The sequence below is a fragment of the Lygodium microphyllum genome, chromosome 22, assembly GCF_053477565.2.
Source record: "Lygodium microphyllum isolate KBCC chromosome 22, Lygodium_microphyllum_v1.1.10, whole genome shotgun sequence".
In the NCBI taxonomy this organism is placed as follows: domain Eukaryota; kingdom Viridiplantae; phylum Streptophyta; class Polypodiopsida; order Schizaeales; family Lygodiaceae; genus Lygodium; species Lygodium microphyllum.
Genome location: NC_141156.1, coordinates 8,627,198 through 8,771,376, shown reverse-complemented (window position 1 = coordinate 8,771,376; position 144,179 = coordinate 8,627,198). Strand labels below are relative to the sequence as shown.

Below are 144,179 nucleotides of genomic sequence, written 5' to 3'. Positions count from 1 at the left end.
AAGACAGCCAAAGACTTTCATGTGACTTATATCTGGCTTATAGCCATACAGCTTCTCAAACGGTGTCATCTCATGAATACCTATAGTGGGAGTCCGATTCAAGATATACATGGCTGTCATAACCGCCTCAGCCCAATAATAGAGCAGCACCTTCTTCTCATTCATCATGGCATGAGCAGCTTCCATCAAGACCATGTTCTTTCTTTCAGCTACTCCATTCTGCTGAGGAGTATAGCTGCAGGTAAGCTGCCTGCATATGCCATTTTGAGCCAAAAATTTGTCAAACTCATTTGATACATACTCCCAACTGCTATCCAATCTCAAGCAAGAGATATAATAGTTAAATTCCTTTTCAACCTACTTTTTAAACTGCTGAAAAATAGCAAAAACCTCATCCTTTGTCTTCAGAATGTAAACCCAAGTGTAGCGACTGTAATCATCAATGAATGTAATATAATACTTTGAGCCTCCCATGGATGCATTATGGGCTAGCCCCCAAACATCAGAGTGCACTAACTGCAACGGACGTGTACTCTGCCTTACATGCCTGACAAATGGCAATCTTGACTGCTTACCAAACTAGCAAGCATCACATACATGACCAATATCTGAATATTGGAACTTGGGTAAACTTGTAACAAGCTGTTTTTTCTACATAATTTGCAGCCTTTGCAAATTTACATGCCCCACTCTCTTGTGCCAAATTTCCAAGTCCCTGATAGTGCCAGAACCATGGGCAAACATGGCTGAATTCAGCTCTAGCAAGGTAGCATCAAGAGTAAACATTCTGCCATTCCTGTGACCGCGAGTTATCAACTTGCATCCATTACCAAACTCTTCAATAAAGCAACCATGCTTGTTGAATCTAACCTACAATTTCTGCTCCATCATCTGACCAACATACAGTAGGTTCTTCGTAATCGAAGGAACATGCAATACATCATGCAAATTTTTCTTTTTGCCATCATGAACCACAAGAGGCACAATGCTATGCTGCGTGTCATCACCTGTACAAACATAGCCATTTTTTTCAACCACCATATCAGTGAACCAATCACCATGAGGAGTCATATGGTTCGATGCCCTTGAATCAATATACCAAACTGCATCATCAGTGAATTTTTCAGTAGCTCTGTCTTTTACATACTGCATGGCAAACAATCTATCTCCTAAAGTTTCATCTGCTCGACTAGATGTAGCAAAATGCCCATGTTATTTTCCTTTCTAATTGCCTTGCTTCTTCCAGCAGTCCTTGGCAATATGCCCATACTTCTCGCAGTAATGACAATCCTTATCCTTGTTCAGATTGTCAGATGGACGCTGTTGTCGCCAGGAGCCTCTACCTCTAGGGATAGATCTCCCCCTACCTCTAAAGTTTCCACCACTTCTTGCATTTGATACCTGCTGGTTGTTATTGCCATAGGATGCATTTTGCTGGCCTCCTCTACCAAATCCATAGCCTCTACCAGGTTTCCATGGCCTCATTGATTGGAATAGAAAACTACATCCTTATTTTTAGAACTACTAGATCCTGCAGCCAAACCAAGCTTAACCTCTTCATGGATAAGCAATGCAACTAGCTCATTGAAATCAGGCATTTCAGCTTGCAGAGAGACAGAAGTGTCAAAAGACTTATACTCGAGCCCCAAGCCATTCAAAGTCACAGCAACCATGTCTTCATCTTCAACCTGTGAACCAACAGATGCCAATTGATCTGCAATGGTTTTAACCTCCGTGGCATAATCCTGTATAGATCTGCTCTTCCTCTCCATGTTGTTGAACTTCTGCTTCAGCTGTATCTTCCTGGCACTTGTGGTTGTGCCATAATACTTGACCAAAATATCCCATGCACTGCAGACACTCTATCTGTAAGAGGCAATGTCATACAATGCATTCACTGTTTATGACCAGCCAATACCCTATGAATATATTTGTCTCCAGATTCAAACTTCAATTTTTAAGAGCTTCCAATGCTCATATCAATGCATATAGCATTCAACATTCATATCTCATACCATACTACTCCTTGTAGGTACCAGAAGGCATGTACTTCTTCAAGGCCAATGAGTATATATTATTGACAGTTTTATGATAGTTTTCAACCTGTCATTAGCTTCCCAAAATTGAGCATTTCAGTCAATATCTTCAATCCACAACCATGTCAGACAATGCATATGGTTCCCAAAGCATATATATGCTTCAACAAGTTCTCCTGAGCATGCCAAGGAGCTCAAGGCTCTTGAGTAGAATCAAGTGTATGCTGTATACTCACATATTACAGTAGGTCTTCACTATTTTCAGATCTGTGATCAACTGTCACAGCTCATAAATGAGCTCTACATCATGGGTTAGCATTCCAGGACAATAAACCATCTTCCAGTGATGATTCAGCAAGCATTTAAGTGCTCCATTCCATTCCAATGTGCTTACTCAACCAGCATATGTAGATCAGCAAACTGGCGCAGTTTGCGTGGACTATTTTGAGCTTCTCCTACTTCACACTGATGACCACTTCACTGTAGATCCACTCAATGATGACCAGCCAAGCCTTTACAAGGCTCCAGACAAGTCCTGACACACTTTCCTTCAAGTATACTGAAGATGCATTCAATGCATACCTCTCTATAGAAACAATGACAGTCAGTCCTTCTACACAACAAGTCTTTTTCCTTCAATCTCCAGGTCTTCTTCCATAATGCTATTCTCCACAGAGCCCTGTCATGGGTGCTCTGATACCATGTTGAGATTCAGAGAGACAGAGACATAGAGTAAGGAGCAAGCATGCTCTCATCTTCTTCATCCATTCATTCTATCATAACCACACACAAAGAGTAAGTGTATACAATAGTACTAAGGTCCGTAGGACCATTCACACTGGGTCTAAGACCACCGACTTATTTAATGTCCCACACTTGCTAATACAATTGGACAAGACTAATGTCGGTCACACATACTATGAGCTTGATATTCTAACACATGTGAGGTAGGCAGGGAGGTCACTTCCAGAGGTAGCAGGAACTATTACTGAAGGAATGACTGGTGGAACTTTCTCTGCTACATGCTTCAAGCGCTTTTGTTGAATGACCAATGGAGGAGGGGAATCAATATCCTCTTTGTCAATGGGTTATGAATCTTCTGAAGCTGGAGGGGGAGGAACTTTTTCAGATGGAGGAGGGGGAAGCACACCCGTCTTAAGGCCTGAATATGTCAAGAAAACATATAAATATGAACCATAAGTGACATTTGTAACATTCCCTCTAGTCACTTTGACAAAATGTTGGTTCATCTTCGTAAGCAAGTAAGTACTCCAGTCAATGGCAACCCCTTTTAACACCATCCTGGAAGCTGAAGAGCTCCTTGGACAAATAATGAGATGGTGTCTTGGCAAACATGAACCTATCTTGGAGAAATTGACAGACTAGCTTCCAAAGAGGATCATTAATCATGGAAAAGGACACTCCTGAAGTGTTAATCACCTTCTTGACATCGAGGACCTCTTTAGTTTGCTTCTGTAATAGTTTGAGAATCTCGTCATTTGAGAATAACTATCTGGTTATAACAAAGGGTCCTCCTTTGTAAGGAAGAGACAAAGCCTTCCCTAACCCTCTAGGTGCCAAAACCATGGAAGTACCACGAACCAAGCCTGTTTTTTTACTGTATGACGCAAGAAACTCATCACATAGGGCTGGATCATCTGGAATCAAAGGGAGTGAAGCAACCACAAAAGATGCAAGGCCAGTTTTCACGATAGGCTCAAAAGTCAATAGAGAATAATAATCCCTATTGATCAATGGGACATACTGAACAGGAGGAGGAGCTTGAGGCGCCATTCAGATGGAATATACACACACCACAAACACAGACAATCACAGAGAATGCTTGCAAAACAACAAAATAACTATCAAAAAGAAATCGATCAAAAGAAGCACACACACAAACGTAACTAACCAATTGACCACCCCAAACAACCCACATCCTAGAAAAAATTTGGCATGACCCCTACACATATGGGATCGAAAGCTTCATGCGATGCAACAAGCAGTCACCCTCCCAAGACCCCGTATCAGGCAAAAAAGAAAAAAAACTACAAACCGCACGTGTAATTGTATCACACAATCAAACCTTAATACCTCAAAAACCTAATCAGGATATAACCAGAACTTTGATAAACAATATCAACTCAAAGGACTATACATGCCCATCCCACGAAGCGTATTTATTAAAAAGGGAAAAAAAGTACAGTGAGGGAAATGATTTTATTGAAGGGTTCATTTTAAGAAATTATTAACAATGGTTGAAATTTTATTAGGTTGTAAACCTTAATAAGAAAATGGCGGTTCATTTTTAAATTGTTAGTTACAATTTATTAATGTGAAACAGTGTTTTTAACGAAACCCAGACTGCAATTCCCAGACTTAGATCTCTAAATTCATATTCATTAATTAAAAATTTAATGTATCTGAAGCACTCTTCTTTGTCAACACGTGCATTTTTGTGACGGCTGGTTCATTTTTATTAAAAGTTAAAGTGTCTCTGAAGCGCACATAGTGCGTACAAAGTGAATGGCGGTTTGATTTTAAGTTATTAGAAAATTATGTGTTTAGCGCGAGCATGCTTGAAAAAGTGGGTGAATAAAGTTCATTTTAACAATTAACTATAGTTAAGGGATGACCAAAAATAAATAAAGCACGAAAAATAGATACCTGGTAGGGGTGTGTATGCAAAAGACTGAGAGCGCACTGAATAGTCACAAACGCAAGGAATCCAATCAAAAAAGTAAAAATCACTGAGGACTGGAAAAAATAAAGCACCTTAGTTTTTTTTAATTCTTTTTGTTTTATTAAATAAATATCAAATCAATATTAGGGGGATCACATGTGGTATAATTAATGTTGATTAGTGTTTAGGTGAGATTGTTATTTGATTTTTTTTAATTGTAATTTAGGTGTATTTGTATTTTGTATTTTATTTTATTTATTTATTTATTCTCTTTTTTAATTATTTTTTGGTATAATTTTATTTTAAAATATTTAAAAAACAATAAAATGCATTGGTGGAAATTTTTGTGATTTTTTTGAATTTAATTCTGATTTTTAGGGATTTTTAATGAATTTTTCTCAATTTTTAGTAAATTTTAAAAGGATTTTAAATATTATTTTTTTTTTACAATTTTTTCTATATATTATAATTATCAAGATCAACCAAAAAAATTACCAAATTCAATAAGGAATTTTTTTGTAATTTTTTTGTTTTTTAATTGAATTTTTTAATATTTTTAAGGGTTTTTAGGTATTTTTAAGTATTTTTCTCGGGTTTGTGGAAAATCAAAAGAGATACCCGACTGCGTGTGAACAGCTGTGGGTGCTCGGGGATGGCACGCACCACCACATGGAGAGGACCAAACGCACATCCTCGCATGTGAATACCCGTTGGAAAATGCCCACAAACTCATGCACGCGCTGCGTGTGAACAGGGGAGGTAGAGGGGAAAAGGGTAGGAACGGGGGCTAACACAGGGGAAAACGGGGGTTAGTTGAGGTTAGTTGATGAAGTGATCTAAGTTAGGTTAGGTTAAGTAACTGAGGTTAGTTAAGTTAATTAAGGTGATTAAGTAAATTAGTGAATTCGATTGATTAAGTTGATTAAGTAAATTAGGTTGATTAGGTAACCTAAGTAAATGAGGTAAATTAAGTAACCTAAGGTAATTAGGTTGATTAAGGTACCTAAGTTAAGTAGGTTGCTTAAGTTACCTAAGTTAAGTTAGTTCGGAAACTAAGTGTTAAGAAGCTAACCAAGAGGAGGAGGAGTGGAAACGGCGGTGGGGCCGCTGAAAAAGGGAGGAGAGGAGGGGAGGTAGGCGTCCGGCGGGGCCGGGCGGCGAAAGGAAGAGGGGAGGTGGGCGGCGGCCCGCGAAGGCGAGAAGGAGGGAAAGGGGGGCGACGGCCCACGAAGGGGAGGAGGTGGCGTGTGGTGGAGAAGGGAGGGGAGGCACTGCACTGGTGGGGTGTCGCAGAGAAAACGGCGGCGCGTGGAGAGGAAGGGAGGGGGGAGAGGAGCGTGGCGGGGGCGAAGTTGGAGGAGAGGAGATCGTGGGGGAGGCAGACGAGACGACGAGGGGAGGAGATCGTGGGTGAAGGAGGAGGGGAAGGATGTCCGCGAGCAACGACAGGTAAGTTGATGTTTTTTTTTCTTTTGGTTATCAATTGGTTAATTAGATGGGTGTATATTAATATGGTTGGGAAGGCAAGTTGTTTATGTGATGTGTGTGTTTTTGTGTGTGTGGTGGGTTTTGTATTTCGGTTTTTTTTTATATATTCTTCTTTGTTGTTTTTGGTTGATTTTGATTTTTGATGTGTATAGTTTTTTGTTGGTTGTGTTTTTTTTTTTGTTTCTTTTTTGTTTGTTATTTAGTGTATTTGTAGTGTGTTTTGAAATTGATTAGGAGGGAAAAAGGGTGGGAAAAACAGCCCGCCCCCCTCCCGCGCGTGTGTGCGGGGTGGGGGTAAAATAATTTGCAATGGTGGAACCTGACGGGGCGGTGACGGCAACACACGAGTAGTCGCAGACGCCACGGGGCGACGCGAGGCACCTAAACCCAAAAACGCGCGCGGTTATGCGCAAGACGTGGGACGCGCACACATGAATGGAAAGAAAAATTAATAAGATACAAACTGGACATCAAATCAAAAAACTGTGAAAATGAAAAATGTGCCAAGAGACAAGGAGAAGATGGGAGAAAAATGCGACATGAGTTCCGGGGCAAAATCAGGGTGTTCACATGGACAAAACACAAAAAACGACTCCAAAAATACATACGAGGATTAATATGGAAAAATTCGCCCTCCAGAAGGCAGGGCGAAAAGAAGGAAAAATGTGCCAAATAATGTGCCCGACAAATCTATCACATCAACACACGGTTTCGACTGAGAGAGGACATGTTCACATGGGAAAAACCCAAAAATCATACCCGAAAAGAGATTCAGAAATTAATATGGAATGATTTGTGCACCGGAATAGAGGACAATAAAAAGGAAAAATGTTCGAAGGAAGGGAATGCACAGGACTGTCACGTTAAAATGCACTACTAATGGAGTGAGGAGGGGTTCACATGTAAAAAACACAAAAAAGACACTTGAAAACACATGGAAAAATTAATAACTAAAAATCTGGCAATCGAAAGAGGGGGAAGGAAAAAGAAAAAATTGGAGGAAAGATTCGCGGGACACGGCTATCAAATTAAATGGGACGTCCGGTGCAAACAGGGCATGTGCACATGGGAAAAATATGGAAATTACGCACGAAAAGGTCCCAAAAACACGCAAAAATTAATAGCAGACCAACCGCGCATCGAAAGGACGTGGCGCAAAAACAAAAATTATCAAGGGGAAGGGGGCTGTCAGGGCAGGCATGTTGAATTACAATTTCGAAGCAATAAAGGTGCGTTCACATGGAAAACCGTCCAATTTATGGAAAACACTTCAAAAATGAATAACACAAGATCCATTGGTCAAAACAAGGGTTGGTAAAAAGGAAAAATGGATAGTTCAAAGGGACGAACAAGGCTGTAAGGTTGGATGTCAGTCTCAGTGAACGTAGGGTGTGTTCACATGAAAAAATCACAAAACAAAGGATAAAGGCAAACGGACAAGGAATAGCCCCGGGGATAGGGTGAAATAAAATGGAGGAGTGGTGAAAGGACCCCTCAGAGCATAAAAAATGAATTTTTCACATTTCGAGGTGGACATATATATTTCCATGCTGATATGCAAAACTGATGAGCAAGGACGTGTCCCCACACTTAAGACCTTACCAAGCAGGGTTAGATTGATCATCACAACCACAGACTTGTCAACCAACTGGATGCTAGCATCCCCACACTTAAGACATCACATACACTTGAAAACAAAAAAGTAGGGTTAGGAAGACTTGGCCCGTTTCGCGGATGGTCGGAGGAACCGTCACTGCTACAGAAGGGTTGCAGTTGGCTGTAGGAGAGGTACCATGGCTGGCTCTAGCGTTTAGCCAGCATGGCAGGGACCATGCAGTAGCACCCAGGGAGGTAAGTGGTTGATGAAGTCCATCGAGGGAGGTGTCATTGACGAAGGATAGTCACTCAACTCACTAGCACTCATATGGAATGAGAGAACAATCACTCGCCCCATAACTAACATCACTCGAGTGAATAATGATGAAACCCAGAGTTCACACCCGGTTTAGGAATCGACAAGGAAGTGGTGCAGAGGGAGTATGCCAGGGTGCACAATTGATGGTGCATCAGTGCATCCAACCCGTCTAACATAGGTGCAAGTAGGAAGGCCAGGGAGCCTTGCAGTCCAATGTACAGAACAGAGTGATGTATCCTGTGCTGATGGCAGAGACCCATCCTGTGGGTGCATAGGGAAATAGAAATGTACCTGACTCCAATTGTTGTAACGTCCCTCAATCCTCACCTCTCGAGAATTGAGTAAAGAAACACCAGTCACACTCAACCCCCCCTCTGTCTCATGCTCTGTTGATAGATACAAGAGGGCAGCCCATTCCTTAAACCCATTAATGTAATCCTCACTGTCACTTGTGCAGAGGTTGTATGCCTTGTACGCAATTGATGGTGCAACTGTGCATCCCGCCCTGTGCCAACATACAGTGCAAGAAGGAAGGCCATGGAGCCTTATGGTGCAATGCACAGGAACAGATCGTGCATTGTGCATTGAGAGGCCCAACCCGTGTGTGCAACACTTCGTTCACACATCTCACCTCTCATTTGATTTGAAGGGAAAAACTGGTCACTCACCCCACCCTCTGTCTCACTCTCTAATAGATACAAAGGGCAGCCCATACTCACGTCCCCATCCTGTTAGGATGAAAGCAAACATCACTCAAGGAGTTGGTGATGAAGATCATGTTGACTATTGTCATCAAGATCTTGAAGACAAGGCGTACCAGGGAGGCAACCAACAAGTCTGATACTTCAATGATTTGTAAGAAAGGTCGTCTGTTAAGAAGGACAGATGGACTGATATTGCAGAGACAGTGCACCAAGGGAGGTGGCTTCAAATTACTTACTGAAAAGGTTCGCTCTACTGATGAGTTAGCTATCCTGAACTGTGGAGTGTTACCACCTTTTCCACAGTCATCTTTCCACCCAAGGGTGTTTCCACTTTTTCTTGGAATGAGGCATGTTATGATAGGGAATTTCTTCCTTTTTTTCCATAATAGTTTTGTTTGTTTTGTTTTTCTTTTTCTTTTTCTTTTTCCTTTTTTTTTTTTGCTAAGAAAGAGAATGATAGAAATACCATGTGTCAAGACCAACCTCGCCACCGTTGTTGGATTAGACGAGAAGAGAAAAAGGTCAAGTTGAGAGGCATGTGTGAGGGGCTAACAGAACGAGACCGCCTCATGAGGAGAATCATAAGGGCTATCAAAAGCACGAAGAAAAGGACGGTGCAATGCCCAAAAGGGGAAGGGTAGGCTGACTATGATTGTCAAGATCCCCAAGGAGGGAAGTACTTCTTCAGATGATAGCCATTGATCAGGAAAGGATCATCAGAGGCATCAACGGTCTGCACCTGAACAGAGCCATTAGGATTGATAGCAAGTACCTTGTATGGGCCCATCCACCATTGTTGAAGCTTGTCAAGAAACTTGCCAAATCTCGAATCATAGGCTAGGACAAGATCACCTTCTTTGAACTCCTTATGCTTGATGAAACTGTCATGATAGACCTTGCATTGCGCTTGAGTGGTTTCCATACATTGTAGGGCCATCGGCCGTATCTCATCCAAGCATTCCAAGTGCAGGAGGCAGTGTTGCAATGACTCATCATCTCCCAAGCGTTCTTTAACTGCCACTCGCAAAGAGGGCAATTCTAGTTCAACAGGAAAGATGGCTTCTGTACCATACACTAACTGGAAAGGGGTATGTCCTATAGCTGCCTTATGGGAGGTTCTGTATGCCCAGAGGGCCTCTGTAAGTCGATCGTCCCAGTCGCGATGATGTGCGTCAATCGTTCTTGTGAGGATCGAGCAAAGGATGCGATTGGTGACTTCAACTTAGCCATTGGCTCTAGGGTAATAGGGAGTGGACTTGCGATGGTGGATCTTATACAACTCTGTCAGCTCCTCCATGATTTTGTTAAGGAAATGAGTACCTCTGTCACTTACCAACTCGAGGGGACTGCCAAAATGGGTGATAATATTCTCGTACATGAACAGAGCTACGTTATTACCATCATCCTGCTTTGCACCACTTTGTCACATAATCTGTACATACTAAGATGTATATGTTCAACTTCTGTCTGGTAGGTGGATCAATGGAACCCACAAAATCAATCCCCCACTTCTCGAATGGCTTTAGGGGAAGAATAGGTTGCAGTGGCATGGCACTTATTTTAGTGGGTTTCCCCATTCGCTGACAAGCATCACATCTTTTATAGTAGTCATGTGCATCCTTGTGGAGGGTCAGCCACCAGTATCCTGATAACAGATCCTTTCTAGCTATCGCTTCTCTTGTGAAGTGTCCACCACATGGTTCATCATGGCATGCTTTCAATAGTATGCCGATTTTATCCCCTGCAACACATCTTTGCAACACTTCATCTTTGTCTCTCTTGTAAAGTGCACTGCATAGCAAAGTGTAGGGGGCTTATTCTAATACAAGCTTCTTTTTCTCATAGCCTGAGATGCCAGGAGGATACTGTTGAGTGGCCAGGAGGTTGGCTATGTCTGCATACCAGGAAGTACCTGTTTCAACTAGAAACAAGGAAGCATCAAGAAGGTCTAGGTCATCCTGTTCCTCTTCTATAGTTTGAGGGATCCGTGATAGATGATTGGCTAGGACATGGAAACGGCCAGGCTTAGTGACGACTTCAAAATCAAACTCCTAGAATAGGAGCAATCATCTCATCAGTCGTCCTTTAATATCTGCTTTGTTCATCAGGAAGGACAGGGCTTCATGATCCACATAGAACTTGAAATGCGTTGACAGTAGATAGTGTCGAAACTTCTCTAGTGCAAACACCATTGCCAATCTCTCAAGATCTGTCACTGTATAGTTCTGTTCCCTATCAGTGACCTTTCGGCTTTCATAATATATTGGTTGATCTAATTTAGAGGGGGCCTTTTGACATAGGACAGCACCTAGCCCTTCAATTGATGCATCTGTGTGCACATGAAACTCCTTCGTTGTCCAGTCAGGAGGCTGCAAGATAGGTGCTTTGATAAGGCACTACTTTAGGATATTAAAGGCTTCTTCACAGTCTCATCAGTCCAAAGGAAATCCTCATCTTTCCTTAGGAGCTTGTGTAGAGGGGTTGCCTTGGTTGCAAAATGTGCAATAAATCTTTTGTAGTAGCCCACATGGCCAAGAAATCCTCTCAATTGCTTGAGGTTTGTTGGTGCTGTTAAGGCGGCAATCTTCTCAATCTTCACCGGGTCTATTGCAATCCCTTGTGCATAGACAATATGGCCCATAAGAACTCCCGATGAGACGCCAAAGACACATTTGTCAGGGTTGAGAGAAATCCCATACTCCCGGCATCTGTCAAAACATTGCTCTAGGTATCCCCAGTGCTCATGGATTAAGCTACAGACACAAAAGTCATCAAGATACACCTCAATGAAATCATGCAAATGATTCTAGAAAGCAGCCATCATTTCTCGTTGGAAGGTGGCAGGAGCATTATAAAGCCCAAATGGCATCACCCTATAGGCATAGGTCCCCCATTCTATGGTGAAGATTGTTTTGGATTGGTCCTCTTTTGCGATTTGAACTTGGTTATATCCGCTGAATCCATCCAAGAGGGAATAGAGCTCATGGCCTGCCACTGTGTCTAACAGTTGGTCTATAAAAGGGATAGGAAAATGATCCTTCTTCGTCTTCAAATTGAGCTTTCAAAAGTCTACACATATTCAAAGTTTCCCGTTCTTCTTGGGTACTACCACAATGGGCAAAACCCATTCACTATTAGCCACGGGATAAATGAACTTGGCTTCAAGAAGCTTCAATCATTCAGCCTTCACCAGAGCAGAATAATTAGGATTCATATGCCTTTGTCTTTGCCTTACAGGTTTGGTATCGGGCTCTAGGTCAATGTGATGTTGACATACTATGGGATCAATCCCCTTTAGATCTTTATCTGACCAAGCAAACACATCTAAGTTCTCCTTTAGTAGATCTCGTAGGACCGCTAGTTCTTCTTCTAGAAGATTGAGGTCCACTTTCAGGTGATGTTCAGTACCGTCAGTATCCAAGAATGTTACTTGCCTTTCACCTTCCACTTCGCGAATAAAAGTGCCACGGATTGCTTCTAGATAGAGGTCTGACTCTTTCAAGGAAGTAGTGTCCTTGTCTGATGTTCCCCTAGAACCAGTGTCCTCCTTCTAAACAAATGACTCATTTTTCTATTGAGGTTGTTGGAAGGGTATCAGAGCTTTGTTTGCTTTTGTATGAGTGGTGATTTCTTCTGGACTTAGGGATTCATCTTCAGAGAATGCGTCCAGGAATGTCACATAGCATGGACCTTCTAAAAGCCGAGGCTTTGATGGCTTTGGCTTCTGTTGGCAGGGGGCATCATCATCAATTTTTCTCCAGATTGAACGGTGAGGGAGCCACTGGTGAACTTAATTTTTGTGCCTTTGATCCATTTCTTATGCAGATTCTGCATACTTTGTGGTCCATTGGCCAACCCAAATGGAACCATGGTCATTCCATCCAACACCCTGAGATCTTCGGCCTCTGAGGTCTCTGTAGGGATATCAACAAGATCATCCACTATCAGAGGATCTTCTTCATTTACACTTTCATATCCTGGTTCATTTTCTTCCTCATCGGTTCCATCCTCTTCCCCTGAAGGCTCTGTCTCTGCTTCTGTAGAGGCTCTGTAGGAGAAGAACAGATCTTCTGCCTCTGCGTCTGCTTCTGCTTCTACTTCTGCTTCTGTCTCTGGCTCTGTCTCTGTTACTGTCTCTGCGACTGCCATGTAACGGGGAGAACAGTACATCCATGCTTCTATTTCACTATCAGAGGTGATTTCAGAAGTCAATTCTAGTTGAGGCACGAGGTATTCTCCCATGGACAAGGACTTTGCTTTCCTTGGTAGTTGCCTTATAGTGCCCACTATTAGGGACTGTGCCTCTGTTTTCTTGGGAAATATCTGTTTAACAACCTCTTCATCTCCTGATGTACCATATGTTACCTCATTGGAGGAGTCAGTTATGACTTTGATGGATGTGAATCCATTGCCTTTTTGCGATCCATACAATTTCAACACCACTTTGTTTGGTCCTCTGCCTAGGGTTAGGGTTCCTTTGAACGAGTCCGTCCTGGCCCTTGCTTCAAAAATATCTCCCCAACAGCAGAGGGTATGAGGTTCCATAAGAATTTGGTTTGACCACCAAATATGTCAGTCAATAGTCTCTTCATGCAAGGGTTGTTTTTACGTATGGGAGGATGCCCAACGGTTTAATTCTGCTTTAGTTTGCCAATCTGATAAGCCACTATGTAGGTTGAATTCCTTGCAAACCTAGATCCTTCATTGTCACATCCGTCATTATGTTTACTGATGAGCCTCCATTAATCAATGCATCTGAAATAAATCATCCTTCTATCCATACACTAATCTCTGGGGTTCCAGGATCTAGGAAGGCATTAGCGACATCTACTTCCTTTATAGGCTCTGAGGCCTTATTGGACTTGGTTGCTGTTGAAGGAGCGATCCTTAGTCCACGTCTTCTTGTCAAGATGCTTTTGAATTTCTTTCGATAGCTAGGAGACAGCATCAACAACTGTCGGAATGTTAAGTTAGGTTTAAAAGTGTCTAGGTCTTTGACCAAGTCATATTCTTTGATAGGATCCACAGGCTTCTCCAGCCTGCTAGGGAATGGGGCTACACCCATTTTCATCTTTTCTTTTTCTTCTAGTAATGGCAGCATTGGCACTTCCTCTGTTTTTGAAGGTGCTTCTGTATCATCTATCTCTTGGACCTCTAGTCCTATCTATGTGACTCTGTGTAGCACTACAGTGCTCTGTATTGCACTGTTCTGTCCTGTACCGCTCTGTCTCTCTATTGACAGGTTGAACTTCACAGTCTTGGCAGGGGAGTTGTTCTCTTCTTGGACAATTAGTTCGTTCTTCTCTTGGCACGTGTGACAGCGGCAACTTCCAACCCTACCAAATTGGAGGCGGGCTCTTGTGCCTTCTGTTGGCTATCAATGGCATTGGCCTTTACAGGGGCTGGACTTGGATAGTCCTTTGCAGTGTGGCCTTCTCCTTTGCATCGGTTGCATAAGGGCTTGTAATCCACAGATCATCTAGGGTTTGGACAATTCAGGGAGATATGACCATTTACTCCACACCTATAACATTTCACCTCTGATCTCTGACCATCGCCACAGACTATCGTCCTCTGTAACTTTGGGAGGGAGATATGACCCTTTTCTCCACATTTATAACATTTCACCTCTGATCTCTGACCATCGCCAGACTATCGTCCTCTGTAACTTTGGGAGGGAAACTTCATTGGACCGAAATTACGACCAAATTTCCTAGGCTTTGATCCAATTTCCTATGTTGTCATTTTGGATTCTAGCAAGTTGAATCTTGCATTTTCATCCTTCTGTCTTCATTCGTGCATCTCTTTCAGAGAGAGCAAATATCCTCTGTATGGTTCTTCCACAAACAGTAGGAACAGAAAGCTCTAGGAATGGTTGGTTTTCGGGTACATTCAGTGACTAAATGTCCTGCTTGATGACACTTTCCGCACCATGTATTAGAGCTCATCACATCTCTTCTAGCTCCCATAGGGGTGGATACCTTCATCCAAATGATGGTTACTTCATCTCTTCAGGATGGATTCCATTCATGAGACATAAGCCTCTACTCTTTCTCCAGAGGACTGACTTAGGTTCATGAACTTCTCTCGCATCCGCTCTTTAAAACCTTCATGCCTGAATTTAGTGAGGAAGGCTAACTTTAGGTCGTCCCATGTGCCAAAAGTTCCTACTGCTTGTCTCTCATACCACTGAAATGCTGCACCTTTGAAAGTGGCGGGGAATATTTCTAACCAATGCTTAGGGATTCTGGCATTGTTAGCCACACATGCTACCATAAATTCTGCTAAATGAAGATCAGGGTCTTCATTGTACTCTCCCTTAAAAATTGGCAATGGGACTACATTTGCTGGCCTATCATCAATATTTTCAGGACGAATTTGACTAGGAAGGGGACCTTGAGTTGCCATGGGGACTTCTGTAAAGAGTGCTTGTAGGGCGTCAAAGGAGCTTTTTGCTGCAAGCTTGTTCTCAGCTTTAATTTTTGCCTTCTCTCTTCTCACGTACCTCTGGACTCATTCTAACGCTTGCCTCTTGATTATGTCATTCATCAGGGGGTTGGCTCCAACCAATTGGTCTATACTCAATAGGATAGTATCAGAGAGGGCTTCAATCTCTGGGGGATTCTCTGTCCAATATCTCTTCTACTTCCTTCGTTTCAACATCTCTGAATTCGGCTTTCAAACCACTACAAAGGGGGAGATATTCCATTCTGAAAGTATCAAAACTCATTCTTCTTAGGATCGTTGTTGTGCCATTATAATAATGCCAGCCTTCTGATGGTTTCAAAAGTGTATGTTGTGAAAAAAACTCTGTCTACCAACTTCCAATGGGTTGCTAATTGGGCAAACAAAAGATTGTCAGAACACCAGGCATCCCACGTATCTTGATGTTGAGCATCCACGAACAAATCCCAACTCTTTTCCTTCTTGTTTTCGTGAACCTCCACAGACCAAGACTCCTGAAGCTTCTTCATGATCTCCCACTTGATGATGTCTAGAAAATTTTCAATGAATACCAAATCTTCCATAGATAGTCGTTCTCTTTGCTTCTGCTCTTCAGTTTGTTCCCAAACAATTTGCCACCAAGATGCAAGTTTCTGTTGCCTCAATAGAGAAAGAGGAAATAGTCCACCACATAGAAATTGCATCATGATGGTAATATGTTTCCGTCATTGTGGGATAAACTTCTTGTGGAAAGTGGATTTGGCAATAAGAATCTCCAACTCTTCAATGGAAGAAGGAACTTTGCAAACATCCATTGAATTCTCCTCTTCTTGGCAATGCCACTTCCTTCATTTTCAGCCTCTTTTGATGCTTGTTGATGGCAAGTTTCCCCGACTCTGCGCACCAAAAACATGGAGCCCCAAGAGAGACACCAAGGAAAAGGGGATTCTACTGCAAGAAAATCTATCTTGTAACATCAACAAGCTTTTATTTCATTCTTTTGGTGACCAAAACAAAGGAAACAGCAATTCTTCACCACAGATTTGATAAAATCAACCATAATCTTCAACATCTTCATAGAATCCTTCAATAGAACAATGAACATAACAGAATACACCATTTTTGAATGGAAATCAATCACATAGTATTCATCTTCAATGTCTTCATAGTTTTTCTCTCTCAATCTCTCATATACAGATACATTGTTTTGATAGATTTGACTATGTCTGGCTCTCTCTCAATAGTTTATCATCTCCTCACTACAATACTCAAATAATGACTCGCAATAATACTTTTTAGGTCGTGGATGCACCTCCCAAGAGGTATGTCTGATGCGAAGAGGCACCAAAGCCACTACAGTGTCTCTTCATAGCTCACTACTATCACTGTTACTCCAGTCTTCTCTTCAATCTTCAGCAGCTGCTTCTTCCATTTGTTTTATCTCTTTTGAACTTAGATTCATCATTTCCAAAAGTTAGAAAAAATTTCCAAAGTCACACATACATTCTACAGAACACTTATAGAAGATCTACAGAACAACACAGAACAGGAACAGAGCAGATATAGAGTAGAGACAGAGGCTCTACAGAAGATTTACAGAAGGTTACAGAAGATCATCAGAGAATAGTAGATCCTTATAACTCATACTAAAACCATTCCAAAATATCAAAAACTATTCAATAAACTTCCAAAATATTTCAATGTTCATCAATCCATGCTTCATACAGAAGAAAATCATAACAAAACAGAAGCTATACAGAAGGTATCAGAACCAATCAAAACCTCAACATAACCTATCAGAACATCACAAAGCTTCATATTTCTACTAAAAATCATCATGAACTTCCAAAACATAATCAATCATCCAAAGACTCTCAAAAACTTTCATTATCAACCATACATCACTCTAAATCCATCAAAAATTAATCATTTAGACCTCAAAAACAACAAAAATCAGTCAAAAATTCAGTCTTTTTCCACTCTCAACACATCCAAAAGGGAAGAGATTTCTCTAAGATGAGCTATCCTTGTACCACAATCCATAGATTGGGTACTAGATACTCCAAAAATGTGATGGCTTTTGGACCAAATGCGAATTTATAAGGTATCATTCTGGTAGTGGCCTTGAAAAAAGTGTGATAGACCCATAATACAACCAAAAGCTTGGTATCCGAGTCTTTTTGAGTTTGATCTATCAATTTAGCTAAAATTTTACAAAGCACTTTATTGGTGGATTTTGCTAAGCTATTAGGTTGTGTATAATAGGGTGATGACTTCTTGTACACATTGATGGAAAAGGAAGTTAGTTCCTTGATGACCTTATTAACAAAATGCATACCTTGAGGAAGTTAGTTCCTTGATGACCTTATTAACAAATTGCATACCTTGATCCTAACCAATTCAATGGATATACCATATTGAGTGAAGATGTTTTTGAATAAACATTTGATAATCAATTTGGCAATGTTGTCCAGGAGACCCCATGGTTCCACCCATTTGGTATAGTAATCTGTTGATGTTAGGATGTACTATCTTTTAGTGTATGCAGTATCAAGGGAGACGGGACCACAACCAAGACCCCACTTTTGAAAGGGCTCCAAGGGGAGGATTGGCTAAAGCAGTAGGCAATCTCAAGCATTGGGTTGACCCAATCTTTGGTAAGAATTGCATTTCTAGACCCACTTATGTGCATCATGGTGCATTTCTAGCCACCACAAGCGGCCTACTAGATTTTTTGGATGGTCACATCAGCAGCAAAATGGGAGCTAAAAAACCCTTGATGAGCTTTCTTCAAAATGGCGAACTGCTCCATTAGTAAGAGTACTCTCTGTAACACCCCAAATAGAGTGCAGTGATACATTTGGCCCATGATGGCCTCAAAACACTGGCTTTAGAGAGCCTATCGTTTTTGTTGATCCTTCTAGAGATGAGCTAGCAGGTCAACATTTCCTCATACCATATCCACTGAGGATTAGGTGGTTCATGCTCTTTGGTTCATCCATTACTATTGCAAATAAGTGGGAATTTGAGAATTCATCATCGATACCAATTGGTGTTTCTCTAAAATGTAGTTGGGATAGAAACCAACAATCACATGTTGTTGAGTGATGTATCACTTTGTGTTCAAACTATTATAACATGAGAATCCATTTCGCTAATCTTCCCATCACATTTTGTTGCTTAACTAGATAAACCAAGGCTAAGTAATCCAGATTGAAAATAAAAGCATTCCCTAGCAAATAATGCCATATTTTCTTAATGGAATAGATCATGCCCAAGTATTCTCTTTCAGTGGCAAAGTAATTCTTCTCCACATTTGATAATATTTGGCTGGCATAGAAGACTGGGCAAAACCACCCATTTAAATCTTCTTGCATAAGAATACTTCCAATGTCCACATCAAAAACATCAATAAGGACATGAAATGGCTTTTTTCTAATTTGGGGAAATCACTATGGGGACTCGATATAATAATAGTCTCAGGTGTCAAAATGCTAGGTCTACCTCCTCATTCCACTAAAAAACTTATTTTTCCACATGTGTCAACTAATTCAAGGGAACAACTAAATGTGCCAAGAGCTAAATGTGCCAAGAGCTAAATGTGGTGCCCATGCCACTAGATTTGTCCCAAGAATTGAAGAATTTCAAATGGTAAATATGGTATAGCATCTTGCATGATGGCTTCTAACTTTGTGGGATATCAACAATGATGCCATCTTTGGAAATAATGTGTCCAAGCAAAACACTTGCATGAATAGGAAATACACATTTTAAAGGATTCAAATTCAAACTTACCTCTCAGCATCTTGTCAGACACAGTCGAAGGTGTGTAAGGTGGAGCATGAGTGTGCGAAAGATGCTAAAGTTATCTAAAAATACTATCATGATATTAGTTAGATAAGGGCCAAATATCTCATGTATGTCTTTGAAAAGAAGCTAGAGTATTCTTTAGACCACCAAACCACATCACCATACATACATAATACCCCATGCTATAATGAAAGCTAGTTTGGATTGATCTTCTAGGGCAAGTTGGACCTAGTTGTAGGCCCTAAATCCATTCGGAAAAGAATACATCTCGTGATGACCAACCACCTTATCTAGAATTATGTCTAGGTAGGAAATAGGAAATTGATTTGGAACAATGGTGGCATTGAGCTTTCTATAGTCAACAAAAATCCACAACGTCTTGTTCTTTTTGGGTATAATGAAAATTTGTGAGATCCAATTGATGTGATCTACTAGGGCTATGAAGCCAACTCAGAATAGTCAGTCCAATTCATCCTTAACTTGTTTGTCTATGTGTGGATTCATTTGATATCTCTACATTCAAACTGGGCAACTTCAATGGAATCTAGTATTGCTAGAAACTTGAATCTAGTCCTTTCATTTCTGAGTAATCCCAAGTGAAACCTTTGAGCTCATTCAATAAACTGATGAGTTGCTCCTAGAATCCTGGCTCCAGTTGAGCACTGGTTTTTAGTCTCCTCTGCCAAACCCAGAAACATTGTAGCCAATTCATCCTTCTTCTCTCTTCTAATCTTCTATATCTAAGCTTCAAATTCTCTCTCTTGTCTCAATATGTCTATTATCTCAGCTTTGGCAATGTCTTCAATATTATTGTCATCTTTCATAGAGTCTAGGTTATGGGTTCCGAAACTCTTTGGATCACAACCTTCCTCCTCCTTCTCTAAGGATTTATCTGGCAAACTCTGCAACTACACATATTGTTCACTGATTTGTAAAACATTAATTAGGTACCATGGCTATAAATTTGCATTGGCCTTGAAAAACTCCTCTTCCTCATCATCACTCAAAGCCTTCCATGATGTTGACCTTTTCTGCCATGGCCGGTCTCTGCATTGTAGTGAGGGAGGGGTAATATTCTTTAAGAACATAGTAACTTTGTGTTGATTATGTCCAATAGTGAGTTTGTTTTTTTTCCAATTATGGGTTACTCTTGCTTGTTGGAGCCAAGGCCTTCCCAGAAATAGGTAATAATCTTTACCTACATGCTCCATATTCAAAATGACTAAAGAAACCAAAAATTTAAATATAGCAATTTCCAAAAGCATAGAGAGTATGATATCAAGCAATCTCACCCTTTGCTAATTTTCCATTCTTTACAGGAATTGAGCTAATTCCCAATCTATCAATCCCAATTCTTCACAAGTTGCCAAGCTGATGATGTTGACATTGAATCAAATGTCTAGTAGGACATTTTGAATTATTTTTTCCTTGCACTAAACAAGGATTACTAGAATTGTTAGATCAAACAATGGGCTTGGTGGTACATGCTTATGTTGGATTATCTAAACTCGGATCTTTAGAACATTTGTAGTCATAGGCACTACTTGAGGCTCTAGTAACACTGGTTGATTTGGTTGGATAATCTTCAATAGGCAACCTTGAAAGCTGGTACAAGATTCAAAAGATCTCCTAGTGGAATGGTGATATTAATTGGCCCCCATCTGCTTGGTTTTTTGGATGAGTATTAAATAGCTTAAAGTCCTAGCATGTTCTCTTTCACTTCTGTAGCATCAACTTTGGATTTTTGGCTCCTACTACCTCCAAGATTAGCTTTCAAGGTCTTACCATGTTTCTATCTAAGGTTATCTTCTGAATTATTTTCCTACTCCTTATTAAGATGAAGTTTTGATGTAGGACTTTTCTATTCTCCAAGATATACCTCTCAATGCTTACCTTTGTCAATTCCAAGATGATACTGGGTTGCGGATCCTCCTTTGTAACTTGCTTATTTTTCTCTTGCTTCAAGGTTGGTACTTCTCATCCATTCTCTTGCTATGGATTTGACTTTGTAATTTCTAGGCCTATGGCCATTCTCTAGGTTTGATGATTCCATCTTGAACTCGGGGACAGATTTAGCTTCACACCTAGTTGTATTCCTTGAATTGGTGGGGTTTCTGCATCGTGTTGTCAGCTATCTCATCGTAGTGTGGCTTCCTTTTATTCATCTCAGAGTTTTATCATCCCAACTATCATTATCCTGTGAAGGATTCTTCCTCGTGCCTAATCGTGTTTCAAGTTGAACATCCGAACCAAAACTTGGTGGCATATATTTCATCACAATCGGCTCGCCAGCTAACCATCCTACCTCTTGATGGTATACTCACTCTTGTTCTTCCCACGAAGGACCTATGGCTTTTAAGTTGCTTCCTTGTAAGTTTTTCCAAACCGGGTTACTACATTGACATTCGATTTTGTTAGCTCTTTGATTTCCACTGTGTTGGCTCAAAGCATGGCTAATGGGCCTTGTTCTTGCCATTTATGGGCATCATATGCTTGAGGTTTGGGACACTCCAATCTGTAGTATCCTCCTTGCATATAGAAGAGACAATGTTTAGAAGCAGGTCAACAACCTCTTCCTCCCCTACCACGTATGCCATGGCCACCATCAATTTGTTGATACTCCTAATTTGTGTAAGCTACTACAGGTGTCCACACCTAATTTGTGGACATGGGATTCCATTGGCTAGAATATGATGCTAGACAATGTTTAGAAAATGGTCAACAACCTCTTCCTCCCCTACCACGTATGCCATGGCCACCATAAATTTGCTGATACTTCTAGTTTGTGTAAGCTACTACTGGTGTCCACACCTAATTTGTGGACATGGGATTCCATTGGCTAGAATATGATGCTCTAGTATCTTGCCATCCTTTGGGATGAACTATCTAATGGCATCCATTGTAGTGGCGATAATCCATGTTGTGAGTGGCCATGTTATAGATGTCACACCACTACTGATTTATGCTACATTTAGCTTGGACATGGCCTAGATTATTGCATTGTGCACTGTAGATTCTTGGCCTTGTTTTTCAAGTTCCCTCTAAGGGTTTCTTACCTTTTCCTTCCTCTTGGACTTGTCAGACTTTTTCTCCTCCTCATCCTCATAGTCAACTTTCTCACTACTACTTTTTGCCTCCATATCCAAATCAGAGTGTGAATCGCTAGTGTCATCATCCTAGTTCTTTTATGCCAACTTTGTGGATTTATTTTCTTTTCTAGATTTTCATTTCAATAGAAATTGTATCAGTATAAGATCTTTCTTATAAAAGGAATCAATGCTATTAGCAAACAACTCATCAAAGGCAAAAGCTTTCTAAGAGTGGGATTTTAAGCAGGAAAAGAGCTAGAGATGTGCCAAAATATGTCAAGTGGAAATGGAAGCTCACTAAAAGCGCAAGATGTGAATCCGACAATTTTAAGTGGCCATGGAAGACGGCAATTCAAATTACTCCAAAAGACGGACCTTTGCAATGGTTGCACATTTTTCATAAATTTTTTGGGTGCAAGATTGAAGCAAGACAAGTCCTCAATAGCTCAAGACTTTAAGATGGACACGCAAAATTTTTTAAACATGGAATTGACCAATAGATGCAGGAGAAACTGGAGGCTAGACACTTGAGGGGTCAAATAAAGGTCAAGATTTGAAAGGGCATGGCCCTTGGGGGCCCCTTGGCCCAAAATTTTCAAAGGGGGTGGGTGGGTGTGAGGGGGGGGCGGGCGGGGGGGGGGGGGGAGGGGGTGTTTTTTTTAAATGGCATGTAGAGGACGAGCCACTTGCACCACACCACAAGCCACTATTTTGATCATGCGAACCTGCTCCACCAATTTTTCACTCTCCATTATTGCTTGTCTTTGTGTAAAGAATGGTGTCTTGAAGAGGAAATGTAGAAATTTTTCTTTCTCTCTTCTCCATCTCTCTCCTCCAAGAGACCATTCATGCAAAAAATAGAAAGAGAAGAAGAATGGGAGATGAAGAATGATTGCCTAACATGCACCAAATTGATGCAAGATCGCGAAGATGCTAAGAAGTAATGTCAAGTGCTATGTGAACATAGATAATAGGTCCAATGGTTGTCCATGCATTCAATTTTCGTGACCTGAAACACAAAATTTAGTGGTATGTCCATTTTATGAAGAAATTTTCTTGTTTTTTATATTTATGGTCCAAATGAAGTGCATATGGTATGAAAATTTGTATGAACCTTTTTTTATATGTCTTTGAGAATTGAAAGTGATAATATATAGAACCCATAATTAAATGTGGTCACTATTAATAATTTAAAGCCCAAAATGTGGTATTTAAGTGGAAAAATAAGGGTTTTTTCCATTGGATGGAAAAATCATGTTCTTGTGGGATGAAATGAAAGATAATGATGAATCTTAGTAATCCTAATTAGATTGAATCAAAAAATCAAAAATAACAATAATTATTAATTAATTAATTAGAGGAAAAATAAAAAATAGAAAAAAGTATATACACTAGAAAATTACAAAAAATATAAATGTGTTTGGAGATGTATGGCGCACCTAAGGCATGAGATTTAGCCTCAACTTGGCCCCATTTCCATATTATAGTGCGTGATTTATTGCTTTTTGGACAAGAAAATGACATAGAAACACTCTCTACACATACCACCACTAGCATAAAATTAAATGATAGGGAGAGAGGGATATTTATGAGTGCTAATCATGGTTTTAAATTTGATTTATTCATTGCATTTCGCATATAGGGTTTGCTTGGTTTAAGTGTTAAAGGGTTCAATAGCACAAGTATACTCGATGTTGTCCCTATGCAACGTCGCAAGTACGCTAGTACTATGAAAATCATGAAAAGAATTAGTTGTGTAGATCCATATTGTTGATTTGATTAAATAAATTGTTTGTATACTTATGGGCATTCACCTTTGCATTGCATTCCATATACATGGTATTAAACGAGTGTCATCTCCTGGATTGCATGGCACTTGGTTTCCTAAATGTTGATCCATGTTGAGAGTGTGAGAAGTCCAAATTATAGGGTTAGTATGTTTGTTTCTTTAGGGACTAATAAAGTGAGGATACAAACTATCTTCTGAAATGATTGATGATAAGAGAGGACTATGTGTCATATGTATTATATATTTGAAGGGTGCAACTTGGGGCCACTCCCTAAGGTGAAGAGAGTGATAGTGGGCCTACGGTAGTCAACTCAGGGATGCTCCCTGTGTATGTGCTACGAGATGCATGTCTAAGTTAGATCAGTGTGTGTAGCCTCTATATGATCCTCGTCGTTGCGAGGCCGTGGGGTGTATTGGTTGAGCATAGAGTCCCAGGTAGAGTCTTAGAGTAGCCTCTATACATGGTATTAAACGAGTCTTAGAGTAGCTAGAATCTTGGTCAATAGGGATCAATTGGTCAGTGTATGCCAAAAGGCAGTGAAATAGATCTAAAAGACTATTAACAAAAATTAAAAAGATGCAAAGCAAAGCAAAAAACAGGTAGCCTAACTGAAGAAATAGAAGGAAAAAAGGCCAAGCACAAGGGCAACCTTAAAAGTTCAGGGCTAGCACAAAAGACAAAAGGCGCATTTTAAATATAAAAGTGCACTCTAAATCATTGTAAAATAGCATCAAGCTCTCTCCTATGCAATTTGTAAATGTAGATGTGTATGGATGAAGGAATAATCTAAATAGAAAGGGAATAGGGAAAGAGGGCCTAGGCTAAAATGGTCAGTCATGTAAAAAAGGAATGGGTGTCCAAAAGAGATTAGGGCTTGTATAAAAGGTAAAAAGTGAATGAGGAAGTCTATTCTTGTGTGTGGCCAAAACTACCTCTACTCTTCTTCTTTTTCTTTAGTTCTTCCTTGCTTAAGAGAGGGAGTGTGAGGGAGTGAGGGAGTGAGTGTGTGAGGGTACGAGACCATGGTGGAGAAGCTCTCTATCTTTTCCTCTCTTCTTCTTCTCTCCTCTTCTCTTGTCTCATGCACGGAAATGGAGCTTGAGGATCGAGCTTGCACCTTAGATCATGGAGCTACCGGACTGCTTAAGGGAGGAGGCAACTTGATCAAGTATAGAGGTAAGATCACTACACTTATAGGTGTGAGAATGCGTATGGATATGTGAGAGTTAGCCATTGAACTTGCCTTGAAACTCTTGAAACAATAAGTGGTCTGTGGGTCTTGGCAGTCGGGCAAGAAGCTCCCACATTTTGGTTTCGTTCCTGGGACCAACGAATTCAAGCGTCGAGTATTTGCATGCTCCAAATCGAGCGTTAAAGTAGGATTTTCCCTGAAGGGTGCTTGAGATAGGTAGAAAGTGAGGGAGTTGAAGAGGTATTTGATCTCCTTTGCAAGTAAGTTTTTTTTTTGTTTTTTGGATTTAGGTAAGTAGATTGAATTAGTGTAAGTGGTTTCTTGTCATTTGGAGGGAATTTGGATGCATTTATGTGAGGCAAAAACAAGGAAAACAAAGAAACACACATTAGGATATCTGCTATAAATAGCAAGCAACCAAAACAGAGAAAAACGGGGAAAAGAGAGCTTCAGGGCACTAAGATAGCAAAGAGAGAGAAGGGGGAAGTAACAAGGCAAGATAGAAGGGGTTTGAAAGGCCATGAAGAGGGAAAAATAGCTCATTTGTGTGCATTTAGTCAAGAGAGAGCGAGAGAGAGAGAGAGAGAGAGAGAGAGAGAGAGAGAGAGAGAGAGAGACAGGGCTCAAAACTATTTCGTGCTAAGTGTACCCTCGTGTTGGATGATTCCTCCCATGATTCTAGATGGAAGATTGATCAAGACGTGTATGAGATTCGGCAAATTATTGATCATCATAGAACTCATGGCACCATGCTCAAATAATCATCCATGTCATGCCATAGCTCAAACAGTCCAAGTCCCTAGTCCGCTCGGACAAACCATATCAGTCTAAGTCCTAGACTCAGAATTAGGCAACATAACTCAACCTCAAACGGCCAAATTTGAACCACCCAAAATTGTCCACTCAAATGCTCACATATTTGAACTCAAATAGTCCGAGTCTGATGCTATGAGGTATATTGCACGGTGGATTCCATGAGGTTTTGTGGTGGATTCTATAAAATTATATTTTTTGCCGGGGCTCATACACAAGGTGGATTCCTTGTGCAAAAAGTCGATGGGGACGCCTGTCCTTTTCGAGCATCTTGTTCATTTAATGTGCAAGTGGGTGATTCCATAGCAGGTGATTCCGCAAAATACATATTTAAATTAATGGACGTTTATGAGTTTAGAGTGTGCACTCATAATAAATTAAGGTTAGGATTGAGTTCTAACCAAATTATTTATTTTGTAGCTGAAGACTGCTAGGTATTCACTTTTGTCGGTTTAATTTTACTATTTTCTAACAATTGTGAATGCTTCAGTTGATGTGTAGAGCAGGCAACGGTGGCGTTGGGAAGCACTGGGCGCGTGTATTCAAGTTATTTAGAAGAAATTATCATTTTTGATGGGCGCGCATCTTAGGCATGGCACCAATATTTATTTTGATGCACTTATTTATTGAAGCGTCTGACATTTATTTATTATTTTGTATGCGCATGGACACACGATTTGAATATTTGTTATTGGATATTGTATTTGGGCATAGTCCGACTCTTTGGGCACCCAATCGCTTTAATTCTTTAGTGGGACAAAAGCAAACAAAAAACTAAAGCATGCTAATTGTAAATTGGGCTATTTTTTTGAGCTTGGAGATGAATAATATATCAAATACATGCTTTGTGGAGCGCTCACACAAGGCATGGGGGGAGATTGTACCCAATTGGTCTTTTGCTTCATGTCATGCAAGTCTTCTCTCTTGTTTTTTGTGCAAAAGTAGAGTTTTTTTGTTCTTGGGGACCTTTCGGCGCTCGCTACGCACACATACAACATCTAATCTGTACACCAGTATTATCAGAGCGAAGCGGAGATCAAGGACTTCCAATCGCTTACCATCTCACGCGAAGGCGGAGCTCCCAGGAATGATCGAGCTCTACAGTCAGTCTCGTGGCAATCCGTCAATACTAATGTGTTCCTGGCAGCGATGAACCCCCTGCTATGCTATTGGATCGCGAAAGACCGACCTCTACAGGCGGAGGACCACTCAGGAAGTTCCTTTGTAAAATGTTTTTCTCAGAGAGAAGCAGATAAGTCACTTTATCAAGTTTGATTAGAAAGCTTAATAAGCTTTCTAAAAATCTTAAATTCCACAAATTCAAACATCCGCAGCGGCAAGACGTACTGACTGTCGTCGACGTCGTTCAGAAGCTGCCACCATCCTTTAAAAAAACAATTAGTTAAGCTTTAATTACCTAAAGCTTAAAGCTTTCAACTTTACAAAGTTTCAAATTTCAATTTCAAATCTCTCCATAGTGGCAGTTCCCACTCGATTAAACACGAGCTCATGTTCAACCTCTCTGCAAGCCCCTATTCACACCTGTGGACTAACATAGTTCAATTCCAGTAAACAGATTGCTATATGCAAACTGCACGCACGAATATCCTTTTGGAAGACGACCGTGATATCAAATTCAGCATCCGCAAAGAAGAAATATTGCAAAAAATCCATATTTTTTTTAAAGAAATAAGCCTTGTAAACCCGACTTTGAGCTACGCTCATCCCGATAACAAGATTTTGAGTGTCTGAGGTCTTTTGGAATTTTGCAGGATATCCGATCAAACCATGGAAGATTTTATGTCCGAAGGTGATCTACCAAAACCAACGATGGAGCAAAAACTGGATCTAATTATGATGCAGCTTCAAGAGGAACGAAGAGCATGTCAAACTTTGCAAGCTCAGTTGGCCAATCTGCAACGATCTACCACTGACCAAGATGGACCGCAATCTGAAGATCTTATACGATGTACGATCGATGCAACACTTGAAGTGCAATCTATTCGAAAATAAACAAAGATAAGTAAAAGAAATTTCAAATTTCGTACTTTCAATGGGTCACGGGATGGAAAGAGTGTACTTGCTTTTATCAGTCAATTTGATTATTATTTCCATGAAGAACAATATGCTAAGAAAGACAAAATTAAGTGTGTCATTAATCATCTAGTGGACAGAGCATCCTTATGGACTGTTGTCCACAAAAGCATTGATTGTCCTACTACTTGGGAGACTTTTCAAAAGAAATTTTTGCATAATTTCCTTCCACCCCAATTCCACGAAAAAGCAATCAAACAATGGGATCTTCTGTCAAAGGGATCGTGAGCCTATTTCACAATATACCGAGCGTTTTTGGAATGCTTTATTGCAACTTCAAATGCTCAAAGATGTACCTGAGGCAACCCATAAATGCAAGTTTATGTCTGGCTTACTTGGACATTTTTATGCGAAGGTGAACATGTTCAAACCAATGACTCTCGAAGATGCAATTTCCTTGGCTCATGACACTGAAGATAAAATTCGAGGATGAGAGAAGTGACCACAACAATTTCAAACTAATGGTAACTTTGGTTCAAAACTATTCAATTCAAATTTTCGAAGATTCAATCAAAACTATTTCCTTCCATCTTCATTCCATAAATCTTGGACACGACCCCCTGCTTTACCATCAAACACAAATCCAAACCCTAAGCCATCTTTACAACCAAATCCCAACATTCTTAAACTTCCCGCTATTACCAATAATGTGTCTAAAGCCAAACCTATAGTCTATTACAAATATCATCAACTTGGACATCTAGCAACGAATTGTCAATCCAAAAAGCAACTGTTCACATCAACTATTTGTGAGCGATTGAAGATGAAGACCATGAAGAAATGTCAGATGTCATAGAAGACAATGACGATATCGGTACTACTTCAGATACTTTACTAGATATGCCAAATCCCCATTCTTTATTAACGATAAAATGTCTTGTGCATGGTAAAGAAAATACTGTTTTACATAATGATAGTCGGTCAAAGAATTGAATTTACATACTATTTCTACTCATTATCACATCAAGGTTGCATTCTTAGGCAGTAGATACAATGGAACACAAGAAGTGCAAGACTTAGAAATTAAAATTGGTGATTATGTTGAACATAGAAATTTCTTAGTTGTGCATTTACAATCTAGTGACATTATCTTAGGAATGCCTTGGTGTCATCAATATAATCTCGATATAGATTATTCCATGCATTCAATGAAGATTCATTCTAATGGGAAGCAAATCACATTGCATGGTATGCACACTTTCGATAATTTTCCATTGCTTAGTCATACACAGGCTAAACATGCATTACGAAAAGGTACCAAATCCTACTTAATATGGGTGAATGAAATTGAAGCTAAAGCAAATTAGATGAATCCTAGGCATGCACAATTTCTTTCACAATTTCAAGATTGTTTTACTGCTGATTTATCACCTGGCTTACCACCTATACGTCCCGAAGATCACAAAATAGACTTAATTCCTGGATCACAACCACCATGTAAAGCACCATATAGACATAACCAAATTGAACAGAAAGAAATTCAAGTCCAAGTTAAAGAATTGCTAACCCGAGGACTCATTAGACCCAGTAGTTCTCCATTTGGTGCACCTATCCTATTAGTAAAGAAGAAAAACAATACCTATAGGATGTGCATTGATTATCGTGCCCTAAATAAAATCATTGTTAAGAATAGATATCCAATTCCTAGGGTAAATGATCTTATGGACAAACTACAAGGATCTGCAATATTTAGCAAGATAGATCTTAAATCTAGATACCATCAAGTACAATTGGACACATTTGATATTTTCAAAACTGCATTTAGAACACAATTTGGACACTATGAATTCCTTGTTATGCCTTTTGGTTTAACTAATACACCAGCCACATTCAGTCGTATGATAAATCGCATATTTTTGAAGCATCAACATTGTGTCATTGTTTTCTTTGATGACATATTGGTTTTCAGTAAGAATGCAAACGAACATTATGAATATTTATCTTTGGTTTTCAAATTATTGAAAGAGCATTAATTATATGCTAATCCTGAAAAGAGTGAATTTTTCAAAACACAAATTGAATACCTAGAACATATTGTTTCATCTGAAGGTATTAAAGTTGACCCTAAAAAGATAGAAGCAATTTTGAATTGGTCGATACCTAAAAATGTACACGAATTACGTTCTTTCTTAGGTCTTGCTAGCTTTTACAAAAAATTTGTGACAAATTTTTCATTGCTTGCATTACCTTTGACAAAATTATTAAAGAAAGGCATTGTGTATCATTGATCCGACAATCAACAAAAGTCCTTTGATTTACTAAAACAAGCTTTAACTCATGCTCCTATATTGCAACTACCTGATTTCAATAGACCATTTTTCCTAGTAGTCATTGATGCTAGTGGATCTGGAATAGGAGTAGTCCTTATGCAAGATTCCCATCCCATAGCCTACTCTAGCTGCAAACTTAAACCCTCTGAACTTAAGTATTCTACTTATGATAAGGAATTGCTAGCTATAGTACAAACTTTACGTCAATTGAAACACTATTTAATGGGATCTAAATTCATGATCAAAACATACCAACAAAGCATTAAACATCTCATTAGTCAACCACAAATATCCGACCGACACATTAAATGGGCTGCTTTTATTCAAAGTTTTCATCCACTCATACAATATCAACCCGAAAAAGAGAATGTTTTTGCCGATGATCTAAGTAGAAGACCGACTATTCATAATATTTCTGTGATATCTTTTGACTCTCTTCTCCCTATGAAAGATACCCACGACCAAGACCCTAGTTTTCAAACTGATTGGAATAAATTAGTTGCAAATAACAAGATTCCCATTGATTCATTGTCTTATGCTAATGGATTTATGTTCTATGAAAAAAGATTATGTGTAATTGTTCCATTTCGATCATTTGTTTTGCACAAAATTCATTGTCCCCCATATCAAGGCCATAGAGGAATTATTTCTATTTTGCATATACTGATTGAAGATTTTTTTTTGCCACACATGGAATCTAATGTACAGCCCCCCCTCATCCTGGGAACACATGATCAGGCCGTTATGCTGATAAGTGAGTGAGTGAGTGAGAGAAGAAGGAGGAAGAGAAGAAGAAGAAGAAGAATAGAGAGAGGAGAAGAAGAAGAAGAAGAAGAAGAAGAGGGAGAGAGAAAGAGAAGAAGAAGGAGAAGAAGAGGGAGAGAGAGTAGAAGAAGAAGAAGAAAAAGAGGGAGAGAGGAGGGGAAGAAGGGAAGAAGAAGAAGAGGAAGAGAGAGAGGAGAGAAGAAGAAGAAGAAGAAGAAGAAGAAGAAGAGGAGAGAAAGAGAAGGAGAAGAAGGGTAGAAGAAGAAGAAGAAGAGGAAGGGAGAGAGAGAAGGAGAAGAAGAAGGAGAAGAAGAGGGAGAGAGAGGAGAAGAAGAAGATGATGAGAAAGAAGAGAACGTGAAGAGAAATCATAAGGCCAAGCACGAGGACTCGTTCGTGGCCATCAAGAAATCAAGGACACTCACGATTACGCAGATGCATGAGACCGGAAGTTCGTGGGTGGCTCGTGACACCTAACAAGACGACATTGACCACCCCCTCAAAAATGGTGTCCTCTAACCCTCCCGCTATTCTTATTGCTTATTGTTCATGGTTTTCTTCCATACTTAGTGCATGATTATGAAAAGTCAAGTGTATGAGTTGCATGAAATATTGACTAGCCTAGTACATGAAATATTGTTGCACGAAATATTGCAAATACGGGATGATTGCATGGGAGTCAAGTGGACATATAGAATGGATTCTGCATGGATTGACGCACAGGAAATGATAAGGTTTTCATAAATTTTTACATAAAATGATAGACCTTCGCGTAGAGCAATGCTTAAATTAACCATTAAAAATCACAACCAGTCAATGCTTTGAGTTAGGACTAAGTTACCACAAGGAAATGCCCAAGGGAAAGAGAGCTTCAAAAGAAGTTAAGAGGTCAAGTATAATTGCCTATTAATTATTTTATCGATCTTGCTGTAAACTATCGCAAATGGATACGTTCCTAGCTTAATAGAAGCTGGTGACCTAACTCTAAATGGATTGTTGACCCAAGTTATGCTTGGTTGTTTGAAAAGGATATCTCCAAGTGAACATCAACTGGTTGTGTTGATAAGAGGAGAGAATCTTACTAAGGATAGGTGGATCATAAGCAAGGTGATTGCTTGATGTGGTTTTGGATGCTAATCCAAGTTGTTTGTGATTGATGATTTCATGGTCGAGTCTGTGATGACTGATTGCCATGGGAACAAAAGGGATGTTTCCCTAGAAAATGTTATTGGGCTAGTTGCTTCAGCTATGGATGATTTCATAAAGAGATAATTAAGGAAGGATGGCGCTAGCTACCCCCCGCGAACCGTCAAACCCTAACCAAGGGGGTTATGAGTCTGCGCCGGGATTAATGTGGACCGAACCCGCCGCAAGAGGTCTCTCTGTGGAAATTACTTAGCGTAGGAGGACGCTTGGGTGCCAAGGGGGGCTCTGGCCGTAAATCCCAATGCCTTCGGACCCTACACAAGTGTTCTACGTGACTCAGGATGGGATCGTGAGGCTTTGGATACTAGTTACAAGGCAAAATCTTGGTAGGATAAACCTTTGGGTTTTTATTTCCAATATACAGAAGGATTATTTCTGCGGAGATAGAAAGGGACACTTAATTCTCCTGTATGGGCGGGGGACAAACATTAATCTGAAGATAAGTTAAGGAAGTGTTTGATCTTGTTATCTTGTCTTCGTGTCTGTGCCCTAAATTATGTAAAGGAACCTGTGATTAACAGGTTAATTAAGGAAAATTCCTTTATGTGTTAAACATAATGTGGTAGGTAATTAGATAACTAAAACAACACCCGAGGGAAGCGTGGTGGATGTGATCGTCAGGTCCATCCTACGGCAGGGTGGACTTGGTTAGCCGAGAGCTTTTCTCAATGGAATTTATTTGATGTAAACGTTAGTTAGACAAGGACCTTAGAACTTGTAAGTTGAAACCCTGATTCATACCATTTTAGGGGACCGGAATAGGACTATGCCCTACGGCAGAGAGGTCGAGTGATGCCTCCCTCTCATTTCCCATTCTCTTTGAACCAAGTGTGGTATGAGTCTGCTTGGGTCTAGTTGTACCTACTCAAAGTGGAGCGGCTTTCGACCGACGCTAGAAGGCTGTTAGGAAGGCTCAATTGCTAGGAATGTGGACTTCAGGTCGATCCTAGTGGGAATGGCTGGATAAGTTCCGTTGCCAGGCAGACTCGAGAGACCCTAGTTTGCAAACCTCGTGTCATTCCTTGGGAGTGCTGGGCAGCGTCTTCTAGATTGATCTCTCGATGGGCTGCTAAGACATGTCTCGCAATTTGAGGGGCGGGCACATTACAATGTTTAATTTGTCAAAGAGTTAAACGACACCATGGTAAACAATATGGTTTATTAATGCCTTTACCAATTCTAGAACAACCATGGGAACAGATTTCAATGGATTTTATTACTAATTTGCCCAACACTAACGCTAATCATGGCATGATTTGGACTATTGTCGATAGGTTTAGCAAACAAGCATATTTCATTCCATGCAAGAAAACGTTAACTGCATCTCAAGCTGGTCAATTGTTTTTGAAAACTGTTTTTACTAATCATGGTTTGCCAAAAGTTATTATTTCCGATTGTGATTCTAGATTTTGCAATAATTTTTGGATTACTTTGTTTGCTAATTTAGGAACAAAGATTGATTTTTCATCTGCATTTTATCCTGAAACAAATGGGCAAACAGAAGCTAGTAACATTACATTTTAGATCTTTTGCGTACATACACAATTTCAAAACCACAAACATGGGATACACATTCACATTTACTTCAATTTGCATACAATAACACACCACATACAGCTACACAGAAAGCACCATTTGAAATTATTTATGGATATCGATTATCTACACTTGTTACATCATTGTCAAACAAAGTTCAAGCTACTGATGATATTGCTAACATGCATGCTACTATTTTTTATGAAGTTAAAGATATGATTACAAAAGCCCAACAATCATACACAAAACAAGCCAACAAGAAAAGAAAAGCTATGAATTTCAAAGTTGATGATTATGTTTGGTTATGTATTGAAAAGCAAAGATTACAAAGTGTTGACAAACACCCTATTGTAAAGTTAGCCCCTAGATTTTATGGATCTTTCAAGATCATTCACAAAATCAATGACAATGCATTTAAACTAGAATTAGCACAACACTGGAAAATCCACAACATTTTTCATATTAGTTTATTACGACCTTTTAGAGGCCAATTGCATGTACATCCTGTCTATGAAAACCCTCCTTTGCTAGCAGAAGAAACTGAAATCCTTGAACCTGAAACTATTCTAAATACTGACTTTATGACCACTAGAACTGGCCGTAGATATTCTAGATATTTGGTTAAGTTTAAAAAATAAACAATACTAGAGTTATAATAACCTATAGTTTGCAATCCACCTCTTCCTTTAGAGCTCCCCTACCTCTAGAATTACATGTTTACTTTGGATGCTGAAATACTTAGTATAAATATTTCTATGTATGCTAAAGGAAAAGGTGTGCTTGTAGACATTGAACTATGGCACAAACATATTGGACATGCAAATCTACAAAGGCTAAAATTAATGCAATCCAAAGGCTTGCTTATAGGTTTGTCTATAGAGTTGTAGAATTATATAAATTGTATGAAGCATGTTGGTTTGAAAAGTAGACAAGGCAATTGTTTTAGGGGGTTAGGGATGGAACCATCCAACAAAAGCCACTAGACCCACCTAACTTGAGGACCTCGAGGTGCAATGACTATGGCCTACATGTAGTGAGATTATTCATTTGCTTTCTCCTTTTGATTTTCTTCTTGTGATTTCTTATTCTTTTCTTTGTCTTTTCTCTTCTTTTCCTTTCTTTTCTTTTTTTGAATAGATGAAAATCTAATATTCATCATCAGAGTCATAAGGAGGAATTGGGGGCTTAAGAGATTTGTTAAGGAATTTCCAACCTTGCATGTATCCTTTGAGGTTCATTCATGCATGGAGAGTAGTGGAAAGAAATGGATGATTGCAATGAGTGAAGCAACTATCATTTATATCTTCTAAGAGAGCTAAGAAAAAAGAGGGAAGGAGGGTAGCTCACATCATTAACCTAGTCATAGCACAGTTGTCTATGCCATTTGGATCAAAAAAGAGTGGCAGTAGGAGGTACTCTTGCGATGTAGAATCTTGCTTTAATAGTACTCGAAGAAATCGAAGATAATTACACATAGTTAGGAAGGTTGGGTCTAGGCATGAAGTGAATTCATTAAGAAAGTGGGCTATTGAGTCATATAGGTCTTGCAGCGTGAAAGTGAGGGCTTCCTCAGGCTTGGTGACATTGTTTTCTTTTGCTCTCTCAAGCTATGACAGAAGTTCCTTAACATAGTCGTCATAGTTTGTGGACAATGATAGTGCGGTGGGGGTAGTGGTTGTGGATATTTCAATTCTTTGTCTTTTAGGATCTTGCCTCGACTTGGCATATGCTACTACTGGTCTCTTTGTCCCTATCATGGAAGCTCCTTCACCTCCCTCCTAGGCCTTTTTTTTATTGACCAAAAATTACACCCAGACTATGATGTTTCTGGCATCGACTTTAGGTGTAGAGCCTTTGGTAGTTGTGGTTGTTGGGGTGGTTGGCACTAGGCTGGCTGGGAAGTGGGTGTGCAACAAACCTTTACCCTTGCCCTCCATAACTGGTGATGCTGAAGCTTCTAGCACTTGGGTGCTAGAACTTGGGCTTTCGTATCTGGGTGGTTGGGCTCTTGCAACCAGCTCTTCTTCCCTTGAGTGTTGCTCTATGGACATGCATGCTGCTACAGCTATGTCCTCCTCTTCCTTCCTCCTCAGTTCTTCGTCTTCTTCATCGGCTTTTCTCTTTCTCTCATCTTCTACCTCCCTGGACTCCCTTTATTCCTTGAGGTAGTCAACTCTTTCTTTCTTGCTTCTCTCTTCTTCCACCTTCCCTTTGGGGGTTTTCTTCTTAGACTTTTTGGCCCCTCCATGTCTAGACTGTGTTTCATGTTCCCCTTCTTCGTCACTTATGGTCCTCTCACTGGATTGCTTTTGTTCTTGATGGAGAGGGGACCTGTCTGGTGTTTCGCCAACTCCCTTGTCTTCTTGTGCTTCCCCCAATGCCTCTTTGATGATGACAATCAAGACCCTACCAAATCCAATGGTCGAGGCCTTAGAAGATGACTTCTTCCTTGCCTTGGAGGTCGGAGACTCACCTCCCGCCCACTGGTCTTCCACCTATGGCCATTTCTTTTGCTCACGTTTCTATTGTCATTTGCACAAAGTCGTTGAGTCTTACTTCGTCCAAGGATTTGGTTGCAATGCTTTCCAACGTAGGTACGTTTATCTGGCTCATCAGTGCATTATACCTATGACTGGAGAACAAGGCATGGACCATCTTTGCCACTACAGCTAGACTTCTGGATCTGGGATGTTGCCGAGACTAATGTCGTTGTTGGTGTGGACCATAATCTTGTCCATTCCCAGCATATCATACACATCTCTTGTGGGCCGTCTCTTGACCTTATTGGGTAGGCCCAACGCTCTCTCCACCAACACCTCCACCTAGCGGGTTTCCTTTTCTTGACACATAGTTATGGTGCCATGGTTCCTGTTGAAGGTTCGGAGGAATTCCGCGCACTTCTCATAATCCATGACTTGCCTGACTTTCTCTAGGTACTTCTGTAGATTGCATTGCTTCACTATCTATTTTACGGTGTGTTCTTCCATGGCCACATCCTCCAAGTTCAGGACATGTCTGAATCTGAACCAGTTGAAGGCCCTTGTCTCCACTGATAGGCCGTACTTAGCTTGCTCCTCTTCTAAGAATGGAAGTTTGGTGCTCTTCTCCTAACCTGCCATTGTGGGTCCCTGTCATAACACCACAGCTCACCATTAGTTTTCTTAAGATAATGAGGAGAGTGTGATTGTGTGCTTATAGAAAAATGAAAAGCTGAAGTATAGAAAAAGAATTTCTCTTCACAATTCACAAAATCCAATGAAGATCCATGAGCATACCATTTTCACAAGAAAGAGGAGTCGTTATCAACCAGTTGTTTCAACTCCTCCATTTCTTGGTCAATGGCAAGGACCGTGCCCTTGTCGTAAGATGTAATGAGGTGTTGCTTGTGTGCTTGTTCACAGGAAATCTCAATGGCAATGAGTTCCTCAAGTTCCTAGGGAGCCTTAATGAATACAAATTCCGATTCTTCCCATGAGCAAGGCAGCATGCATACCTCTGTTGCTAACGGTTCCTCGTCTAAAAGACCCAGGTCTAATCGGTCATAGCTTTTAGCAAACGTGGTAAATGTGACATCCAAGCACCAAAGGAAAACAACCAAATCATCCCCCGTATTTTCAACTAAATCTGAGGCCAAGGTAGGAATTGATTGTCATTTGTAGGGGTGACATGCATTAGCTAGGACATCTTCCTTGTATGAACTTCTTCAAAAAAAAAAAGAGAGAAGAGAGAAAAGAAAAAATAATAATAAAAGAAAAAGAAAAAGGAAAAAAAAAAACAACACGAGGGCTCACTTCACTCATTACACCTAGGGTTTACACCTAGCCCCCCCCCCCCCCACTTCAAGCTTAGGGCACATCAAGGGTAGGACTTCCAAACCTGTCACCCTAAGTTTTGCATTGCACCTCCAACAACACACAAACTGGGTCCTCAAGTGTGGGACATTACCAAGGGCTTACCCAAGGTTAGACCCATCTCCCAGTTCCACTACACATGCACTTACACCACACCGTGAGACAAACACACCCCTTAGGGAGTGCACAACTTTCTATTGCATGCTATGATCATGACTCAGTGAATGGCTACCCAGCTAAAGAAGATCATCCACAACATCCGCTAATGCCCAAGCATTTTTCTCTGAGTCGGACAGAACACCACTACAGCAGCTTCAGGAGCTTTTGCATATTCCGATGGTTGGATGGACCAACATGCTTGATGTAGCCAACTATCTGCATGTTGATGGCTACCATGACTGAACCAAATCAAGTAGAAGGAAAACTCAGTGATGGACCCACCATTGGCATAGATTTTGGAAAAGGCTACTAGGATTTGGTAATAGGTGTCAAAGCTAAGCCCAATCTTCCTGACAAGGATCCACCATCAACTAAACAACTGAGGGCGCATGGCACATTGTGCTTGGATGGAGAGAGCTCGTAGAGTTTTACACTGGCTATCACTATGTATTTCAGATGCCATGGTAATGTAGATTATGACTGCAAGACACCAGAATATGCATAGAATATCCTAATGTGATAATATGGTACTACTACAAATGCAAGAAATATACAACTAAAATAGAAGTTTAATACTATGGACAGGAAAGGACGCTCTATTCAAGAATATGTAATAGAGATCAAAACCATTGCAGATTAGTTGGAAACTATTGGAATTTAAGTAGAACGTGTTGTAGTGACCTTGAATGGTCTTGGACTTGAATATAAGTCATTTGGCACATCCATTTTAATGAGATCTAAAATGTTAGACTTTAATGAGTTAGTCCCATTGCTTACTCATGAGGAAGCGAAAGTAGGTTTGGTTACTAGCTCAAGTAGCTTGAAAGGCAAAGATGCAATTTTTACTCTAATTAGAGAGGCCGTGGAATTCGTGGTAGGGGTTCCTTCTGTGGTCGAGGGACTCAGCAAAATGCATTTCAACATATGCAAAATCAGCAAGGTCGTAATGCTAAAGGTGGTGGATACTCTTGAGCAAGGGGAGGATCCAACTCTAGGGGCAAAGGATCCTATTAGTCATAGACTACACATGATAATACAAACAAGGATAAGGATTGCAATTACTATGGCAAGTATGGCTACATTGCTAAACAATGTTGGAAAAAGCAAGCAAATCAAAAAGGTAGACACAACAAGGTCACTATGCCTTGTCCAGTCATGTAGAGCATGAGATTGGTGATGACAAGTTATTTGCCATGACTTATATATGGAACAAGGCTACTCAACAGGAAAAGACATATGACATTTGGTATATTGACTCCGGAGCATCAAATCATATGACATCACATGGGGAATGGTTTAATGAAATGAAAGCAGGTATAAATGGTTGTGTATACATTGGCGATGACACTAAGTTGCAATGTTTGCTCATGATGATATAAGTGTCGAAGACATAAGTATCTTGCATAAACGCATTGGACACATCAATGTTCAAAGGCTGAAAAATATGTTGCATAAGTAGATTGTTTTGGGTCTGCTGAAATTCAGATATGCTAATTTGGGATAGGTATGTTCAGGATGTCACTTTGGGAAACAATCTTGGTTTCCCTTTATCAAACATACGTAGAACAACAATAGACCCTTGTAGCTTGTTCACTCAAATGTATGGGGGCCCGCACAAAATGTATCTCTTAGAGGGTCTCGGTATTATGTGACCTTTGTGGATGATCTCAGCATGTATACTTGGGTATACATTCTGAAGCATAAAGATGAAGTTCTGGACAGCTTTATGGATTTCAAATGTCATGCAGAGAAAGAGTTCAACTATTATGTATCATGTTTGGGTCTAATGGTGGTGGTGAATATGTATCAAAGGAGTTTCTTGACTAAGCATGGGATCAGGAGACAGTTGACATGCAGTTATACTCCATAGAAAAACAGAGTGGCTAAACTGATAAACATGGTCATTATGGAAGTACCCACCAAGGCAATGCTAAATGACAAAGATATGCCTCTTTCTTATTGGGCTGAAGCAATTTTAACTGTTGTTTATGTCATGAATCGAATACCTATAGTTGGCATACACGAGAAGACACCATATGAGCAAGTTTATGGTTATAAGCCTGACATTAGACACTTGAAAGTATTTGGCATCATTGCATATGTGCATGTACTTGATGAAAACAAAAGAAACTCGATCCAAAAGCAATGAAGGTTGTCTTTATTGGTTACTCACAAGAACGAAAGGCTTATAAGTGTCGTGTTCCATCTGCTCATGAGACTTTGATCAGTTGTGATGCGGTGTTTGATGAGCTAGCATCTTGGTATGGTAATAAGCAAGTAATAGTTCATGATGACTCTTCATAAAGTACATATGTTGAAAATGGAATGCAGAATGCTACTACTACTAGTGGACCTATGCACAATGTATCTACTAGTGTGAATCCTTGGCCACGAAGATTACACAATCATGGATCTCATTCCACTGGCATGGATGTGTCAATGAGGGGGATATTGGACATGGATAAAGGCAAAGGGAAGGCACTTGATGATGTAATAGGTCCATTGACATGGGGATATGATTCCATTGACAGCTTGGATAGTGAGCTTGGCATACCTACAATGGTTAAACCTAGTATTAAGCAAAGGTATGTACTGCCTCATGAGAGAGCAGAATCTCATAGTGCACCATAGCTATGAAGATCATAGAGAGAAATAAAACATATTGGTAGATTTGCTTACAATGGATACTCATCTAAACACTATGCATACATGACAAAAGTAATGAAATACAAAGAACCCACATCATTTGCAAAAGTAATTAAGGAGGAGAACTGGTGTAAAGCAATGGATAAAGATTGTAGGCGCACTGCTTCTCCTAATCAAGCAATGATAGCTAAGCTAAAGTTGATGGGAAAATCCCAACTTTGGTGGAAGCAATGGTGCAAGGACCAAGGGGTTGTGGTAGCAACCATTACTTGTGAAAATTTAAAGGAAGCTCTACACATGTGATATCTCCCACTGACATACCGCATCTTAAAGATGAATGAATTCTTTAGTTTAAAGCAGTCTAGCTTGAGCTTGGAAGCCTACTATCGTAGATTTGTGTCCCTTTTGAAGTATGCCCCGCACATGGACATCACCCAACGGGTGTCAAAGTTCTGCCAACCATTGACTAAACCCTCAATTAGATAATCGTCTCGAAGCAATGCATCCATCCAACTTACAAGACGCATTATTTCAAGCAAGGCCCATTATCCAACAACTTCAAAACAACATCCAAGAGTGATAAGTTTTGGAAATAGGATTCTCCATACAATGGACTACAAGGATATGTCAAAAGGATCCAAGGAAAATACCACACTAGTCAAAGGAAGAAGGCCAAGACAAGTGCAGTTGGAAACTTTGTACCTACAATCAGCAACAAAGAGGTACCAAGGTGTTTTCATTACAACAAAACAAGCCACTTCAAGAGAAAATGCCCAAAGTTAGGCCAATCAATTTGGCAATGATAATTTCATGGCTAGAATCAAGAAATTTCAACCATTGAAGAAAAATTTGCTAAAATAACCTTCAAGGGAAGGGACAAATGAATAGACAAATATGAAGATCTCACTTTAGAAGCGGACATGGAAAGAGCAACAGTATATGCTGCTAAGGGCCCAAATTCTTAGTGATCCAAACTCCCCCAATCTATCAAGGCAAAGCCTTTAAGGTTTTGATTGATTATGGAAGCATCCACTCATTTATCTCACCAGAGTGTGCAAAAAGTCTAGGAATAGACATTGTATATGTATCTAAGTTGTTAGTAGAATTGGCAAATGAAGAGGCAATTTCTACTCAACAGACTAAAAGAGTGGAATTTAACTTATGACGCAATCTTTCCAACATAGGATTCAAAGTTATGAATCTAGGAGCTTATGAGTGTTTGCTAGAGATGGATTGGCTAATCCCCAATGACACTTATATTCATTGGAGGAGAGGTCTGATCACGTTCCAAGATCAAAAAGAAGAGTTAGTGACCACTTAGGAAAAAGCCAAAAACCCAAATTCAACTAACAAAAGCTTCTCGGATCATGAAAGGGCTAAGCAAACGACTACCTATCTACCTAATCAAACTCAATAAGCTTGAGCATGGAAAAGAAGTTGAAGAAGAACCATCCTAGTTAAAGGAATACATAGATGTGTTCCTAAAAGAGCTGACAAAACTTTTGCTATCAAGAGAAGTTGATCATGATATTAAGCTAACACTAGGAGATACTCGAGTAGCAAAGTGACACTATTGTATGTCTATTCTAAAAGCCATTGAGTTGAAAGAACAACTCAAGCAACTTTTGGACCAAGGATATGTCAAACCAAGTAATTCACCATGGGGAGCCCTGGTGCTATTCGAAAAGAAGAAGGATGGAACCCTCCATCTCTATATCGACTACCATGGACTAAACCAAGTGACGATCAAGAACAAGTATCCGATTCCAAGGATAGAAGAATTACTTGTCCATCTTCAAGGTGCAAAGATCTTCTCAAAGATTGATCTAAGATGAAGCTATTATCAAATAAGAATAAAATAAAAAGACATTCCAAAAATTGCATTTAACACAAGGTATGGCCATTGCAAATTCAGCATGATATCTTTTGGATTAATCAATGCACTTGCAACCTTTAACAAGCTAATGTAAGACATCTATTGGCCCTATCTTGACGACTTCATCCTTGTCTTCTTTGATGACATCTTAACCTACTCAACAAAGGATAAAGATCCTGAACCGCAACTCCTAGTTGTCCTTGAAGCCATGAGGACACGCAAACTTTTCGCCCAGAAGAAGAAATGTGCCTTCTTCAAGAGGCAGATTAAGTATCCCGGATTTATAATCTCTAACGAGGATTGTAGTAGATCATACTAAGGTTGAAGATGCGCAAGAATGGGCACCCCTAACAACATTTATGGAATTCTGAAGTTTTTAGGGCTTGGTTGGATGGTACATGCCTTCATTGCCACACCCTTAATAACTAATTTACTCAAGAAGCAACTATTGTGTGGACTCCTACTGAATAGTCTAGCTTTGAGAAACTTAAGCAAAGCTTAATCACAATTCTTACTTTGAAACTACCTAGCTTGAGCCAAGAATTTGAAGTTGTCACTGATGCAAGCTTTCTTGCATTAGGTTGTGCACTCATGCAAAAAAGTCATATGATAGCCTATTCTTCTAAAAACTCAAAAGCTCATGAGAAGAATTACACTATCTATAACCTAGAGCTACTTGCTATAATTTATGCTCTCGAATTATGGATCAGTATTTGCTTGGCAACAAGTTTACCTTAGTCACCCTCCATAAGAGTCTCAAATGAATCTTCACTCAACCAAACCTAAACATGAGGCAACGATGATGGATAGAGGTCCTACTAGAGCATGACTTTGAGATCAAGTATAGACCAAGTAAGGAGAATGCCATTGCGAATGCCCTAGGTAGCAAAGCATTTCTCAATGCCATTATCTCAAAAGAAACCCTCTAAGGCAAGATCTCTAGCAGCAATGGTGTCAATGCCCAATAATCCGATCATAGAAATTGCCAAAATAGAAGCAAGTAAGGATCCAAAGTACCAACAGATGATAAAAGAGGTCCTATCCAAGGAGATAAACCCTAAATTCAAGTTCAAGTATTTATACTTCTCTACAGAATGAGGATTTGTCTACTTCAAGCCAAGATTATGCATTCTAAGGAGTCAAGATCTCAAGAAGAAGATACTTTGGGAAGCTCATTATTCCCCTTTCTCGAGACATCCAGGCTATGCAAAGACTCTCATTGCTATAAGAAGAAGCTTTCATTGGGAAAAGATCAAAGGAGATTTACTGAAATACGTCAGTGAATACCTAAGATGCCAACGAGTAAAAGTTGAATGTGTTAAGATCCACGAAAACTCCAACCACTTGACATCCCACAAATGAAGTGAGAATTTATTATCATGGATTTTGTAGCTTGATTACCTATGTCCAAGGAGGATAAAATTCAATCCTAGTGATTCTAGATATGCTAAATAAGGTTTCTCACCTTATATTAGTTAAAATAAACTGCAAGGCTTCAGATATTACAAGAATCTTTGTGAAAGAGATCTTTAGATTGCATGGATTACCTAAAAGGATCATCACCAATCATAATTCTCTTTTCACTTCTCATTTCTGGAAGAGCTTATTTGAGGCCATTGGTAACCAACTTTGTTTCAGCACCACCTATCATCCACAAATTGATGGGCAAACTGAATGAGTTAACCAAGTCATCAAAGACATACTTAGAGCTTACTACTACATGGAACCTAAGCGATGGACAAAATACCTACCTTTGGTGGAGTTTTCCTACAACGCATCCTATTATCAAAGCATCCAGATGACCCCATTCCAAGCTTTGTATGGACAAGAATGCCTAACTCCACTAAAATTTTCTAACCCTACCCTAAAGATAGAAACTTCCAAGAAGATGTTGGAAGAAATGGATGAACAAGTTAAGGCTATCATACAAGATATCCAAGCTACCAAGGATAGCAAAAAGCATATGCTGATCTAGGAAGACAAGAATGGATCTTCAAGGAGGGAGACATAGTCTTTGTTCATGTCTACCGTCCTAAAAAGAGTTCTTTATAAGTACAAGATTCACAAGTGTCTGGGACTCAATGATCAGAAGTTACAAATTCTTGAGCACTTGAAAGTTCACAATGTATCTCATGTTAGCCTTTGAAAATGTTGTGTACCCAATTCCGATCATGTTCTTGATTATCAATATCACTATCATCAATAATCCTGCAAGGAGACACTACTCCAGCTTGGGGAACCTTCATCCACCCTCTTGCCTCACACATTCGTGGAATGACTTCTTCTTCTTTCCACAAGATCTGCATCCTACAAGGAACCCTCCTAGCCATTTGAGGCTTCCAATCAAGACCGACAAAGAAAGCTAGAGTGCAAGGACTCCCCATTCACAATGACGCCAAAGGGACGATACTCTAGAGCACGGAAGGAGTGCGGAAGTTATGATGCAATCACGAACGTGGACAAGCAACTGTGTCGCAGGCAACACAAAAACAAGTTCTTTCAAAGACTACAAGGACTAAAAACATAACTAAAAGAATTTTCAATATTCAATGAAGAATTATTATTTTAACAAATGGGCAAGCAAAAAAAAGAGAAATTTCAATAAGAAAGAAATGTTAGAATAAGTAAGAACTATTGAATTAGACTTTAGTTTTTGAAAGGTAGGATAAATTGCATGACATCGCAATGCATTGAATTAAAATCTTCTTTAGCGACATATAAACAAAGCCCATCAAAATAAATCAATTTTTAACTTAGAAAAAATCCATTTAAAAAATACAAAATAAATTTGGAATCAAATAATTACATTAAGAATGTTTTCTTGGTATTTACAAATTATACAAACATTAAAAAATACTTTCCTTAGCTTATATGTGTCATGTAAAGTGAATTAAGATAATTAAAGTAGGTTATTAAATTTTTTAGATAGAAGTATCCTCTTTAGAGAAGTTTTCACCATTATTAATTAAGTCAAAATTATTAAATTACATATGTAGCCATTAGAAATTATTGAATGGCATAGATAGTTATTAGAACCTAAGATATTTGAATCGACTCACTTTGCAATATGATAAAGTGAAGTACAAACCCTAGTTCATGAAGCAACCAAAAAGTCAATATAATTCTCCTTCAAGAAAATAGAAGCCAAAACTTCCTAGGAAAAATACTCGCCTTGTTGACTTACGTAACTTCCAAAGTAAAATCTCGGATGGCAAGAGGTCACTCCATAGGGGATCCTTGGGCAAGAGGAGTTGAGGGTGTCAAGGGGGGGCTCTAGCCAATAAACTCTTAGGCTCTTAAGAACCATCCAAACCCTTTTGTGACTTAGGATGGACTTTGTGAGGACCCCGGTACTAGTTAGGGGTGGAAATCTTGGTAAAATAAGGTTCTTCTAATCATTCTTTCATATGGGAAAAAGGTGAACACTTACATAAGATTCTCTAATAAATTAAAAATTTTATTTCAAAGGGTTATTTTTATTGTTTGTGTGTTGTGACTTAAGTTACATGAACCAACACTATGACTAAAGGGACTAATAAAGGAAGCTAATTTTATTTTGCATGTGTGTGTGTGTGTGTGTGTGTGTGTGTGTGTGTGTGTGTGTGTGTGTGTGTGTGTGTGTGTGTGTGTGTGTGTGTGTGTGTGTGTGTGTGTGTGTGTGTGTGTGTGTGTGTGTGTGTGTGTGTGTGTGTGTGTGTGTGTGAATTTCTCCTTCCTTCTCTTGAGCACTATCGCATGACCCCGGGTAGTTCGTTATATGTATACCATCTATATCATGTGTGTTCTAAGGCCTATTTATAAGTATCCTTATTTGTGAATTTTTCCTTAATAAAACATAACCCTTTTCTATTCAATTTATAAGTAACACATTTATATGGGACCCTTTTGTGTGTAAAAATTGTATTTTAAAAATCTATTATGTTGAACCCACGTGATACATACATATATTTATGATTGACTTCCCCAAACACATGCCTAAAGCTCATGCTCCCTTGTCACATGCAAAGGTTGTACAAGGTTGGGAACAAAAGGACTACACTCATGGTTCATGGAGCTTTGCAAGGGTATCCTTCATGCTTAAAGAGAAGCCACACAAGTTTGTTTCAAGATAATCTTGGCATTCGTGAAGGATACAAGGGCTAGGTGAGAGACAGTCATCATACTTCACAAATCGAGCCTCTTGAATGAATATGAGGGTGTCCAAAGTCCCATTGTTGGACTCGTGTAGCACAACATTGAGCAAGTGCTCCCTAGACCAATAGAGAAACAGTATATTGCAACTAAAATGGATGATGATTGAAGGTCTTAAAGTTTCAATATGTGCAATGACTTGAGTAGTTTCCTTCTTGAACTCGACACAAAGATGGGCATGGACTAAAGCTAATATCTTTGTAGTATGGGGCTACTTCAATTTTGAAGCTAGATGCAAGTGAGGGAGTTTCTATTAAATCTTCTGCTATGCTTTTTGAGACCAAGTTTTTAGCAACTTTTCCTTGTCTACTCTACATGCTTCTTGTAATCTATTAGTTTTAGATTCTACTAAATCAAGATGGCCCCGAAAGTGATAATTAAGCCTGATGTTTTAAACAATGATAATGACTAAAATACATGTTGGAAATAAAAGAGAGGCCAACAATTAGAAAATTTTTGAAGGAAGAAATCACAAAAGTATGCAGTTCTTAACAATTGAAAGCACAATACTTTTGAAGGAAGAATGTGATCGATGCACAAAGCTCTTGGTAAAGTTCCAACACTATCTGACATGAGTATTAAAAAGGGGGAAGAGTTGGGATCTCTAGCTGAGAACAATGTGCACTTTTTACATGAAACGTGATTCGCCAAAATGTCCGATCATGCAAGTAAACTAGGATTATCATTTAAATAGGCCTACATACCAAAAAACCAAATCCATAAGAATAAAGAAGATAAAAGCAACATGCATATCAAATTATATGGTTTTGGCCTAATGGTTGATATGTTTGGGTATAAGGTTATGGAGCAAGTTCCAAACTTCCCTTTGAAGCTTATTTTTTATTTCTTGCTCATAAAATCTTACAAGTTGTCCCCTCATAAGACTTTCAAAGTGAAAAACATACATAATTTTGGAAATTTTTAAAAAGTGCTAGTTTTCCAAGAAATCAAATATACTACATAAAATGTGTTTTGAACTTACCTCCCATTTATAGCATAGAAATATGACCATTAGGCCAACCTCTAATCTTTGGCACGTATACTATTTTTGATAGCTTTACTCGTGTATTCGTTTTTTTTTATGGCCAAGCCTAATTTTACCAACAATCCTAGTTTAAGCCCATGTCCTAGCTTACTTGCATGGGATGTTTCAATGAATGATTATGACGCATCCAAAAAGGTTTTAGATTCATAAGAATATGAAAGATTAGGCAAGGGATCCAACTATAGAACAAGCGTGCACCAACGTTGGGTGGGGGGGAGGGGAGAGGTTTCACATTTTGCAATATTTTTTAGATTTGAATATATGAGCATGTAGGGAATATCAAGAAGAATTGACCGAGTCCAATGTGGAATTTTTTGTTTTAAAAATATTTTTATGCAATTTTTTTAAAAAAACCATTTTGGGAGGTAGGGGTACACTTGAGAGCCAATAATGTAACACCTTTTGAGAGGTAGGGATACACTCCAAAACCAATGATAAAACACCTTTTAGCAAATCAATGAGTAACACATAAGCAAGATTCCATAGCATATTCCCCTTTTTTGTCACATTACTAGCCCAAGGTGTTTGCTTTTTTATATCAGCTTGCCCGAATCAAAGTTGGTGTGTGTAGTGATGCTCCTCATCTATACATTGGCTTCTCATATCTACATGTATAGTACTGAAGTGGGTTTCTCATCTACACAAATAAACTCCTCCACCCAAATAATGACCCTTAGAATCCACTAAACTTCATTTGCGTCACAATAGTCCAAAGCTAGTTGCCATGGCCAACCAGCTTTGGACTATTAGAATGACCCTTAGAATCTACTAAACTTCATTTGCATCACAATAGTATAGTACTGAATTGGGTTTCTCATCTACACAAATAAACTCCTCCACCCAAATGAAGTGGGTTTCTCATCTACACAATAGTATAGTATAGTGCCATGGCCAACCAGCTTTGGAATATTAGAATGACCCTTAGAATCTACTAAACTTCATTTGCATCACAATAGTCCAAAGCTGGTTGCCATGGCCAAATGCTTGCTAATGTCATGTCAAATGAAACTCTTCTCCATCCACTTGACATGTTATTCTGTGTTGTGGCTTCTCCTATTTCCTCCTCTCTCTAGCTATGCTCTAATGTGCCAATCCTAGGCCCCCGCTTGTGAGCAATGTTACTCGGAAACACCAAAATATCAGTTCGACAACCATGGTTACTTGCTGCTGAAGCTAACTCTATCCCTTCACTTCTAGGACCTAACACAATTTGCTCGTACGTTACAGATACATTTAAAGATATACCGCTTGTGCTGTCCTGAGAATTTCATATTGATTGATGGATTCCAAATTCACCCCTGCAATAGTTGCATTTGATTATAGGACTATTGCATTTGATTATAGGGGTTCTAAAGAACTGCTAGTGGGATGTCCAGGTAACAGTGGTTGTTCGTGGAGGGTTATGAAGATGCTTTTAGAGGGGACGGGGACCTGCATGCATCCTGAAATCCCGATGTTTCCATGGAGAATATAACACTGCTTTGAGCTCTTGATTTAAGGCTTTGTCAGATCAAACAGATCTCCAGGCTTTGCATGATTGCTACACAAAAAGGTCTCGTACTATTACCGTCAGTCGTAGCTCAACAGTTGATTTCAAGTAATCTATCATTTCTGTCCATGATCATGTCTTGTGCAGGCAATGGCCTAGGCGCCTTGTTAGCTTCAATGCCAGACCTACCACACCTGATACTGAACAATCAGTAACATCTTGACAGACTTGCACTATTTGGTAGACAATGAAGAGTCAGAATCATCTCCCGCAGGGCCTTCAAAAATCCTCGCTAGGCAGACCCATCATAGTTTCACTAACTATCAGTTTTCAACAGTGTAAGACACTAGCCTGCTAAAAACACACAACTCCAAGGGAACTAGCCGATATTTACAGTATATGGTACAAAAAAGCAAGCAAACATTCGATAAATGTCAGGTATTATGGAAAGCAATCCTGCATCAAGTGATCAATGCAACTGTGTAAGACACTAGTCTCTCTACAAACGCACAGTTCAAAGGAGTTGTGGGGAAATGATCTTCAATATCATAAAATACAGCAGGAAGAATGATGGGCAGAAAGGCTGCCAACAGCAAATCCATGATCCACTCCAGCCAATATGCAATCCTGCACACTCCTGTACTCTGATTTCGTGCAATACTTCTGCGGTCCCACCTAGGATAAGTCACAATGAACAGCCCTACAGCCCTATTCCCATCTAAGCATGAGACTCCATCCATGTGATAGCATCAGCCCAATGCCACAAAGAAGCCTTTGAATCACTATGAGAAATTAAAACATGAGAACTCTATCCATGTGCTATCATCAGCCCAATGCAACAAAGAAGCCTTAGAAGCATCAACTGCAAACTGCCCGGCTGGCTAACTGCCTCCACATCTTGCTGAGGTCTCTCCAAATAAACACTGCCAATTCTGGAGAAAAAGATCCCACCTACTGACCAAAAATTGGCCATTTTGCCAAACAATGTCCTAAAAACCAAGCAGAAGTGGAAAAGACAAAAGATGCTAAGGAGGACCGTCCTGCTCATGAAGAATGCAAAGTTGTTGACACCCACAAGGGATAACAAACAAGTGGTTTGGACATACATTTTCAAAAATTCACACTTATTAAGAAATTTACTTTACTTAAAATCCTTCTCAGTTTAAGTCTAATAGGAAATCCTCAAATGTAATCACATACATTTTCAAACATTTGCACTAATTCAGCACCTGCAGAGGCTAACAAACAAAATGTTGGTCCTACGAGTTACAGACCACAAAACAATTAATCTCGCGAATGGTGGACACATGGAGATATTTACTTGGCATAATAAACATCTCAATAGTTATTGGACAGCAGAGCGATCCGACTGATATTGCCCTAGGTACAGGACTATGAAGGGGCCTACCTTGCTCAAATTACTTTCCTCCTCTTAGAGTGAAGTAGGTTAGGTACAGGACTATGAAGGGGCCTACATTGCTCAAATTACTTTCCTCCTCTTAGAGTGAAGTAGGTGAAAGAAGCCCAAGCTACTGTGGAGGATTACTGATTACTGACAAAAAGGGTATTGCTAATGTCTTCATTTGCAAGGGTAAAAGAGTTCCATGTCAACATGGATTATCAGCAAAAGCTTCTGCAATTTTTAGGTAGCACCTCTGAGCAAATTGACAAAGATTTGGCTCTTCTTTTAGAGAGACCTTTCAATCTTGATGAACATATGCTTTGAAAAACGGGCATACTCTTGCCACTAATGGCTTTCCCTTTGAACTTTATCGCAGATTCAGGAAGATCTGTGGTGAAGATCTATGCAATATGCTGAATGACTTTCACAATTCATGATGCAGGTAGCATTTTATCACCTGGTGTCACAACTTTTGGGTTTTGGACCTCTCTTCTCCAGGATGATTGAGGCTTAGCTTTCTAATGCTTTAAATGTCGTATCTAGAAGAGAGTATTCTAAAGCCTTCTGAACTTTTACAAGGTCAAGTGAGGCACGGTGGCTCTCTAGCCCCTCTTATTTACCCTCACAACTAGGTCTCGCTTCACCTAATCGAGAAGCCTTTTGTGCATAGATATTTATTAATGATAATTCAAACATAAACTTGGCTTATTAGAGTTCCCTATAGTACATTCTTAGTGTGTATGATGAGTTTGCTCATTGTCAAGTTCTCAACTCAACGCCCATAAAATTGAAATTATCTTTCCTTCATTGCTCAAACACCCCCAATCGGATTGAGAATCTTGTACTCAAAACTCATCAAAAAAACATTGTCTTTAGGTATTTGGGATGTCCTAAGAGTTACCATGCAACAAAGATCTAAATAGTTTTAGGCGAAGTCTTGAGGAAAAGTTGGAAAGCCCACAATTTGGCATGGGTTTGGCATGGGGGTTCCTTTCTCTGGCCAAGATCTTTCCCTTATATAAGGCATGCTGAATCAAACAGAATAACGATTCGAAAGGTTTTGAAGGTTCAATACTGATCATGCAATTTGGAATATGCATCTTTGGAACAAGGGCGAAGAAAGCCTATAAACTCCTAAACAGAAGGCAATTAAACTGGGCTTCAAGCTTTTCAAGAGGCCACATGCCACTCTAATCCTATGCAATCTTAAACCACTAACTGTTCACAATCAGCCCAATTCACTATCCACAAACCTCAGGACTCAATGAAAAATCCACAATCAATGCATCTTTGGAACAAGGGTGAAGATAGTCTATAAACTCCTAAACAAAAGGCAATTAAACTTGGCTTCAAGTTTTTCAAGAAGCATCAATGCATCTTTGGAACAAGGTATAAACTCCTAAACAGAAGGCAATTAAATTAAACTTGGCTTCAAGGCTTTCAAGAGGCCCATGCCACTTTAATCCTATGCAATCTTGCACCACTAACTCTTCACAATCAGCCCAATTCACTATCCACAAACCTCAGGACTCAGTGAAAAATCCACAATCCTCTCAATTCAGTATGCAATCCTGCACAGTTCTATGCCTTGAATACACAAAATAAAGAAGAAACTGACCTGTCTAGGACAGGTCCTAAATAGCCACAATGAAACTACAAAACAGTGCAATCCACAAGCTCAAAATAAAGAAACTGACCTGCCTAGGACAGGTCCTAAACAGCCACAATCAAACTACAAAACAGTCCAATCCACAAGCTCCTCACAACTTTTTAATGTGTAATTTCATACTTCCAGCACTATATCAAACTCTTTTTTAACAGTAGCATTACCAGCCATATATACACCTCCACACCGTAGTGTGAAACTACATCTTTATCGTTGAAAATATTACAAGTAGTGGGTTGAATCCCATGCGTGCACAATAAACCAGTAGAAATGATAAACAACCTTACTATGCACCATGAGACCACTATCATGTGCATCATTGATTATATTAGTAAACAAGTGGCGGCTAAGATCATGTGCGTATCATAAATCAGTACAAAGGGCAAACAAACTTGTTGTGCACCATGAGACCACTATCATCTTGTTACACTCGGTTTCCTTACCGTACTGACAGATGAGAGATGCATTAGACACCAAAGTAGACCTTGGCCTCTTTCACCTAAAAATGCCTTGAGCTAAACCCAAGCTTCTCACAACTTTTTAAAGTGTACTTTGATACTTCAAGCACTATATCAAATTCTTTTTCTTTTTAACTGTAGCTTTAACGGCCATGTATATAACTCCACACCCTCATGTGAAACATCTATATCGTTGAATATATTAACAAGTAGTGGCTTAGATCCCATGTGTGCACCATAAATCGGTAGAAAGGGTAAACAAACTTACTGTGCACAATGAGACCACTATCATGTGCATCATTGATAATATCAACAAATAGCAGCTTAGATCGTATGTGCGTCATAAATCGGTAGAAAAAGGGCAAACAAACTTATTGTGCACCATGAGACCGCTATCATCTTCTTAGACTCCCGTTTTTCCTTGCCTTCCACAACAATAGTATTACAAAAGACCAGATGCCAAGAAATATAGAATGGCATGTCCATGTAGGTTCATCCAGCTGAACCTTGGACATGGTTTTGGGACATTTGGGCTTGCACAACACAAGCATTACATCAGCCTGCAGACCCCAACAGTGCCAGGAACTACATACTGACAGATGAGAGCAGTGGGCTTTGACCTCTTTCATACAAAAATGCCCCAAAGCATGATATGCATCCTTAGCATAACAGTGCTTCTGAAATGAGCAATTTCATCAGCTGATGAACTGGTTTTAAGACCTTAGATTCCAGACATCACCTTGGGCAACAAAGACACAGCAGTTCAATTTGACCAAACGTGTACTAGGCCTTGTCTGTTCCCTGTATAGATCTCATTCTTCTCCTCATCATAGTAAAGAGCAGTTATATCTTCCAAAGCCTCCTGTACAGTGCTCCTTATTGAAGATGAATTTGCCCTTCCTCGTGGACTAATCTTCACATTTGGGTCAGAAGCACGAATTTTGGCAAGGCACTTCCCCGTGAGAATATTGCTGATATTTATGGACCCAACTGCAATATTCCAGCAAGTTAAGAAGAGGTTAGTTATAATGTCTCGGGAGGTCAACATAAAAAGAATATTTTTACATTCCACATACCTCTCTCTTCATCTGTACATTCATGGGGATGTGATTTACAATAGGAGATAATTAGATCTTGATCACTAGTAATATATATATTGTTGGTATTGCAATCTGGATGCCAAAGTAAATGGTCTTCAAACGAAGTCACCAACTCTCCTCGAAAATTCCAGACAACAACAGTCCTATTGCGGAATGTCAGGAAAAGCTGGTTTTCATACAAAAATATGAAAGCAGAAGGTGTCATAAATTCAGTCCTGCTAACTTCAGTCAACTGGGAATTTCTCACCTGTTCACATCAAACAGGCCACAACCATTATGTGAGTCATAAAATCTAGTGTCACAACTTTAACAGAAGTCATTAATCCTTAATCCTTACATCAAGTATTTGAAGGTTTTCATTTTCTTGCTTCACAAGGAGCTTTTCATTGAACTGCTCAATAAAATCAATTTTCTTGTTTCTGTGCAGCAGATGTCTGAAGTCCTTTAGGACTGTACCGTCCTCTATAGACAAAATCTTCAAGGGCACATGACCAGCAGCCCTATCATAGATGAGCAGCATGATTCCAGGACTGCCATGCAACAAACACAGAGAAATAGAATGTAAGTAACCACATCAACAGGAGAGCCAAGGCCAGTATGCCAGATAAAATCTGACCAACATTCCCTTTTCAAACAGCATTCCCCTGTGAAGTGCAAATACCTGATCTTAATCTCCTGCACATGATCATCCGGGATAGAATACAGCATATTGTAATTCTTCAGATCAAAAACCTTGTATATCCTGAGAACCAAAACTCGCCCATCAGATAAAACAGTATAAGTAAAGACTCAACAAATGAGAAAAGATAAATCAAACTGATAATAGCTTAAACGCAGAATTTCCCATGGTTCTTCAGACCAATTAAGCCTGCTTACCCATCCTGAGCTGAGTATGTTAAGACCTTGCCATTCACATCATCAAATTCAACAAATCCAGGCCACCTTAAAGACTCAGATCCAAACAAACCAAACCCAGCATCTGGCTGCCCTCTTCTAATGTATCTGCAAAATGCCAACCCCTGTATTCATAAAATCTCTTTAAAAAATAAGAAACCTCACTAGTAAAGATGGCAAGCAAGGGCCAAGACAAAGGACATTGAAGAGTCGTGCGTACTGTATTGGGGTTGTTCGGCACTTCAGAGTGCTAAAGTTGTCAGATGCATAGACTGAAACAGTAATGAGCGACTCATTGTTTTTGTTGTAGAACAAACTTCGGATAACCTCATCAGGACTGATATTTAGGAAGCATATCTTCTTATTAGTTTCTGTTTCAAAAGGACTTCGTCAGTGTGTGAAACTCTTCTAATGCAGAAGCAAGGCCAGATGCTATAAGATTAATTCCAGAGTCAGCTAACAACCTCTGCTGAATGCAGCACAGATTCCTGACTGGGCCAGTGCAAATACAACATCCTTGGCAGCCACAATCTCGATGATTTTGGATGGTCTCTTCAAAAACGGAAGCTGAAGAAACCAGAGTCCTTTGCGATCATAAGTATCAAATTCTTCCTGATTGTCAAAAACATTAGTAAATACATTGCAAGACACCTTTGCATAAAACTTTCATTAACAATTACAGCCCTCTGCTGTCACTTGATTTTGTGATAGTTTCTAAGTGTACATACACATGAGTTCTCCTACACTGCAGGTGTTTGCATACTAAGGTATAATTAGTTAAGATCGCTTAATAAGACATGAAAGAGCTGAAACATACATCAAGATCCTCCCCAAGAACTATGAGACCTCCAGAGAAAATATAACAATGCATACACATAGATTCCCACGGTGCTAGGGTAAAGCGAGTAGAACAGAAGTCGCATCATATCATTCTGTGGAACACTGATTAAGCTAACTACAGACATATGCTTCGTGCAGAACTGTGAGATGTCGACACTCATGTCTCTATACTGCACAGACTTGCAAGGGCTACAGTAAGAAAAAAAATATACAAGCACAGCCAAAGGGAATTATTACCCATATCAAGGTGCCCACCTAAAGTACTATGCTAAAAAAAAGCTTCCACGCCAATATGGATATGAAATGAAGATTACGTTTTTTGTATGATAACCTAAAAGTGGCACTTACCATGCTGCAGAAGAACCCTGGGATGCAAGAACTTTTTGAAAAAGTAATAAAGACCTCTGTGTGCACTAATAGTACAACATCCCAATACAAAGAAGATAGGTCACACTCTATCACACGTAGTAGAAAATAGGCAACGTCCAAAACCAAAATGAGAAGAAGCACCTGAAGTTGGAAGTTCCTGAACTTCTCTTGTGAATTTGTGCAGTTGAAAGCACGATTGCCAGTGCACCCAATCTCTCGCTTGAGCAGCTTCCTGACACAGTTGTTGGAATCATCCGGCACAGTGCGCTTAACTGCAAGCACTCGGCGGCTGGAGCTCAGGCGGGGGCTGGGGCGGGGGCTGATGGGAACCTTTTTGGTGTCCATGGAGGCAGACGCTTAGGGTTTCCACAGCATGAAACGGAGCAGTCGTGGGGGGAAAAGCTCAGAGGTCGCTGTAAATAAAAACGCTAGGGTTAAGCAAGGATGCCACAGCTAACGGCGGGGTTCAAGGCCAAAGCTGAGGCAGTAATTTCTTGAAGGGGAGGAGAGTCCAGGGGCAGGCATCGCGGTTTCCTGGCGAACATCGGGGCGGGGCTCAGGAGAAGAGGCAAGAGCTAGGGTCGCCTTCCGGCACCTGCGGCGATGGCCCCCTTCTCCCTGCCTTTGAGACGACAGGGTCCTCTCCTATGCTCTCCTCCTGCGTTCTCTCTCTGTGTCTCTCTCTCTATCTGGCTCGAGCCCTGTTTTCCTTCCTGCTGCTGTTATGGTTTGCTGTCTGCCTGCGTGCCTTTGGTTTGTTGTTTCGTTTTTGTTTTGTTTAAGAGTGCCTTTGTTTTGAAAGAATGTGATGGTCCCGGACCTCCAGCCCCTCCCCAAACCCGAATTAACATCCGCTTTCAAGTCCGACGTTAGCTCGCCGTCAAGTATTGTCTTCTTTCCTCCGTCAGATCCAGCCGTTGCGACTTCCTCTTCTTTTGAATTCTGGTTTGGAACTTTGGTCCCCGACGTTTGGTTGAGGAATTTTGGCTAGAGCCAAGGGACCATACCACTTACAAGCAAAGTGCCTAATAAGCATGTTTTAAAGATTGCCTATAAATATTTGTTAAAAATGTAAATTAGGCAATTTTGGCTTAGGCCTCTTTATCAACGCTGATGTATATATCTATATCTACTAGTTGGCGTGGCTGGTGTTATTGACTACGCCCACTACCACCCTTCATGCGGTGTGAATCATTGCGAAGCTCGCGAGCTTCGTATTTTTTCTAGAATATAGTTAGCCTTATGGGTTTTGCATTTTTTCCCCAAACATAATTATCTTTTAGAGGCATGTTGCATGCACAAATATATAAATTTCAAGCTTTAATATTTCCAAAGAAAAGCAAGGTTAGGTACCCTTCGCGCAACCCAGCTCTAAAGCTTCTATCAATTAGTAGTTTGCATGCTCAAAACATTGTAGACGTTCTCTCAAAACACATTGCAAAGTACACATTGTAGAAGAATGTCATAGATGGATAGAATAATTTGAAGGTGAAAGTGCATTTGGCCCATGTACCTAGTAGTGGACTACAGCATAGCTTATGAAGGAAAGCAAAAAGCACACAAATAATTATAAAACCATTCAAAAATGTTTCTTTTCTACGAAGGGGCATTGTTAGTGATCATTGGAGCATTTGTGACATTGTGTAGCGGTAATGCTCCCATCTTTTTTCCATAAAAACGATTGCAATGATAACACTCTGATCTTTCTTTCACATGAAACAAACATGTTAATCACTTACCAATGGAGACTTGTATCAAAGGTGAATTGAAATGAAATACAAAATGCAGCTCTAATTACCTGAATTAGAGGAAGATGCGTGAATCTCGGCTCCATTAGACACAATAAGATTTACGTGCAATTGATGCACCCTAACCAGGCATGAAAGATCCATGAACTCATGATGCTTCCAACATTGTGGGATGCGCATATTTTTGCTGAAGTGAAAATATTATTTTGATGATATGATTTGTAGAATATTTACAAATTTACAAATACATGTCATAAGAAGCATATGTAATTCAACGCCAATCTACATTTGCAAAAGTAGCACAATGATTACAACAATGAAATTCAAAAGGGCAACAAGATATGAAAACAATATAGAGATATTCGCAAATGTTTATGAGAAGCCAATTTCATGGCTCAATTTGATAAGAAATGCCAACTCATTAGTATCAGCAACCTATTAAACCTAGTAATAGGCAATTTTAAAGATGCAACTTCCTTTTTCAAAACCATAGCTTACTCAATATTCTCCTTGTTGAGACTGAAGTATTTGACTCACTTTCTGTCATGGAGAGGACAGGAGAGAGAGAGAGAGTGTGTGTGTGTGTGTGTGTGTGTGCAGAAGAGAGAGAAAGACTGCAAGAAGAGAGAGAAAGAGAGTGACGAGGAGAGAGAAATACTAGAAAAGGAGAGAGAAAGACAGAAAGAGAGAGGAAGAAGCCATGAGAGCTTGGAGAAGGAGGTGTAGATGAAAGGAGACTTGTATTATAATCTGATGCCAAAAATCAAGTCCCTAACACCTTATATACCAACCAGTGTAGCTAGTATTTCCCCATTATTAAATCCCCCTCTTTTACATTCCATCTCCACCCGAAGGTTTTTGCCCTCAAAAACAATTTGGGCACTTATGATAACTGGGCAAGAGCAGATCGGAGTACTACTCTGCTGCATTATTACAGGGGTATACAAATGAATGAAGAGGTATTATTGCATATGATAGGTCATTGGGGTATGTATGAGACATGGGCCTTATTGGAGAATTATAAAAATGAATTTTGATCGAAGTATCCTGGATGAATGTGAGCTACAGACAGTGGATAGCAAATTGTTTCCTACGGGGCCTTGCTGTAGTAAATCTGTCATAACTTTATGTAGGAGACTCCGATCGGGGTGTGCCATATATCAAAACATAGTATAGAATAAAATCTGCTTTGAAACAGAGAGCTATTTGCAGTCAATCTGAAAGAAAACAGGGCCATAGTTAGCCAATCTTCAGCCAAAAGAGTCTACCAAAAAGATGGATGCTGGTCTAACTGAGATCCCAAGCAATCCATTAACCTCTTGGATCAAAAGGTATTCCATCATAATTATTGTCCAAGAGAAGAGAAAGCCCATCAACCACATACTCCAATCCACTCGGATCAAATGGATACAATGAAGTATCCCCATAATCAAGTCTATGATCACATCCATAATCTCCAAGATCTAGGGAAGCACAATGCCATCTTCATATTCATGTATGCCCAAATCGTATATTACATCATCATCGGACATACGCCCATCATCATAACCATGATCAAGGTACTCATTATCAAATGTGTTCAATGGCTATTGTAAACCTTGATTTAGTGTAAACCGATGCTCAAGAATATCATCATGAGGTTTCTCCAAGAGTCTAAAACCTTCAGCATAGCCATGTACATATGTGAGTTCCTCATGTGATTCATCAGCTAAGATGTCATAAGCTTGTACATCTTGCTCTTCACTATTCCCTTCTTATACATCTTCTTGGTCTTCTTACTCATCTTTTTGTTGATCATGTTGCTCATTATCCCAATCTTGTTGTTCAACTTGCTCATTGCTCTCTTCTTCATCATCATCACTTTGAAAAGAACTCATCATTACATATGGGTAATCATGAGGTATGAACTGATTGGGATATAGGATACCATGGTAGTTATGAACTTGTTGTTGATCATAGCTAGAAGAGTACTGATAAGCATGACCAGTATTGTCACATCTGTAAGAACTGGGATGCTCAATTAAAAGGGGTTCACATGTATAATCATGACTATGTTGCTGAAAAGGCGGATGCTCGTAAGCATAAGCATGTTTTCCATAATAATCATTCTGCTGCCAAGGTTCAATAGAGTGATACTTTGCATTATGACATAGTACATCATATTTATAAGCATAACATGATGTCTAGATATACTTGCATATTTCTCATGTTCGTTTGCATGTTGTTGCTGTCCATATTCATAAGATGTATGCAGGTCATAGTATGTACCATCAGCATATACATGTTGGCCATAAGCGTAAGCATCGGGTGCATAATACCCATGATCATTTGCATTAATTGATGGGAAGATGGTTCTTTCAGCATGTATATGTGACTCCTCTTCTTGCTCTTTTCCCTTCATTTGGAATTCCATCCAATTAGTGAGCTAGGCAGCAAGGGTGTCCATAGTGGTCTTCATTTGACCAATGCCTTCCATCAATTCTCTATGCCTCTCAGCATGCCTTGTCTCGTGCGAACTGAGGGTGTTAGTGAGCGCGCTAAGGCTCCCCACATCATGAGAATAATCTTCATATTCCACCTTGGGGTTAGTTTCAGCCCTCGGGATGCGTGCATCCCTTATTTATTGCTGAAGGTCATCATTTGCCTTAGTTTTTCCCTTATTCCCTGCCATGGTTGGGTGCAGTCCTGTTAAACCACCTGTCACTGTTTTGCCCGTAACTTGAGCTAGGAAGCTCCGATTGACCTACTTTTTTGTTCAAGTTGGAGCCAAGGATGCCCTCTTTGAGCTGAGCATAAGCATGTGCTCCCAGATTTTATACAGAAAATTCTGTAAAAAGAAAAGTACTATTGTACTGTGCAATCCAGCACCCTGTCTACACCTGTAGGAGACCTGTTTTGACCTATAAGTATCTTGTGGGGTCCAACTAGAGCTCCAAAACTGATCAAAGTCCTTAATAGGACCTGTGGGCACCTCTTCACAGGAGTCCCAATGGTGAATCAAGGCCTCCTTTCTAGCCACATTTGTCCTAAAAATATCAATGATAGGTTAACGAATGTAGTCCCATTGCCAATTTTCAAGGGAGAATACAATGAAGTTCCCAATCTTCATATAGTCAAGTTTATGGTAGTAGCCTGTGTGGCCAACAATGCTAGAACCCCAAAGCATTGATTGGCGATATTCCTTGCCACATTTAAAGGTGTAGTGTTTTATTGGTAAGCAGTAGGAACATTCAACACATGGGCATTTGTCACCAAATTCAAGCGTGAAGGTTTTGAAGAGTGGATATAGGAGGAATCCATGAATTCTAGCCAATCCTCTAGAGAATGAGTGGAACCATATGTCTTTAGAATGGAATCCATATTGAAGAGATGGACTAATCATAACTTGGATGAAGGCATCCAAAAGGGAGTTTTCCTTAGAGATCTACAACTAGAAGTTCGCAAGTCGTAGAATTGAGAAGACCAATTAATCTGCAAGTTGCAATGGAAGATGCAAGACTGTATGATGAAGTTGAAGCAAGATTAGTCTATGACCCTAGGAAGAGGAGTCCTACCTTCTCCAATGCCAGGAATGGCATATCCACCTAATGTAGTCCCAAGGATTGTCCCTTACCCCTACCCACAAATGCCAATAGTGCTACAACACGCTGCACTAAATCCACGATCGCTACAAATAGTGCCTCCAATGATGGTCCAACTGTTTGAGATCTAGAGAGGGAGAGAGAGACACAAAAATGGGGCAATTTGAGAGAGGAGAGTACTCTCTATTGTCTTCATCATCATTATTCATCTTCTAGACTCTACAATAGTGACCTAACAAAGATGAGTCTAACTAGATCTAACTGACTATAATACTAACTAGAGTTAAGTCAAGTTTACTCGACTTATTCATCACACATGTGTTGGTGACAGCTAATGTCTATAGCTATCATGTTGGGATAATAAATGAGCCTGATTATTCGCACTTCTCCTCAAGATCAAGTCACCTCCTATATCCGAAGAAGCAATCTAAAGTGAGTAAACTTATCTCTACTAAGTGATTTGGTAAAGATATCCGCTATTTAGTCTTCTGTCTTCACATGGATGAGGTCAATCCTACCACCAACCACCATTTCCCTGATGAAATGATAATGTGCTTCAATGTGCTTTGACCTAGCATGATAACTTGCCAAAAGCACACCACTCATGTTGTCACAATACAGCTTGATTGGTTTATCCACATGTACTCCTAAATCATTGAACATCTTAATCAGCCAAATAGCTTCACATGTAGCCAAGACTGCACCTCTATATTCTACTTCAATACTCAAGAGAGCCACAATGGGTTGCTTTTTGTTGCTCCAACTAATAATGATGCTACCAAGACCAAATGCATAACCACTTGTTGATCTTCTATCATATGCATATCTAGCCCAATTTGCATCACTGCATCCTATAAGCTCAAGAGGCTTACTATACTCATAAAACAGTCCATAATGTAGTGTAGCCTTTACATACCTCATAATCCTTCTCAATACATCCAAATGAGGTTTCCTTGGCCTTTGCATGAACTGACTGATCAACCCAACTACATAAGTGAGATCAAGTTAAGTGATGGTAAGATAAATTAAGCTACCAACCATCTATTTGTGCATAGTCACATTCTGAATCTCATTTCCTATATCAATTGTTGTCAACTTAACATTCTACTCTAATGGAGTATCCATGGGCTTGCACTCCAGCATACCATACTTTTCCAACATTTTATGTGCATACTGCCTTGAGGTGTGCATATGACCTCAATACCAAGGAAAAATTTCAACTCTCCCTGATCTTTTATCTGAAACTTATTCTGTAACATAGGTTTGATCTCATCAATCCCCTATGTATCATTACTTGTAACAACCAAGTCATCTACATAAACCACCAAAATCACATAGCCTTTCTCTATAAGTATGAGCTATTTTTTGCATTCCATGCCCATGGTGCTTGTTTCAAACCATACAATGCTTTCTTCAATTTGCAAACATAAGATGGATATTCAACATGCACATATCCTTCCAACCAATCCATATAGACTTCTTTCCATCAAGTCACTGTTAAGAAAAGTATTATTTATGTCCATTTGATATAGTTTCCAACCTTTGAATGCAACTAATGCAATGACAGTCCATATAGTTTCCATCTTCACAACATGACTAAAAGTCTCTTCATAGTCTAGCCCATGCCATTGAGCATAACCCTTCACAACAACATGGCTTTGTATCTTTCAAGTGACACTACAAGGGTACACACATATAGCGACGCTAAGTAGCGACGTTTTTTTTCGGCGTCGGTATTAGCATTGGTAAAAATGTCGCTATTAGCGTCGCTATTTAGTGACGCAAATAGCGACGTAAATAGCGACAACTTACTGCGGTAACATTTCGCGGAAATCCGAACATTTCTTTCAAACGAGCGCGTGAAGGCGGAGAGAGAGAAAGGGAGGTGAGCAAGAGAGGGAGGTGAGCAAGGAAGCAAGCCGCGAGCCGCACGCGAGGAGAGGAGCGTCGCCCGCACGAAGAGGTCGTGGAAGAAGAAGAGAGCACGACAATATGCCTTGTTTTGGTTTCTTTACAATCTTTGTTTTGCTTTGCAATGTAGGTTAGAAAGTGTTGGTTTCTCTTCGATCTTTGTGTTGCTTTGTGTTTCTTTGCAATGTAGGTTAGGAAGTGTTGAAAGAGAGAGAAATGGAAACGAGTGTTTTCAAAATTTTTCTTGTGTTGGTTTTTATTCTTTGCAATGTAGGTACGAAAATGTATGTGTGTGAGCATAGTTTAGAGCCGACCTCAAAGATAGATAAGTTTAGAGCCGAACTCAAAGATAGATAAGTTTAGAGCCGAACTCAAAGAGATAGGTACGATAATTTTTTTAAAAAAAAGACATGAACTATATATAGCGGAGTGGTCCCAATATAGAATATAAAATCGTTATTAAATTATCATTCCATTACATCGCAATCAAGATGTCTAGCACTCACGACCAACATGGTGGTGATCGTGAGGCTTGGCTCAATCAACGTGTCCCCTGTCCATGCAGGCAATGCAAATTGGCCATTCGTCGGAAACGTCGTTTGTCCATAGAGCATGTGCAACGGTATGGAGAGTTTCGAGTTGAGATAATCGATCAAGCAGTCTTGAATTACGAGATTACGGTAAGTTCTCTCTCATTACTATATGACATGTAATTAATTTAAGTATAACAGTTTGGGGTTATCTTAGAAGTTAGCTCCTTAACGTCCTTTATAGGGTCAGGGCCATGTCGATACATTGCAGTTCGCAGATCTCTTGCGTCCAGTAAGACGGGTTCGGCGTCTGCACTCTATACAAATGCCGTCCGAGATAACTAACTGTCTCATAGAAGGTGATAACTCTCAACCCCCTTCTATGGGTGAGAATGCTGGAGACATGGACGATCCTCCTACTTTTTTGGAGCCCGAGTTAGAGGACATGATCGAATCATTGCTTCCGACGGACTTGGAATCCCAAGATCCTTTAATTGCGGAGGCTGCCATTCCATTGTATGATGGGAGTCGGGTATCCTGTTTGAAGACACTTCTTGCATTGTTGAGCATACAAACAAAGTATGGATGGAGCAATGCGAGTGTGATAGAGCTATTCAGGTATATTATGATGTGTATGATTCTTTATTGAAAGCCATTAAAATGTGCTATGTAGTACTCTAATAATGTGCTTCATTGCAATTTGTAGAACGTTGAAATCTTACATTTTGCCTACCCAAAACACGATGCCTGAGTCTCGTGATGATGCAAGACAAGTGCTGCGAAAGCTAGGCATGGATTATAATTGCATTCATGCTTGCCCCAATGATTGTGTTCTCTTCCGGGGAGAGTTTGAATTGTTGGCCACATGTCCCAAGTGCGATGCGGACAAGTATCAAAATGACTTGCAAGGACAGACTGTTCCGCAGAAGGTTTTGAGGCACTTTCCACTGATATCGTGTGTTCGTTACATTTTTCGAACCAAGAGTTTTGCAAATTTGACTACATGGCATGCGAAAAATCGATCCACTGATGGTGTACAGCGTACACCAGCTGACTCAGAAGCATGGCATCACATTGACGAGACTTTCCCTGACTTTGCAAAGGAGGCGAGGAATCTACGATTCGGTCTTGCCATGGATGGGGTAAATCCTTTTGGTTTACGTTCCACCTTCTATAGTGTATGGCTCGTGGCCCTTATTAACTACAATATACCGCCATGGCTTTCCACCAAGAAAGGATACCTTTTGCTCAGCTTGCTTGTGCCTAGACGATACAAAGTCAAGAATATGGATGTCTACCTCTCTCCACTGATTGATGGGCTAAAGGAGTTGTGGGAGGGAATTGTAGTGGAGGACATGAGCAAACATATTGGTAGGCGATCCGCAACTATAAGGGCAAATCTTATGTGGACCATGCATGACTTTCCAGGTTATGGAGAATGCTCTGGTAAAGCGTGTTTTCTTATTTTGCTAGTTTTCTTTGAGCGATGTTGGTGTTATGACATGCCTCATTGTACATGTGTGTTTTGTAGGGCTAGTCACATCAGGTTACCATGCATGTCCTCTATGTGGACCAAGGTTGGATTCTCGTATGTCAAAATCTATGAAGAATATGGTATTTGAGGGACATCAAGCTTTTTTACCAGAGGGTCATGTCATGAGAGAAGGATTTCTTGGTCGCCCTCCTGCGAGAATGAACGCACTGAGCCGGTTTAATTGCAGGATGGTGGACCAAGACTCGCTTCCCAGTGGAATGCGACGCTTCTCAATTTTCTATGAGCTGACTTATTGGAAAGAACTGAAAATTAACCACCTTTTAGATCCCATGCACATTTTTAAGAATGTGGGTAGCTTGCTATGAGACCACCTCACTAGGCAGCGAGACACACTAGGAGCGAGGATGGATTTGAAAGCAGTGGGAAAGATGGAACCATATTGGCCTGTAAGTGGCATCGACGGTCGAGTGTAATTGCCGCACACTCCTTGGGTTTTGTCTGGCAATGAAGTGCAACGAGTAAAGGAAAACATCAAGTCCTTTCGCACGCCGACTGGCCTAATGCGTTCTCTCAAGACAGCATTCACAAAGGATGACCAACTGACAGGACTCAAATCCCATGATTGGCATAAGATGTGTCAGGGATGTACGGTATGAGGTTGCGTATGGCATGATTCTGCATATTAGATTTTAGAATCTCCGTTTGTTTATACACAATATTAATTACATGGTTTTCACAGTTCGTATTGCCGATCGCAATCGCGGGGTCTCTAACATCGGAGGTACGGACAGCCATTTACAAATTGTCCTAGTTGGTTTAGTTTGTCTCCCAAAAAGAGATTCACAGATCATCGATTGAATCCGCGAAATGCATGGCAGTAGAGAGTGCTTGTCTTTTGGAGAAGTATCTTCCCATTAGCAGGCTCATGATACAAACCCATCTTCTAGTGCATATTGTAGATGAATTGCATGTTGCAGGTCCAGTCCATAGTCGGTGGATGTTTTTCCTTGAACGGTTCATGAAGACCTTAAAGGGATTTGTGCGACAACGGGCTCATCCTAAGGGTAGCATGGCTGAAGGTTGGTTAGTGTCAGAGGCCTTGGTGTACATTTCTGAGTGGTTGTCCACTGTGGACCGGGACAAAGGCTTGATATGGTCACTTAAGGAGGATGATCGTCTGAATGGAGATGTCCTAGTGGGAAACGGAATAGAGAAGAAGATGAACGCATCCATGGAGTCCAAGGTGAACCGATTTTGTATGCTGCATAGTGCTACGATGGAGAAGTGGCTGCAACGGTATGAGGATGCTCGAGCTGAGCGAGAGTTTGCAAGATCTGACTTTCGACTGAGTACGCGGCAACGGCCCATTCGATATCCGAAGGGCTTAAAGGAGATGCCTCTACTCATGTCCACTGGATGGCTACATGAGGCCCTAACCAAAGCATCTCAAGATGGAGAAACAATTACTGAAGAAGAGTGGGACTTCTCACGCGTGGATGAAATCCCAAGGTATGCAATCCCAAGATATTACAATCTATACTGCAAATCGCAACTAATATACTTGTTCTTCTCCCAGTATAAGGTCCATAGTGCAGCATGGTCATGTGGACAACATTTTAGAGTAGAGCACATCGACAAGTTACGCTCGACAATGGACTGTGGAGTGATGGCAATGTTTGAGCAGGAAACCCGACGACATGCCACAGATCCAAACCGTGTAGTCAGAGTATCCTTGCAATGGACTATCGAAGTTTCTCCATGACCATATTTGATGTGCAATGGTTCAAGGTTACTCTCGAAGGAGCAGGTGCAACTATTCGGCGAGGGCCAAGTGGCTTTGTTGAGATTGACTCAACGAAGAAGTGGACCGATTTGAGTGATACATTTGTTTTGCCAAATCACTGTGAGCAGGTAAGAGTCCCTAATACTTGACGCGCTTTAGCAATCTCAAAGTGGACTTTTATACTAATCGTAATATGGATCAGGTCGTCTTTTTCCCTAATCCGCAACAACCTCAATGGTGATATATCATTCCCATGACATCCAGGAGTATCCCCGTGTTTGCTAGAACCCCCGTACCGATCGTAGAAGAGACACCTTTAATAGCGGCAATGACAGAAGGCATACAAGAAACTAGGATGAATCGCTTGGAGGACCAAGACATCTCACCTATGGAGATAGAGGATGGGTTTTTTGAAAATGAAGCAGAGTCCTCATTTTGTGGAGAATTTTGTATAGATCTCCTGGTGTATATTGAGCTATGTCAAGATGAGATTGTGGAACCCTAAACAAAAGTGACTCAATCAAAACATTCCTCCCACTACAACAATGCCAATTTTTGCAAATCGGTTAGGACAATTTGTATGTTTTTGGAGTATGGTGTTTTGTATTATCTAATTTATTATTATTATTTTAAAATGAAGTCTTGCTAATTAAGTCTTAGTTTAATTATGTCTTGCAATTCATTATCTAATATTATTATTTTTCCTTGTTTGTGCAGGTTTAGGATTTGGGCACGGACGGCAGGATGAGTCACGATTTTACAGATGACGATATTGACATGATGCTAGCACGTTTCTCACCGGAGCAGCTAGCACGGTCAAAGATAGAGCCGATGCACAGCTTTCCCGTTCCACCTCAGCACGATCGGTAGACTCTAGACGGTCCGATGCTTCGGTCTCCAGTAGATGCAGTCGCAGGTCTCACTTTGCTTCAGAGTCACGTAGTCGAGGAGGAGGTAGCTCCTGTTGTGGGGATACAGATGCAGTCTCTCCCACTCTCACTGCCACCAGGGAGTCGACACCGTCTTTCACTGGAGATGGGAGGCAGACGTCTACTGCTTCCACTCCTTCACGCACCCCATCGATCACTCCCAGGGCCGACGAGTAGTACACGAAACCCACTCCTCCAGGTATGTATTTTCGCATCCTTTTTCGCAGTAGCACTTATCAATTCAAGTTGTGTTTGACACATTTGTATTAATGTCATGAAAGTACCCATTTGCAAAATCTTGCAGATTACTCGTATCTCATAGATAAGGCCTCTGGCCATTTATACATGAATGATGATGGAAAAGCTGTCATCTCTAGGATGCATGAGTTGTGCCAACAAGTATTTCGGCACAACATTATAGACAAGTGGAAGGAGATCCCAGATGCCAGCAAGGAGTACATAATCGATACATTGTATCGAGAGTTCCCTCAGCCCTCTAGCAATGATAGATTTTCGAGAGGGTGGATGATAACCCGTATGCGTGACTATCAGTCGCATAGGTGGTCTGATGCACGTGAAGCAGTCAAGTAGGGCAAATCGAAGCGGGAGTGGCTGGATACAGAGGACTCAAGTAATCTCCAGGATGAGGCGACATCCACCCTAGACAAGTGGAAACAGCAGAAGGACGCAACAAAGGCGTGCTTGGATGCAGAATCAGTGCATCACCTTGGTAGTGGCGGCCACGCAACATTCCTGGCAGATTTTGTAAGTATTAATAGGATAGAGTACTCTAATTTAATGACATCCATGTTGATGTATGTATTTCAAATATGAATCTCAAGTACGTTGTTTTTCAATGTTTGTGTGCCATAGCAAGGTTTTACGAATTGCGACCCGACTGCACTAGAGGTGACATACAGGGAGAAGCATGGCTTGAGTGCCCTGATCGAGAAGCTCTATGCTCGCAGAGGACCAATAAGTAGTAATAAATATCATTCCTAATTTGAGAAGTCTGTCATTATATGTCAGTTTGTATTTGGTACTCACAATTATATATGTATTTGCTATTGCAGACTCCCTTCGATATGCCATTATAGCGAGATGAGTTTTCTAATGCGGATGAGTCATAGAGAGTAGATTAGGCTACATAGGATTACTCCCCATCTTGTATTATGTAAGGCCTTATGGCCTCTATCCTCCATATGTAATAGCTAAGTGTATATGATTTGGACTTCTATGTTGTAGCATGACTCCATATTTGCTTTGTCGTAGTAGCACTTCTCAATTTAAGTTCTGTTATTCTCTTTATCAATGCAGTGCAAATTTGTGTTAATTAATGTCATGAAAGTACTTGTTTGCAAAGTCTTGTCATTATTTGGGATCGATTGTCTAACTTCTTTGACAGCAAGAATTGTCTCTTAGCCCTGAGATGTAGCCCTGCCACAAAAAAAAATTATTTTCTGCAACCGTCGGTATCAGCATTTCGGAAAATAATTCTGCAATCATCGGTATTAGCGTCGAAAATTCCTCTGTATCCGTCGCTATTTTCGTCGGTATTAGCGTCGCTAATTTCATCGGTATTAGCGTCGCTAAATTCACTAATTTCGTCGGTATTAGCGTCGCTATTTAGCGACGCTAATACCGACGAAATTAGTGATGAAAATAGCGAGGCAAATAGCGACGGTTTTGTAGCAACGCTAATAGCGACAATAGGGATATTTTTCATATATAAAGAAAACGTCGTTATAAACATTGTTATAGCATGTATATGTTGTAGTGTAAGCCGTCTGATTTGCATTTGACTCTATAGACCCACTTGCATCCAATAAACATCTTGCCTTCACGCAGCTTAACTAAATACCAAGTTCCATTTTTTAGCAAAGCATCATACTCTTCATCCATTATTTTGCACTAGTTCTCATCCTTAACTATTTTTGCAAATGACATGGGTTCTTTGTACTTTATTACTTGTGTCATGTATGAATAGTGTTTAGATGAGGATCCACCATAAGAAAATCTATCAATAGGTTTTCTTTCTCTCTATGATCTTCATAGCTATGGTGCACTAAGCGATTCTACTCTCTCATGAGGTGGTACATACCTTTGCTTAACACTAGGTGAACCATTACAAGTATGCCAAGCTCACTATCCAAGTTGTCAATGGAATCATATCCCAATGTCAATGGACCTGTTACATCATCAAGTGCCTTCTTTTGCCTTTATCCATGTCCAATCTCCCTCTCATTGATACATCCGTGTCAATGGAATGAGATCCATGACTATGTAATGTTCGTGTCCAAGGACTCACATGAGTAGATACATCATGCATAGGTCCACTAGTAGTAGTAGTAGTATTCTGCATTCCATTTTCACCATATGTACTTTGGGAAGAGTCATCATGAACTATTACTTGCATAGCACCATATTAGGATGCTAGCTCATCAAATACCACATCACAGCTGACCAAAGTCTCATGAGTAGATGGAACATAGCACTTATAAGCCTTCTGTTCTTGTGAGTCACCAATAAAGATAACCTTCACTGCTTTTGGATCAAGTTTCTTTCATTTTTCATCATGTACATGCACATATGCAATGTTGCCAAATACTTTCAAGTGTCTAATGTCAAGCTTATAACCACAAAATTGCTCACATGGTGTCTTCTCATGTATGCTAGTTGTAGGTATCCGATTCATGACATAAAGATTAGTTAGAACTGCTTCAACCCAGTAAGAAAGAGGCATATCTTTCTCATTCATCATTGCCCTGGCTGCTTCCATAATGACCTTGTTTTTCCATTCAGCCACTCCATTTTGCTATGGCATGTCAGTTGTCTCCTGATCCTATGCTTAGTCAAGAAACTCCTTTAATGCATATTCACCACCACCATTAGATTGTAAACATGATACATAATAGTTGAACTCTTTCTTTTCATGACATTTGAAAATCTATAAAGTTGTCCAAAACTTCATCTTTATGGTTCTGAATGTATGTCCAAGTATACCTACTGAAATCATCCACAAAGGTTACATGATACCAAGACCCTCTAAGAGATATATTATGTGCGAGTCCCCATACATCCATGTGAACAAGCTACAAGGGTCTACTATTGTTCCGCGTATGTCTAACGAAGGGAAACCAAGCTTGTTTCCCAAACTAGCATGTTGAACATACTTGTCCCAAATCATCATATTAGAATTTTGGTAGACCCGAAACAATCTCCTTATGCTGCATATTTTTCAACCTTTGAACATTGATGTGTCCAATGTGTCTATGCTATATATCTATGTCTCTAACACTTATATCATCATGAGAAAACATTGCAATTTAGTGTCATCTCTAGTATATACATAGCTATTTGTACCTGGTTTCATTTCATCAAACCACTCCCCATGTGGTGTCATCTAATTTGATGCTCTTGAGTTAATATACCAAATGTCATCTATATTTTCCTGTTGAGTAGCCTTGTTCCATATATAAGTCATGGCAAATAACTTGTCACCACTCTCATGCTCTACATTACTGGATGAGGCATAGTGACCCTGATGTCTACCTCTTTGATTTGCTTGCTTTTTCCAATGTTGTTTAGCAATGCGACCATACTTGCCATAGTAATGGCAATCCTTATCCTTGTTTGCATTATCATGTGTAGTTTATGACTGCTAGGATCCTTTGCCCCTAGAGTTGGATCTCCCCCTTGCTTGGGAGTATCCACCACCTCTAGCATTATGATCTTGCTGATTTTGCATATGCTGAGATACATTTTGCTGAGTCCCTCGACCACAGAAGGAACCCTTGCCACAATAGCCACAGCCTCTCTGCCTTTCGAGCTACTTGAGCTAGTAGCCAAACCCTGTAAAAATTACACATCGCAGTGAACATAATCTGAGAAAGAGACAGAGAGTACAGAACAGATAAGAGGAGAATAAAAAGTTCTTTAGCTCCAAAAAACTAATATAAAGGTCCACCCGTGCACTTCCATTATGAAGCTTAGATGGTGATCTAGATAGAAGATAGGTGAAGAGCTTAAGGCTAGCTGGAACAACTCTAACTGGGTGAAAGATAGATGATGGATGGCTATGAAGGGGTTTAGCTTTTATAGCCCGCGAAGGCAGTTACGTCGGCCTGACCGACCTACCATATGAGCCTCTACTAGTTGGCTAGGGAATATTCCCTTTATCGTCGAGGCGTTGCCCCCGAACCCCATAATAGGGGTCCTTGATAACTCCCTTACCTTGCAACTCGATGCAATGTGCCTGGAGTTGCTACAGCTTAACTACTCTGTCTAACCCAAAGATTAGACCCACAACGGTCACCTTTTTGCCATTCGATGTCGGAGGGGTTTTTGTCGAAAGGTCGAATCCACCAAGGATCAAAGGTAGAAGGAAGTAGAGATAGGAGATGGAAGAGAAGAAAGAGAATAGACAAGAGGTAAACACAACAAAGACAAAGCACAATGAACTAAATCAATATGTATTGAAAGAATCCAGAATCTTTGCACTACTTAGAAGCAATCTCCAAGCATTAGATCTCATGGAGCTTCTTCGTAGGACAAAACATGCATCAAAATTACAGCTCCTTCTTTGCTGCTTGGAACCCAACTTTGATGGCTCCGTTGGCTCCGAAAGGGGGGATAAAACTTTAGGACACCTAATCACGGATCTCCCAGGTCACTCCTAATCACGGATCTCCCAGATCACTCCTAATCACGGATCTCCCAGATCACTCCGAAAGGGGGGATAAAACTTTAGGACGCCTAATCACGGATCTCCCAGATCACTCCTTCTTCTTCTTTCAGTTCAAAGTGTAGTTTTCAATATTGAGATGGCAAGCTCAACACGTGTGGACATTGATTATGGACCGCCTGGCTAGATGGTCCGCACGTCTACACTTAGCACGTTGGTGGTCATTATGATACTCACATGGCTATTGACTTATCACTTATTATATTTAGTTTGTCACACCTACCTACAGCTGGTAAAGACATAGCGCCAATCGATTAGTGCAGTCGGTTATGCACTATTTGACTTAGTAGGTCACTTTCCTTTATGTTGTATCTTATCTATACTTTGTGTACATTGTATAGTGTGTGGATAAAGAAGAAGAAACCAACAAGAAAACGTTTTGGCCTCCATCTCTCTTCTTGTGTTCTTGAGTGAGCTTCCTCTTATATATACAATGTGTGTTTGGCGCAGCAGCTCAAGCAAGTCCCCCCATCACGCGATTCTTGACATGGCATCAGAGCCGCGCCATTGAGAGAGGCTAATTTTGAAGGGTGAAGTGAAGGAGAATAAGCAAGGTTCGAGCAAGCAAGCAACGTGTAAGAAACTCTCACATTCTTCCACACTCTCTCTTGGATAATGCATGTGGAGGCATCGGAATCAGGGTCGAGCAAAAATCTCAGATTGTTGTGAGATTTAGTGTGCGAGCAGATCACTGTATGTTCTACAAATAAGCCATTCAAGGCTTTTTCCGCAGTTATTTTGGGCATTTGAGGCCGTTTCAGGCCCCGTTTTAGAGCCGCAAGGTAGTGGACAACAGTTTCAGGGTACACTGTGATTTCGACTGTATTGACTGAAAGTGGTTGCGTAGATTATAGATTGCAAATCTGTAATTTTTGAGGTGTTTGTAGGAAGCAAACATAAGGTTTATTTGCAAACAGGTTGCAGATTACATGTACTATTGAGCAATCAGTGAAAAAGGTTGCTTGGTGCATTATTGTGCACGTGTTGTGAAAGATTGTAGAAGACTAGCTTGTTGTGTTGTATCCTTGTTTGTGATAATGGTAGAGAACAGTGGAAATCCCATTATTGAGAAGCTCGACAAGAACAACTACCTTCATGGAAGTTTCATGTGACGAACTTCCTCATTAATTGGAAAGAGCCTTTATAAGTTTGTCTCAGGTGAAGAAAAGGAGCCAGAGCTGGGTATCCCTCCGACTACAGATGAGTTACAAGCATGGAAAGAGTGGAATGCGAAATAAAAAAAGGTGATGTACTGGCTATCTACAGTCATTGATAATACTATGCTGGGACATATCAGGAATGCAAAAACTTCACATGCAGCTTGGACAATTTTTGAGAGCATATTTTCAGTAAATACAAAGGCACGAAAGATTCAACTCAAGCAAGAGTTGAATGCCTTGAAGAAGGGAAAATGCCTGTCAATGAGTATGTATTGAAGGTGAGGAGCATTACAGATGCTTTAGTAGCGATTGATGCAATGCTGGATGATGATGATTTGGTTTCATCCACTCTGAGTGGCCTTAACAATGAGAAGGCATGGAAATCATTTGTTACTTCAGTATATGTACGGAAGCCATTTTCAGATTTTGATGAGCTGATCTCTCTCATGATTACTGAAGAGATCAATATGCAGGGTGATTCATTTGAAAGAAATGGTGAATAGATCCAAGCATTTTACTCGAGTTCAGGAAGGGGATGTGGTAGATTCTCTTCGAGAGGCCGTGTTATGGGACGTGCTGGTGATAACCAACAAAACAAGTTCAATCAAGAGTTTGGTGAAATGCAAGTTTCCGGAGGTAGAGGAAACTTTAGAGGCACGGGGAGCTCTAGAGAAAGAGGTGGATGGCAAAACAGAGGCTCTAGAAATTCTGCTATTGTTTGCCATTATTGTGGCAAAACAGGCCATATTGCAGCCCATTGCTATGTAAAGAAGGATGATATTCGCAGTGGTGAATTGCAGCAAAGAAATTATGCATCGTCTTCACGACAAAATGAAGAAAAAAATGAGCATCTGTTTGTTATGCAGCATATGATGAATGCAGTTACAGAAAAGGGGACACATGATGATGTATGGTATGTCGATTCATGCGCATCTAATCATATGACCAGTCATGCTGAATGGTTTGGAGAGATGCAGGACTTACAAAACCCAGGTTATGTGCAGACGGGTGATGATTCATGCCACCCAATTTCACACATTGGAAAGGTTCCCTTATTCGTGTATGATGGCCAGACAAAGAGTCTGATAGATGTATTACATGTGCCATCAATTACAAAGAATCTAGTGTTTGTTGGCTAAATGGTAGAGCAGGGGTTGCAGGTCCAATTCAATGCAAAAGGTTGTTTTGTAGAAGACTTTAATGATAAGTGCAGGTTGGTCGCAAAAGGAAGTAGAGTTGGCCGAATGTTCACTTTAGATGTTGGAATTCATGCAATGCATGCTGCTATATATGCTAAAGGAAAAGGAGTAGTTGCAGATATTGAAATATGGCATAAACGTATTGGACATGCAAATGTGCAAAGGCTGAAATTGATGCAGTCCAGAGGATTGGTTACAGGGTTGTCTTCTTTTAGAGTTGCAGAATTGCATAAAGTCTGTGAAGCATGCCAGTTTCGTAAGTAGGCAAGACAACCCTTCTCGTATGATAGAGAAGTGAGCAAAAATATACTTGATGTAGTGCATATGGATGTTTGGGGGCCTACACAGAATGTATCTCTTGGTGGTAGCAAATACTTTGTCACATTTATTGATGACTGTTCAAAGAAGTTATGGGTATACTTCATGAAGGAAAAAAGTGATGTTTTAAGCACTTCAAATCTTTTAAGGCGGTTGTTAAAACAGAAACATGCTTAAAAGTAAAGTGCTTGAGATTAGATGGAGGGGGAGAGTACCTCTCTAATGAGTTCAGTGGCTTCTTGAGGACTCATGGGATAAAGAGGCAATTTACTTGTAGGTATACCCCATAGCAAAATGGTGTTGCAGAAAGAAAAAACATGCATATTACAGAAGTTGCACGTGCATTAATGGCTGAAAAGAATATGCCTAAACATTTTTGGTATGAGGCTATCCATACTGTTGTTTACATTATGAATAGAACTCCCACATTTGCAGTTCATGGGATGACTCCTGAAGAATGCTTTACTGGCAAGAAGCCTAATGTATCACACTTGAAGGTATTTGGCTGTGTTGTATACGTTCATGTGCTAGATGAGCTATGGAAGAAGCTTGATCGAAAGGCAGAAAAATGTGTTTTTATTGGATACTCTTTAGAGTAGAAAGGGTATCGCTGTTATAACCTTGTCTCACAGGTGAGTTTAGAGTGAGTAGGGATGTTATCTTTGATGAGATGGGAAGTTGGTATACACCTGCTGCTGGTGATGTTTTGGATGATGATAATGATCAGGACAGCTATGTGCAGAAAGATAAACAAGAATCACGGAGTCTTAGTGGACCAGAAACATCATTTGGTACTACACCTATAGTGAGCCCTTGGTCTGGGAGACTAAGGAGTAGCCCCACATCTTCAGGTGGATCTATAAGTATTGCAGGGAAGAACAAAGGAAAGAAGAAAGTACTGGATGGTAATGATGCATCTACTAGTCATTTGGGATTTGATGGAGATTCTAGTGGTTCAGAGAGTTTGGATGATGAGCTTGGCATTCCTTCAGTCAGGACGTCAGGTGTACAGAGAGCTCATAGTAATGTAAAGGCTCCATTGAGTTATTCGGTGGTACGCAGATCTAGCAGGGTCAGATACCTTGTTAAAAGATTTGGTTTTGAAGATTATGCAACTCACCATTATGCTTATATGGTGAAACTAGTTGAGGATGTTGATCCCACTTGTTTTGAGGATGCTGTTGGTCATGCTCATTGGGATGCAACAATGGATGAGGAGATGGCTGCATTAGAAGCCAATAAGACTTGGGATTTGGTACCCTTACCTAAGGGTAAGAAAACTATTGATTGTAAGTGGGTTTACAAAGTCAAGCATAATATAGATGGTTTAGTTAGCAGGTATAAGGCTAGGCTCGTTACAAAAGGCTATGCTCAAACATATGGCATAGATTATGAAAAGACATTTAGTCTAGTTGCTAGGATGGCAACTGTTAGGTGTGTGATTGCCTTGGCAGCAGCCAAAGGTTGGAGTCTACAGCAAATGGATGTTAAGAATGCATTCTTGCATGGTGAATTGCAAGAAGAAGTGTATATGGAGCAGCCATCACATTATGAGGATTTAGAGCATCCCACATATATGTGCAGGTTAAAGAAGGCACTCTATGGCCTGAAGCAAGCACCTAGAGCATGGTCTGACAAGATTGGAGAGTATTTTGTCAATATTGGATTTTGTATTTTTGATGCTGATCACTCACTTTATGTGAGAAAGGGAGATGCAAGTTTGGTCATCATAGTCATCTATGTGGATAACTTGATTATTACAGGTGACAGTGACAATGGGATTGCTGAAGTTAAGGACTTCTTGAAGAAGAAGTTTGAGATGAAAGATTTGGGTGAGCTGAGATACTTTCTTGGTATTGAGGTGATTAGATGTGATGATGGTATATGGCTATCCCAAAGGCAGTATGGCTTGGATATGTTATCCAAGTATGGTATGACAGCATGTAAGCCTCTTTCAGTACCATTGGAGCAAAATGTGAAGTTGAGTGCTGATGTTGGAGATGAGATAGAAGACCCTACTATGTTTAGGAGAATAGTAGGGAGTTTGATTTACATGACTATCACAAGGCCAGACTTGAGCTATGCTGTTGGCCTTGTCCGTCAGTTTATGCAGATGCCTAGAAAGCCTCATTTGGATGCAATTAGACGTATATTGAGGTATGTGAAGTCCACTTTACATTATGGACTTTTTTATGAGGCAGGTAAGGACTTACAGGTCTTTGGATACATAGATGCAGATTGGGCTGGTAGCATGTCAGATAGAAGATCTACAAGTGGATTCATGTTTTCCCTTGGTAGTGCAGCAGTTACATGGAGCAGCAAAAAGCAACCTACAGTTGCTTTATCAAGTATAGAGGCTGAGTGTAGAGGTGTTGTTATGGTAGCATGTGAGGTGGTATGGCTGCAAAGGTTATTAGGTGATTTGGACGTGCAGGGAGATGGTCTAGTTGTTATTCATTGTGACAACATGAGCAGCATACAGCTAGCTAGGAATCCAGTATTCCATGTTAGGACAAAACACATTGAGGTGCACTACCACTTTGTGAGAGAGAAGGTACTTGGAGGAGAGATTGACTTGATATATGTCAGCACACAAGATCAGATAGCTGATATTTTCACAAAGGCATTGGGTGCAGAGAATCTTCGAAAGTTCCGAAGCTTACTTGGAGTTGCAGAGATAGAGTTGAGCTTGAGGGGGAGTGTTGAGATGGCAAGCTCAACACGTGCGGACATTGATGATGGACCGCCTGGCTAGATGGGTCCGCACGTTTACATTTAGCACATTGGTGGTCATTATGATACTTACATGGCCACTGACTTATCACTTATTATATTTAGTTTATTACACCTACCTACAGCTGGCAAAGACATAGCGCCAATCGATTAGTGTAGTCAGTTATGCACTGTTTGACTTAATAGGCCACTTTCCTTTATGTTGTATCTTCTCTATACTTTGTGTACATTGTATAGTGTGTGGAAGAAGAAGAAGAAACCATCAAGAAAACGTTTTGGTCTCCATCTCTCTTCTCGTGTTCTTGAGTGAGTTTCCTCTTGTGTATACATTGTGTGTTTGGTGCAGCAGCTCAAGCAAGTCCCCCCACCATGCAATTCTTGACATTCAACCTGTTTTCAGAGATTGCAACACACACGATTTCGTCAATCTGTCCTTCTTATGAAAATCCCATAATTGGCTGAAAAAGCAACTAGCTTTTTGCATGCCATCCTAATCTAGAAGTTTTTCTAAAATTTTTAAATTTTTACAATAAATAATATAAAAAATAAGCTAAAATTATCCAAAAATCTAGTATTTTTGGATAATCCATGCAACTCACACTAGTATTATTGACTCAGATCACATTGACTCTCTTGATCAATAAGAAAGTCGGATGATGATGCATTCCATACTTTTTCACACTATGTCCGCATACCATCACAACATCCACCCCCTCTAAATCTGCACATCCTCCGGTATGTGCCAAAATCCTAGTTGTCATTGGATTTTGAGTCCTCCTCATCCTCTGTAACCATATCCTTTGCTTCTTCATCTTCCATATCTTCATGGATATCCCCTATATCATGGCTACCATTTTCTTCCAATTCTGGCAACTCATAGGTAGTAGATTCCCACCTCTTGAATATTTTGATTCTTTTCCCTGCTATCAGAAGTTTTATGGCTGTCCCATCCAGTTCATTTAATGCATAAGTAGCATTATCAAACACGTGTCTTACCACATAGGGTCCAAACCATCTTTTGGAAACCTTACTCATGGCACTATGTTGGTTGTCTAAACCGCTATCATAAACCAATATCCAATCCCCATCTTGTATGGTTCTTGGTCTCAGTCTATGTCTTTTGTCAAACCATTTCTTGTTCTGTATCTTTGTTGCCCTTAACTTTGCAATTGCTACCTCTATGTCTTTTGACTTTCTTTCCAACTGTCTAATGCACAAGGCCAACAACTCCTCTCGATTCAACTCCTCTTCCCAAGGTAGCACACTCCAGGTGACTGCCATCTCTTCTATCGGCACGATAGGTTTTTGACCATACATAAATTCTACAGGCATATATTGTTGAGATATTTGCAATCACACCTACTATGGCCTCTTTGTATGAGGCCGTTCTGGGCTTAGGACATGCAGGCAGACTGAATCCCATATGCCTAGAGAGGGAAAACTGTAGCCATCCAACAACTATAAAGCATTGTACTTGACTACCACTTTTCATATGGAATGAATACATGATGATGCTTTTGTTTATTAGTTAGTGTTAGTCTTGTACTTGCCAGTCCAATACACAAGATTGTGTTTATGAGTCCAAGCTTCAATCTTGGAACCTAATTCACTTGTATAACAGTCAAGTCCAATGTCTCTATCATCATGAGTTCATTCTTCTTCTTCCATCCACCATAGCTACATTGCCATGCTATAGATCCATGCTTTTAACATGGTATTAGAGCTCAGTTGAGTATGGCCCAACTCTCCTTTCACTCCTCTCAGCTCCTTTCCATCTTTGCTTAGCTCTGTTTGAGTACTGGACCCTATTTCCAACTTCATTTGCATTCCTACCTTCAATGAAGCTTCCATGGCAGCCATAGCCAGTAGCACCCTATCAGCTTGAAGCTTTCATATCTCTCTCCACATGCCAAATCTCTCTAAACTTCCTTTTGGAGAAGTGTTTCTCTACTTCCAGATCTCTCATGGCACCTCAATCATTGAGATTGGGCAACTATAGCTTCAACATTGCCTCTTTTTAGAGTTGCTACCATAATTGTGTCTGTGGATAACACCTACCTACCTCTGTTGGAGCAGCCATATCTCATCAACCAGGCCATATCTCTTCAAGATTTCTTCTTGAGAGTTATTCTTCATGTCAAGTGCAACTTCTTGGCACAAAAATCAAGGAGATTGATGCACACCATGCCCGACATTTGCATTTTCCCAAATCTAGGCGCAGTTTTGACAGTGACCACTTTGAAGGCTTAGATCTATCAACTCGGGCAAAACGAGCACAAACTCTCTTAGGGGGAGTTAGAACCATTAGTGAGGTCCTCGATCTCAAAGGGTTTGAGCAGATTTGACCTGTGGAGCTTGTGGGAGCTCATTTACCAGTCGTTGGTCCTTGTTTTGACAGGATAGCCATAGCCACTTACCTTCAAGCTCATTTTTCCTTCTTTTTCTCTCTCCTACCACTTAAACCAAGCCAAGCCACTCTAATATGAAGTTTTCAGCAAGTATTCAACAATCAAATCAGCAAGGAGGGGAAGCTATGAAGATTTTTTGAAGATCATCAAGTCAAACTCAAGCAACAAACATCAAATTTCAAACTAGTATCTTTTGATACTTCACTGCCATTGCTTGTGTCTTTTGACACATACAAAGATCAACTCATTGCTGGTAATTCTCAATCATTTGAAGCTGATTTCCATCATGGGAATGACCAAAACCAAGTCTTTTATGAAGATGATTCTCATGAAGAGTAACATTACTCTTGTTGCCCAATTCAACTACATGGAAGACTTGTTTATTCCGCTTGCAGGGATGGATGGATTTACTTATTTTGAAGAGCAATTGATGAATTTATTTGAAGATTTTGATGACATTTCTACCACCTTGGACGTCATGCAAAGGCTAATGAAAATGATACTTTTGCTTAAGGGGGACAACTGGAAGAGAAAACTCAAAGATGTTGCAAGCAGAGTCAATGAAGAAGTAGACCAAGAGGACCAAGAAGAAGAGGACCAAACGATTAAAGTGAAGAACAAGTACTAGATTAAAAAGAGTAAGTTGGACTACATCGACATCAACAAGAAGACCTACAATGAACAGAAGATCTATGTCAAAAGAAATGCTGAAAACTGCAAGGGCCTCATGGTCCTTGACCCAAATTTTTACTGATTTTTTTAGCCTTGTATTGTCTAGCCCAAAATATTTTTGTCATAATCCTGTAAACTCCTCATGCAACCTTGTACTATAGCCTCTGTATACTTTGTGAGGCCCCTATTATAGCCTCTGGATATCCACCATGTTTGTAGTGCCCACACTTAGCCTTTTCTATGACAGCCTCTGGTACTTTGCCATGTTTATGGTGTGTCTACACTTTGCAGGTGTTGCTCTCACTAAAGCCTCTACACACTTTGTACTTCTGGTTGTGATTGAGGAGGGGTGTTGAGATATTTGCAATCACACCTACTATGGCCTCTTTGTATGAGGTAGTTTTGGGCTTAGGACATGCAGGCAGATTGAATCCCATATGCAGAGAGAAGAAAAACTGTAGCCATCCAACAACTATAAAGCATTGTACTTGACTACCACTTTTCATATGGAATGAATACATGATGATGCTTTTCTTTATCAGTTAGTGTTGGTCTTGTACTTGTCAGTCCAATACACAAGATTGTGTTTATGAGTCCAAGCTTCAATCTTGGAACCTAATTCACTTGTGTAACAGTCAAGTCTAGTGTCTCTGTCATTCTTCTTCTTCCATCCACCATAGCTACGTTGCCATGCTCTAGATCCATGCTTTTAACATATATCTTGTAACAGCACTATGAGTTGTTCTATCAGCCCACAAAGCATAAGGGAGCAATCGTGGCTACTCTTTTACCTTCTCTCCACATGTTTTTGCCAATGCCTTCACAATAGGTGGATGACCTCTTTCACTTTTGCCATTTCCTTCAGGGTTATAGGTTGAAGTTAAAGCAAGCTTTATCCCCAACCGTGTAAAGAAATCATGGGCTTCATTTGCATCTAGCTCACTCCTATATGCAGTAATTTTTCCCACACAGCCATACCAACAAAAGATCTCTTCTAAGAGAAAAGTACACATAGCATTTGTTGTCTTAGATACGTAAAGCTCTCCCTTCCACTTGATTAGTCAAGTCTTCATGGGCAAGCACGAGATACCTCATTTGCCAAAGACCTGTGGGCATTGTGACCAAATCCACCACCCATTTAAAATGAAGAGACAATGGATATGTGGGTTGCAATCCATCCCGATGTCTCGCAGATGAATACATTTGGCATGTCGTACATGTTTTCACAAAGCGAGCAACATCCTTATACATACTCTGCCACCAATATCTTTCTTTGATCTTTGCAAAAGTACCCCAAACACCTCTATGACTAGCCCACAAGCTTTCATGAAATTCTTGCATAACATTTACTTGTGAAGCTATGTCACCCAAAACTCGCAATGGCACACCCTGTTTCTTTTTAGCATGTTTCCATAAGTATCCATCTTTTAAGAAAAACCCATACGCTTTCCTCTTGATTTTCTTAAACTTCTCATCAGACCACTCATCTCTCTTTGTTAATGTACTGAGGTTTTGACCAATTCTTTGCCACTCTCCTGCATATTTGTCTTTCAAAAACACTTCTACACAAGATGCAAAACATCTAAAGTGTCTTCTCTTTGTTGTCCAAGCTTCTGTTAATGCTGTAACAACACCTTGCATTGCTAAATTCACTCTTGCAACATCATTTTCAGTCGCAAGAAAGTCATCTTCTTCCTCCTCATCCATCATCCCATCTTCATTCTCAAAGCGTGCTCGAGATAACATGTCTGCCACTAGGTTATCTCTTCCTGCAATATGCTGAAATTCAGGGTTCAAAGATTTGATGTATGCAATCCACCGGAGCATAGCAATGTCCAGGATAGCACAACTAGTAATCATACCCAATAGCAGCAAACAATCAGTCTCAATGACTACATGAGCACCCATAAAATACTCCTTATCACATTTAAGGGTTGTCACAATTTCCCATAATTCTCTTTTTACATGTGGATATCTTCTCCGTCGTTTAGTCAATACTTTAGCACCAAAGTGTATTGCATAGCTTTGCCCTTCCTCATCATCTTGCCCAATTGCCCATCCAATCCCGATTGGGCTTGTATCAACAGTAATAATGATAGGCTTTCCATGTGAATAGTCATCATTTCTCAATGTAGGAGCAGATTTTAATAGTTTCTTCAATTTCTTCATTGCTTTCTGATGCTTCCTTTCCCAATGAAATCTCTGACCTTTCCTCAGAAATTGATATAGAGCATCGGCTACATGTGCAAAGTGAGGAATCCATATCAAATAGAACACACATGCTCCTAAGAATCTACGCACCTCTGATACATTCGTGCATACATCTTGCATTCTATCAATCCCATCTATTTTTGCTGGTGATGGTCTTCGCCCATAGGGCCCGCACATATGCCCAACAATCAAAACCTTTTCAACTCCAAATATAAAATTTTGTCTAGAAAGAGTTAAAATGCACCTCCTCTAGACGTGTCAAAATCCTCTCACAATCCACGATATGGTCTGCAACAAACTATCTGCATCCATGAGCATCCATCTCTTCATTCTTTTCATCCACTGCACACCCTTTGATTGGAACATAATCCAAGAAGGGCATTGTCAATTGTGGTATAAAGTCCATGAGTACCCTATTCATAGCATTTGTCATGTGTGCCACTAAGTTTGTTGCACCCTGTGGGAGACTACACATCCGCACTAACCCCAAGGGAGTCTTCATGGTTGTGATATCCTTGCTTTCAATTGCAAGTTGAAACTGATCATAACCCTAGTAAAGATCACCCAAAGAACAGATTGCTCTGCCTGCAAAAGCCTCTGCAAATTCATCAACCATAGGACATGCACCCACATTTCTTATGGTCACTTTATTGACCGGTTACATGCCTTGAATAAATCTCAAAGCCCCATTCTTTTTGGGCACAATAAATCAACGATTTGAGTACAGGGGGGCGGAAGAAGGCTCCAAGATCTTCATGCGAATCTTTTCATTAGCAAATCCATTAGCTTTGGCAAGTAAGCTTTAGGCACTGGAATAGGCCTCAAGTTCCATGGTACATGTGGCATAGTAAATATGACCATAGGAGAGACACCATTTGGATCCACACAACCTATTTCACTTGGTTGAAATGCAAATGCCTTTCCATGCCTAGCCAACATCTGCATAAAACAATCTCTCTCAGCAGGTAAAAGAAACCCTTCTGCACCAACTTTCAATTCTTGTAATGTTTCAGATGTAAACTAATGACCTTTATCTTTAGGATCCCGTAAGCTTGGCTGCCTTGACACTTTTTCATACATATCCTCACTCTCTGGTGGAAGTGGCAAAGCAATTGGTTTCATCTTTTTGTCAACTGTCTTATACTTTGTCACCACAAGGGCTTCAACCCTTTGTAATCCTTCCTGTTGAGCAAACAATGCTATAACATCATACATATCCAAATAACATATTGACAACACTCTGTTTTCAACCTCATTTTTTGCATGTATAGTTGCTGAAATTTCATCCATAGTGTCATTAATATTCAGCCCATAAAAGATGCATGAAATGCCATCATTTTCAGCTAACAACTCTAATGCTCTTAGTTCTTTAGTAGCCCGTTTCATAGATATGTGTTTAGCCTTGCACATAGATTCCATAGGCTTAAACCAACATGAACTGTTTGCTGTAAACTGAGAATAACCAATAGGAAATACATGCTTCATTTCATCAAGAGGCGAGTATACCCTCTGAATAGCACTATTGTAGCCCCACATTATAGTAGTGCTTAATGAAAATCGAGGTCTTTGAATTCCCTTGCATTTGGAGCCAAAGGAGACTCTTGAAGTGTATCCCGATTTTTAGGATGATTAACACAAACAGTAAGAAATTGGACTGCTTTCATCCCATCCTTGCTTCTGACTCTTGTATAAGTAGAACCATCATCAAACACCTTTGTTTCCATATGCACTCATATAATATAGGGCTGTCCCAAGATCACTGCATATGAGGAATTATCTTGCACAAAGAAGTGTTGCTCTTCTTGTACATCACCAATTGTCACTTTTACATTAGGACATGCAACATAAAGCTCTCTTGAAGAATTATTTGCAGCCCTCATATGCCAACCATGATTAATATCTACAGGCCATGCACCATTTTTATACAATCCACGCTAAATGATATTTATCTCAGACCCATGGTCAAGTAAAGCAACACAAGGAGTTTCACGTTCCCCTATTTTCACTACCGTTTTAGTGGTAGCCCTAGCCCAATGATTTCTTGTGTAGTGACTTCGAGGAATAAATCCTAGAGTCACTTCCCCATATTGTTGCATCTGCCTTGCTCCACCATGCATATTGCTACAAGACAATGCATTTTTAGCCACTTTCTTCTCTTTTCCACATGCTGTCCATTGATTAGTAGCATCCTGCATAGATAATCCAATACTTACTTTCATGCTGATATTCAGCCCGAATACCCAACAAGCCAGTTTCCTCTTCAAATTGTAGCAATACACTAGTGGTATCACTAAGAAACTGATGCATCCTGTTAATTATGTCAATCATCTCATCATGAAATTCTTGCTTGGTGATGCCAAGCACCTCTCCCAAGGTGAATTCCACGCAACTGTTTAAGATCCGTTCTTCAAGAACCTTCTTAAGATCTGTGGCTATCTTAATGTCAAATTGTAACTTATATCCTAGCTGCTTGCCCTTCTTTTTGCTCTCTTGTTTGCTATCCTATTTTTGCTCCTGACTGACCTCCTCCATAACATGCTCAGGAGGTGGCTGATTTGCAGCTTTAGGCCGATCCACACTTCTTCTTGTCATTCTTTTAGATGTCCCTGCAATATCTTCATCTCTTTTTCTTTTTTCTTCCACAACTACATATGTGTTTTGTACCTTTGTTAAATATGCATACACTGAATATGCATCTATCGGTGATTCCCAACCAGTTATGCCACGAATGTCTTGCCCTGCATGAGACATTTCACAATCAGTAACCTTTCTCTTTTCAACTACATGTAAAGCATGTGTCCATATTTCAGCCTTTGGACCAACCATCACTTGCCATGCATTCTATCCAACTGTAGACCAAAAATAGAAGCATGTACCACCGCATAAGCATTTCGGACAGCCAAGTCTTCCAACAACTTCTGCATACCTCCCTTTCCAAAATTCAAAGCAAGAGGCAATCCCATTTCTTGTGCATGGATCTTGCTATCTTTCCAAAAGACGAGCTATCGTGCCAAGGCCTCCTGATAGGCAGCATAATCCTTTTTTTCATGCTGCAAACTGTCACACCACATACATATTTTTCTTGGCTTAGGGGGCTGTTGCATGTCCCCTTTCCTCTTGTCCTTTTTCATCCAATTTTGAAATCTTCAATTGAAGATCCCGCATCCCTTTGACCAATTCATCTAAGACATCTTCCCTAACAGAGGGAACAATAGCAAGTACAGCCATAGGGTTAGCCACAGAAGTGGGTGGCTTACTAGATACATTAAGTGTCTTGCCCGTAACAGTGGGCAAGCTAGAGACATGCAGTCTTTCTCTTCTTCTATGCTTCTTCACAAGTGCAGTAACAGCTTCCTTGACATGTCTCCACTTTGTTTTCAAACTTGTCTTTGTAGTCTGATCCTCCAACAAATCATCATGCTTCTCTTGAAGCTTAGGATCAGCTGCATGTAGAAATAATTTAATTTTCTGGCTTGCAAGAGCTTGCTATTTTGCAAGATCCAACTGCTCAAATTGACTTTCAAATTCTCGTAACAATTATGTAGCCACAAGACCCTTATTGGGTTGTAAAACCCACTCCTGTAAAGTCTTGCGCATAATCAAATTGGTATCTTCAATGTAAAATTCTTCCCTTAGTGTCTTCTTGAAAGCTATCCAGTCAGCATCCTGCAAGTATAATTCAGTAATCCGTGCTTTCAGTTCATGTATAGTAACATGTACAAAATACCGACTCCATGCAAGTTGAGCCACCCCAAATAATTCCATCTTCTGAGCATATTTATGTACATATGCAGATACATGCCTACCATTGAATAACTTCACCTCATGCTCAATTGCTTGCAAAGCATTCATCACAACACTTATTGTTTGAGCAGAAGTTTGCATCACCTGTTGTTGTTGTTGTATCTGCACAAGTATATTCATATTTTGCACCAATTGTTGCAAAACATCATTAGAGATTGTGTTCGAAGGTTCTCCCATCTTGTCTTTCCTTCTTCGGATGATCTTTCATGTCGGGTTCACCAATCTCGGAGGGGTTTTTGTCAAAAGGTTGAATCCACCGGGGATCACAGATAGAAGGAAGTAGAGATAGGAGATGGAAGAGAAGAAAGAGAATAGACAAGAGGTAAACACAACAAAGACAAAGCACAATGAACTGAATCAATATGTATTGAAATAACCTGAAATCTTTGCACTACTCAGAAGCAATCTCCAAGCCTTATGAGGGTGGGGCATTGAGCATATCTAACACCCTCCCTCAATGTCCACCCACTGAACTATCTCCTTGGCCCAATGTCGAGTCTCTGAAGATGACCTTGAAGCATATCCTTCGTAAGTGCTTTGGTGAAGATATCCACTCCATTCTCCTCTATTGGATAGTAGACCAGTTCCACTATCCCATCCTCAATCAAATCACGCACATAGTGATACTGGATCTCTATATGTTTGGTGTACGCATGAAACACAAGGTTTTTGGCAATGGTGATGCAACTCTGATTGTCACATCTCAGCACAGTTGGTTCTTCATCCTGCACTCCCATATGCCATAGGATCCTTCTCAACCATATTGCTTCACATGCAGCAAAACAAGTTGCCTTGTATTTTGCTTCAGTAGAAGACAATGCCACTGTTGGCTACTTCTTACTAATCCAAGATAAAATTCCTGAACCAAAGAGAAATAATAACCAGAAACTGACTTCCTAGAATCACTGTCTCTTGCCCAATTTGAGTCATAGTTCCCCACAAGATAAGTTTCAGAACTATATGTGATACCATAGTCAAGAGTTTCCTTCAAGTATCTGAGCATTTGCATCCTAGCTTTCCAATGACTCTCATGAGGCTTGTTCTAGAACCTACTCAAAACATCAACAACAAAATTGATATATGGTCTATTGTTACACAAGTAGATCCCAACCTCTTGTACCTCCCAATGCTTGCTAGTGCTGATGTATCCTCAACGGATAACTTTGCATTCACCTCCATAGGTGTAGCTATCTCCTTGCACTCGGTTATGCCAAATGCCTTCAAGATCTCCCATGCATACTTCTTTTGAGAGATAAAGATCTTTCCTGGCTCTTGCTAGACTTCAATCCCCAAACAATAGTGCAGCAAGCCCAAGTCTACCATTTCAAACTTAGAACTCAAAGCCTTTCAAGTTTGGTTGATCATATCTTCATAGTCACCTGTAAAAAGAAGGTCATCCACATATAGGACAATCACTATAGACTTTTCACCATCCCTGTAAACATACAAGTTAGCATATGAGGCACATCTTTTGAAGTTTGAGCTTAAAAAGAACTTATCTATCCGCTGGTACCATGCTTTGGGGGCTTGTTTCAACGTATACAATGCCTTTGATGACACTAAAAAATGTGCAAAAACAAGGAACAAAGATGGTCTCTAAAAGCAACATGTTTCTATGTCATCTATATTTTTCATCACAAAATAATCACTTTATTTATAAAAGTGAGATAGAACATGGGAGGGTTCACACTCACTATCTCCCACTAAAATACAAAGTATGTGTACATTTAAAAAGAGAAGAGAACTCAAAGGCTCAAAGCCTTTGAAAAAGAAAGAAAATGTATCAAAATGAAAATTAAAGTAAACAAAGTATGGAGAGGTGTGCTTTTCAGGTGAAAGGGTGGACTGAGGACACGAGTGGTTATGTGTCTCTTTCTCTCCCTCTCTTCCCTCAAATCACACGTTCTCTTCTTCCTGGTTGTGCAAAATATTTTGTATTGGGCTTTCTTCCTCTCTCTCTCTCTCTCTCTCTCTCTCTCTCTCTCTCTCTCTCTCTTCATTCTTTATTTCTAAAAGCTATAGAGGATAATGATGAAAGTGATGAAGATGACAGTGTTGTTTTATATTATTGAGGATATGGTTTCTTTTAAGAGATATGTTTGCAGTTTTGGGATCATGGGCTCAGCCCACTCATAGAATTCGAAGGTTCTTTTGCCCTGGTTTGTGTTCGATATTATAGCCATGGCAGGGTCCTCCATTTTTTGTGCACTGGCCAAGAGAAATAACTGATCTTTGAAGTTGCAAATAGAGGCATTGTGTTGTCTTGAAATCTATCCTGATAATCAGGAGTAGGAAGGAAATAAACGTACTTGTGATAAGGTCTGAAAACATGCAGGGGCTTGAAGGGAAGGTGGAAGAGAAGCCACTATGCATAAAGGGTGTATCTTCACTCATTCGAAGGGAAATAGAGAACAAGAGAAGAAACAACCCAACTTGATCAATTCCTAGAATAGCCTGGGAGCAAAAGAAGAGGAACTACAAGAAGAACAACAAGACGAAGAGTTCGATAGGCACTCAGAGGACCTGCTACAAAGGAAGAAAAAAAGATGGAAACCCTTCCTCTTCATCAAGTTCCAAAGGGTTAAAAGAAAGAAGAAGACAAAGAAAAAGAAGAAGAAAGAGAAGGGGACAGAGATCCATAGAGAGAGAGAGAGAGGGTTCCTGCTTTAATAACTCGCCGATTCTTCTATCATCTCCTTCGTCTTCTTGTTGTTGTTGCTGCTGTTTTTTTTGGGCAGGGCCATCATATCCTTCTAGCTCTCATTAAGTAGGGTAGACCAAAGAGAGAGAAAGAGAGAGAGAGAGATGAAAGCATCGTCAGTTCTATGACTACGTCCATCAGGCCCAGAAGCACCTCGACCACATGCCCATCTGGAGCCCCGCCTATTCCCAACTTCTCAGTGACATCGATGCCTTCAAGCAATACTTCATTAGCAACCTCAACCCTACCTTCACCCATGGTGTGATTCAGGATGGTTTGCATTTGGATGGCCATCGATAGAGCGATTTCTCTATAGCAATACGATATGACAAGGAAAAACTCAATTTTACAAGGAAAAAGCAGTGGTGGAATATACATTAGACAAAGAGAGAGAGATTAATTAGAAGGTCAGTCTCCCTCTCGCACATCCAATGGTTTTGCTGCAAAGAATAGAGTAGTCTAGTTGCCTCTAGACCTCTGTGAGATGGCTCTTCATACTCCTCAATGCCCTTGCCAATCGTGACCGAAACCTTGATGATTAGCATGGTGTTTGTACTACAACAGCATAGAGAGAGAGAGAGAGCGAACAAAGCCAGTTTGCATGTCATAATCCCTTTTATCAATAGTAGTCAATGCTATTCACATCGATGATACACAAGCACGGTCTGGGAAATCCCAACCCGTCCTCTGTGACATTATAATTCCCTTATTCTTGGCGGCCTAGATAAGCAAGATGCATAGCAACCTGGTAGGATGAAGGCAAGAGGCAGAAGAACAAATGTGAGAGGAATAAGAAGAAGAGAGGTTCTTGCCGAGAGGATAGGGATAAGACAGGGATAAGACAAAGAAGAAGAATAAGAAGAAGAAGAAGAATTTGGATTAGTTTTTGCCAGTCTCTTCCTCAACATCCCATGCATCATTGGAAACCCTCCTTGGCCTGTTGATCTGTTCCTCCACCTCTCTTACGCCATCATCCACACAACTTGCCTTGCAAAATTAGAAACAAAACAAAGATAATAGTTTGTTTCGTTTATTTTTTATAAAATAAAAAACCCTAAGGTTACTAATCCTTTTTCTTCATATGAGTTCATATGCAATACAATTAGAAGAAAAAGAAAAAGAAAGCCTTAGAGACCCAAAGTTTGGCAATCTCACATTTCCAGTAACCCATCTTCTAGTTGCTTATCTTTTCTCTTGCAATTTCCCCCAAATGTCACTTTTGCCTAGGTTCTTCCCCAATTTCATTGTGAATTACCTTTGCCACACCATCCCAAATAAGAAAATTAGGCTATTCCCAAACAAAGAATGCCTTGAGTAGCTCTATTGTCTACCCATGCCATCCCCATCCTTATCCCTTGTGGTGCCTGCCAACATCATATTTCTTCATTCTCTAAGCGACAACAATCACAAAAAAGCTAAATAACCCATAAAAAAAAGGAAGCCCAACAAATAAACAAGAAAGAAACACTCAAAAGATAACTTAAATCTTAAAAGCCCGCACATGGAGCATTCACCTTTAAAATAAAAACCCTTTTTACCAAGGGTATAACCCTTCATGGAAGCTTTATCCTCACATTGAAGTAAAATAATAAATCCCTACATTGGAAGATACATGAAGATATACAACCAAACCCTATTTTCTCAAGTGCCTTTGGAGCTACGTGATGGAGGAAGTCATTCTTCTTTCTCCATCTGACGGAGAAGTTGTGCTTGTGATCCCTTGTGGAAGATAGAACCCTATCCTTTGAAGACTAGTAAATCTTTTCAATGTGAGAGTATTTGAGGCAGGAGTTCCCTTACTCTGGTGGTCATGGATTTGGAGTCCTATACCCTACCATGGCTAGGCCTTGTCCTCATCCTCATGATCAAAGTTGTATTACTAACAATTTTGGAAGTATTGTGTTAGGACAATGGTTCTTCTTTGACAAGGTTCACGAGGACACTTCAGTTTCAGTGTGGGAGAGAATGATGACACTCAAAAATGTGCAAAAACAAGGAACAAAGATGGTCTCTAAAAGCAACATGTTTCTATGTCATCTATATTTTTCATCACAAAATAATCACTTTATTTATAAAAGTGAGATAGAACATGGGAGGGTTCACACTCACTATCTCCCACTAAAATACAAAGTATGTGTACATTTAAAAAGAGAAGAGAACTCAAAGCTCAAAGCCTTTGAAAAAGAAAGAAAATGTATCAAAATGAAAATTAAAGGAAATAAAATATGGAGAGGTGTGCTTTTCGGGTGAAAGGGTGGATTGAGGACATGAGTGGTTGTGTGTCTCTTTCTCTCCCTCTCTTACCTCAGACCATGTTCTCTTCTTCCAGGTTGTGCAAAATATTTTGTATTGGGCTCTCTTCCTCTCTCTCTCTCTCTCTCTCTCTCTCTCTCTCTCTCTCTCTCTCTCTCTCTCTCTCTCTCTTCATTCTTTATTTCTAAAAGCTATAGAAGATAATGATGAAAGTGATGAAGATGACAGTGTTGTTTTATATTATTGAGGATATGGCTTCTTTTAAGAGATATGTTTGTAGTTTTGGGATCATGGGCTCGGCCCACTCATAGAATTTGAAGGTTCTTTTGCCTTCGTTTGTGTTCAATATTATAGCTGTGGCAAGGTCCTCCAGCCTTCTTTAGCTTACACACATTGTTCACAAAATGGGGGGCCTCAAACCCTAGTGGTTGAGCCACGTACACCTCCTCCTTGAGGTCATCATTTAAGAACACTGATTTAACATTAACTTGGTAAACTAGCCACTGCTTGTGGGCGACTACTGCAAGTACTGTGAGAATAGTGGTCATTCTAGCAGTTGGGGCAAATGACTCTTGAAAATCAAACCCTTCAACCTGTGAAAATCCCTGGGCAACTAGTCTGGCATTGAAGTACCATCAGCCTTGTACTTTACCTTCTAGATCCACTTGGTGCCAATAACCTTCCGCTTTGGTGGCCGATCCACTAGCCCCCAAGTGTCATTCTTCATTATGCTGTCATACTCGACTTGTATAGTTGCATTCCATGTTGGATCTGCAAGTGCTTCTTCTAAGTCAATTGGGTCCTTTACTTCTCTCATAATCTCAGCCATCAAGACCATATTGACTATGTGAGTAGAAGCCCTCCTTTGCTCCTCTATTCTCTGAGACCTCCTTGGTCTGTCTACCTTCTCCTCAACAGATGTAGGCATATGATTATTGTGGTCATAGGGCTGCTTTACCCAACACGGAAATGGCTTTTTTGGTGGGGTGATGTCAAGTTGGTGAACTTTTTCCTCATCATCTGAAGATGATGCTTCCTCCTCCTTAAGGATAGGAACAACTCTCGAGACAACTTCATAGTGGACTACTTCTTCGCTTGATGATAAAGTAGAAGAACTTGCCTTCTCCTCCTCCATTGTATGTGGCTGCTCCTTGAATACCACATCACCGCTTGCGATGATCTTCTTTGCTTCTTGGTCATATAATTTGTAAGCCTTCTGCTCATCACTATAACCCAAGAATATACTTTTTTTTTTTTTTGGTTTTAACTTGCTTCTCTTCTCATCTAGAACATGTGCATAACATTCACATCCAAAAATTCTGAAATGTAAGACAGATGGTTTCTTACCAGTGTAAGCCTCATGAGGTGTTTTTCCCTTGGGAGCCTTTGTGTAGCTCCGATTTAGAATGTAGACTATAGTATTAACAACTTTAGTCCAAAAATGGTTAGGCAATCCCTTGCCCTTTAGCATGCATCTTGCCATCTCCACAATGGTGCGATTCTTGCATTCCACAACATTGTTCTGTTGAGGTGTGTGAGGCATCGTCAATTGACGCTTGATCCCTTTGCTCTTGCAAAAGTCTTCAAACTCCTTTGAGTTGAACTCACCACCACCATTTGTTCTAAATTTCTTCACACTTTTCCTTGTTTCATTCTCAACAAGTTTCAGCTATTTTTTAAACTTACCAAAAGCTTGAGCCTTATCACGAAGGAAGTACACCCACATCTTCCTACTTTAGTCGTTAACAATCAACATAAAATAAGAAGATCCCCCCAAGGCTTGTGTAGGCATCTTACTGCACAAGTCACCATGCACCAACTCTAGAGGAGCATGTGCTCTATTCTTGCTTTCCTGTGGAAATGCCTTTCTCTGTTGCTTGCCCGTCATACAAGCTTCATATGGTTCCTTCAATTCGGTCACACTGCAAGTAGGTGAGCAACCATACCTTGCTTGTGCATCTTCTTCAACACTGCAAATCCGATGTGTCCAAACCTTTCATGCCAAAGCTTACTTGTTCCCACTCCAATGGTGGCTGTAAGAGCACTTAGTTCATACAGGTTGTTCCTTCTTTCTCCTTTGCCAACAACTTTGCCAGCATTGTCGAGAATTTCTACACCTATCTTCTTGAACCTCACTTCATGACCAAGATCAGTTATGGCAGCAAAATTGATAATAGATTTCTCCTAATTTTGGGCACATACAACACATTTGAAAGCTTTTTGACTTCACCATTTGTAGTAACAAAGCAAATAGTACTTGTGCCCACATCAGGGCATTTCGCATCATTTCCAACCGTCACAGTGATGGATTCTTATAGAGGCTACATAGAACTATATAGATCTTTCTTGTTGGGAGGACCCACTATCCAACACGCATGAGTTAGTGGTAGATTCTTCTTGCGCCGAGGAGCACACTTCCTCAATGTTCACCATGAATAACTCCAACTCTGCTTCAATCGTATTGGCTATCTCTTTCCCTTTACTTTTAAGGGTACCATTCTTTTCATCTGCCTTCTTAACACGACAATCTGCGATTGCATGTCCTTTCTTCTTGCAATAGAAGCACTCTCCTTGAAACTTCTTCTTACTACCCTTCTTCTTTTCGTCACCATCATTTTTGGTGGAGGAACCACCTTTGCCTTTTGCATTAGTAGAGAATGTAGCATCTCCATTGTTGCTGCCTTCTCGAGCTTTCAGCCTCAACACATGATGGGTGCTTTTAAACCTCTTTCTGCAATGGGGAGACATCATCAATAGTTGTCAGAATGTCAAATTCAGACGGAAGGTATCCAAGTCTTTCACCAAATCATACTCCTTTATGGGATCCACTAGCTTCTCTAGCCAGCTCTAGGAATGTAGCATCTCCATTGTTGCTACCTTCACGGGCTTTCAGCCTCAACACATGATAGGTGCTTTTAAACCTCTTTCTGCAATGGGGAGACATCATCAATAGTTGTCAGAATGTCAAATTCAGACGGAAGGTATCCAAGTCTTTTACCAAATCATACTCCTTTATGGGATCCACTAGCTTCTCTAGCCAGCTCTAGGAAATGGGGCAACACCCACTTTGATTTTTCCTCTTTCTTCAATTAGTTACATCACCATATCTTTTATTACTAGAGGTGCATCCACCTCTTTCATCTCTTGGATATCTGGTCCTTCCTTTTGTGGCACTATACCATTGGGAGCTAAAACTTTACAGCTCTTATAGGTGGAACATCTTCTTTTGGAATCATAGGTGCTTTTTTCTTAGCTTATGTAATTGTGACTACTTCTAATTGTACTGGGTTAGAGGCACGCTCTTGATTCTTCTATTGGTTATTCGTCGCATTAGCCTTGATAAGGGCTAGGGAGTGGGATAGTCTTTAGTAGTGTGGCCTTTTCCTTTATATTGAATATAGAGGGGCTTGTAATCCATGGATATTCTAGGGTTTGGACAATTTGGGGAGATGTGATCCTTCTCTTTGCATTTATAGCATTCCGCTTTCTGATCTCTATCCACCACTTAACTATCTTTCTTTGTAACTTTAGGAGGGAAATCTCCTTGGATCAAAATTAGGACCAACCTCTGTGAGCTTTGGTCTAATCTCTTGGGTTCTCATATGAGATTCTAGTAAGTCTTGACTTAACTCTTGTTATATCATGGTTAGTTAGACCTAGTAGACTCATCTTTGTTAGGTCACTATTGTAGAGTATGGAAGATGAATAATGATGATGAAGATAATAGAGAGTACTCTCTTCTCTGAGCTTGCCCCATTTTTGTGTCTCTCTCTCCCTCTTTGAATCTTGAATATGGTATCAAAATTGGTTTTTTTCCATGAGGTCAACTACAAAAAAGAAGCCTAACTTGCAGGCTGTTGAGGAGGGTATTGCTACATGATCCTTGCAATGTTTATGCATAGTGTAACGAGTTGTGGTGCCTCCTGTAGTCATCTCCAATACCTCACACAACAAGAGCGACTACACTAATCAGCTTACTGGGCCAAATGTTTCTAACCCTACTCTTACATATACATGTGTATGTCATATAGTAAGTGTGAGGATGCAAGGGTTTAGTCACTTGGCTAGTGTCTCAACCCCTATTGATCATCTTAACCCGATCTTCTTAGGTTTTATGTGTAGGGACGTGTCCTTGCATGCACGTTTGTATCTAACTCCTAAAAATGCTCTCTACAAATATTAGATTGCTACTATCTCTTTGATGTACCCTTTTGGGGTCCCTTCCCCACCCATTCATCATGTTACACCTTAAACTCAAGGTTTTTCCCAATTCTTTGTGCCATTTTTAAAATTTTGTGTCTTTCCGTTATGAACACACACTTGCTTCACTGAAATAGAAATTCGACTTCACACACCTATTTGTTCCTTTGAATTGGATACTTTCTCCTTTTTCAACCCCCTATTTTGAATTATGGTTTATTTGCTATTAATTTTTGAAGGAGTTTACACGATTTGGATGTGTTTCTCCTTTTTACAGCCCATTATTTCGATGCATAGATTGGTCATTATTACTTTTTGAGTGTTTTCAGATCTTTTTCTTTCATATTTTTGTTATTTTTCCATGTGAATGTGCTCAATTGTCATTGAGCCTTTGTTTTGATTGTACAACCCTATTCTAGACCTTTCCTTAGATTTTTTTTTAAATTTTTCCCACACTTTGTTTCAATAGCCAGATCTATCATTATTAATTATTGATTGTGTTTTCGTCTATGTTTCTTTATTATTTCCCATGTAAACATATATTTTTGATGTCAAATGTGGCTCATTGTCAATTCCATTCCTCCTATAGGCCTTCTCATTTTTTCTATTTTTAATGTTTTAATATGAAGTACAGGATTTCTATAATTTATTTTTCCATGGTGTGGTGTGTCTCATCTTTTAGCGTCCCCATGTGAACGCTAATTTTTCTCATCTCATGATGCATTTTATCACATTCAATGCCCCACGGCCATTCAATGTGTGCCCCAATGTCATTTTCACTTCTACCAATACTACTGCAAACTTTTTTACCTCCATCACGGGTCCGTTTGAACCCACGTAGGGATGTAACTTGGTTTTAACCAAAGAAGAACAAAACACAAACAAATTACTTATTATTTTTATTTAAAGAAAAACCAAAATTTTTATTTAAAAAAGGCACAAAAAACCCTTTCCCTTTCTCTTGTCCCATAACCACCCATCACCCCTCTGTTCCCTCTCTCTTCTTCTTTCTTCTTTCTTGCTTTCTCTCTCCCTTTCTCTTACCTCTCCCCTCCCCCGACTTGCATGCTCCTTCAACCTCTCTCCCCTCCTCCGTCTTCTTCTTCTTCTTCTTCTTCTCCCTCCCTCCCACCCTCCCTCTCCCTACCTTCTTCATTCTCCTCCCCCTATTGCTCCTTCCCTCCCCTGCTGTGACACCGCTACACTGCCACCATTGGATGCCTGGACACCCCACTTGTTGCTTTTGTACACATGCAATTGCCGGTTGATTGAATCATCGTTGCCTCTCGACAAAATGCTACCCATCAAAGTCTCCCATGCCATGCCACCCATCACTCGAAGTCGCTGGCCCAACAACAACATTTGCTGCCTCTACCTTTGCTTGCCCCCAGACATTGCTAAGCTACTGGTCACAGTGCCATGCCCACCACCAAAGTTGCTACCCACATGAGACCATGCCACCAACTACCCACCAAACCACCCGACCACCCACTGTTCTCTCCTTTGGCGCTCCTCCACTATCACTTTGTCTCACCACCTCCTCCTCCCCTCCTCCTACCCCACTTGTACACTACCCCTTGACTGTTTCCTCCACTACACTCCTCCCCCACCCAGCCACCCAACTCCTACACATGCCCAAACCTCCCCCCCCCCACCGAAACTCTCCCCATCCCTCCCATCAAACCTCCTACCACACCCACCCACCACCCCTACCACCAAACCTCTACCACCTCCCAACCTAGCACCAAGCCTCCCCTCTAAACCCCCTCTTAAGCCTATAATCCCCCCCGCCCACCAATTTACCACATACACCATCTCCCATCTACACCCCATTCCCATTACTATCCACACGGGGAGCCCATGTGTCATTTGCACTACCCGAACGCTCTTGCCAACCCATATTCACGCACATGGATAATTATAGCGAGTCTTCAACATTCGTGTTTGTGTGGTATCTCGCGTGCTAGCGGTTGTTCACACACAGCTATTGCATGGCTTTTTTTTAACATTCATTTACGTATGAGTCTTTGTGATCCTCGTGCACATGGATTTCTAGTTTTTATTCACATGCGAGGATGCGGGTGTAGCCTTCTCCATGTCGTGACACCCTTGTTCACACATAGCAAGTTCAGGTAGCTGCCATTTTCCTAATAATTCATATGCCCATTTTTACAAGACAAAAATACATGAGTATGCATTAACCACAATGTGACAAAAAACCAAAAAACTAGAAGGGACAATGATAAAATAAGAAGAGAAAACAACAAAACTATATGTGTACGTGTGTGTATACACACATATTAATATTAGGATGTGCAAACTTGAGTAGACTTGGACGGATGGTGTGTAGACATGAGTGTACTTGTATACATTGTGCAGACTTGAGTGCTGGATGGATGGATTCCTCAAAATCTATGACAAAGGAAGAATATGTAGGATAAACATCCTCTAATACAGATCATTAGTATATTCAGATGAAGCAAAGTCCTAAATTGGAAACATCAATATCATAGATAGCAAGATAAGTAGTTCTATGATCAGTGAAAAGAGAATCAGATAATGATTAGCATACTTGTTTAGAAGGAGAGATAAATGAATAATCTTAATACAATGATTGATAAAAGAACTCAAAATGGAAAAAGCCTAGATACTCAATTTTGATAATATGTGTTCTAGAGAAGAAGCTGATAACTATAAATAGATTAGTATTTGTTGAGATTCAAGCTCATGATCACCTACATCAACTCTACCTTGATAGCCGTAGTCTTAGCTATTGTCATCTGTCATGTGTGTCCAATAAATGAGTTGGAGACACAACCATAGTTAGTGACATAGTCACTTAGTAGACTAGACTATTAAGTGTGTGTGTGTGTGTGTGACTAGACTTTAGTTTATGAGTTATGAATAATGAAGAGAAGAACATGAGAGTACTCTATTCTATGAGTGGGTTTCCAATGTCTGTGTCTTTTTCTCTCCCTCTAAAACTTTAACATGGTATCAAAGTAAGGTTAGCTTGGCTTCGTGGTACATAGGAGCTTAGACAACTTGAAGGATTTGGAAGGTAGAAGGTGACTGTGACCTGTAGCTTGAGAAGGAACCCTGTAGAGGTTCACTGATATGCATAGCTTGCAGTTGATGTGGTATATATCAGTGTTTCTAGAGTTTACACCTAATAGAGCCTATTGAGGCTTGCAAAAGGGATTCATTGGCTTGTATTGGAGCCTTGGATTGTGTGCATTACGGCCAGCATTTGGAGTAGAATAGCCAAGTCATCAAATCAGTGTGTTCCTACAATAGCCTTTTTTTTTTGTAGAAGCCATATCTTATAGTAGAAATGGATTTAGGAGAAACAGCCATGCTGACCTAATTATTTCAAAGTGGTCTACAACTTTGCAGAAGAAAGTTTTTTCAAATTCTTCACGGATTTTGAGATATTTAGCACAAACATGTGTAGATTGGCTATTTACTACAAGAACAACATGTGTTTTCATGCTTCTTGACATTTATACACATTGCCAACCTTGGCAAAGGAATTGGTCATCGTTTGGGCATTGATGGCTTTCATTTTGGCTATTTTGAGCTAGAAATGCTTCAATTTACGCATGCTGAGGATTTATGGCTAGTTAAACATAGATTGCTGTTTGTCATAAGTGGTTGGAAAACACCTACATCAATTGTATGCTATCTACTTGGAATGCCATTGTATCTTGATGTTTTGCTACATGCTTGGGGATGTTTTTGACATGTTTGTGAGATGAGATACCCTGGTTATTACTGAGATTTACTATTACATGTTCTTGGACTGAAACTATCATAAACTACTGGGTGGTTTGTAGGGAGTAAAGCACTTACAAGTGGTATATCACGCATTGAATAAAACCTTTGCTTTGTAGAATTTCAGGATGCAAAATTTCTTGATTGGTAGAGGCTATTGGGATTTATGCACGGGAGTTGAAGCAAAACCTGAATCACTTGAACGGAATCCGACTCATGATCAACGAAGAGCTCACCGGCAGTGGTTGGAAAGAGCAAGCGAAGTGTTACACTGGTTCTCTTTTTAATGCATTTTTGATGCGATGGCTATGCAAATTACAAGTTGTTAGTCCCCAAAGGATGCTTGGGATATTCTCATGAAGAATTATGGCAATGTTACTCATGCAAGGAAGATACATCTGAAGTAACAATTTAATAATATGTCTAGAAATGGCAGGAGCATCCAAGCTTATATGACAGAGATAAGAACCATAGCAAACTAGCTTGCTACTATTAGTTCTAAAGTGTCAGAGGATGACATGATTGCAACTACATTGAATGGATTAGGTAAGGAGTATAAGGCATTTGACACATTGATATATGTGAGAGTAGAACCTCTTGACTGGGATGAGTTGCTTGCTCTATTGCTGCACGAGGAAGTTAAACTTGTTGGAAGAGAGGGAGAGAGACAGAGTGGAGCAGAAGATGAGTCTCAACTCATTGTTGTTCTTCTTCCATTATTCTTCCATCATACAAACCGAAAGAGACTTACACACATAGGTATGACTAACCAAGACTAACTATGGTTAAGTCATTGACTACACTGACTTATTGAATGTCACACACATGTATAGCTGTATCCACGGTCACACACATAAAGATAGACTGACTAAAGAGTAACGGGAGCTTGATATTCTAACACTCCCCCTCAAGCTCAAACCATCTAAGTAGTTGTTTGAAATATATGAACTTCTCTTTACCAAGAGACTTGGTAAATATATATGCTACATGGTCTTCAGTCTTCACATGAATCAAGTCAATCTACCATATAAGAACCATTTCTATGATGAAATGGTAGTGAACCTCAATATGTTTGGACCTAGCATGGTAGACAAGATTGCTAGCCAAAGTAACACTGTTGAGGTTATCATAATGCAATCTCACTCTACTTTCCAGTTGTATTCCCAAGTTTTTCAACAGTTTCATCAACCAAACTGCTTCCCAAGCTGCTAAGGTAGTTCCTCTATACTCAGCTTCTGTACTAGACAATGCAACAGTAGGCTGTTTCTTACTCTGCCAAAACTGATCATACTGCTACCCAATCCAAATGCATAACCACTGGTTGACCTCCTATCATAGGCACAACTAGCCCAATTAGCATCAGTAAACCCTGTCAAGCTAAGAGATTTTCCATATGCATAAAACAACCCATAATCTATAGTACACTTTATATATATCATGATCCTCATGACTGCATCTAAATGTGGCTTGTGAGGCTTCTGCATGAATTGACTAATCAGCCCCATTGCATAACATAAGTAAGGACGAGTAATAGTTAAGTATATCAAGCTACCCACCATCTGTCGATACATCGTCACATCCTCTATGTCATTTCCAACATCAATTTGTAGATTGACATTCTGATTAAGAGGTGTCTCCATAGGCTGGCATTCATCCATACCATAGTTCTGTAACATGTCATGAGCATACTGATTTTGTAGCAGCCATATACCTTGAGGCGTAGAGACTACCTCAATCCTAAGAAAATACTTTAGTTCACCAAGGTCTTTGAATCTGAATTCAGCCTGTAAACATGATTTAATTTCAGCAATGCCCTCTTCATCATCTACATAAACCACTAGAAACACATATCCTTCTGAACAGACTGTGATATATATCACCTAATCTAAATCCATGTTGCTATAAATAACTTTTGATCCGAGCATTCCATGCTCTAGGTGCCTGTTTTAGTCCATATAAAGCCTTTTTCAGCTTACATACATGTGTAGGAAAGTCCAGGTGAACATAGCCTTCAGGCTGCTCCATATATACTTCCTCAACCAAATTGTCATTCAAGAAAGCATTCTTGATGTCCATTTGCCATAATTTCCAGCCTTTGCATATTGCCAAAGTAATGACAATTTTGACTGTTGCCCATTTTAGTCATCGGACTAAAAGTCTCCTCATAGTCAAGGCCATACTGATGTGCATACCATTTTACAACTAGCCTGGCCTTATATCATTCTAACGAACCATCTTACTTGCACTTAACCTTGTACACACATTTTCAGCCAATGGGGACTTTGCCTTCAGGCAACTCAACTAATTCCGATGTCTCATTTTTAGCCAGGGTTGCATACTCCTCATCCACGGCAGCACACCAGTTATCATATGTAACTGCATCATCAAACCTTGTAGGTTCTTTGTAACCTGTCACACTAGCCATATATGCATAATGACAGGTTCAATAACCAGTGTATGTAAACCTATCAACCGGTTTTCTGACTCTCTCAAATCTCTGTAACTGTGGCTCACTCTGAGCTTGCCTCTCATGAGGCAATATATAATGACTCTGCATTGCTCCAGGCGTCATAATAGATGGAATGCCCAACTCACTATCCAAATTGTCGCTGTTAGATGACTCATAACTTGCTGCTATAAGTGGACATGTCACATCCTCAAGCATATTTTCTTTTCCCTTATCCAATCTCCCCCTGACTGACATATCCATGTTAGTGGACGTAGGAGTATGACTCCGCAAGCGTCTTGACCAAGGACTTATTGTAAGTGACCCATCACCTATAGGACCACTCATAGATGTACTCATTGTAGGTGTATTTTCAGCATTAGTAGTGCTGTGACTGATCCATCAATAGCCACTGCAACAAGATTACCATACCACGATACTAGCTCATAAAAAACAACATCTCTGCTAATCAATGTCTCATGTATAGACGGTACATAACACTTGTAAGCTTTTCGGTCTTGTGCATAACCAAGGAACACACTCTTGAATGCTTTAGGATCCAATTTCTTCCTCTTTTCATCAGGAACATGCACATATGCAATGTTGCCAAATACCTTCAAGTGTGAAATGTCAGGCTTATGACCATACAGCCTCTCATATGGAGTTACATCATGAATCCCTGTTGTAGGGGTTCTATTCAACACATAGACAACAATCACTACTACTTCATCCCAATAACCATTTGGTAAACTCTTCTCATTTAGCATAGCTCTTACCGATTCCATCAGTACCCTATTTTTCCTTTCTACTACACCATTTTGTTGCGGTGCATAGCTGCAAGTTAACTGTCTTCTAATCCCATATTTAGCAAGGTACCTATCAAAGTAATTAGAGACATATTCTCCGCCTCCATTTGATCTAAGACATGAAATTTTACAACTCAACTCATTTTCAGCATGCTTCTTGAAGTCCTTGAATGCATCAAACACATCATCCTTATGTTTTAGTATGTAAAGCCAAGTGTACCTGAGACAAGACCCCATACATCTAAATGTACCAACTGCAAGGGTCTTGAGCTATTCCGTACATGTCTCATAAATGGAAACCATGCTTGCTTTCCAAACTGAAATGTATCACATACATGTCCAAAGTCAAGATACTTGAACTTAGGCAGTCCAAGCACAATCTCCTTCTGCTACATAGATTTCAGCATTTGTACATTCACATGGCCAATCCATTTACGCCATATCTCAACATCCCGTATAGCACCATCATCATGTGCAAACATGGGTGCTTTCAATTCTGAAATCGACACATCAAGAGTAAACATTCTGCCATCTCTTTGGCTTCTAGCAATCAATTTGTGGCTATTACCATATTCTTCAACAAAGCATCCATCTCTATTAAATCTCACCTGTAGATTCTGTTCTGCCATTTGTCCAACTGACAATAGATTCTTGGTTATTGTAGGTACATGTAGTACATCACGCAGGCTCTTTTTCTTGCCATAAGGCATCAACAAAGGTACAACTCCTTTATGCTGAATAGTATGTTGGGTGTCATCCCTAGTACAAACATGTCCATGCAAACCTACAACCATCTCATCAAACCATTCTCCATGGGGTGTCATATGATTTGAAGCCCTTAAATCAATGTACCATCTCTCATCTCTATTTTTCCTATGCTTTGATAGCCAGTGGTTGACTTGCTACATTCATTTTGCCTATAGATTGCTCTCATTGTACCTAGCTATAATTTATTATAGCAAGAAGTTATGCATGGACCGTGATATATTTTTCATAGTGAATCATCTTGATTTTATGTACTTTTCATGGTTCTTGGTAGCTATTACTGTGTTTTCCGCAGCACAGAGGAGCGGAAAACGAAAAAAAGGAAATAGAGAAAAAGGCGCCTTAATTGGCAACTAGACCCTGAAAAATTTAAATGTTCGGGCACGACCCTCAGAAAGTCTCAGTGTCGCCCTGAGGCGATAAAAGAGTAAAAGGCGCACCATTAAATATGGAAGCGCTCCCGAATCCTTGTAAAAGAGCGCCAGGCTTGCTCCTGTGCAAATTGTATGCATTAGTTGGGAATATGATGAAATTAGAGTGGTGGGAAATGGGAAAAAGGGCCTAGGCTACGGCCGGCCATGTAAAAAAGGGAAAAAGGGGATGACAGCCCAAAAGGGATTTAGGGTTTTGTATATGAGAAGCTCATTCTTTGGTGTGTGGCAAAAAGAGTCTTCTTCTTCCTCTCTTCTTCTCTCCTTCTTGCTTGTGTGTGCTCTTGAGAGAGGGAGTGTGAGAGTGTGAGGAAGTGAGTGTGTGTGGGAGTGAGGGATCAAGAGGGTGAAGCTCTTCACCTTCTCCTCTCCTCTTCTTCTCTTCTCTTCTCTTCTCTTCTCTTGCGCGTGCGGCTATGGAGGATGGAGCTTGGAGATGGAGGAGGCTTGAGGATGCTTGAGCTAGCATCAAGAATCATGTCAATCAAGTATCAAGGTAAGCTCACTACACTCGTAGGATCGATGACACGTCGGCTAGGTGAGAGATAGCCATTAGAGCTCGCTTGGAACGCTTGAAACAATAAGCGGTCCGTGGGTCTTGGCGGTCGAGCGAAAGCTCCCACATTTTGGTTCCATTGCCGGGACAAATGGATTCAAGCTTGAGCACTTGCGTGCCTCATATCGAGCATCGAAGTAGGGTACTCATCCTTGAAACGGAGCTTGAGATAGATAGGAAGTTTGGGTGTTTTTGATCTTCAAAACAAGTAAGTATTTTGGGATATTTTGGTTGTTTGATGATTGGAAAGCATGGAGAATCTATTTCAGTTTTTTGCTTTCCATCTTTGTTGCATTTAGCGTAGGTTAGAGTTAGGAAATCGAACCAGAAAAGGGTAGGGTTTACTGTCTCAAAACAGGGCAGAACAGGGCAAAAATCGTACAAAATGTGTAAAATGCTCGCTAATGATGCCTAAGATCGGCAAGTGAGTGATCGGGGGCGTCAACGCCACATTTGGGAAGGCATATAAGAGCCAGGAGGCCAAAAGAGAGCTCATTTGTGCCATTTCAGTGGAGAGAGAGAGAGAGAGAGAGAGAGAGAGAGAGAGAGAGAGAGAGAGAGAGAGAGAGAGAGAGAGAGAGAGAGAGAGAGATAGAGAGCTCTAGCCCATGTTGATTCGATTGCATCACCGACGCACTTGCCGGCCCGTTCAGGTATACGAACATCTCCCTCTACTTCCCTAGATAGGATCTGGAAGTGCATGACCATGGCACCGGCCTACATTTGGTAAAACGATCAAAATCGCGTTCGCACGGGTTACGTGCACTGCATTCGGCCCATTTGAGTGGCCTCTCCTGGGCCGAGTCCCAGAATCAGCCCTTGGCCCTTGTCACTCGACCCACTCGGCCAAATCCTAGTCCGTCCGAGGCAACTGTCCGAGTCAACCCACTCGACCGTCCGAGTCAAAGCTTTTTGCCACGTGGCACATTCGACCACGTCCGAGACCTGTCCAAGTCTCAAATTCGGCCCTCGGCCACATCCCAAATTTGGCCCTCAGTGAAGCGCCATTCGGCCTGTTCGAATCACCCTGTCCGAATTCGCCGTTCGGCCCGTACGAATCACCCTGTCCGAATTCGCCATTTGGCCTGTCCGAGTGACCTACTCGGACTCTGCAATTCGGACCAGTTAGTCTAAGTGTAACTTTTTGTCAGATTTTTCAGAAATTTGACCTGACCCGGCAAATACACAGCAGCGCAAACTGTTGAAACCCTTCGGGCGCTCAGAACTTGATTCTGGCACACGAGATAAGAGAAATTGTAGTGTGCAACCGCTTAACGGCTAGAAGTGGACAGTTGCGAGACCCAAGGACTTAGACGCGAGCCCCTGAGCCATAAAACCTGATCGACCGAAAACGAACAAGGCAACATACGAGGAAACCCTAAACCCTGACAAAACGGCCAGAAAATGGACCTACAAGCCTATCAGACCCGAAACAAGCGAGAGTGTGTAAGATGCTGAGGAATTGCTTGCTGCACTCACATTGAATTTTCACAGTTGAGGTACACTTAAGAAAGTTGAAAGCCTGATTGGGCACAAGTGCATGAGAAACGACACACTCACCGAGTGATCATAAATTGAGGTCTGTATGCAATAACCAAAGGAACTCACTCATATAAAACACTCAAGGAACCCACCAATAGGAGAGGACCCAAGATATAGACAAACCATCAAAGCACAGAGAAGGACCAAGCAAGGAATGCCAACGACGAGGATCTGTCAAGTCTATTCAACCTGATCGACAGCGTAGTGGAGCGCAAAAATTCGACCATGACGGAAGAAAGCTCAGACCATCGGTCTAATGAGGAGCTTGATTTGAGTGTATTCCCAGATGCTATCCAGCAGAGCTGGTGAGCAGTTACGACGCGCACGCTCGATACGAGCACCGCAGTAGGACAGCAGACGCGATCATTGCAGATCTAGAGGAGGAGAGAAGGCTAGCCCGTAGGGCATTGCATGGAATAGCTAAGTATAATAGGGATCAGCAGGCTAGGAGCCAAAGGCAAAGCATGGAGCTGCATGAGGTGTAGCGAGTGCTAAACTTGGTTGGCCGAAATCGAACGGACCATGAGAGAGCACTGGAGGGAGACTTGACATTGGGTGAGCTTCTCATGAAACGGCTGCTCGATAATACAGTAGTAGAGCAGAGTGCCACCGCACTAGCAACATCACTGCTCACAGGATTAGGGGCGAACCAAGGCTCAAAAAGCCAAGCCAAAATACCAATTGTTGCCAAGCAATTCGATAAGTACCAACCGCATGACGATCCATACAGCTTTGTTGAGCAATTTGAGCAAGTCTATGAGGCCAACGGCCTCAACGACCAAACTCAACGTTCACAAGCATTCAGGCTTTGCCTAGGCGACAAGGGTAGGATGTGGTATACAAGCCTGGACACCGTAGAGTGAGCCAACTTCAATAATCTCAAGAATCTCTTCGTCAAGAGATTCTCCAAGCCCGGATACTCCGATAACCTGCTAGTACGCTTGATGAACATCAAGTAGAAAGAGAAGGAGGACATCCGCGACTAGGTGACCCATGTGAGGAGTCTCTTTAAGAGAATCCCTCTAGGCAAGTGACCGACTGACAGAGCAGTTTCGACTGTATTCATCAGCAGAATTCAAGACGAGGAGTTATATAAGGCATTGACAGGCAATTCAAGCCTGCAGCGGGACGTGGTGGCTAGAGTGTTTGAGGAAGCCATCAGAGTCGATGACGAGCCGAAAGAGCGGAGCTCTAGGAGCTCAAATCTAGAAGAGACCAACCCGTGATAACGTCAGCCTCTAGTGAGCGGTCAATCCCATCATCCCAAGATAAGGGAAAGGCCACTGAGATAGACCAAGGCTTGGCTGAGGTCAAGATGGAATTAGCCAAGCTACAAGACATGTTGAGACGACCAATGCACCCGCACGTCCAATGCGTGTACTGTGGCAGAAACCACTTGCAGGCCGAGTGTCAAGACCCTAGGTCAAGACCTTGTGCTAACTGCGGTAGGTTCGGTCATGATGTCGTGCATTGTAGATTACCAAGAAGACTTCCATACTCGCAACCCTATGGCCAGGCTTACCTAGAGAATAGGCCGTAGCCATTCTTTGGAAGGGGAGCCCCATTGGCTCTTCCCGCGCCAAACAATATGAAACCAGCCGCCCCTAGAATGGACATAAATCCTACAGGCATTTCTAGACCGCCTGGTCCTTACGTGACCCACCCACCGAGCGATGCTCTAGTATACTACGTGGAGGAGCTGACTGATGAAGAGACCTATATATACCCTTATGTCTCGCACAACGACGAGGGCAACACAGTCCTCATGGATTATCGACCCGTGCCGGTGATGGCGTTAGGACGAGGACGAGGTAGAGGCCTAGGAGGGCAGCCGCAGGATCCGGTCACTCATTGGACTTGCGGACACCCCGGACATGTCTCATCACGTTGCCCTGAAAAAGAGCACCAAAACAGGGATAAGGCTGACCGAAGGTGCGCAGAGTGCGGAATCACCCATCTTTTCATCAATTGCCCAAAGCGAAAGCCGTCCTCTAGCTCAGCCAACTTGCCATCCGTCCCATTGGGACTGTTTGGTGTCGAAAACCTCGATGGGGAGGCCACACCTATTCCATTGTGGGTTATGACCCGAGCCCAAATGAAGCAGGCCGGCATCTCTCTGCCAGGACCTAGCAATCTTGACGCAACCTCGATAGGAAAGAAAAGCCGCGGGCGAAAAAAGAAGAGATTGGAAGCTAAGGTCTCACTAAAGACCAAGAGTGCTACAACTCTACCTGTGGGAAAGAAGGTTTCAGACGTGGAGGCAGAGACTTCAGCCCCTAAGATAGCCGAAAAAGTAAGCGCTAAGGTAGGGGAATACCTGCATCCGAAGCGACAATTAGAGGCCATAGAAAAGGTGAAGGAATGGGTGAGGGAGGCTCAACAACATCTCAAAGACGCTGAGCCCAACACAGAGGACGAGATCGATGATCTCTCTAGTGTAAGCATGCCAATATCACCGCCTCAACCTAAGTCGGCAGAAGCAACTGCATCACAAGTAGTGCCTCTAAGACAAAGCCTTGACATGACAGAGCCATAAATTAGCTGCGGCCATTGGCACGGACAATCTAGACTAAGGGAAGGACGAGTATCTAACGATCTCCTGACCACGCTAGTGACCACCCCTGTAACACTTAGCCTGGGAGATTTTCTTAAGCAGCACCCTACCTTATGGCAAGACCTTAAGCAGTGGATCGAAGGATCACAAGAGCAAGTCACGGCAGACCCTCGAGACCAGGATGCAGAAACACAATTGCCAAGTTTGACGCTACACTCCGTGCCTAAATCCTTGCACGTCAACACCTTTTGGAAAGGCTCTAAGATGCACGTGGTCCTGTCGGGGTCCTAGCCCTAGATGACACAACAAAAAAGGGAATCGTAGACATGGGAGCCGGGGTTAGTGTGCTTAGCCACACAGTGCTTCAGACTTGGGGAAACCCACCTGTCGAAGCTGCTAGGTTTAATGTTATGCTAGCAAATGGCATGAGAGTGAAGCCATTCGAGGTACTGAAGAATTGGCCAGTGAAGATCGCAGGTGTCCAGTTCTCTGTCGACTTTATAGTCATGAAGGGAGTGGTCTATGATATCCTATTAGGCCGACCTTGGATGCGCAACGCTAGAGTCATCGAAGATTGGGGTAACAGCTTGATCTTCCTTGGCAATAGAACCTACGCCGTAAGAATAGAGATGGACACTTGGAAGACCTCACCAATCGACCTAGACGCCAACTCTGCTATGCTCAAAGGGAACACTTAGGTCAAGAAGCCCTATGGGTCCTTGACCAAGTATATCCCATGCCCAGAGGATGAGCGGGATTGGATGCACGTTCTCACTACAATCGACCTGCCATTCTCAGACCATGAGGCATATGAGCAAGCCATCAAAACGATCGGCAAGACCAACAAAGCACTCTCTACATCAGTCTGCATGATGGCGGCAAGCCTCCATGGAAAGCCTAAGCCTGTCACCTTCCACGTACCTTCCAACAAAAGGGAACTCCAGGGGATATTGGAATACCTAACGAACCAGCTAGCTGGCAACCCAGCTGCAAATTTCAAACCACTCCAGGACCTCTTCGAGGAATCCAAGTGGCAAAGGACCAGGGTGCACGATTTGAACCTCATGTATAACTGGGCCCTAGTTCCTGACCAACGACAAGAGGCATACCAAGCCCTAGGAGACAATGAGCAGTCGAATGACAAACATTCCAGCGACGAATACGAAGACTGCCAATCTTTCAGTGATGAGAGCGAGGGTGAAGTAGATACCATAGAATATGGCACTGAAGGACGAGAAATTGAGTAGATACGAGCAGACACCAAGCCGAAGGGAAGGCAGGGCCTTAGAGTAGAGCAAGGAGTCATGCGCATGGAATGTGATCACGCTTGGTTGGAATGCATGGGAGCCATAGACCTTGAGCAAGCTGGCCTAGCCCAGCCAGGAACAACATCAATACTTAGGACCGAATCGCCATCTGAATTGCGGCCACCAGGGGAGACCACCTCTTCTAGCAAAGATGGAGGGTTTGACTTTGAATCGGAAGTTACTTCGGACAGTGATCTAGAGATCCCTAGGCCGCACCAAGGGGGACCTATCCATCCACCTAAGGCGCATACGGCTAAGGTAGGAAAAGGCAAAGCAACCCAGGGATACATAATCAGAAGAACAACGAAAGCCGCAGTACCTCCCTAAACGCTTCACGACATTCAAAAAAGAGGATAGGGTAGTAGTTCTGTTAGGTGCCAAACGTCAAGGGCAGACGAGCGAACCAATCGAGGGACCAACCAAAGTCAAGGAGGTAGACCTAGCCCAGGAAGGGGAAACACCACGACTAGTGTTCATTGCCGATGACTTGACTGATAAAGAAGAAACGAGTCTTGTCGCTCTCTTGCAAGAGTACATAGACGTGTTTGCCTAGTCCTTAGAAGAGCTACAGGGGGTAGATCCGAGTGTTGTGACTCACAACATACCCATGACGTCGGACGCAACGCCGGTCAAGCAGCGACCGTACCCTATGAATCCAAAACACGCTCATGCTGTCAAAGAGGAAATTGACAAGCTGATGAGAGCTGGATTCATTTACAAAATTGAGCACACAGATTGGGTATCACCCATAGTCATTGTGATAAAGAAGAATGAAAAAATCTAGGTGTGTGTCAATTACAAGAAGGTGAATGCTGCTACAAAGAGAGACAACTATCCATTGCCGTACATCGAGCACATGCTTGAGAGGGTGGCAAGCAAGGAAGCCTACAATTTTTTGGATGGCTTCTCAGGGTACAACCAAGTGCAAGTGCATCTTGCCGATAGGCACAAGACCGCCTTTGCCACTGAGTGGGGCGTCTTTGCATACATAGTCATGCCCTTCGGGTTGACCAATGCCCCCGCCACTTTCCAACGCCTCATGTGCACCATCTTTAAGGACATGCTTCGCAAGGAGTTAGAGCTCTTTGTTGATGATCTGTGTGTCCATTTGACCTGGATCAAACACTTAGACAAACTTCGCGCAATCTTTGAACGGTGCCACTTATATCGTCTCTCCTTGAACCCCTTGAAGTGTCATTTTTGGGTAAAGCACGGATGCATCTTAGGACACATGTTGTCAAAGAATGGCATTGCCACTGACTTCTCGAAGGTCAGGGTTATTGTTGACCTTCCATCCCCAATTAATTACAAGGGAGTTCAATGCTTCTTAGTCTATACAGGATACTATCGGCGGTTTGTTCTAAACTACGCGCAGACCATTGTACAAGATGCTGATTGTCTTCGAGTGGACCGAGGCATGCCAATGAGCGTATGAAGAATTGAAAAAGAATCTAACAATAGCACCAATTCTACGAGCTCTAGATTGGACCATTACCTTCCACGTGCACATCGATGCTTCTAAGTTTGCCGTGGGGGCAGTGTTGTGCCAACCTAGTGAGCACAACTTAGATTATCCAGTGAGCTTTGCTAGCAGACAACTCACTAAGACGGAGATGAACTACTCGGCAACAAAAAGAGAGGGACTAGCCATGGTGTTCACTGTGAAGAAATTCCGGCATTATCTATTGGCCACACCCTTCATCTTCTTTGTGGACCATCAAGCCCTGCTCTATTTAGTAAACAAACCTTGTGCTACAGGGTGCATAGCTCGATGGCTCCTCCTGCTCCTAGAGTTTGATTTCTCTGTGGTAGTACGAAAGGGAAAACAGCATTACATGGCTGATCACATGTCACGCATCCCCACAGGAGAAGCCGCTGGACAAGGCATCGTTGACGAGTTACTGATGCCCACTTATTCCACCTGTCCAGTAAGAGAGATTTATTTAAGGCTGATCTAACGCCGTATTGGGCAGATGACATAGTCCAAGTGCTCGAGCACGGACTACTTGATCGACCAATAGAAAAGGCCCGCCGACTTAAGTGCTTGATCTTAAAGATCCAGCCCTACCAGCTGATTGCAGGCCAACTCTATAGGCTGGGGCAAGACGGATTGCTGCGTAGGTGCGTGTGTGAGCATGAGATGCATGATGTGCTCTCGGAAGCGCACAACGGCATTGCGGGAGGACACTTTAGTGGAGACACGATAGCATGGAAGGTGCTACAATCTCAACTATGGTGGCCCACACTTTTCCGCGATGCCACACGATTCATCAAGCATTGTGACGAGTGCCAACGGACAAAAGTCCCGATTCGTAAAGATCAAATGGAGTTGACCCCAATTATTGCTCGCGAACCCTTCGAAAAATGGGAAATTGACTTCATAGGACCCATCAGTCCTGCGGTGCAGTACTTACAAGCCAAGTACATCGTAGTGGCCACATATTACCTCACGAAATGGGCAGAGGCAAGAGCCACACAAAAAAACGACGCTAGGACGACCGCCAAGTTCTTATGGGAGCAAGCGATCTCGCGCTTCGGTTGCCCCATCGAGCTGGTTAGCGACCAAGGCACACACTTCATCACAACGAAGTGATAGCACATCTCCTATCCACCTTTCTCATCATCCATCGCAAATCCTCACCATACTACCCTCAGGCTAATGGCTAGATAGAATCAACTAACAAGATTCTTATCAATGTCCTGACTAAAATAGTCTCAACCTCACGAAGCAAGTGGGACAACAAGTTGATGGCAGCCTTGTGGGCCTACCGCACAGCTTATAAAATGGCTATCGGCCAAACCCCCTTTAGGCTGACCTATGGGATTGAGGCAATTCTACCATTAGAATTCTTTGTTTCTAGCCTAAGAATAGCACTTCATGAATGATGGGAAGGGAAGCAGGCATGGACGCAATGCCTGGTCGAGCTGGAACGACTATCAGAGACTCGTCTTCTAGCCACCCACGCGCTTATCTGCGAGAAAGCCCGATGCAAGAGCTGGTTTGACAAGCATGTCAAGCAGCGGAGTTTGAACAGGGTGACTTAGTGCTCCTTTACTCAGTGAAAGGCATAAGCAAAAAATGAAATTCAGAGGTCTCGGACCCTTCAAGGTTCGTGCAATCAGCCAAACCGACAATGTCGAGCTTGAGACCTTAGACAATGAAGGAATAGGCTTCTTCAATGGCAGTCGTGTCAAGAAGTACTTCCCTCCCACGCATCCTTTGCATGAGCCACCAATGTTAGGACCGTCGGTCAAAGTACGAGTAGCTACAATCACTGAAATCAACGAAGATGACGAGGAAGCCGTAGAACCCGCTTACCTCCGTGTCACGGTCACTGCCAAGCAAACATGTGCTTTCAATGCCTTGATAGACGAGGGAGCAGACTTCAATGTCTTAACCACAATCATTGGATCCAACTTGGCAAACCCCTACTTCAACTCACAACTACCAAATTAAACCCATATGGGGCTCAATCATACGCACTTCTCGGCAAGTGTAGAGTCGTTGTTTCTATCGAGTCTGAGACTGTTCGAATGCTTTTTTACATGTTGCCAAGTGCTACAGATGCGGGCATGGAGTCACTGCTGGGGAGAACCTTCAAAAAGAAAACTCACTGCAATGTTGATTATGAGTCGCAGCGCATCCACCTAGCAATAGGCAACATGCGCATTGTCACAGCTTTTAGCAAGGACTGCGTGACACCATCACCGTCCGCAAAGCCATCGGTAGAAACATCCGTAGGCAAGACTAAGGAGGGGGTAGCGCGGTTGCCACTCCCCGACTTCCATAAACCACAGCCCGTAGCGACCAAAGCAAGGGCCTAACAGCCTCGCCTCCAGTTGGTGCCTAAACAGCCGCAACAACCGCCTAGAACAAGACGCGCCTATCCTCATAAGACCCAGCACTCTAAACCTAGGAGGCCAAGATGCAATCACAGGAAGAGCCGCGTGATTAAGCAAAGATGGATCCCTAAAGCCCTCTTGCATGTGCAAGGCTACTATGAGGGAAATACCTCACTGTGGATCCCTAAGGCCCCCACAGCCAAAGGCACTAGTCGTACGCCACCCTCAAGCTTGATCAGCCCACATTTCTCAACACCTCAAAACCATAGGCCGCAGTGCTCTCTAGAGCCCCAACCATCTGACTCATCTATGCTTTGGCCCAAGAGAGTCACAACAAACCTATCGGCCTAAGCAATAGCCACTGTCACAGGAGGCATCACCCGACCAAGTCAATCCGACTCCCCAAAGCAAAGCTGAATGTAGCAGTCCATCTGTTAAGGCCGACCCTAATCCACCCATGTTCCAAGCAGCCCAACCGCAGGCTCAAGGAAACTCCCAACCGCCCATCTTCGTTGTAAAAAATGCTTGTTCTGCCAAACCTCAACCAGCTGTCGGCCTTACGCCCTCCTACGAACGAAAATCCTTTCTGGCACTAGCCGCTGACCTTGCAGAGGACACCGAGGATGATGTACTGGAATGCATTAAACGACTCGATGCCACCTTCGTATCGCTAGCCCTCAACTACTACGACCGCTTGGACTTGGGTCTCTTAGAAGAACCCTTTGCAACGGAAGTGCGCAATATGCCTTGCTCTTGGGAGACTTTTGAATTCGCGTTTGCAAAAGCTTCTCGCTCTGTTGCTGAGTTACTCAACAGCGAGATCTCCAAAGAGCAAGCCATTAAACAACGTCTCATCACGTCATACGATCCACAGACCACTTCTGCTATCACTGACCAAGAGATCGCAAGGTTATCTCACCTTGCTGACACTGGATCACCTTTCTTGAGGCAGTGGTATGCTCTTTGGTTGCAATGGGAAGTTGACGGATGTCGCATAATGACCAACGCTGAGCAAAGCCGAGCCATCAAAACGGCAGAGTATGATCCCACTTATGTCGCACCTACCTCGTATAGAGTGTTAACCACTCTTTGGGGCTGACCCATGGACGAGCATATCAAGGGGCATCCCTATCTTGACTGCCTCTTAACAGAGGAAGAGCTCCACATCGCAAGTCGGGTTGATCGGTCGACTTTGGTGACTTCCTCATAGATGTCCTCACATATTTCACACACGTAGGAATTCGACCCTTTGATCTGGACCACGCAGCTCAACTGGAATACAATCCAAATTTCTATACTTGGCTCCTTCACAAGTAACTCCTACCCCAACATGCCGAAAGCCCCTAACCTTTTGACCCCCAATCCTAGGAAGGATTCTTTTCAAGATGGAAGGGGAGGGGGTAAGGTGAAATGAATCAGATGGGAAATAAATCAAAAGGGATACAGTAAAGTAAAGGTAGTGAAAAGCATAAGCATGTAGTATGAAGGAAAATGGGTAGGAAAAACTTTGAAGTAAAGGGCAAAAGTCCAAGTCTAAAAAGGAAAATCTACATGGCTTCCTAAGAAATTCATTAAAAAAAAAAGCGTAGAGTTTTTATTTTCACGCAACCAGCGAATTGATATGTGGAAAATACTAATGAAAGTTACGATTTATGGCAGGAGCATAAAATGTCACAGCCAGACCGCGCCCATCGACTCCCGTTCACAGACGAGGAAAGGGAGCAATACCGCATCCATCTAGAGAACCGCGCCTTCTGCCAGCTCAAATTCCGAACCATCCACAACATGGAAGTCGTGGTGGCCAAGGAGGAAGCAGCCAGGAGGGTGGTGAAACAATGCAACCTCACAAAGTATCTTGAAAAATCTCACAGGAGCCAGACCACCTAAAGTGCGTGGAGTTCCTCAGAACATACAACCCAGACCAAGAATGTGGTATTGTAATAGTGGGCAGAGGAGAAGGTGCAAACTAGGTACAGGTCCGGTTAGCCTTGGTGGAGAAGGCTTTGGGATTGGTACCAAAGACGGAAAGGAAACAAAAAAGGGATGTTTATGCCATGCTAAAAATGAAGAAGGAAGAGGTGCTCACAAATGACGGCATAAGCATCCAGGACATCCCTGACACAGAAGCTAGGTTGCAGGCCAAGCTGATACATGTGCTCTTCTCTAGCTAGCGTTACAATTCCTTGATACATTGAATTAGCATACTAGTGCTGGAGAATGTAGCAGCCCATATCCTCGACGAAGTAGATTGGAATGGGTACATGTGAAAAACGATTGATCAAGCGGCCAAAGCTCTGGCCCTAGGAAGTGTACCAACAGGAGGAGAATCTCCAGCTTCTAAAGTTACAGAAAGAAAGAAAGCCTCCTCCAAAGCCTCCTTCATTGGGTATGGAGGAGTCTTGACTGCACTCATCCAGGAGGCAGTGAAGGAAGCACAGGAGGAGGAAGAAGGAGAAGGAGAAATGCCAGAGAGGTTGCCTCCTCACCAGGACAAAGATAGGTCCACCGATAGAATTGAAACAGAAGAAGAAGGGGAGGGACAGACTAGCAAAAAGACAACTAGGAAACCCAAGAAGAAGACGATGTAGAGGAAGAAGAAGGATCACGAAGGTAGAAAGAAGGAGAGAGAAGACTTGGAAAGGGCAAAGAAAGAGTCCCTAAAAGAAGCAAAGGAGAGAGAGAGGATGAAGATACAGGAGGAGGAGAAGGAAAAAGAAGACTTACAGAAAGCAAAGAAGGCGTCGAAACAAGAAGCAGAAGAGAAGAAAAGGAGGGAAAAAGAAGAAAAAGGGAAAAAGAAGGAACATCAGAGAAAAGCGGAGGAGGAAAGGAAGAGAAAGGCGGATGAGGAAGAGGAAGAGCTACAAAGGAAGGAGGAAGAGGACTTGGCGGAAGCCACCCACCGGTCCATTGAGCAACAGAGCCGAGCAGATGAACTGAGGAGCCTAAGCCCATGTAGAGAAGAGGGGCCAGGGTCTAGCACATATGTGCCAGAGTTTGTGCCACCTCCAGTCCCTGAGGGCAAGGGCAAGGCCCCGATTCATCTGATTCCCACCCTCCTGGTGCCTTCTGCTGAACCTACCACCATCACCCCTAGCATCCCGACCAGTGCAGACGTGTCAAACTTCGTGGCGTGGATGCAATATTTCATCAACAAAGAGATGGGCCAGGGACAGAGCACAGAAACCACAGCCACCGGACAAATGAGGCTAGCTACGGATGCGGAGTCCAGACAAGAGCCCAAAAGGCAAAAAGTCGAAGCTTCAACCTCACCCATCCACACAACGATGATGCCATCGGCTAATTACAATGAATACGTCACCGAGCTGCTCTCCCAGTTGGAGAAGGCTAAGGAGGAATGCAAGATAGCCGTGGCTGAGTTGGCAGCCTAGAAGGAATCAGTGGCCACCTTCCAGCTGGATAAAACAAGAATGATAGTCTTGCAGCAGAGGGAGATCGCAGATCTCAGACAAGAAATGAAGGCTAAGGATGAGAGGGAGGAGCACTGGAGGCAGCAGCTTGAAAATGAGACACATGAGCTAGTAAAAATGCAAAGAGAGCACAAGCTCCTAATAGTGCAATACCAGGAGCTTGCTACGAAATATGCTCAGATTGATGCACTTGTGGCTGAGCTGAATGCCAGGGACGAAGAAAGAAAACAAGGCATGAAGGAACAACAGGAGGAAATCAAGCGCCTGACAGACCAGCTAACCTCTGAAAAAGAAGAGCAAGAGAGGCTAGTCAGGGAATTGGAAGACTATGAGCAGAAACTTATGATGTTAACCCTAAAGCAAGGAGAGAGCTTGGAGATGATGAACAAAAGAGCAGAGGAGTGGGCTGCGCACAATGAAAAGAGGGTGAAGACACCGGTGCGGCGCCTTGCTCTGGCAGAAAAGGAGAAAATCATCACAGAGAGCAAGGCAGAAGCGGCCCAAGTGGCCTTCAGCACTTAACATAAGGCCTTCCTCGACACCATCCTGGACACCACCCACGCAGCGCAAGGAGAGCCATTGGAGGTGATGCAGAGAAAGCTCGGCATGGCACGAAGAGGCCTACACGCTGGATTGCAGATGCCACCCTTACCTGCGGAGGTTAGGCTGAGCTTGGATGAGCAACGAAAATACCTATTGATGGCCGGCCTAACCCCCCAGGAGATCGACGCCCTCAGATTCGAGGAAGAAGGAGCACACGCAGAACGACAGGGGGAGGAAGCAGAACTGGAAATCGATATGAATCGATTCAGGGAGGATGTAGTCCCACAACCCCCCTTGCCGCAGTCTCAAGAGCCACCACAAGAGGACCCATCTGCGGAAAGAAAAGCCACCTCTAGGGAAAGATGCAAAAAGCTGGTGGAGGAAGCCAGGAAAAAGCTGAGAGCCAAGCCAGCTGTGCTACCATCCGCACCTCTCCCACCATGCCCTAATGATCTTCCCGCAGGATTCCACGCAGAACTGGTGTTGTGGGAGATACAGGAACTAGGAAAGGATCCATTCCCCTTTAGTTTCCTCCTACCCAACAGTTTGCGGAGGGTCCTGCCGCTCAAGGTGATGGACGAGGTAATCGTGGTCGGTGGCCGGTTGGGGCAAAGATGGCTAGAAGAGTGGGAAAAGACCCTGACCTCTTGGGGCATAGAAGCAGCCGACTACTAGCAAAATAAAGTTTTTGAAGTCCCATACACTGTACACGGCTACAAAAGCCAACCCCTATGGAGGAGGCAAGAATGCGACATCAGCATGCTCGCCTGGATGGCGTTTTGTAACACCCTGCCATTCGAGTGGAACAACCCTACCTACATGGTGTGGCCTCGAAGGGTAGGGGTAGATTTTGATGCCACCCTCCACGGGCGGTACGACTTCCCTATTATTTATAACTCCACTGTAGTATCCTTCAAGCATGCCCTTCTTTTTACCGTCGAAAGCCTAGATGAGTCTATGATGTGCTTTCTTGCGGATTTCTCCTCATGTCCTGACCCCACTTTTGTAACAACTTGTAATTATCTTAGGTTACTTAGGCTACTTCTTAAGCAGGACCTGACTCCACAAGAGCGTGGCCTACCTCCCCTATTCTTTGATCCTAACGCTATAGACAATTGTGCCATGGCTTGTCTTATGATGAGGGCTAGTCTTCTTCCCTCTTTTTGCCTAGCCCTCCTAGAAGATATGAACGAAAGCCAATTCACTAGGTGCAATCACCCTTTCCTCTCCACCACTTCTCTTCATGTCTGCATGAATCTGAAAGATTACATGCAAAGTCGCCAATTTTTGAGCAAATCTATCTGACCCCCTTCTCCTCCTCATTTCGATGAAGACAATTAGGCCTATTTATCATTTCAAAAAAAAAAAGAAAAGAAAAAAAAGAAAAAAAACAAAAAAAAGGAAGAAGAGGAGAAAAAGAAAAAAGAGAAATGCACCACAGTCACTGCACCTAGGATTTTTCCTAGCCCCCTCCCCACTTCACACTTAGGGCACATCAAAGGCATGACTTTCAGACCTATCACCCTAAGACTTGCACCGCACCTCCAATGACGCACGAACTGGATCCTCAAGTGTGGGACGTTACCAAGGGCTTGCCCAAGGTTAGACCCATCTCCCAGTTCCACTACCACGTGCACCACACACTATACGGAGAGGCAGACACACCCCTTAGGGAGTGCACAACTTTTCTTGTAGGTTATGTTCAAGTTTCAAGAAATGGCTACTCCGCTGAAGAGGATCACCCATGGCATCCTTTAATGACCAAAACTTCTTTCCATGTGCTGGCATCCAGCCATTTGCCTGCTGCTGATGGCTACCATGATTGAACCAAGTCAAGATAGATCTGCCATTGGCATAGATCTTGGAACCTCATCTTCCAAAGATGCATGCCCAACACCTCAAGATCTACGGATCGCTTATTGATTCCACAAGCATGAAGACTTTCAATGCAGAGTTGAAGATCTTCAACGCCGTACTGAAGACCTTCAACTCAAAGACAAAGACCTTCAACTCAATGACACAGATTTTCAATACGAAGACAAACTATATCTTTGTCAAGACAGAGTTCGGGGGGGCTTCTCCAGAATAAATCCCTCCAATACCATCCTCCTAAGGGATTGCTTATTGCTTCAAGCGTTTCCGATGCTCAAGGGACGACCGGCTACATAACGGATGCCACAATTGTGTGAAAGATGCCGAGCATCTTCATGGAGCCTAAAGCACACCGGAACCTCTCTTGGTCATTGTCACTAAACTCCATCAACTCTCATTCACACAACCACCTTGGAAGAGGTGTCATCCACCCACCAGTTCCACCGGCAACCCTAACTAGCCACTACTTCCCATCGCAGTGCCATGGGGCTGGCACTTGGCTAGGAGGGGGGTAATGTTACCGTGTTTTCCGCAACACAGAGGAGCAGAAAACGGAAAAAAGGAAATAGCAAAAAAGGCTCCTTGACCGATAACCAGACCCTGAAAAATTTAAATGTTCAGGCACGACCCTCAGAAAGTCTTAGTGTCACCTTGAGGCGACAAAAGAGTAAAAGGCGTACCATTAAATATGGAAGCGCTCCCGAATCCTTGTAAAAGAGCACCAGGCTCGCTCCTGTGCAAATTGTATGCATTAGTTGGGAATAGGATGAAATTAGAGTGGTGGGAAATGGGAAAAAGGGCCTAGGATATGGCCGGCCATGTAAAAAAGGGAAAAAGGAGATGACCGCCTAAAAGGGATTTAGGGTTTTGTATATAAAGTTGAAAAGTGAATGAAAAGCTCATTCTTTGGTGTGTGGCAAAAAGAGTCTTCTTCTTCCTCTCTTCTTCTCTCCTTCTTGCTTGTGTGTGCTCTTGAGAGAGGGAGTGTGAGAGTGTGAGGGAGTGAGTGTGTGTGGGAGTGAGGGATCAAGAGGGTGAAGCTCTTCACCATCTCCTCTCCTCTTCTTCTCTTCTCTTCTCTTCTCTTCTCTTCTCTTGAGCACGCGGCTATGGAGGATGGAGCTTGGAGATGGAGGAGGATTGAGGATGCTTGAGCTAGCATCAAGAATCATGGAGCTACCGGAGTGCAAGAGAGAGAAGGGTACTCGATCAAGTATCAAGGTAAGCTCACTACACTCGTAGGATTGACGATGCGTCGGCTAGGTGAGAGATAGCCATTAGAGCTCGCTTGGAATGCTTGAAACAATAAGCTGACCATGGGTCTTGGCGGTCGAGCGAAAGCTCCCACAGTAGCTAGCATCATTATCGATCAATTTGTGGTCTTTTTAAGTGGAGAGCAACCTGAAACTATAACTGAAGACAAATGGATGGAGCTTGATGAGTTATGCAAGTCCACCCTCATCTTGTCTCTCACTGAATAGGTACATTACAATGTGGTTGAGGAAGCACAGAGTGCTTGGTGGCTTTGGGATAAGATCAAGAATCTCTATGATAAGAAAAGTCCAGCAAGGCAGATGTATTGGCTGAAGCATCTTATGGACTTGCACATGAAGGAGAATGTGACGATGTCTGCTCATTTGAGCCAGTTTCATGCTATTCTCAAGAATTTGAATTTGCAGGGCATTCATTTCAATGATGAGGTTACTCAATTATTTTTTCTTGGGACTCTGAGTGAGTCATGAGATGTATTTCGCATTGCCTTATGTGCTTCTACTACTACTTTGAACTTGCCTGATGTAGAGAGTGCTCTTCTGTAAGAAAGAAATCAATTGTAAGAACTTGGATGCCTCTCGTGTGTCACATGCTTTGACTGTTAGAGGCAAAGATGGTAATAGAAAGAATGACTGTGGGAATGGCCATGGCATAGACTCGCAAAAGTCTAGGTCTAAATTGCGTGGCAAGTCACGCAGTAAGTCTCGTGGGAGAAATGCTAATGTGACATGTCACCATTGTAGCAAGAAGGGTCATATACACCCACAATGTCATGAGTTTCGCAATGAGAAGTGCAAAGAGAAGGGAAAAAACAAAGTACAAGAAAAGTCCTCTGATCGCAACATTGTTCCTGCGAAATCCAGTATGAAAATAGAGGAGATAAATGTCATGCAGACTGAAGAATTTGATGGGGAGTACATACTTATAGCTAGTTCTTGTGATGCTACACAGTTGACGAGGTTCACTCTATGTATGCACAGTGTTGGCTTTTGGATTTTGGTGCATCATTTCATGTTACATCATGCCATGAGTGGTTCCAATCCTACCGCATTGTCTCTGGTTCTCGGTCCGTTTGAGTGATGATAGGTCACTTGCTATTGTTGGCATTGGGGACATATGGTTGCAATTCTCTATTGGCAGTACTTTTCTGTTACAGGATGTACGTCATGTACCTGCACTTACACACAGTCTTATGTCTGTAGGGCAGCTTGATGATGTTGGGTTTTATGTTTCATTTGGGGATTTTGCTTGGAAAATCATGCGTGGTAGACTTGTGCTTGCTAGAGGTGCCAAGACTGGTAGCCTCTATCCTCTTGTAGTTGATGGGTACTTTGTTGACCATGTTTTGTTAGTGGGTTCTATCCCACATGGATCTCTTTGGCATGCCCATTTGGGCCATATGTCCTTGAAGGGAATGAAAATGCTTTCTGGTTTGCAGTACTTACCGCCCCTTGACTATGCATGTTTTGATTCATGTGAGCATTGTCTTTATGGCAGGCAGGCTAGGAATACACATAAGAAGTCTGGTAGGACACGCATGAGTGAGTCCTTGGCATTAGTACATTCAAATGGGCTCTTCTTACAGGGTGCAAGTTGCTCCAATATTTAGACCCAACACTTTCCATGCAATAAATACAAGGATATTTTGCATTTGCCCCATTACGTATTCCAAACATATATTTGATAGTTTTCAAGTCAACGATCATGTGCCATTCCACATTAAAATTACCAACCCCATCAACATCCAACATTTCTCCTTCACTTTGAGACTCAATGATGTTTAGAATACCTGTATGAGTAAATAACCATTTCAGTGTTTGATGATTCTCAATTCGTACCTGAGTTGCACCAACCCACCAAATCTCCATCTCAGATTGGAACTTATGCATTGATGCTTGACCCCCACCATTGATGTATTCCAATACCCTGTTCATGATGCAAATGTTGACTCTTTCCATCTTTTGTCCTTTTTGAATTTGTGCTTCATCTAACTTCAAGGCAAACTTCAAAACACCGTGACATTCCTCTAACGTGAGTCTATACATGTGAACCATTGCAATTTGCACTCTTCTTAGATCAACCCATATATTGTTAAATACATTGTATTCAAAACTAGATTTTCTTTTTGTCTTTTCATATGGCATAGATGCTTCAATATGAATGTATTCACCGAAAAGTTGTGGAATCTTATGATTCATGGCAGTCCTTGCAACCGATACTCTTAGGGCTTGAGGTAACCCAAATGCAGCTATCCTATTATATTTTATATTTTTAAACCATAATCTTCAGATAACCCAATAACCTTTTCGACTAATGCCCACAATATCACATCTCTCTACAATTTTGTTTGGTTTTACTATGTCCTTTAAGTCCTTGACCAATTCTTTGAGAGTTGGGTCATTGAAGTCCATATTTTGAGGTGACCTAAGAATCCTCAAAATATCATTCTTATTCATGGTCTCTTTTAAAAAACTGATTCTCTCCTCACTCTCTCGACTATTAATACTTGACATGTTAGAGACATATTTCTTTGCAAGATTCAATCTTCTTTTCTTTACTCTCTCACACAAGCTAGTTATATTTTTTAATGGTCTCTTTCTCTCTCTATATCCTATTGGAGTTTTCTTTAAGTATGTTAGCTTGTCTTGTAATGACTTATTAGTATTTTCCAAAACGTTAATCTTATTTGTAAACTTAGAAATTCTTGTCTGTGCAATAAATAATGCTTTTCTCATTTCATTCATTTGATCCATGTATGTGTAAGATGTAGAGTATAACCTTTTACAATAGCCAAGCATCCCATTATAACCTTCCCCAACATATCTCACATAGTCATGAATATTAAAAAATTTAGGAGGTTTACCTGTTAAAGGATCCTTGGGATAAATATTTCCATCCACCTATAAATATATATGTTTCTTTCCTTGAGTTCACAATCTGCTGGCCTCCACCTCATTTGTTATTACTCGACGATGTATAATTCTCCAAGATGAATAAATTGGATCTAGTTGGATGGTAAGTTTGTACTTGCATGTGCTCACATCTGTATTACTTGCAGAGATGTTGCTAAACATTTTAGTAGATCAACAATCACAATGATAAGAAAGTAAGCACAAAGAAGAGAACGGCAAGAGAGAATGGAGAAAGAGCATGTGAAAGGAAGAAGTGGGAGTAGACAAACCATGATATAGGTGGACATTTCTCGAAAATACAAATTCTCCCAAGTTCCAAGATAAAAAAGTGTCAAAAAATGTGACCATGACATAAATTAAAGATGAGGGACAATCAATGGCTTAGCTCTTTAATGAATTCAATATTCTTTCATTAATCACATTTGAGCAACCAAATTTGGCATTTTCATTCTTCCAAAATCTCAACTAATTAGCGAATTAATCATTTTCTTACAAGTGCCTTTTTTGAAGTGTTTTTGGCCCTAATGATATAGACACAGTAGGCATTCAAAGCAAGAAGCTCACTGTTGTATTATTGCTATTCAAATTATTATGAAAAAAGAAAACCTAAGAAAAACTTAGTTAATCAAGCTCTAAACAATCCATGTAGCATTCCAAACCATAACCATACCATTTGGCCACCAAAATAGTATCCCTAAAGCATCAAACATGCATTATGGAATTTATTGTTTGCTATCCAAACAAGAGTTGTTCTATTTTAAGTAAAACAAGAAATTGAGAATTGCATAAAATCAGCTTTGTGAGTGCTTAGATCAATATCTCTTCTCTCAAGCTTTTCATGTCTAGCTATAGAACATCTGAATCCAATATCATATACAAAAGTTAGCCCAAAATACAAAAGTGCTATCAAGCTACCATTTGTTCAGGACTTTTGCAGAATGCATTGTGTCCAATAAAAATGGATGAAATGACTGCTCCTCATCTCAATAAGCCCTCAACAAGGCTCGATTGGGAAGCTCCTCAACAACCCAATACAAAATCTAGAAGATGCAAGTGGAGAAGGAAAGACTCGATGCATACATCATGAGAAAGAAAGAATAATCACCATGAAACCTTGAGTGGAATCTTTGAATCTAGGTTGAAGCAAATGATGAAGAAGATCCTTGAATGCTTGATCTAATACTAGTTGAAAGGTAGAACTTGAGTGGAAGCACACGTGGAAGCAAGAGCTATGGTGGATGAAGCAAGAGAGTAAGAGAGAGAGTTACCATATGTGGAAACTCCAATAATCATAATGTACGGCTGGCCTTCCCTTATTTAATAGTCACTAAAACAATTAAAGATAAAGTGATAGTGATTAACGCCCGCCACTTGTAGTGTAGAGGTGTGTGAACATGATGTGTAAAAGTAAATATAGGGCAACATAGGCACATGTACCTATACCCCTAAGAGTTTGTTTTGACTTTTTGTATCAGATTTCTTGATAATTTTGTATTTAGCCAGAACAATTTTGAAACAACTTTTGTTTTTGTAAGAGCATGCAACTTCTAAAATTGGAATACACAATATTCAAACTTGAATCTGATTTGTTTTATCATATTCTTAAGTTGCTCATTGGCTAAGTTTAAATCCATCTTTGGGGCTATTATAATTTTTCCTATAATAAGCTATACTAGAGTTAGAGCTTTGCATGAGAAATACAAGACAAAGAACTTCAAGCTAGATGAATTTCTACTCATGATAGAAAATGTGGAGGAATTTGTATACCTATTGATCTAAACTTCCACCAATCCTTAAGCTTGTAGAATAGTTAGACTTGTTCACAAGCATAGGAATATACTATCCTTGATTCTATCGTTAAAATCAAGAGATATAGCTACAATTGGGCTACTTATACGAGGGCAATTTTGAGCTAATCATAACTCGTATGGAATTTTCTAGTTAATGAATATTGGTGGAAATATTTAAGTGTTAAAGCAAATTTTTCCTCCATATTCAATTTGTTTTATTTGGCATTTTCAACTTTTAATGCTTTTACTAATTGTTGAAGTGATTTATCTCTCTCCCTCTCCCCATCTCTCAATGTATATAGACATGCATATACATGTATGTACTGTTGAGATATCGAGCTCCACTCGTGATATGCCAGGGTGACCGTTGTGCATTTATGTCACCGACTTGTTAGTTGCAGATGCGGTTGGTACACCGCCCATGAATAATAGCTACATGACAGCTATCCTGATCTACTCTAGTTCATGGCTCAGTTAGTATGCCACCTTAGTTAGTTGAGTTTGGTTTGAGACCCATATATAGGGTTCTTCTATTTCTTTGTACTTGACTTCTTTTTGGCTTACACAACTAAGAAGAGGAAAACTGTTTTCAGCCTCCACCTTTGTGTGTATTTCCCCATTGTGCAAGCAAGAAAGCTACAAGTGAGACTCCTTCCTTCTCTCCCACAATCTTGACATGTACACTATGTAATGAATATATGTATCTATGTATATACATACCTATGTATGTACACATACCTCTTTGGATATCTCTTTATGTCAATCTGTATATCTTTGTAGAATGTACATCCATACATTATAAATATACATATAGACCAAATACATAGTGTATTTATGGGTGTGCATATGTGTATGCCAATATTGAAACTTCTGTCTCTTCCCCCTCTCTTTATCAATGTATAAATATTTGCCTTGAACATGACATTTCCATCTTTCCTGGATGGCTTTCTACGCCATCAGTGAGCAAATGTGCCATACATCTTCATGCTGGATGGCCGACCTGTCTCTGTTTTGCAATCCCATCCTTCCAATTGAGGATCCTAAAAGTACATTAATTCGGAGATTAATGTCCTCTTATCCTTCAACTCCACTATCAAGATGACCCCATGCTAGATATCCCAAGTACATGAGCAACCCTTCCAATATCAAAGTTATTGGCCAATAAGTTCAGCTTCTTGCACAATAGTGATTCTCCTTACTTCTATTATTTAGCTACTAAGAAGCAAACCGAGTGTAGAAAGAAATTAGTAGCACACATGAATGTGATACTACCTTATTGCAATTTTATAACCTAGGTTTTTTGGGCATGAATGTGCAACACCACGACTTCCAACCCCTCTAAACTTGCTCATCCCCTAGATGGACCACACATATGCTTTCACCCAAATCAAATACCCACCTATTTATCAACTCATCAAACATGTGTATAAGTAAACATTTGCATGGATCAAACACCCAAGTCACAAATATCTTCCGACATGCATGACAAACTAAATTTCATACAACTTGATCATTTAGATCTATGAGTGCATGATATCCTTGAATCATGAAACCATCTGCAAACTAGATCTATGGATTCAATGGATCCTCCAAGATTTATTGGCTAGCTTAAATCCCATTGCAACTTTGGAAATCCAATAGCTTCATGTGCAATACAAACCATTCTTCTCAACTGTATCAATATAGTATCAAATGCATTCTCTTTCATAACAGAGTTGTAACTAGTGTCAACCCTTGTCTCTTTCTGCTCTCCTGATCTCAAGCCATGCTACATATGCATCATACACATCTTTGTCGGTGAAAAATAATAACAATATTTAAGAGAGATACCTATGATAACCCTACTCAACTCTATTTTCATCCTCTTTTGCATGTACTGCCTGGCAACTCTAGGCATATCCCCAACAAATCTAGAAGTAAAAACGCCAGTGTGAGGAGGCTAGAACTAATCCCACCCCATACCACCGTCATCCTGCATGATAGTGATACCTAACGAAAATTCATATCTGCCATAGGTAGAGGAGCATCCCATAAAGAATCCATGTTTCTAGGATGGTTTATACACACTATTATAAATTGAAGTGCATCATCCCATCTCTGCTATGAACTCATGCATAAGCAAAACCACCATCCATCACCTTTGTCTCCATGCATGTTTTTGTAGTGAATGGCTAATCCAATATGATATCATTTGAGAAAGTATCCTACATAAGGATATGAGAATCCTCCTACACATCATCTACAAATATCTTGATGACATTTGGATATGTAGCATAGAAATCCCTTGTTGTACTGTTGGCTACTTTCATGCACCAACTGTGATCCACATCAACTAGTCAATTCTCACTCTCATGGAATGTGTTCATAATCACATTAATCTTAGATGCATGGTCAAGTAAAGCAATACGTAGAGTATCCCTCTCACCTATTTTGACCACTCTCTCCATAGTGGCATGAGCCCAATGAGACCTTGAGAAGTGATTACGAGATACGAAGATAGGTGTAGCATCATTCTCATAATGCATCGACTATGTGTTCTTAACAACATCTGAGCATACAATAACATCCTCCTCATGAGCCGCCTCACACTCATCAAGCAACTCCTGAATCTATATACCCTATCCCTCTATAATTTGGACTATTTGCCTCTTCCTCTACATATAGATGACTTGAGCCTTGTTGAACATGGGAATGGCTAGAGCATTTACCATTGCTCTTAGTAATTAGCCAAGAGATAAAGAAATACTTCAATCTATACATATACTTTGAGAGATTCAAAAGCCAAGAGAGATTTAGAGAGCACATCAAAGAACAAATCAAAATGAGTTGCTTTGCCTTTCCTGATGCAGTTATCTATGTCTACTATTACTCTTATCAACAAACATGTTGTTATTGCTACATTTGCTAATATTATTCATTCAACATTTGTAGACATGTTGATGTGCCTTTCTATATGCAACCCACATTACTTCTTGCTGCATTTCTACTAACGTTGCTACTACAACAAGATTTGTTCTTGCTAATGAGCAGCAATTTTTTGCGGTGTTAACTTCTCTTACTACTTGGACATCACCACTCTTCTTTCCTTAAGTGCCTTGCTAGAATAGGGTTCAGAAATGGAAGCATGAGAATCTATTATAATAAATTTCAAAAACACAAGAAAGAAGAGAAACATTACCTTCATCAATAAGTAACAAAATCAAGGTGGTAGTCCATGAGAGGTAGTCAATGCTATGCTGATCTAAGTCATATTTCCTAGCATGTTGTGGAGTGAGATGCTTGAAGTAGGCAAGCATGAGATTTTCATAGAAATGACCTAGTTGTTTGTGAGATGCCTCTGTGCCATTGATGTACTTTAAGAGATTGTAAGGCACCCATTCCTCATCGGAATCCTTGAACCCAACCATATACTGTCATAAGTATGTATTCATGTACTTGATAAGGTAGTGCAAGATTGGACCATACCATAATATTGCATCATAATACTTGATGTTGGGACAAAAGATATGATCTCCTAATGAATTTCTTGCCTAGAAGGAATTCCATGAAGCTATTAAAAGTGCGATCTATCCTACCAGGAGGAGTGCAAGAGGTAAGTGCAAGGGTGCTTAGGAGAGAAGAAGTGATTGGAGAGTTGGAAAATGAAAATGAGGCCAAGTGAATGGTTTTTATAGGGCATGGAGTTAAAGTTTTAGTTTCAAAAAATCCAATTAAGTTTTTTATAGAGTTTTGAAAAGAAATAAAAAATCACACAACAATCCAAAATATACAATATTACAAAATCTAAAATAAGTATAAGAAATTAAAAAATAATTTTTGACTTATTGTAAAGCACTCAATAACATATAATTCTTCTCCACTCTTTTGTCTATTTGAAATATAAAAAATCAAATAAAATTCAAAATATTGTGTCCTAACCAAAACCCAAGAAAAAATCCAATATTAAACAAGCTCATCTTTCTACCACCAATATAGAAGTTGAAGCTCTTTGTGTACAAATGCTTCTAACATCAAGACAAGATGCTCCCATCGATTTAGGAGACTCCAACAATCACTCACTATGATTGACTTGATTATTCCACTTGGCATATGAATTTGAATATCAAATGCTTGTCCTATGTCTTCAGTGGACCTACTTTCTTCATTCAATATCGGTAACATAAGTGCATACACAATGATGAATATGCACTCAAGTAATGAAATGTAATGCTAGAGACTACCATTCTGCATGAAAATATGTCACCTTTGTGCACCCCACCCATCTCATTCCATACTTCTTCAAAATTCAAATTGAAAAAGTCCTCAGCTATATCCTTACAAATGAACATGGAGGGACATTGATGTGTATTAATGGGTTTGAAGATATAACAAAAAACATGAATTGGTACAAACCTTGAAAGGCCCATTGATCTTCAAGCTCACTTGGATCTCAAACAAGCTATGAATTTCATGTATGGTATTTATTTTTAATATTTGAAGCATCCACTAATCTGAAATGGGTCATTCCAAAGAATTGAGAGATAGACAAGGAAGTAGTTCAAGAGAATCATATGAATCAATTGATGTAGACACTAAATACATGAACTTATAGATAAAAATATTATGATGAAAAAGATATTGTGATGAATTTTCAATCGTCATAATTTTTTCCACCCACATCCACATGTAGAGCCTTGTTTGTCGTAGATAAGCTTCTCAAAGGCTGATCATTAACAGGATTCAAAGGAAATTTTTTGACAAGAGAGAAAAAGTAAAAACCTCAAAAACATATGAGAAGCCACTATAAAAGAAATGACTTACCAATTGAGGGGAAGAATGGCCGAGTAATCACAAGAGGTTGCTTCAAGTCCTTCATACCATACACATGTTGAATTGATGCAACAAGACCAACATCTTGAGCCTCTTGAAACCCAAGGACTCTACCATTCCAATGATTTTGTAGTGTACCATGATGATGAATTCAATAAGGACATATAGTTGAAGGCTATATATAGACCCATGAATCCTTCTTGAACAAAGCGGGGTTGCCTTTGCTGACATGCAGATGTCATTAAAATGGTAATGGAAGTAAGAAGGGCTATGTGGCTATGGTTGCATGAGCACAAAAAGATGAGATTTTTTTTTGGAATGGAAGAAAGAGAACGATGATGGAAAAAAGTGAAAAGTTGGATGTTGGATGGTTATGGCTAGGAGAAGATGGGGGCTATGTGGCTATGGCTATGCTGGGAAGAAAGAGAGAAGTTGGGTGCTATGTGACTATGGTTGGGAGAAGCTAGGGGTTGTGTGGATATAGTTGTGTGAGGATAGAAAGATGAGAAGATTTGTGGAATGGAGGTAAGAGAATGACCATGGAATAAAGAGATAAGTTGGATGCTATGTGGCTATGGCTACGAGAAGCTAACAACTGCAGCTATGGTTGAGAGAAGCTAGGGCCATAGAAAGCTAAGAACATTTGTGGAATGGAGGTAAGAGAATGACCATACTCGAAGCATGTCTTACACAAAGACACCGAAAAAATTATTTTTTGACTACACATATCATAAGAAGAGGTTTTGGGAGGGGAAAGCCATTTTTGGAAGGGGAAGAAAATTTTAAATTTTAGGTTACCTTTTTGAACTCTCAATGGGACCCACTTGACATGGGGTGGTAAAAGTAGGGGAAGGGGGGTTAAAAGGGGACATAGGGGGACAAGCCTATAAGTGGTAGGGACAAGGGAAAAAGGAAAGTGGATAAAATGTGCAAACCATCTCCTTTTCCATTGGTCCACCTCAAATCTCTTGTCATTAAGAGAGACATTAACTCTTAAGCTAAAGGGAACTTTTTGAGTCCATATTCCCCCTAATGTATAGTGCAACATTAACTTACATTTTCCATTAAACAGCATATCTTTTGAGGTTTACTATATACAAAGAAAAATGCTTGAATATCTCAAGGTTCCTGTCCACTTAGGGTAAAAATTAAGGACCAAGTCATGAGTTTTATATACATGCACTTGGTCTATTGTTCCAAAATCCATAGGTCCATCCTAGAATCTATGGGAGAATCCTTTTTGGGCCCAAATTTGAAGGTGTTAACTATGGGCAAATCCTTTTTCCTCTAGAAGATATAAAACCAACACCATAAGAGAAAACTAAGGATGTCTCTACTAATAGTCTCGTCTAAGTGGCCCAATGGTAGCCATATCAAACTCTTGACCAATTTAAATATCTCTTGGCCTAATCAATAAAGTCAAGGATAATGTATTCCTATTCTTGTGGACAATAACTATTTTGCCAAGCTCAAGGACTAGTGGAACTTTAGTTCAACAGGTCCACACATTCCTCCACATTTGCTATCATGAAAAGTAGAAAGCTTTCTAGCTTCAAGGTCTTTCTCTTGTATTTTTCATGTAAAGCTCTAACACTACTATAGCTTATTATAGGAAAAATTAAAGTAGCCCCAAAGTTGGATTTAAACTTAGCACCAATATTGGTTTTAAGGAACATAATAAATTGGTACAATAGAGTCGATGATAACATGAATAGAAAGGACATACACTATTTTCCCAAGCTATCAAGCACATACACAAAAGACTTATATAAGAGAGCTTTTAATGTATGAATGGAAAGCTTTTGACAAGTAGTTCTCAACTTCTAACATTCACCAAGTTTGGAGTTTATACTTGTGAAAATTTTATTATGGCTCCATCTTTAATAACAAAACACGACATGGCACTTCTTCAAGGGCTCAAAATTAAGCTCAAAAAAATCTTAAAGGAACCATGTATCCTATTGCACATAGTCGCTTGAACTTCTAAATATACTTGCTAGAGAGAGAATGCAAAAGTCAATATTATGTGCATGTCTACCCTTATTATTGTACTAGAATTCTTAGTTATGTTTCATAATTTGATTTTTTTTTTGTTTTATTTTAGTATAGAACACTTGCAAGGGATCTATGAATAATGTACCTTATTTTTATTATGGGATATGATAATTTTTCTTGGCCTATAATATCAAGCTAAAAATGTAGGTCTAAGATGACTCATTGGAGCAAGTTTCATTAAGAGATTACATGGTTCCTATGCCTATTATTACCATTTCTACAGCTAATATGCAAAATATTGGGTGGCTCCCATATGGAGCCCAATGCATCAACGTGTTAGGTTTGTTGTCAACTCACTTTCACAAACTCAATATGCACTAAGTGACTCAATATTTGAGAAATGTGGATGTCACTATTTTGCCAAAAGTTCTAGAGATTTATGAAACTTATGTGAGCTAATAGAAGTAGCAGGTAGGGTTGGCATCAATTTTGATGCTGGTTTGATGGTGGACAACTTGATAAAAGGCATTGTTGATGGTTTGAGGATGCCTAGTGGAGGAGTGATAAGCACGGAAGACAAGGGTTGGGCATAGCAAGGTGCATAAGGCTTCCATGTAATCCAAGATGTGTCACTCCCCATGTCCAGGAATAGAGGTTGGGCTAGTCAAGCTTTCAAACAAAAAATGAGGCTAAGCAATCATAGGGGCACATATGGGCGAGGGGTTTGCTCTAAAATATATATAAGTCTATCGTCATGAAGGTTCAACAATTTTTTTTTTGTTTAATTTCCTTTCTCAAATAGTTTTTCCATTTGTAAGGGTATCATTTAATTTAGGGTATTCTTGCATATTGAGCATGAAAAGTTTGTTTATAATTTATTAACAATTCACAAATAAGGGGTTTCTAAAATAGGCCTTGAATGCATTTGATAGGAAGGGTTTATGACCATGGGTTCACTAGGTTTTTCTTCTCTTGATTTGACTTAATCATGGGTACCATAAATGGTGCAGTGTAGATATGTAGTCCCCCAATCATCATCTTGAGTCATGTTTCCATATGCAACAAACAAATATCAAGCTAGCCATGTACACAAGAGTCCATAGAAAGAAAAAAGACATAAAACCAGTGGTTGTTTTGTACTATGCATTTTCTTGGAAAATATATTATGAAAAGGAAATGTAAATCATAACTTTTGAGATGGATCATGCCTACATCCATCATGTGGATGTGTGTGATACAATCAATGAAGTAACTTGGCACTTGTTGTTAGGGTTTTGCTACTAAATAAGCTATTTTAGTTGGAAACAAAGTCTTCAATATCACTTGTCTCAAACCTCAATTTGTGAATTCTAATGGCATACATTCCAACAAATTTCTTTGAGTTGGATGAGTATAACACATACAACATGAATAGTTGAATAACACGACATATAGATACATGTGGAAATATGAATACATATATGTATAGGCACATGTATACCTATAGGTTCATATGTAGCATATGGATATACATGTCTATTTATGTATATGTAGCATAACATAGTGAAACAATATCAATATCATAACATGCCTACACATACATAGGTTTATGTATATGCATAATTATATCCATATGTATATATATGCACATAGGTATAACTATAGGCACTTGCTTAGGCACATTGATACATATAGGAATATACATAGACTATGGCTATGCCTGCACTATGTCTATAGGAGCCTTTGTGCATATATATATGCATAGGCATAACGCAAACCCTACACACATGCATACACATTAATGTTGGCTACACACATGCATACATATAGATGTATGCATAGCCTATACATATGCATGTGCATGTGCACATATGTATGCATAATTCATGAATCTATGTGTACCTATGCATATATGTAAGTACATATGCATACATATATGCGTCCACTACATATATGTAGTACAGGCTATGCATAAGCACATGCAAAGGCCATGATGATATATATCTATAAGGTATGAAAATGTGCACATATACATATAGATATGCATACACACATGTACATGTGTAGGCCATGCATACATACACACAAACACATATAGATGCATATGTACATGCATAGCCATATGCCTACATTATGCATAAGCAAAACCTAATCACTGAGTCTATTGACTATTAATCCCAAGTCTAACATTTTGGATTTTCCCAAACACATTAGTGACTATGCTATCACATCATGATAGCAGGCTTTTCCTAGTAGCTTAACTACTCTTGCCTCTAAAATGGGTATACTATACGGCTTATGGATTAAGTACCCAAACGGCTACACCTATCTAAACAAATTTAACGTCACACAAATTAGCTCCACACATCATTACATCTATTTCACTGAACTATCATACAATGCCAAGCAATGGCCTAGATACTCTCACCCACTCGATTATACTTTTAATAAACCATGATGATGAAAGAACTAAACCAAACATAAAATTGAATATAGATAAATGGAAAACTTTATCAGCTATGTCTAAAAAAGCAATTTGGTCTTATGAATTGCATGTTACATACATTAGAAATATTTTTTTTTAAAAAAATAATAAATCATCTCAACTAAAAACAATTGAACAATATGTTATGTATAATAAAAATATATGATATAGTTAGCACATTAATAATCACGTCAAACTACACATTCACTTACTCTATAATCCATTTAAACAAGTGTCAAATAGCGTACGAGCAAAAATGTCAAATAGCCCCAGCTATATGCACAACAATAGTTTAGCATTAGAATATCGCGGGCAAATGCCTTTAAAACCACATCAAAGAACACAAGAATACCTATACCAATATGCATGTTTAAATGCCTATTGACCAAACCAAAAACTTGTGCATTGATATAGACAATAAACAACACGTTTCCATGGTAGCAACCGTGCAAACCCTCATCATCATAGCACCAGTTACATGTATCGAGATAATAAGGTAAGAGATTTACATTAAGAAACAAATAATTTCCCTTGTAAGCTTCAATCTCACCAATAAGTGCTCTCTCTATTGCAAGGTCCTCTTAAAAGCTGTGTGTGTGTGTGTGTGTGTGTGTGTGTGTGTGTGTGTGTGTGTGTGTGTGTGTGTGTGTGTGTGTGTGTGTGTGTGTGTGTGTGTGTGTGTGTGTGTGTGTGTGTGTGTGTGTGTGTGTGTGTGTGTGTGTGTGTGTGTGTGTGTGTGTGTGTGTGTGTGTGTGTGTGTGTGTGTGTGTGTGTGTGTGTGTGTGTGTGTGTGTGTGTGTGTGTGTGTGTGTGTGTGTGTGTGTGTGTGTGTGTGTGTGTGTGTGTGTGTGTGTGTGTGTGTGTGTGTGTGTGTGTGTGTGTGTGTGTGTGTGTGTGTGTGTGTGTGTGTGTGTGTGTGTGTGTGTGTGTGTGTGTGTGTGTGTGTGTGTGTGTGTGTGTTTTAAAATAGATTGTACGTGCAACTGTATGTGGAAAAACACATTTGGAATAGCATTTAAATCAACATTGTATCAAGCCTATGCCCCACATTTTTACATGTGAACTTGGAAAAATGTACCTTTGAGTGTCACATTTGGAATAGCATTTAAATCAACATTTTATCAAGTATATGCCCACATTTTTACATGTGAATTTACATGGTATTTTAGATGCTCCTACTAAAGCACATCACATCTCTATGTCTTTGCTCTGATTTTGTTGTAGTCTTGATAACTTGTTTGTGTTTGGGAGTTTACACAGATTTTGCAATACCATTGCTAAGTAGGGGAACATACAACCAACACATTTTATTAGATGTGTAGTTACATGTATCCACACTATTATATAGTGTGAATATAGTGTCTCCCTAAATCAGAAGGTTGTTAAAATTTTTCCTAACCTATATCAAATATGAATATTCCTAGTCCAAGGTCACCAAGAAGTGACTAGAAGGTTGCTCTCCATGCTTTATAAAGGGGAATGAAGGAAGCACTAATAATTTGGGATAGAATATGTCCACTCTTAATGAGTGTTGCTCCTCTTCCCATGGGAGGGTCAAAATTAAATGTACAAATTACAAAATAAAGATATGAAGTCCAAACATAGATGTCTATAATGATGATATTCCAATAATGGCTATTTACAATAAAGTTGGCATAACCATCAATAGTAGGAGATATGGATCCAATATCAAGGTAAATAAAACCTAAGTTACAACTTGCTTGAGTAGGAGGAAGGCAATATGAGAAGCCATCACCAAAGATTGAACTTGTATGATCTAATTTTGAGAAGCCACATGATAATTTTCCCAATGCTAAAGGCAATAGTTAGTTCGATTTGGGGTAGATTAAAAATTGTTTATACCACAAATAAATTCTATTTCATGAATGGTAATAGTATTAGGAGGATTTCCATCAAAGCCCCAAAATGTTATGGCATAAAAAAGTAATATAATAGTGCTATTTGTGCCATCAACATACCTAATGCATGGATTTGAACCTTAGGTTGCAATCATACTTTGTAATTGCTAAAAGACCTTGAAATAATATTTGATTTAAGGAACATAAGAAAGTAGTACAATAGAGTTGATGATAACATGAGTAAAAAGGTCATGCACTATTTTCCCAAGCCACCAAGCACATACACAAATGCCTTAGTAAGAGAGCTAGTTTCCCTCCATTCTGGCATTTGTGGTATAGAGTGACATATACATATTGAAAAGACTTCTCATAAGAGTGATAGTATTACAACCTTTAGGTTGTAATAGGTAGTGCTATTACATTTGGCTTTGTTGAGACTCAATTTTGTTGAGAAATGACAAATGATGTATGCTCTAGGAAGAGCTGTTTTGAATCCCATATGCACAGTGAGGAGAGTGGAGCAACCCAACTACTATAAAGCATTGTACTTGCAAGATGAGTAAGTGATATGATGATAATTTTGTTCTTTCAGTTGAGAGTCTAAGTCATTGTCTAGCCACACAAGACTGTGTTTATGAGTCCAAGGTAATCAATCTTGGAACCTAATTCACTTGGACTCATAAACACAAGACTGTGTTTATGAGTCCAAGGTAATCAATCTTGGAACCTAATTCACTTGTGTGACACTCCATCTTGAACTCTATGTCTTCATGAGTTCACACTATCTCTTTAAGCCACCATAGCCATGCTCTAGATCCATTTTTGTCATGGTATCAGAGCTCAACTAAGCATGGCCCAGCTCAATCTATCTGTCCTCTTTGCTCTCTCAAGCCTTCTCAACTTCAGTTCAACTCAATGCTAGCTGATGACCTCATTTTTCATCTCTATCCTCACTTGACATATTAAGGCTGCCATAGCCAATAGCACCCTACCTGGTTGGAGGACTTGGATCTAGCAAAAGAAGAGGAGAAAGCCAATGCTTTGAATTGAGAAAACCTTCCCCTACTCAGGGCGCTTCAGGCTAGCACATGGAACATTGATTTTGGTCGTGTCCTTGCTCGACATTGTGTATGCAGATCTCATTTGTACGATCAGTTTGCCGTCCTCCACGCAATGCAATCCACCCTGCTATCATAGAGCTTTTGAAGCCTATCCCATAGGCTATCCCTCCAACAAATCTTGTCTCAAATAGTTGCATGTACGATCTGCTACAGCCCAAAGATCAGTCGCCTATTTCTGCAAACCCTAATTCCACCATAGCCAGAAACTTTAAAAATCTTGGCAACCTTGTCTTCTCTCATTGCCATCATCAATAGTGATCTTGAGCACTCTGATATTATCTCTAAAGCTTACTGCCTATCTGGAAGTGTCCAAGGAAGTTTAAAAAATTACCTAGCAACATCGAGACAAATATCAAGATCTTCAAGACATAGTATCTATTGATACTCAACTAGTGCTTCTTGGCACTTAGGGCTTTAGCTGAATCAAGAGTAACTCATCTTTTGATTTCATTTCAGCTGGTTCAAAGCTTATTATGAGTCTGTAATGATTTGAAATTTTGATCCAAGTCATTGTAAGTTTCAATCTCATTGTAAAAGGACAGACACTGCCCAAATGTCCTCATGGTAAGACCTCCTTCTAACATGACTGAACTCAAGCAGATAACAAAGTTTAATGGTGAAGGCCTCCATGCCTGGAAGGAGAAAACCATGTACCATCTCATGAGGAAAGACCTATGGGATCTCTTGAGGACAATGATGCATATGACAATGCTAAAGAGGAAGATGTTGCAGAAGGCCAACCTAAAACAAAGACATGGAAGAAGATGAACAACAAAGCTCTAGGTATTATTGCTTGGGGTCTATGTGATGATGTATTACATCATATTTCCAGCATCAAGGATGCAAAGAAGGCATGGGAAGAACTTGACAAAAACTTTGGACACAAGCAAATAACTCGAAGGTAAAATTACTTATGCAGTTTTATAAGTTGGATGTAAAATACACTTCATCTATGATTGTACACATCAATAAGTTCAAGAGCCTTAAAACTCAGCTAGCAACTCTTAAAAAGAACATTGTTGAAGATGAGGCAATAGTAGTGCTACATGCAAGTGTTAATCATGAACTGCATGAGAACCTTGTTTCAACACTAAGTAATGTTCCTAGTCTCTCACTCAAAGACATTGAGCACTCACTGCTTGATGGTGAAAGAAAATTTAAAAGCAAAGATGTAAAAGAAACTAGCTCAAGGGAAAATCTCTTATACAAGGAGCTACTGGAACCAAAGGAAGAGGTCGAGGATTCAACACCGACAAAAAAAGTTGGATGACATGCTATTATTGTGGTAAGACTGGCCATATTGTCAGTGAATGCTTTCACAAGAAAAGAGCATAGCAAATGCATAATGACCACCACCAAACTCGATTCATGAATGAAGAAGATGTTTTCGCTACCATCAATAACTCTAACAGATTATTCTAAGGAATTTGTTTCCCATAGTGGATGTAAAAACCCTACCAAGATGTAAAGTTTCAAGCCTTAACTTGACTAGGTTGCCAACGAGCTAGTCTCTTGGTCCATGCACACATGCAGGGGGGAAAAGCTAGCAAGGGTAGAGACTCATCATTTGAAAGGGGGTGTTGAGAAATGAGAAATGATGTATGCTCCAAAAAGAGCTGTCCTGAATCCCATATGCACAGTGAGGAGAGTGGAACAACCCAACTACTATAAAGCATTGTACTTGCAAGGTGAGTAAGTGATATGATGATGATTTTGTTCTTTCAGTTGAGAGTCTGAGTCATTTTCTAACCACACAAGACTGTGTTTATGAGTCCAAGCTAATCAATCTTGGAACCTAATTCACTTGTGTGACACTCCATCTTGAACTCTATGTCTTCATGAGTTCACTCCATCTCTTCAAGCCACCATAGCCATGCTCTAGATCCATTTTTTGTCAAATTTTAGGACCCCTAAGAAGGGTCATGTCATCGTCTTGTTAAAAAAATGGGAAGATGATAACCACTATCAAGTTTTCATTGAAACCCTATCGTATGATATATCATTGAGAAACTTTGTAGGAATGTAATGTAAATTTTAAAGTTCAATAAAATATCTAGTTAATGTGCTCAAACAATGCTCGATATTCTAATATTCAATATTTATTACAAAACTTTTTGAGTCATTTTTTCAACATCTCCCATTCCTCACATCTAAACCTTATCACTTAATGTATGAATGGGAAGCTTCTGACAAGTGGTCATAGATTTCTAGCCTTCAAAAAGTTTGGATTTGATTTATGAAAATTTTATTATGGCTCCATTTTTTATAACAAAAAATGACATGGCACTTCTTCAAGGGCTCAAAATTAAGCTTAAAATTTTTTACTAGGAACCTTGTATCCTATTGCACATAGTTGCTTGAACTTCTAAATATACTTGCTAGAGAGAGAATGCAAAAGTCAATATTATGTGCATGTCTACCCTTGTTCTTATACTAGAATATATAGTTGTGTTTCATAATTTGGAATATTTGTTGTTTTATTTTAGTACAAAACACTTGCAAGGGATCCACGAATAATGTAGCTTATTTTTATTGTGGGATATGATGCAAGATTTCTCGGCTATAATATCAAGCTAATGGTGTAGGTCTAAGATGAATCACTAGAGCAAGTTACAGTAAGAGATCACGACATTGCTAGGCCTATGATTTCCATTTCTAAGTGTGACATGCTAGAGATGAGGTGTCTCCCATTTGGAGCCCAATGCATCATCATGCTAGGATTGCAATCAACTCACTTTCACAAACTCAATATGCACTAAGGGACTCTGTATTTGAGAAATGTGGATTTTTTTGGGGGTTAAAAAGTTTTAGAGATTCGTGAAACTTATGTGAGCCAATAGAAGTGGGAGGTAGGGCCAACACCAAATTTGATGCCGGTTTGATGGTGGATGATCTGACAAAAAGCATTGATGCATGGTGGAGGAGTAGCGAGGATGGATTGGGGATAGCAATGCACACAAGGCTTCCATTGCATTCAGGATGATGTGTCACTTCCCATGTCTAAGAATAGAGGCTTGGCTAATCAAGTTTTTCAATCAACAATGAGGCAGAGCAATTGAAGGTGGCTTGGGGCATTCACACTAAAATATATAAGTCTATCATCACACATGTTTAACAAAAAGTTTTTGTTTAATTTCCTTTTTTAGATATTTTTAACATGCATAACGGTATCATTTAAAGATTATTCTTGCATATCGAGCATGAAAATGTTGTGTATAATTTATTAACAAATCATATATAAGGGGTTTCTTAAATACACCTTGAATGCATGTGATAGGGAGTGTTTATGCCCATGGGTTCACTAGGTTTTGTCTTCTCCTAATTTGACTTAATCATGGGTATTGCTATTGGTGAATAGGCACCACAAATGGTGCATGAAAGGTATGGAGTCTCCCAATCATCATCCCAACCCATGTTTGCACATGTGGCAAACAAAGATCAGGCTAGCCATGTACATAAGAGTCCATAGAAAGAACAAAGACAGAAAACCAACAAATGTTGCCTACACATTTTTTTGGAAAATATATGATGAAAAGGAAACATAAATCATAACTTTTGAGATGGATCATGCCTACATTGATCATGTTGATGGATTTGATACAATCAATAAAATAACTTGGCATTGGTTATTGGACTTCTACTAATAAATAAGCTACTAAATAACTTTTGAGATGGATCATGCCTACATTGATCATGTTGATGGGTGTGATACAATCAATGAAATAACTTGGCATTGGTTGTTCGACTTCTACTACTAAATAAGATATTTTAGTTGGAAACACAATCTTCAATATCACTTGCCTAAAAACTCAAATTGGAAATTTGAATGGCATACCTTGCAACAATTTTCTTTCAGTTGGATGAGTATAGATCCATAGATGTCCTCCATGTATGAAATTTTTATAGGCACTCTCAATGACAATATGTCAATCACAAGATTCGTTCGACATGATATATTTTTGTTAGAGATAGAAACGAATTTACATATATGTAGGTAAAAGCATGAAATTATGTCAAACATTAACAAAGTGCTCTCTCAATAGGAATAGGTGTAAGAATGAAGTTAGATAGTATACTAGCAACTACCTACTCTAACACACCTACAAGATCTATGCTTCCTTAATAATGAAATCACCAAACCAAAATCATAAATCAACCTCAAGAAAATATTATCTTCGATGGGAATATTTTTGTTTAATAGACTAATAAAAGTTCATAACAACCCAATAAAGATATAAGGATAATTAAGAGCTACACATTTATTCTAGAAAGATAGACACATGTCTTACTAAGGGGATAAACAAATCATTAAAAATTTTGACTAAGAAATTTATGTAAGATCTTCACGACCTTCTTCCTTAACAATGTAATTAAAATTGATCATAGAAAACACTTGATTGTAATTGATCTTCACTACCTTCCTCCATAATAATCTAATTAAATTGACTATAGAAAATAGACATATGTATTTCCTAGCCTTATTCTAAGAATATTGAGTATTGCTACATGATATTAGACATGCTCTTTCATAACAACAAATTGTTTTGTGAGCTATATATTCAAGACATATTTTCTTGAACAAATTTATTTAATTTAGGCTCATTTAAATAGTAAAAATCAATTTAAGTAACATAATTAGCCCAAAAGCTTTCATGAAATCCATGTTGCACTAATATTTAAACAAGAGTGCTTGTTAATTTTTAGCTACTAGCTAGACCTTACACTTAAGTAATGAGGCCAACACTCTCAAAAAATATCTTATATCCATCCCGATTTTTTATTTTGAGTGTCAAACACCATATAGGTAGATATTTGAGTGTTTGCACCTAAAACAAAAGATGTCTTAATACCATCGTATAGGGAAGATATGGTTAACATAGTCTCCTATGTCTTGTATTAGATGCATAGATATACATATTTGTACTACTGTGTGGCATGAACATGCGATCATCACTATATAAAAAGCCTATGTGTGGTAAATTCATATAATTAGGACATCAAGTTTGAAGACCTTGGTCCAAGGACACCAAGAAGTGGCGACAAGGTTGCTCTCCGTGCATTATGAAATCAAAACTATGCACCACCAATAATTTGAGATAGAGAATACTCAGTATCAATGAGTGCTCCTCCCTTTCTTGTGGTAGGTCCAAAATCAAGTTTACCAATGGGAAGATGAAGAAATGAAGTCCCAATACATATCTCTATAATATTCATGATCCAACTATCATTATTTGTTGTGGCATGGTCAAAAATCAACTGTATCAATGTGAAGATGAAGAAATGAAGTCCCAACATAGATGTCTATAATATTCATGATCCAACTACCATTATTTGCTACAATAAAGTTTTTGTAACAATCAGTACTAGGAAGTATGGATCCATGACCAATGTAGGTGATTAAGGACGAGAAAGGAAATATGAGAAGGCACTACCTATGGTTGAAGCTAGTTGCTCTGGTAGCTGTCACAAGCCTTTTGAATATTTTTCCAATGCTAAGGTACCATGTATTCAACTTGGGATAGACAAGAATTTGTTTTTACCACAACCAAATGTTACTCCTTCATGAGAAGGGAGATCACTTGGATTTCCATCAAGATTCCCAAATGTCATCATATCAAAAACCATTGTACCATTTCTACTTGCACAATCAATATAACTTATACATAGATTTGAATGTTACATTACAATGATATCATGTGACTACTATAAGAGCTTGAAAATAATATTTGGTTTAAGGAAAAATTTATGTAACTGGTTCAACATGATTGATCATAGCACTAGGAAAAAGAACATGCACATTTTACCCAAGCCAACATGCACATACATGAAAATATAGAGTGGCGAAGACAGTTTTAATTAATGCTAGGATCTATGGTCTAGAGTGAG

The 144,179-nt window shown here is 40.4% G+C and overlaps 1 protein-coding gene across 1 annotated transcript; it reads right to left on the bottom strand.

Moving 5' to 3' along the window:
• Nucleotides 1-53,032: 53,032 nt before the first annotated feature.
• Nucleotides 53,033-56,601, bottom strand: LOC148016877 (uncharacterized). The gene is made up of 8 exons (XM_087662946.1): nucleotides 55,963-56,601; nucleotides 55,077-55,224; nucleotides 54,833-54,983; nucleotides 54,595-54,720; nucleotides 54,380-54,460; nucleotides 54,056-54,248; nucleotides 53,695-53,965; nucleotides 53,033-53,608 (listed from the first exon to the last, which is right to left on the bottom strand). Exons 1-8 carry the CDS (start codon nucleotides 56,164-56,166, stop codon nucleotides 53,382-53,384), a joined length of 1,401 nt encoding a protein of 466 aa, XP_087519072.1. The 5' UTR covers nucleotides 56,167-56,601; the 3' UTR covers nucleotides 53,033-53,381.
• Nucleotides 56,602-144,179: the final 87,578 nt, after the last annotated feature.

What these genes read in the sequence shown, in the direction of transcription:
- LOC148016877 (XM_087662946.1), bottom strand. Translation starts at nt 56,166, where the DNA reads ATGGACACCAAAAAGGTTCCCATCAGCCCCCGCCCCAGCCCCCGCCTG. An exon ending in ACATACTCAGCTCAGGATGG is followed by an intron (nt 54,461 to 54,594) that starts GTAAGCAGGCTT and finishes TTTGGTTCTCAG; the next exon opens with GATATACAAGGTTTTTGATC. An exon ending in GTGCAGGAGATTAAGATCAG is followed by an intron (nt 54,249 to 54,379) that starts GTATTTGCACTT and finishes GTTGCATGGCAG; the next exon opens with TCCTGGAATCATGCTGCTCA.